Source organism: Schistocerca cancellata, chromosome 12 (genome assembly GCF_023864275.1).
Source record: "Schistocerca cancellata isolate TAMUIC-IGC-003103 chromosome 12, iqSchCanc2.1, whole genome shotgun sequence".
Lineage (NCBI taxonomy): Eukaryota > Metazoa > Arthropoda > Insecta > Orthoptera > Acrididae > Schistocerca > Schistocerca cancellata.
This window is the reverse complement of record NC_064637.1, coordinates 43,516,144-43,632,241: the sequence shown is the minus strand read 5'-3', so window position 1 is coordinate 43,632,241 and position 116,098 is coordinate 43,516,144. Positions and strand designations below refer to the sequence as shown.

The 116,098-nt window shown below is 40.6% G+C and overlaps 1 protein-coding gene across 2 annotated transcripts; it reads right to left on the bottom strand.

Annotated features, from left to right (window-relative positions):
* Positions 1-14,880: 14,880 nt before the first annotated feature.
* Positions 14,881-112,366, bottom strand: LOC126109644 (1,5-anhydro-D-fructose reductase-like). Of its 2 annotated transcripts, none has more exons than XM_049914693.1 (8): positions 112,339-112,366; positions 108,972-109,179; positions 75,598-75,765; positions 68,318-68,518; positions 55,793-56,049; positions 40,619-40,778; positions 22,192-22,289; positions 14,881-15,091 (listed from the first exon to the last, which is right to left on the bottom strand). In XM_049914693.1, the coding sequence occupies exons 2-8, from the start codon at positions 109,044-109,046 to the stop codon at positions 15,049-15,051; spliced, it is 1,002 nt and encodes a 333-aa protein (XP_049770650.1). In that variant the 5' UTR covers positions 109,047-109,179; positions 112,339-112,366; the 3' UTR covers positions 14,881-15,048. The 2 variants fall into 2 exon arrangements, with proteins under 2 accessions (XP_049770650.1, XP_049770649.1); XM_049914692.1 differs by lacking the exon at positions 112,339-112,366 and adding an exon at positions 111,671-111,769.
* Positions 112,367-116,098: the final 3,732 nt, after the last annotated feature.

Genomic DNA, 116,098 nt, shown 5'->3' with positions numbered 1-116,098 from the left:
CATTTCACATAAATTTTCTCAGCATGTTATGGTCTTAGGTGGAGATTTCAATTTACCAGATATAGACTGGGACACTCAGATGTTTAGGACGGGTGGTAGGGACAGAGCATCGAGTGACATTATACTGAGTGCACTATCCGAAAATTACCTCGAGCAATTAAACAGAGAACCGACTCGTGGAGATAACATCTTGGACCTACTGATAACAAACAGACCCGAACTTTTCGACTCTGTAAGTGCAGAACAGGGAATCAGTGATCATAAGGCCGTTGCAGCATCCCTGAATATGGAAGTTAATAGGAATATAAAAAAAGGGAGGAAGGTTTATCTGTTTAGCAAGAGTAATAGAAGGCAGATTTCAGACTACCTAACAGATCAAAACGAAAATTTCTGTTCCGACACTGACAATGTTGAGTGTTTATGGAAAAAGTTCAAGGCAACCGTTAAATGCGTTTTAGACAGGTACGTGCCGAGCAAAACTGTGAGGGACGGGAAAAACCCACCGTGGTACAACAACAAAGTTAGGAAACTACTGCGAAAGCAAAGAGAGCTTCACTCCAAGTTTAAACGCAGCCAAAACCTCTCAGACAAACAGAAGCTAAACGATGTCAAAGTTAGCGTAAGGAGGGCTATGCGTGAAGCGTTCAGTGAATTCGAAAGTAAAATACTAGGTACCGACTTGACAGAAAATCCTAGGAAGTTCTGGTCTTACGTTAAATCAGTAAGTGGCTCGAAACATCATGTCCAGACACTCTGGGACGATGATGGCATTGAAACAGAGGATGACAAGCGTAAAGCTGAAATACTAAACACCTTTTTCCAAAGCTGTTTCACAGAGGAAGACCGCACTGCAGTTCCTTCTCTAAATCCTCGCACCAACGAAAAAATGGCTGACATTGAAATAAGTGTCCAAGGAATAGAAAAGCAACTGGAATCACTCAACAGAGGAAAGTCCACTGGACCTGACGGGATACCAATTCGATTCTACACAGAGTACGCGAAAGAACTTGCCCCCCTTCTAACAGCCGTGTACCGCAAGTCTCTAGAGGAACAGAAGGTTCCAAATGATTGGAAAAGAGCACAGGTAGTCCCAGTCTTCAAGAAGGGTCGTCGAGCAGATGCGCAAAACTATAGACCTATCTCTCTGACGTCGATCTGTTGTAGAATTTTAGAACATGTCTTTTGCTCGAGTATCATGTCGTTTTTGGAAACTAAGAATCTAATATGTAGGAATCAACATGGATTCCGGAAACAGCGATCGTGTGAAACCCAACTCGCATTATTTGTTCATGAAACCCAGAAAATATTAGATACAGGCTCCCAGGTAGATGCCATTTTCCTTGACTTCCGGAAGGCGTTCGATACAGTTCCGCACTGTCGTCTGATAAACAAAGTAAGAGCCTACGGAATATCAGACCAGCTGTGTGGCTGGATTGAAGAGTTTTTAGCAAACAGAACACAGCATGTTGTTCTCAATGGAGAGACATCTACAGACGTTAAAGTAACCTCTGGCGTGCCACAGGGGAGTGTTATGGGACCATTGCTTTTCACAATATATATAAATGACCTAGTAGATAGTGTCGGAAGTTCCATGCGGCTTTTCGCGGATGATGCTGTAGTATACAGAGAAGTTGCAGCATTAGAAAATTGTAGCGAAATGCAGGAAGATCTGCAGCGGATAGGCACTTGGTGCAGGGAGTGGCAACTGACCCTTAACATAGACAAATGTAATGTATTGCGAATACATAGAAAGAAGGATCCTTTATTGTATGATTATATGATAGCGGAACAAACACTGGTAGCAGTTACTTCTGTAAAATATCTGGGAGTATGCGTGCGGAACGATTTGAAGTGGAATGATCATATAAAATTAATTGTTGGTAAGGCGGGTACCAGGTTGAGATTCATTGGGAGAGTCCTTAGAAAATGTAGTCCATCAACAAAGGAGGTGGCTTACAAAACACTCGTTCGACCTATACTTGAGTATTGCTCATCAGTGTGGGATCCGTACCAGATCGGGTTGACGGAGGAGATAGAGAAGATCCAAAGAAGAGCGGCGCGTTTCGTCACAGGGTTATTTGGTAACCGTGATAGCGTTACGGAGATGTTTAACAAACTCAAGTGGCAGACTCTGCAAGAGAGGCGCTCTGCATCGCGGTGTAGCTTGCTCGCCAGGTTTCGAGAGGGTGCGTTTCTGGATGAGGTATCGAATATATTGCTTCCCCCTACTTATACCTCCCGAGGAGATCACGAATGTAAAATTAGAGAGATTAGAGCGCGCACAGAGGCTTTCAGACAGTCGTTCTTCCCGCGAACCATACGCGACTGGAACAGGAAAGGGAGATAATGACAGTGGCACGTAAAGTGCCCTCCGCCACACACCGTTGGGTGGCTTGCGGAGTATAAATGTAGAATGTAGAATAGAATGTAGAAAGTTAACTGAGGTTGTAGACTCGTTTACCTTAAATTCATCGCTGTTAAAAGGAGGTAAGCAGGTGCCGTATGAAGATGGCAGGCCCGTTTTGATGTTTTATGGGCCAGTTGTACAATCTTGGGCTGTAAATCCAGGGATGGCTAACCGCGGAACAGGCTAATCACGGGTTGGAGAGTGCGTTGTACGACACCTTCTTATTCCCCGATTTGTTATTCCCGCAACTGCGTTCCCATTCAGTTAAGTTGGCAACAACTTAATATCACACTGGCTATTTTATGTACCTCATTTCATATACTTCAAATGTCGTCTGCAGAAATAGCGCGTCTAACGTTAGCAAAATTATTCGTTTGATGGTGGTAGATACCGTAGAAGGATTCAAGAGTGCAGTACAAAACTTCAACGAAGACATTAGTGCAAAACATTTAATTGAGTTTGTAGGGTGCTTGCATGTACAACTTGTAACGATCTATCGAAAATTTCGTTAAAGGATAATCAGGTATTTGTTGCTTACCAGTAAGAGATCTTTCAGGATTTCCAAATAAAGTATGAGAAAAAGTATGCAACAGTTTCCATTCAACTTCATAAATATCGACAGAGCAGCTACAGCAGACGTACGATTTGTTTTCTCCCAAAAACGAAACGCATAAATATTACACCTAGGCGAGAGATCGCTGGCGCCTCATACGTGAAATCTAAGTTTCACGTTCTATACGATGAAATTTACGATTTGATAAAGTCAATGGAAGGACATCACAGTTTAAGTAGGGACATAATATAAAAGCAACTGCGAAATGCGGTCAGACCACGAAAATAAATAACTTTAATTTAACTAATATGTCAAAATTAGATATATGATGATTAAAATCTTTATCTTATCTTAAATCTTTGAAATTTTTTTTCTTCATACATTCTTTTCTGTTACACTGCTAAATAATGTCTCTTTTGTTGTTCTAAATCTTTATCAGCTCTTTTCTTCTTTATAACTGCTTTTACAATTGCTGCAGATACACCACTGAGTGAATCAATAGTTGCTAGATATGGGAATGAAGTTAATAATAATGGTAAAAATCCACTTCATTGTTCATTAAATATTCAACAATTTTATCACAATAGGAATACCTAATCTAAAAATCAAATTTCCAGCAAATTTTTTATCTCTTCTTCGTTTTCGTGCATCTGTTAAATGCGGATGAATATTATTTAATTATTTATTATTCAATTAACTTTTACTGATTTTGGTTCTATTTTGCCATGTGGATGTCTAGCATAATGAATAATAAAGTTATTCATTGATATAGATTAAAAATTAATAAACAATATTTTTGTACTCCCCATTCATTTTGATCAACATTTAATCCAAGTACTAATTTTCGTTTTCCATACATTATTCTTCTAACTGCAGTTAAAGCTAATTCTCCACCAACTGGAGCACCTACATCTACATGTACATGGATACTCTGCAAACGACATTTAAGTGCCTGGTAGAAGGTTCATCGAACCACATTCACAATTCTCTGTTATTTCAGTCTTGTATAGCATGCGAAAAGAATGAACACCTTTATCTTTCTGTACAAGCTCTGATTTCCCTTATTTTATCGTGGTAATCGTTTCCTCCTACGTAGGACGGTGTCAGCAACATGCTTTCACGTTTGGAGGAGCCGGTGTTTGGAATTTCGTGAGAAAATTCCGTCGCAACGAAAAACGTCTTTGTTGTAATGATATCCATCTCAAATCCTGTATCTTCAGTAACACTCTCTCCCATATTTCGCGTTAATACAAAACGAGTCCTCTTTGAAATTTTTCGGTGTACTCCATCAATTCTATCTGATAACGATCCCGCACCATGGAGCAGTAGTCTAAGATAGGATGGGCAAGTGTAGTGTAGGCTGTCTCCTTAGTACATCTGTTAATTTTCTAAGTGTCCTGCGAATAAAACGCAGTCTTTGATTAGCCTTCCCCACAACATTTTCTATGTGTTCCTAACCAATTTATGTTGTTTGTAATTGTAATTCCTAGGTATTTAGTTGAATTTATGGCCCCTAGATTTGACTAATGTGTCTTGTAACCGAAGTTTGACGGATTCCTTCTGGCTCTCATGTGGATGACCCCACAGTTTTTGTTATTTAGGTTCAAATGGCAATTTTCGCAACATTCAGATATCTTTCCTAAATTGTTTTTCAATTTGTTTTGATCTTTTGATGATTTTATTAGTCGATAAACGACAGCATCATGTGCAAACAACCTAAGACGGCTGCTCAGATTGTCTCCCAAATCGTTTATATGGATAAGGAACAGCAAAGTATCTATAACACTACCTTGGGGAGCTCCAGAAATCACTTCTCTTTTATTCGCTGACTTTCCATCTATTACTACGAACTGACCTCTATGACAGGAAATCACAAATCAGGTCACATAACTGAGACATTATTCTATAAGCACACATTTCACTACAAGCCACTTGTGTGGTACAGTGTCATAAGCCTTCCGGAAATCCAGAAATACGGAATAAATCTGAAATCCTTTGTCAATAGCACTCAACAATTCATGCGTACAAAGAGCTAATTGTGTTTCACAAGAACGATGTTTTATAATCCCATGTTGATGGTGTGTCAATAGACCGTTTCCTTTGAGGTAATTCATAATGTTCGAATACAATATATGTTCCAAAAACCCTGCTGCATATCGACGTTAATGATATAGGCCTGTAATTAAGTGGATACCTCCTACTGCCTTTCTTGAATATTGGTGTGACCTGTGCAAATTTCCAGTCTTTGGGTACAGATCTTTCATCGAGCGAACGGTTGTATATGATTGTTAAGTATGGAGCTAATGCATCAGCATACTCTGTAAGGAACCTAATTGGTATACAGTCTGTACCAGAAGATCTGCTTTTATTAAGTGATTTAAGTTGCATCACTACTCTGAGGATATTTACTTCTGCGTGAGTCATTTTGGTAACTGTTCGTGATTCGAATTCTGGAATATTTAATTCGTCTTCTTTTGTGAATTCATTTCGAAAGGTTGTGTTTAGTAACTCTGTTTTGGCAGCACTGTCTTCGATAATATCTTTATTGCTAGCGCGCAGAGAAGGCATTGATTGTGTCTTGCCGCTAACATACTTCATATACGACCAGACTCTCTTTAGACTTTCTGCCAGGTTTCGAGAAAAAGTTTCGTTTTGGAAACAGTTATAAGTATTCCATACTAAATTTCAAACTTCTGTAAAAGATCGCCAATCCTGTTGATTTTGGTCTGTTTAAATTTGGCATGTTTGTTTCGTTGTTTCAGCAACAGTGTTCTGACCCATTTTGTGTACCAGGGAGGATCAGCACTGTCGTTTCTTAATTTAGTTGGAATAAATCTTTCAATTTTTGCCGATACTGTTTCTTTGAATTCAAGCCACATCTGGTCTATACTTATATTATTAATTTTGAAGAAATGCAGATTGTCTCTCAGGAAGGCGTCAAGTGAATTTTTATCTGCTTTTTTGAATAGGTATATTTTTCGCTTATTTTTGGGGGTAACAATATTCAGTCTCGGTACGACAATCCTATGTTCACCAGTCCCTGTATCAGCATTGATGCTTGTTATTAATTCATGATTATTTGTTGCTAAGAGATCAAGTGTGTTTCCACTACCATTTACTATTCTCGAGGGCTCATGGACTAACTGGTCGCAATAATTTTCAGACAATGCGTTTAGCACAATTTCGGATGATATTTTATGTGTGCCTCCACAATTAAACATGTATTTTCCCCAACATGTCGAGGGTAAATTAAAGTCACCACCAACGATAATCGTATAAGTCGGGTACATGTTTGAAATCAAAGTCTAGTTTTCTTTTAACATTTCAGCAAATGTATCATGTTAATTGGAGGGTCCAATAATTATATTATTCCGATTGTCAACAATGACCTCTTACCCATACTAACTCACAGGAACAAACTACTTAAATTTCGTGACAAGATAAACAACTTCTAACAACAACAAACACCCCACCACCGACTATGTTTAGCCTATTCTTTTGGAACACCGTTGAGTTCTTTCCAAAAAATTCGGCTGAGCTTTAACGATTTGAGCATCAGTGCTTTCTATTAGCGCTTGGAGCTCTGGTACTTTCTCAATATAGCTACGACAATTTACAACTGTTATACCGAAGGTTCCTGTATTTACATTCTTCCTGTGTTCAGCCGCACCTTTTGTGACTGAAGCCCTCCTTGTGTTTTCCCGAGACCCTCTAACCTAAAGCATATGCTTTTTCTTTTGCAGCTACTTGTAGTTTTTTACCAGTATCATGGTTTTTCTACTTGTTTATCATCTCTATACAAAATATAATATTCTTACATGCTTTATCTAATGGATTTATTCCTTTATCTCCACGTTCTAATCTTTCATTTACTTTAGTCCCAGGGTCATACCAATTATGATCAGGTTAATGCATTTCAGATGGTAAATTATTAATTGCATTTCTTTTGGATTGTTAATCATTAAATTCATTAGTAAACTTTTTTGTTATTCGTAATTTTTCATTGCGATAATTTTTCTTTCCAGCTAATTCTTCTCTGAGGATTGTTGTTCTGCTATCAAAAAAATGGTTCAAATGGCTCTGAGTACTATGGGACTTAAAATCTGAGGTCCTCAGTCCCCTAGAATTCAGAACTAATTAACCCTAACTAACCTAAGGACATCACACACATGCATGCCCGAGGCAGGATTCGAACCTGCGACCGTAGCGGTAGTGCGGTTCCAGACTGAAGTGCTTAGAACCGCTTGGCCACACTGGCCAGCTGTTCATCTATCAATTAATTAACTTACATTATTCATCCACATATATTCAACTGGTTTTTCTGAATATTTTTTTATTAAATCTTCATCAACATTTTGAAACGAATTAGTAAGATTCTTTCTGAAAAACTAGGAAAATAATCTTCAACAATTTTTTTATCAAGTAATTATTCTTATTTTCTTTAACTGATTTTATTTTATTTGGGTTATTCTCAGAATATACAACATTTGAGTCATATAAAATTATAGCATTAATTTATAAATCAAAAGAATAGAATTCCTTACCTAAATCATCCAAAGTAATTTGTTTTTCAGTTCAAAGATTCGTCAATCCATCAGTAACTAAATATTCTTTTTCATCAATTTTTAATTTATCTTAACTGAATTCAACTGAATATTCACAGGTTGCAATCCAGAAAGAGTAGATTTACTATGAATGATAAATTTTAACGTTCTTTCACTTATTTTTTTAATATCTTTTTTTTTATTTTTTCCATCATTAACTTCTTCTTCATTTATTAAATAAATCATGTATTTCTGATTCACTTATTGGATAATGTCTTTTATCACTACCTATTGTTCAATTAATGGAATATCGTTGAATTCTTCTAAATAATGTTGACTGTATGGAACATTTGTTTTTCGACTCATATATTTTGTTCACTTGTTTTTATCACATTATCATCCATCCTTTCCTTCTTTAACTTGTTCAGTTACAACGATAACTGGTTTTTACTTTTTCACAATCTGTTCTTGGTTGTTCCTTACATTTTTTAAACTCTTCTTTTAATTGTTCTTTCACTTTTTTATTTCGTTTAGCTTTTTTAACAATTGCTGGGTCGTATTCTGGAAACATTTATTTAGCATAAAAATACAATAATCATTTTTTATTTGTTGTCCATCTTTTATTTTCAACATTTTTATGTTCAACTTTTATTTAACATTTCAAATTTAAAAAAATTTTAAGCTTTGTTCTGTATTTACCATTATTAATTTTTCTTGTCACATCTATTGTTATAATCCAGATTCATCATTATTCCAACATTTGCTTCACATTTCTTTAAAAACGTCAGTGTTTAAATTACCACCAACAAATTCATGATAAATACGATTTAAATTTGTGTCATCTTGCCTGAAAATAGTTAAAAAGTTTAGATTATCTAACCTATGTTTTGATATTGTTGAATAAGTTTGAGCTAAGTAAACACAATCTATTCCTTTAATCTAGTACAATATTCTCTTACTACATTTTGATTTTCAGGAATGAAATCATCATGAACTAGAACTGAATTTTTTTGCGTTCATCTAATGGAATAATTTCATCATTATTTTCAAGCAGCAATTTTTAATTAATTTTATCTTCAATTTTTTCACATTTATTTATATATTCTTAATATTTTGCCTCATTGAAACTTTTTGAACAAACTTACAAATGATTAATTTATTTTCAGTTTAACCATCCTGGAGCTAGAATATACTTATCATTCATTAATGTTGTTTTTACACAACCACTTGGTACTATCACTGATCATCGAATTGAGTGTGGCAAAAGTTCACCATGTTTGTTTTTTTTAATTTTTTCACGAATTCTTATTTTGGTTTCCAATCTGAAATTTATTTACATAATTTTTATTAATATTAATGAGTAGATTATTTCAGTTGATTGATAATTCATCTGTTCTGAAGAAAAGACTATATGTTCTATTGAAAGAAATTTATAAAAATGTTTCACTGGTTGGTTTATATTTAACTTTTTTAACTCCAAATATTACAACAAAAAATAGTAAATTATATACTAATGAAGAAACGACAGAAATTCCAGTTGGTCAACACAGTTCGAAAAATTAAGAAAACTTTATACAGTGGAAAAAAATATAACATACATACTGAGGAAGATAAAATTTTTAATAGAGTTGTTACTGAAAGTTAAATTATTTATAGATAAGAAGATTGTACTGGACAACTTTTACGAGATAATAATCAAATTACTGAAGCTAATGTATAAAACAATTGCTAATAATGTTCCTAAAATTAGTTCATTTGAATTAAGAGATATTAATTTTGATCTAGCTAATGGAATGTTAGTTAAACACAATGATCATTTTCATAGAGAAACTAATATTATTTCTGCATTTAAACCAAATTCTGAATTTGGAGGACCAATCATTTATGAACCAAATTATCCTATACATGTAACCAATTTTTGACACTATCAAAAATTTAATAACTGCTATTACTGATGAGAATTTAATTGACTTCAATTATGCTCATGTAACAGCAATTTTAGAATGAATTAATAATTTTTTCCTTAAAAATTATGAACAAAATCGAGCGTTATCAGTTTTAGTCATTTCCTGTAAATGAGAAGACAAAAAGTAGTTTAAACCTTCATAACAAGGAAACAGAAATTAATAGTAATATTAGTGATACATGTATTCATTCTAATTTTTCTACACTTTATATGACATTTGATGTTATTCATACAGATGAAACAGATTTTTCTGCATATGATTGTAATTGTATAATTTACAATTACGTGTTAAAAATGTTTGATGTTATTACAGTTAAAAAGAAGGAAACAATACTTTATCTAGAATAGAACATTCATTTATTCCTTTACCAAATCTTATTCCATTAACTTCATTTCTATCCAATGAATTTACTACTGAAGGACATATTATTAACAATGATGAAATTAAAAACTAACAAAATGAATTGCTTAATCAATTAGAATTACTTGGTGGATTTTTAAGGAGTTTAAAGAAATAATTTTGAAGGTGATTTAACAGTAACTTTCACTTGGGGTTCAAGAAAATACCAAGAAGATTCTATTCTTCAATGGGCTATTAATAATGAGAATGGTACACCACCAAAAGAAGGCAAAATTGTTGTAAAAAGTATGGAAATTCGTGTTCCTATTAATAAATATGAACCAGAATATTCACCTGAACTGGAACAAGAAAGTCTTAAAAAACGCAGATATTCCAATTTCTTTCCTTCAACTACAAACAATAAAGGTTGTTGTATTACAGGGAAAAGAAAATTTGAACCATATACTACTAATTATTGTAATTTTGCCGAATCTTATGTGCCTAACTTTATTTTTTTACCAAAATAATCGAAAAAATAGTCAGTTTTATGATTCTTCTTTATTGTATCATGTTAAATTACAAATACTTAAGTTAAAAAATTGAAGAATTGAAGTTTTCCCTCAAGAATGATGGATTCTTGATCCTTCAAATAATTTTTAAAAGCTTTCAATGCTTTTAAAGGTTTTAAAAGAATAATGCAATTAAATAACGATGTAAATGTAAATATTGAATTTTATTCAAAATTATCCTATCTATGTCATAAATATGAAAAGAAGAATGAATGTTTTAACTACTGAAAAAACAGCAATGAAATTATATGTACTTCTTATTGAAAATATACCTAATCATACAATAGCATATATAATTATGTATGCTAAAAAGAATTTAATTTATGATTCACAACATATAATTTTAACTGCAAATTTTTAATTACGCAAATAAATAAAAATTTTTAACAAGTTATAAAAGTGTTATCTTCATTTTTCATTTCCTTTTGAAATGTTTTCAGAATATTAGAGAAGACAAAAGCTGAAAAAATTACGGTTTTAATTTTTGGAAACCAGTTTTTTCTATATACATAAAATCAAAACCAAGTGCACATGAATGGTAAGAGTTGAAATTCTTGTAAATAAACTTAACAGTTAAGTAATGATTGTTTGTAAGTGTTCACTAAATTATAAGAACTTAAAGTAAATAAATCTTACAATATTTAAAAAGCTGGAAGTTTAATAACTAAATATGGTGACAAACCTCTGTTTCTTTTAGTTTGTTATACTAAATATTTTCAGACACGATGATAAATTAGAGAAAATTGTTAGATTAAATTTTGTTTATTGGGGTGAAAAACAAAACAAAGATTGTTTGGTTCTGTTACTGAATTTGAATAAATTTTAAAATTTGTATTTTTTTAAATTTTTAAATTGAATTATATAATTTTGTTTGCGGATATAGACAAATTTTTAAATGGGGGAAACAGCAAAACTAAGATCTTGGCTTCATAACGAGAAATTTTTAAAAAATATTCTCTTTGGTCCAGAAATCCCATACATATACTACTGACCATGGTGTCATCAGCATATCTTACTAGATGTGGCTTTGAGGGTTGTGTCATGCCATTGATGTAACAAAATTAAAAAAAGAAAAGGACCAACAATTGACTCCTGCGGCAACCCCTAAATTACTGTACCCGTAGAAGACTGGAACACTATGAACATATTACCTACAGCGGTACAGCATGTGTCACAGATGACTAGGGTGAACAATGGCTGTGGAGATTGTGTACGGGTGAACAGATGTTCCACTGTTGGGATGCCTCCTCAACGGCTATTTAGCAAACATTGGTGTAAATCAACCTCTACAGCAGGAGCTTGATTCATGCATTCTAACTGCTGTTCATCAGTGACAAAAGCTAGAATTTGCATGCCAATACTGCAGCTGTATGTCCATTGAGTGGTGACAGGTGGCCTTTCCAGATGAATCACGTTTCATGCTGCACCAGACAGCCAGACATTGGCGTGCGTGGCATGTAAACATCTGAAAGCAAACACCTTGCAACCAGAAGGTAGCATTATGGTCTGGGGATTGTTTTCTGGCATTCCGTGGATGACGAAGTCATTCCGGAAGGCACAATGGATCAACACAAATACCGATCTATTCTTGGGGAACATGTCCATCATTACGTGAAGGTTATATTTTCTCGGCATGAAGGCATCTACCAGCAAGATAATGCAACATTTCACACAGCTCTCAGTGTACACGTGTGGTTCAGAGAGTAGCAGGGTGAGCTTATAAACTCTTGGCCGTCAAACTCTCTGAATTTAAAGCTAGTTGAGAATTGGTGGGACCATCTCAATCTGGCTGCTTGTGCCATGGATTCTCATCCGAGAAACCTAACGCAGTTGGCCACTGCGCTTGATTAAGTATGGCTCCACATCCCATTTGGCACCTTCCAGAACCTCACTGTCCCTCTTCTTGCATATCTAGTATTGCAAAAGATGGTTATTCAGGCTTTTGATAGGTGCTCACATTAATGTAACTGGACAGTGTGCATACTTACAGGTCTAGTAAGAGAAGGATGTGACACGTAGTTGTACATGACCTTATAGTAGGGAACATCTCGGCTTCTGCCTGAAGTAATTTGAGAAAACCTGGGAAACCAAAATCAGGATGAAATCAAAAGAGTTTTATAATCAATAACTGTTTATAGAAGTCATTGATTTTCAACTGTTTTGCCATACAACTGTCTCCCTTGTACAAATTTAGATAAAATACACAATAGAAATATTAATATTAATTATGGTGCTGAACATTTCATATAACAACAACAGGTATGTTGATTCAAGTATTGCAATAGTAGTTGAATAATTATTGCTAAACTAACATATCATAAACACAGAGTTCACTATTTTGTCATATGTTGTTTGGATATTTTCTCACTACGTCATAGACGGTGACTACTCCAAGAGGTTGCTACTGGAAAGAGGGACATGTACACGTTTCTGAAACAGATTCTTCAGTAATTCTTCATGGTGAATCCTTAATAGGGAGCAAGTAAATGGGAGGCAGTGCACATCAGCAACTGCTTCATTTCCTCCTCACAATAAGCTGCCTCATTAAGACTGAGGAGGTACAGCTGGTCTGGTAATTTCCCATGAGATAACCTCAACTTTATTAAAATGGAGCTGCTTCTTCTCCTGTAGTTTGTTTTGTGGAACTGACATCACAATGGGATCTTGAACTTCTGTGTAGTGCCTGCTCTTTAATTACCTTGATGAAATCTACTCTTCTTGCCAAAGGATATTGATGCTGGATATGATGATGTAAAATTATGTATGAAGTAATTTTATACTTAAAAATATCCCTGTTGTTAATACTTCCATTACAAGTTTGTCCACTTTTTCATTGTTTCTGGCTTCTCTGTGTGCTTTTACCCAAGTCATCTCTATGACTGTTTTACTTTTCTGTTACACTGAATACTGTGTTCTATTCTGTTGATAGTACAATTGTACAAAAATGAACTCCAGTTTCTTGTTGACATAGAATTTAAGAGAGACATTGAATCATTGACCATCAAAACTACATTTGGGACTATGTGCATAGCATAATTTAGTTTTTCAATTATAGTGAGTGATTCTGGAGAAAAAATTGAGGTGTTTTCTGCTAACTGGTGTTTTGTATCATCTCTTAACCGTGGGTACTGAAAGACGCATCCTAAGTAGTCATTTAAAGTTTGCTTAGATCTAGTATAGTTGAAGAAATAACCTGGTCATTTATTGAGCATCTCCGCATACATTTTTGAGTAAGTATTGACATGATTTTTTTATGGACTAACAATAAGACGCATAGGTAATTTGTACATTATAACGGAACGTAATGCTTCTTGATGACAATAATTTTCATTTTTAAATAATTCCATAACTTGTGATTATGGTATAAGGTTTGGGTGATTTTTCTTCTACAGTTACCTTTGGCCACAATAGAGACGGGGCTTGTACATGTGATTGCTGGATGCTCACAAATGGACAGTCGCTTTAAGGTCAGTTGCTTGTGAATCTACATAAAAAATATATTTTTACTTTTTCCTCTTAAATCAAAGTTTAAAGTATTTTGAAAAATTGGTAGTTAAAAGAATCTGGCTTCAAAAAAACATTTCAAGTGTGAAAGCAGTGGAAACATAGATATGGCCACACACAGGGATCTTCAAGCTGGTTTTTAAGCAACCCCCCCCCCCCCCCCCCCAATGTCCAAAGTACAACCATGTTGAACTTCTTGTGGCACAACAAAATTTGCGTGTCTTAAGTTGCACTACTGAAAATTGGGAGTTCACAGAAGCAACTGCATTGCAAATGCAGTACGCCACTAGCTGTGGAGACCCTTTTTTTGCATATGTGAAGCTGACTTAAAGAAGACATTTGAAGTGTGAAAGCAGCGGAAACATGGGTATGGTCACGCAGTCGGGGATCTTCAAGTTGGTTTCCAAGCAACTCCCCAGCGTCCAAAAAGAGTGGCACCACAGCTATAGCCCATATCACATAGGACAGCACATCCGCGTATAGAGGTGAAGTGGTAAGAAAGCAGGGAGGGATGAGAACTGCACATGTAGCTGCAGAGAATGGGCAAAGTAAGTCCATTTTGCCAAGCTGCACTGCTGAGGACAACAGTTAGACTCATTTGCCTACGGTACATCGTATTATACGTTCAGATCAATGAGTGGAATAGTAAATATTAAAATCAGTTCTCATCAGTCATGATGAGAAAAATATTAATTCACATCTTGATGACACTGCATCCACTGCTCCACAGATTTACTCTGCATGATGTTGGGAGGTGAGAACAGCTGACACAGCTTTGTGAAGATGTGAAGTACAATTTTTCTCAAAATGACAATTGTATAATGACAAGATCACTGAAACTGCTTGCAATAATTATCATTTATTGCTCTAAGCTCTACAACCATGTTATCTGAATAACAACTTACATCACACAGTCAAACATGAAAATATATATAGGTATATGAGTTGAGAATGGATATAGTGGGAAATATTCAGTCTTCTCAAATAAGAACAGCAATTTACTAAAAACATACATTTGTATTTTTTCATTAGAGAAAATATAATCACAAAAATTTTGCTATAAATGTCTGCAGAAAAGGCAGCAATCACATATGCTGCCAAGAATTTCATCAGACGTCCCTGATAAAGCTTCCAATACATGTCTAGTGCTGCAAGTACTGAAGTATCAGTATCTCTCGTGGAATGGATACTCTGGATGTTTTGTTCTTCTGGAATAGGGAAAAAGAAAGATGAAAAAGCAATCAATAATACATACACCAACTAAATGAAGCTATGAGGCATATTATAAAATTAAAGGCCATTTGCTAATAGTAAAATTTAAACTTTTACATCCATAAAAGACACACTTCTTAAAATATTCTGGACTATTATGCTGTTGTTTGATATATTTCTTGTTAGCTTTCAACAAGAAATTCATCTGACCAGAACATAACAGTTGTAATACTTTAATAAGGGTGATATTTGTTAATATATAATAGCATTCAGCTAAAACAATATTGCAGTGCCATGTATTAATTATTTACAGAGCCACAAAGGCATTATTTTGAAACAGTGGAAGAATGGAAAAACAGTTAGAAGCTGAGCTCAGGAAAAGTCAGTTTATGTTCCACATATAGAAAGGAACACACAAACAAATACTGGTCCTGATGTATTCTAGAAGATAAGTAGAAGAAAGGGAAAACCATGGTTATAGCATTTGTAGATTTAGAGGAAGCCTGACATACTGTTAACTGGACTACATTCTTTGAAATTCTGAAGGTAGTAGGGGTAAAATACAGAGAGTGAAATATTGTTAGAACTTGTACAGAAACCAGATGGCAGTTATAGGAGTTGAGGGGCATGAAACAGAAGCAGTGGCTGAGAAGGAAGTGAGACAGAGTTGTAGCCCATCTCCGATGTTATTGATTCTGTACATTGAGCAAGCAGTAAAGGAAACCAAAGAAAAATTGTGGAGTAGGAATTAAAGTTCAGGGAGAAGAAATAAAAAATCTGAGGTTTGTCAAAGACACTGTTATCCTGTCAGGGACAGCAAAGGACTTGGAAGAGCAGCTGAATGGAATGGACAATGTCTTGAAACGAAGATACAAGATGAACATCAACAGAAGTAAAATAGGGGTAATGGAATGTTGTTGAATAAAATCAGGTGAGGGAATCAGATTATGAAAAGAGATGAGTTTTGCTATTTTGACAGCAAAATAACTGATGATGGCAGAAGTAGAGAGGATACAAAATGTAGAGTGGCACGAAGAAGACAAGTGTTTCTGAAGAAGCAAAGTTTGTTACCACTGGAAATTAATTTAGTTGTTACTAAGTCTTTTCTGAAAGCATTTGTCTGAAAGCGTAGCATTGTATGCAAGTGTAAAATGGACGATAAACAGTTCAGACAACAGCATGGATGATAAACAGTTCAGACAATAGCATGGATGATAAACAGTTCAAACAAGAGGAAGCTTTTGAAATGTGGTGCTACAGAAGAATGGTGAAAATTAGAGGGATGAGGTGGTGGTGGTGGTGGTGGTCTTCAGTCCAAAGTTTGGTTTGAAGCAGCACCCCACACTACTTTATATTGTGCAAGCCTCTTCATCTCTGAATAACTACTGCAACATACATCTGCTGACTGTATTCGCCTCTTGGTCTCCCTGTAGGATTTTTAACCCCTCACACTTTCCTCCAATACAAAATAGATGATCCCTTGGCATCTCAGAATGTGCCATATAAACCAACCCCTTCTATTAGTCAAATTGTCCCATAAATTTCTTATCTCTCCAGTTCTATTCAGTATCTCATTAGTTATGCTATCTACTCATCTAATCTTCTACATTCCTCTGTAACACCACGTTTCAAAAACTTCCATTCCATTCTTGTGTAATTTGTGTATTGTCCATGTTTCACTTCCACATATGACTACACTCCATACTAATACCTTCAGAGGAATGGGGGAAAAAGGAATTCATGGTACACTTCACTAAAAGAAGTGATTGGCTGACAGACTACATCCTGAGGAATCAAGGAATCACCAGTTTTGTAATGGAGGGAGTTTTAGGGGGTAAAAATTGTAGAGGGAGACGTAGGGATGAATACGGAATCAGGTTCAAGTACGTGTAAGTGGCAGTAGATATGCAGAGGCATACACGTGGCATACTAGCACGGAGACCTGCATCAGACCAGTCTCTGGTCTGAAGACCACAATAACAACAGTCCTTTGGCTGCAAGTGAAAGCAAAAAAGAATGCCTTTGAAAACTGTTGATTCTACCAGATGTGAAGGGTGCACTGTAATTCAATGTTTATGTGCAAAAGGATCTCGAGACATTCAGATTCGTCAAGAATAGCGACTGGTTTATGGGCTTAATGAGTCACAGGGAACTTGAAAAACCAACAAAAGGTTGGACATAATTTCCAGCCTAAATACCTCGGTGTCACACTAGATTGGTCTCCGACATACAAAAATACTTGCCAAAAACAAAAGACCGAAAACAATGTCGCAAAGAAACTAGCCGGTACAACACGGGGTGCCGACGCATCGACTCTACGTACTACCGTACTTATGCCGGTGTACCCAGTTGCTGAATACTGCGTTCCAGGGTGGCAACATAGTGCCCACACAAGGAAGCTGTACATACACCTGAATGAGTCAGTGAGGATTCTTAAACAATCCTCCCCCAGACTCCTTTAAATCTTGCAATCCACTGTGGCATAATGAAAGGAACAGTAAGAAGTTTGACATTACAGAAGAGTGGTGCAAAATGTGGAATGCTGCAACAATAGCACACCATGGTGTCCGAGATCCAACTGACAGCCTATCAGAATTTCATCTGCAGAGAAGTGAGTTGAAAATGCTGAATAGAATAAGAGCTGGCCATGCCAGGTGCAATGCTATTGTGCACAAGTGGGGACTCCGAGATCCTCCAGCCTGTGATTGTGGGGCCTAAGAACAAACTATTCAACATATGTTAGAGACTGTCTTCACAGGAAGAGTCCTGGACCATATAATAACTTTGTTAATGCTACTCCCTGTGCTGTTAGTTGGCTTCAATCATTAGATATTGAAATATAATTAAATCAAACAATGGAAAATCCAGATGGAATGTAACAATACAAGAGAAGGAAAGTTGCTACTCACCATATAGCGGAGATGCTGAGCTGCGATAGGCACAATAAAAAGATTCACACAATTAAAGCTTTCGGCCATTAAGACCTTTGTCAGCAATAGACACACACACACACACACACACACACACACACACACACACACACACACACACACACACACACACACTCATGCAAGTGCAACTTGCACACACATCTGCAGTCTCAGAGAGCTGGCAGTGTAGTTTCAGCTCTCTGTGACTGCAGACGTGTGTGCAAGTTGCGCTTGCGTGAGTGTGTGTGTGTGCGTGTGTGTATGAGTGTCTACTGCTGACAAAGTCCTTAATGGCCGAAAGTTATGACTGTGTGAATCTTTTTATTGTGCCTGTCATGGCTCAGCATCTCTGCTATATTGAAATATGATTAAATGTATCTGGCTTTTTAAACTTGCAATCATATCAGTTAAGTAGTCAGTAATATTAAGTTAGTAATTTTCACAATTTAAAAATGTGTATAAAATTTGTGCCAAAAAGTAATACTAGACTATATGTAAATACTTAACTAGATATACATGTATAATTAAATTTTATGTACTTGTCACTGTTTGCTGTTGTTGCCATATGATAAATAAATAAAGACTTGGAAAGTGGTAGCTTAACTCTGCATGATAAACAACCTAGTGTCAGGCATAGTATCCAGACTGACAAATCGTGCAACTCGTGGAGGAGTGGGCCAAAAACAAAGATCTGATCAACAGATGGCCATCGGAGCTGTGGCTTACGAATTTTCTCACGACAGATGCTCCATTATTTGCACAATTATCACGAAACTCAGATGTAGTGAGTTGTAGGCAACATGGGTACTGAAAATGGTTACCGAGTGACACACTGTCACAATGCAAATGGAATACGGGGCTGTGGAGTAATTCTGGAACACAGTGATCCTCATACTGTCTGAAGGTATGTGGTTGATCACACACCTGACCTGCTAGCTGCCCTCTGTATTATGTCGATGTGTGGCACCACTGCCGTAACAATAAGTCGATACAGCATTTCATCAATCGGCTCTGCGCGATACCTTGCCGGACAGGAAAATAACTCGACACGGGGATGCTACAAAGGGGTGTGCTCGACAGTTTACCAGCAGGTGAGAGTACTGCGATAGAGTGCAGATTGGAGGGGACCTTTGCGTCAGGTCAGACAGCCTCTACCAGGCAGCTGTCTGCCACACTCGTCTAGTCCTGAGGTTCAACACTGCCGGGCTGCCCACAAAACCTTTGCCAAGTTGACACAAGTTGTAGTAAGTGAAGTCACTGGCACACGAGGGCACTGCCCGGGCACCGGCCAATCACCACAAGTGCTTTGTCATCACACCAACTCCCAGCAGGGTATGCGGCTTTACAGCACGACCATCCTCTCTGCTCCGGATAGGAAGCTGTCGTGGACCATCACCGATCACACTCGACAGAGGAGACCACGCACCTGTATCGGCTCCCGCTCGACGTAACGATAAATAGTGTTACTGCGACCTATTGGTCTCGCTGCAGCTGACCTCACCTCTGACAGTCTCGAGCCCTGCCTGCTGACCAAACCCACAGTACCTGGGCAGGAGAGCAGCTATATCATCCTGACAGACCGAAGCAATGTTCTCCCACCTCCCAATGATGAACTGTGACACCCATCCATTACAGCAAAGAGCAAAGGATGTCCACTACCGACAACATGGAGAGAATTTGTCTCACACTGTTACAGGCAACTAGATTCAGATGCCCTACACCGACATAGTATCAAAAGAGCAGTCAGTGCAGTTTTAACATTTAAATTTGCAAAGAAAAATAATTGCGTACTCTTCTTACTCGAGTTGCAAATTATGGCTGCCACTTTCTGGAATGAGAAAGGCATGCTTTAGGTTGATTTCATGGAATGCTGCTCAATAATTACAGCTGACACATAATGGGCAATGCACACCAAACTGAGACATACCATCCGACATTAATGGTGTGAGGAAATTGTCATGTGCGGTAGTATTCCTTCGTGACAAAGCGTGCCCACACACTGTTGCCTGTACTGATGAAAAGATTCATTGTTTGTGTTGGGAACTTTCTGATCATTCACCCTACAGTTCTGACTCTGCACCTGGTGGTTATTACCTTTTGTTGCATTTTAAAAAATGGATTGGTGGTCAATTATTTGAACATGACAAACTCAAAACTTGTTACTAACTGGATCAACTGACAGGTAGAGAACTTCTAAAGCAGACAGGTTGAAAAATTTAATCCAACATTACATAAAATGATCAGCAACATAAAATGAATAGCAATTATCTAGAACAGCAAAGAAGGTATGCAGGAAATAAAAGCCACTAAAACAAAGTTTTTTCTAAAGAAGAAAGAAATGGAGCCAAACAATGGAAAATCCAGGATGGAATGTAACAATATTCTGAGAAGGAAAGTTGCTACTCACCATATAGCAGAGATGCTGAGTTGCAGGTAGGCACAACAAACAGATTTTCACACTTAAAGCGTTTGGCCAATGGCCTTTGTCAACAATAGACACACATACGTACAAACCCCACTCACGCAAACGCAACTCACACACATGTCTGCAGTCTCAGGCAACTGAAACAACACTGCAAGCAGCAGCACCAGTGCACGATGGGAGTGGCAACAGAGTGGGGGAAAGGAGGATGGGGAGGGGAGGGGGAGGGATAGTATGGTGGGGATGGCAGACAGTGAAGTGCTGCAGGTTGAGCGGCGGGCAGGGAAGAGGTAGTGACGGGGGAAGGAAGTAGTAGAAAAGGAGAGAAATAGGCCGCAACCTCGGTTAGTCGCCGTTCTCACCCATCCAACCCCTTCCCTGCTCCCATTCCAGCACTACACAGCCATCACTCCACCACCGCACCCAGTCATTTATTTTATTATATTATTTTTTTATTTATTTCTCTCTATTTCTCTCATTTTCCCCCGCCCAACCAGCAGAACTTCACTGTCGGCTATCCACACCATTACTATCCCTCCCCCTCCTGTCCCAGCCTCCTTTCCCCCACCCACTCACCACTCCCATCACACACTGGTGCTGCTGCTCACAGTGTGGTTTGGGTTGCCTGAGACTGCAGTCGTTGTGTGAGCTGCATTTGCATGTGTGTGTGTGTGTGTGTGTGTGTGTGTGTGTGTGTGTGTGTGTATTGTTGACAAAGGCCATTGGTCATAAGCTTTAAATGTGAAAATCTTTTTGTTGTGCCTATCTGCAACTCAGCATCTCCACTACATGGCGAGTAGCAACTTTCCATCTCAGAAGAAAGAAATCGAAGATTCCTAGATAATGTTTCACCAGTTCTATGACTAAGCATTACAGAAACATAGAATACAAAATAATTATTGCTACACTCATTAATAAATATGACTGTAATGTGATACATTACGCAACTATAAAGCAGTTTTTAGCCCATTTTCATAATTTTCAATACTGTTTCATTAGAGTACTGTGACTAATTTTACTTTTATACGATCTTCATAACAACTATTCAGAATTGACATGCTCCCACAAGAACAGAGAAAATATTTTCAAGCTACTTTAAAGAAATTACTTACACTCATATTTATACCAATGATGAACAATAATTAAATTTAATTGAGAACAAATTATAATCTCCCTAGTGTTAAATACATTAAAACATTGAACTTATATGTAAGAGCTTTGCAACAACTGTTTGAAAGTAATGTGAACCGGAGGTATCAAGAAACCTTTACTAATTTATTTAATGACAATTACATGCAGTCATAGCCACAAGGACATACATGGCACAATATACCATTAAAGAATTGTCCACAAAGTAAGTTATAATGTGCCCAATATATCTAGAGATATGAATTGCACCTTTGCCAAAATCACAAGTGACACTAATGTATCCAACGTAATAATGCTTCCATTTTAGCACTTGAAAATGGTCTGAGGCCAAACTCGTACATCGCACATAAAATAAAGTGAATAGCAGCAGAAGGCATCATGAAATCATTCAATAAATTCATTGCACCTGCAGACCCTATTGAAATGAAAATTATAGATTTTGTGTCTTTTCTTTTTGTGACTGAATGGTGCTTAGTTTCTGAATACGCCTTGTACTATTATATAAAGGTAGAAAACATACTTGCTAGGTTGCCACAGACTCACAACCAACAAATACACAGTAACGAATAAAGCAATGAGAAGAGAGAATACTTACTCTGGTGCAATAGCATCATTAAACATTCGGCCCTTTGGTCCTTTGTCAAGAGCATCTAGTTCATCCATATCTTCTTGCGTCAGTTCAAAATCGAAAATCTGAAAATTTCCTGAATGGTAATGTTATTGTACCACAGATATATGACAGGTTTTCATTTAATACCTCAGAAACTGTGTACAGGTGCGTGCAGCAGTTTGTTTGGAAGGACGGAGGGTGAAGGGGGGGTGGGGGGGTGGGGGGGGGGAGGAGGAAAGTATGCCGCAATACAAACAATGGAAACTCCAGGTTGGAATACCCATGATACAATGAAAAAACAGATTGCTACAGACTGTAAAGACGACACACTGAGTTGCAGAAAGGCACAACGAAAAGACACTTACACAACAACTTGCAACCAAAGCCTTTGTCAGACACGTGCATTTGTGCAAGCAAGCACACCTCAAGTACACACGGCTGTCATCTCCGGCGGCGTTAGCTGAAAGCTATTGTGCATCTTTTTGTTGTGCCTGTCTGTCATCTTTATGGTTAGTTATCTTTTCCATACATTGCTGATATGCCACAATACAGGTATACTAGTAACGACTGCAGCAAAGGCACAATTTCTGGGAGTGGGCAATAGTGTACTTGATTAGAGCTATCACAATAAGGTGCAAAGGATGGGAAATTAAAGAGATGGAATCTGGGCAAGCTGAAACAACCAGAGATAGTCGAGAGTTTCAGAGGATGTACCATGCAATGACTAAATGAAGCAGAGGTAAGGTATATGGTAAAAGTAAAGCCAGAAGCTAGTTTACATATCCTGCCTACTTATGATGCCTATATGTTATAAATAATGTGCACAATTAGACAGGCACAATTAAATGACATATCAGACTACAGATCAGATTTGGAATTTTCATTCTTTCATCAAACGAAAGAAAATTCTAGAGTTAAACATTTTCCTATCATACAAAAGTACACTCCTGGAAATGGAAAAAAGAACACATTGACACCGGTGTGTCAGACCCACCATACTTGCTCCGGACACTGCGAGAGGGCTGTACAAGCAATGATCACACGCACGGCACAGCGGACACACCAGGAACCGCGGTGTTGGCCGTCGAATGGCGCTAGCTGCGCAGCATTTGTGCGCCGCCGCCGTCAGTGTCAGCCAGTTTGCCGTGGCATACGGAGCTCCATCGCAGTCTTTAACACTGGTAGCATGCCGCGACAGCGTGGACGTGAACCGTATGTGCAGTTGACGGACTTTGAGCGAGGGCGTATAGTGGGCATGCGGGAGGCCGGGTGGACGTACCGCCGAATTGCTCAACACGTGGGGCGTGAGGTCTCCACAGTACATCGATGTTGTCGCCAGTGGTCGGCGGAAGGTGCACATGCCCGTCGACCTGGGACCGGACCGCAGCGACGCACGGATGCACGCCAAGACCATAGGATCCTACGCAGTGCCGTAGGGGACCGCACCGCCACTTCCCAGCAAATTAGGGACACTGTTGCTCCTGGGGTATCGGCGAGGACCATTCGCAACCGTCTCCATGAAGCTGGGCTACGGTCCCGCACACCGTTAGGCCGTCTTCCGCTCACGCCCCAACATCGTGCAGCCCGCCTCCAGTGGTGTCGCGACAGGCGTGAATGGAGGGACGAATGGAGACGTGTCGTCTTCAGCGATGAGAGTCGCTTCTGCCTTGGTGCCAATGATGGTCGTATGCGTGTTTGGCGCCGTGCAGGTGAGCGCCACAATCAGGACTGCATACGACCGAGGCACACAGGGCCAACACCCGGCATCATGGTGGGGGGAGCGATCTCCTACACTGGCCGTACACCACTGGTGATCGTCGAGGGGACACTGAATAGTGCACGGTACATCCAAACCGTCATCGAACCCATCATTCTACCATTCCTAGACTGGCAAGGGAACTTGCTGTTCCAACAGGACAATGCACATCCGCATGTATCCCGTGCCACCCAACGTGCTCTAGAAGGTGTAAGTCAACTACCCTGGCCAGCAAGGTCCCCGGATCTGTCCCCCATTGAGCATGTTTGGGACTGGATGAAGCGTCGTCTCATGCAGTCTGCACGTCCAGCACGAACGCTGGTCCAACTGAGGCGCCAGGTGGAAATGGCATGGCAAGCCGTTCCACAGGACTACATCCAGCATCTCTACGATCGTCTCCATGGGAGAATAGCAGCCTGAATTGCTGTGAAAGGTGGATATACACTGTACTAGTGCCGACATTGTGCATGCTCTGTTGCCTGTGTCTATGTGCCTGTGGTTCTGTCAGTGTGATCATGTGATGTATCTGACCCCAGGAATGTGTCAATAAAATTTCCCCTTCCTGGGACAATGAATTCACGGTGTTCTTATTTCAATTTCCAGGAGTGTATTTTTCAAGTATTAACCTCGGTTATTGGATACAGCACACAAATTATTGGAGTAATAATGTGTTTATGTGCTGTCGTGATTGTACACAGAACGGTACAATAATATGATGGTGAATGAAATGCAATCACATTCAAGAAAACTGTGACTATGGACAAAAGTTTGTTAAATGTAATTAAAATCTGCTTGTGTAAACAAAATACATTAACAAATAAATAGTATCACTTTATGTTTCCTGCGAGCTCTGCTGTCACTTCATACACATGAAATTCTCTTTAGCTGGATCACAATATAAAACTGTTTGAGTTGTAACCCTGCCTACAGAATATTCATCCACTTTCTAGATGTAACTGTTTGTTGTGCCACAGACATGTACACTCTGGTTAGCATTGGAAGGACTGAACTATGCCTGAATAGACATCAATAAGAGAAAATGAAGTTAAACATGATTTTGAAGAGAAGAAAAATGTTGGACATAGTAACAGTGGTGATTCTGGAAAAGTATATGTAATTAAAAGTACCATTTATGAAACTCATAGGTAACCACTATAAATGCAAACTTATTTTTTTATCCCCCCCCCCCCCCCACCAAAGTTATAACTTGTTTGCAGAAATCTGTGGTTGGAATTCTTTCTACTTCAAATACTGTTATTCTGGTATTGTGGTGCAGAAACATAAATCAATTTAATTTAGTTGTATCTACTGAATTAAAGAAACAAAAAGAATTATTGTATTCAAATACAACAGCAAACTGATGAAATTTTGATTTAAATTCCTTTCATAGCCAATTTATACATATAAAACACAACATCAAAGTGTAGATCAGCATCCATAATGCAGTATAATGTCTGCTTGTGCAATTTGATGTCTACGAAGTGACAGTAGTAGGTGTTTGAGTGAACAGACATTTTTACGCCAATTCCAGCTGCTTCTGACATCTGGTGTTCAATGTAGAAGCTGCAAACTTTCTAGACCACCACAGAGATCCACAAAACTGAGCTGACATGATGTAAAGTTACATCTGTTGTGTCTAGACAAGACAGCCTAGACACAATGAGATGAAGCCAAAAGGCACGCGCTTAAACTCACGCAGGCTGGCGTGAGGTCTGAAACAGGATACGTAATGAATGCTATAAAGAAAAGTACGTAGCTTCTGGAATACTTAACTTTAATCCACATTTGTAGAACATCGCTCTTGATGATAAATTAATAGAATCTCAATATAAATTGAATACGGCGCCTTGCTAGGTTGTTGCAAATGTAGCTGAAGGCTATGCTAACTATCGTCTCGGCAAATGAGAGCATAATTCTCAGTGAACCATGGCTAGCAATGTCGGCTGTACAACTGGGGCGAGTGCTAGTACGTCTCACTAGACCTGCCATGTGGTGGCGCTCGGTCTGCAGTTACTGACAGTGGTGACATGCAGGTCCGTCGTATACTAGCGGACCACGGCCGATTTAAAACTACCACCTAGCAAGTGTGGTGTCTGGCGGTGACACCACAACATCCAATGCACTTTCTGGCATTTCCTCATTTTCTGTTACCACCATAATATTATGTGAGCTGCACGCTAACTGTTCAAAATTCGTAACTATTTTTTGTGCTGTCCTTTTACTATTGAACACATATTGTATTAAAGTAGATGTTAAATATATTTAACACATACAACTGTGAATATCAAGAATTTTTTCAGATTTAGCATTATTACGTTACAACTAAGACACACTGTCATGAACATTTGAAGCCAAAGGTATTCACATTTTTGAAATAAAATTATGATAAATCTACAGCACTTTGATGCCTATGTGACAGACTACAAGTTCACAGGTTTGGGATTCTATCCTCGGAGTGTTGTAAATTTATTCTTGTAGTTAATGTGGTTTTTATCTTTGGCAACACCACATATGGGAAAAATCTAGATGCATTACTATTTTAATTCCACATTAAACTGTAGGCCTCCTAGAATGAGTAAAACAGTTGTAAAGATGGAGGAAGATCTCTAATGGGACAAACCGATCTTAAGAGAGATGATGATTACTTTTTGGACCTGTGGTACTACATTTACGACACTGCAGGCATGTATGTCTTAAGACAATAAATTAAACTATAATCATAATGAATCTGAGAATCATTGCCTGCTGCTCTAATTTACTAGATAATTCACCAAAGACAAACACTGAATATATGTTCTGAAACTACATCTGTAAGTTATATAGTGTTTTCACCAATTAGAATGGGGATCACAAAGTTAAGGGGACTGCTGTACGAACACATGCGGAAATCTTGCAAAATTTGTCAGTTTTCTAAATAGTGAAGCTCAAAGATTAAGAATTGTAAGTCCATGTAATGCCTATACCATCTTTTAACAGATCTTTGGAGAACATTTTGATGTAAGAACCATACAGAGATTCCAAATCATAGACAGTAATTAAATTAAATTCTTTATTTCACAAATCCCACTTCTTCTTAATTTTTATACATACAACCTTCCAGAAACAAAGTACAGGAAATTTATTTACACTGATGATGTTGCTTTAATCTCTCAGGATCCAAGCTTTAGGGAAGCTGAAGCAACAATAACCTCATCAGGCCTGAAGAGATTGGACGAATACTTCAAACATAATTCTCTTCGACTGAATCCTCAAAAGACCTGGCATCAAACTTTCGACCTATGGACTAAACAAGCAAACTACATACCTATCATATTTAGAAATCTGACTCTCCAATATTGTAACACTCAAAAATACCTAGACATGACCTTCGACAGGTCTTTCACGTTAAAAATCCAACTCCAGAATGTGGCAATTAAAATCAAAACTCACAACAATATAATCCATAAGTTAATGGGAACTACCTGGGACAGCGCAACAGTTCTCAAATCATCAGCTTTAGTTCTTTCATACTCAGTTGCAGAATACCTGGATAAACAGTGCTCGCTCTAAAATAATCGAGACACAGCTCAATCAAGCAATCACAGGGTGTATTCGTCCCACAAACATGCATTGGCTACTGGTCCTTGGTAATATTCCACCACTGTCCATAAAAAAATCACAACTGATTTTGAATATGTGGACAAGAATAAAAAGCAACCCAGAATTGCCAATTCATTCAGAAATTTCATTATTAAAAACAGCAGCAACTGAGGTCTACAAAACCACTGTTTTACAAATATCCTAAATTGGAACAATCACATAGTTAATGATGTGGGTAGAGCAAACCAATGACTGCAACAGGTCTACTAAAGAGACTGCTTACACCACACTTGTCCGCCCTATTCTGGAGTATTGCTGTGCGGCGTGGGATCTGCATCAGGTGGGACTGCCGGATGACATCAAAAAAGTTCAAGAAGGGCAGCTTATTTTGTATTATCACAAAATATATTATCACGTATCATGCCACAGACACAATACGTGATTTGGAGCTGCAATCATTAAAACAAAGACTTTTTCATTGTGACGGGACCTTCTCATGAAATTTCAATCACCAATTTTCTACTCCAATTGCGAAAACATTCTGTTGCCACCGACCTACACAGAGATAAATTATCATCACAATAAAATAAGAGAAATCAGGACTCGGACAGAGAGATTTAAGCACTCATTTTTCCCACGTGCTTTTCAAGAGTGGAACAGTAAAGAGACAGCTTGAAAGTGGTTCATTGAGCCATCTGCCAGGCTTTTTATTGTGAATACCAGAGTAATCACATAGATGTAGATATAGATGTGGGTCACAGCAATTAGCCTGCAGGATAATAACTTCAACAAGCAAGGATTAGGAACAATCAATGACAGGAGCAGTCTAACATGAAGTGTCACCAACTACTCAATATTCTATGTGAGCAACCAAAAATTTTTATCTATCCTTATGATGCTGGCATGCACTAAATTGGATCAGAACTGGCCAAGGCAGATGTGGAGTGTTGCTGCACCAATAGTATGCAAGTTCTCCCTTCCACGTGACTGTGGCAACGAGCAACAAACATTATTCACGTAACACTTGAATGTTGCCTCAAAGCATCCAAAGGAACAAAGGGAAGACCTTCACGATTTTCCTGTAGAAACTTCTGACTGGATTTCAAACCTGGATTTAGAACTACGAAGCCATTACAAACTTAACATTGTGTGTCTCTGTGCAGCTACTCACGGGTGTCCAGTGTGGGTTGTAATCATTATATAGCAGTGCAGCCTGGTAGATATGCTAATGCGTTATTGCAGAACTGAATAATGTTGGAAAACAAATGAGTTTCAGTTGTGGTCACCAGTTGCAAATCTGGTGCTGTACACTATTTGTATGACAGTGCGACATCCACACTGTCATTTGACAAGCCAAAATGTGAGTGAACGGTATGGTTTCACTGTCAGTGGAACTGTTTTATGTTAATGAGCACAATTACAGTGCTGCACTGATAGAGTATTGCTGACTGAAAAGTCAGAGAAGAGGTCCGATAGCATTAAATGGTTTAAGGACAATGATAATGAAATTTGAAAACACAGATGAGCTGGGAGTGGCACATGGAAGACAAAGGCATTCTACACCACGGGAATTTATTGACGAGGTTGCTGTTGCTGTAACTGACCACGCACTGCATTGCTCAGGTAGTGCTAGAGCTCGTACAATATCACAAGAATTGGCCATCCCGCGGTCAACGGTGCAGAATGTTTTGTGGTCTATTTTACATTCGTACCCATACAAGTTTGACTGGAATACTCTCTTTTAAATTCTGAAGGTGGCAGGGGTAAAATACAGGGCTATTTACAATTTGTACAGAAACCATATGGCAGTTATAAGAGTCGAGGGGCAAGCAGTGGTTGGGAAGAGAGTGAGACAGGGTTGTAGCCTGTCCCCAATGTTATTCAATCTGTATATTGAGCAAGCAGTAAAGGAAGCAAAAGAAAAATTTGGAGTAGGAATTAAAATCCATGGAGAAGAAAGAAAAACATGGAGGTTTGCCGATGACATTGTAATTTTGTCAGAGACAGCGAAGGACTTGGAAGAGCAGTTGAACGGAATGGACAGTGTCTTGAAAGGAGAATATAAGATGAACATCAACAAAAGCAAAACGAGGATAATGGAATGTTGTCGAATTAAATCACGTGATGCTGCGGGAATTAGATTAGGAAACGAGACGCTTAAAGTAGTAAATGAGTTTTGCTATTTGGGGAGCAGAAGAACTGATGATGGTCAAAGTAGAGAGGATATAAAATGTAGACTGGCAATGGCAAGGAAAGTGTTTCTCAAGAAGAAAAATTTGTTGACATTGAGTATAAAGTGTCAGGAAGTCGTTTCTAAAAGTATTTGTATGGAGTGTAGCCACATATGCAAGTGAAACACGGACGATAAATAGTTTACACAGGAAGAGAATAAAAGCTTTCGAAATGTGGTGCTACAGAAGAATGCTAAAGATTAGATGGGCAGATCGCATAACTAATGAGGAGGTATTGAACAGAACTGGAGAGAAGAGAAATTTGTCGCACAACTTGACTAGAAGAAGGGATCGGTTGGTAGGGCATATTCTGAGGCATCAAGGGATCACCAATTTAGTATTGGAGAGCAGAGTTGAGGGTAAAAATCATAGAGGGAGACCAAGAGATGAATACACTAAACAGATTCAGAAGGATGTAGGTTGCAGTAGGTACTGGGAGATGAAGAAGCTTGCACAGGATAGAGTAGCATGGAGAGCTGCATCAAACCAGTCTCTGGACTGAAGACCACAACAACAATAACCTGTACAAGATCCAGACAGTGCAGCAACTGAAACCTCATGATCTGCAGCAATGTTCTGAATTTGCTCTTTGGTTTCTGGCATGAACTGACATTAATAACATGTGGCTGGGCAACTTTCTATGGAGTGCTGAGGCACTACAAGGTGCAATGAATACACAGAAATGCCAGATTTGGGATACTGTTAAACTGAGTGTTGTGCATGAACAGACATTGCACTCACTGTACGAGAGTGTGTGGTCTGGATTGACAAGAAATTTATTCTTCATTTCTTCTTCTTTGAAAAGAATACACCTAGAGGGCCTGTCAGGACGTCTGTACATTATTGAAACTTCCTTGTACAGCATGTGATTCCTGCTTTGGGAGAGTGCAGCTGTGTGGAATGCAACATTTTCATGCAGCGTGGGGTAACACATTATGTCACTTGCACTGTAACACCAACAACCGTCAAAAAGAAATGCAAAGTACATCTACTTAAAAAAGATAAAAAATGCTCTTAATGCCTTTTTAAGAGACGGTTTCCACCCCTCCTGATCTGATCAAATTAGCATAGAAAAGATGTGGAATGACTTCAAAGAGATAGAATTGACAGCAATTAAGAGGTATACAACACATAAATTAATAAGTGACGGTACTGATCCCACATGAAACACAAAATGGATCAAATCGCTGTTGCAGAAGCAATGAAAAGCGTGCCAAATTTAAAAGAATGCAAAATCTCCAAGATTGGCAAAGATTGCAGAAGTTCAAAATATAGTGCGTACTTCAATGCGAGATTCTTTTATAATTGTCCAACGTAACTCTGTCTTGGAATCTGGCAGAAAACCCAAAAAGATTCTGGTCGTGCATAAATCACACCAGCGGCAAGACGCAATCGGTACCTTCACTGCGCGACAACAACTGTGAAATCACTGATGACAGGGTCACTGAAGCAGAATTATTAAACGTGATCTTCCGAAACTCCTTCACCAAAGAAGATGAAGTAAATATTCCTGAATTCCAATCGAGAGCGACTGCCAAGATGAGAAACATAGACGTTGATATCCTTGGTGTAGCAAAGCTGCTTAAATCACTAAAGGCAAGGCCTCCAGTCCAGACTGTATACCAGTCAGGTTCCTTTCAGAATATGCTGATACAATATCTCCACATTTAGCAATTATATACAACTGCTTGCTCACAGAAAGATATGCACCTAAAGACTGGAAAATTGCTCAAATCACACCAATACCCAAAAACGGAAATAGGAGTACTTTGGTGAATTATAGGCCCATATCACTAACCCTCCATGCTGCCCTCCAATACTAAATTGGTGATCCCTTGATGCCTCAGAATATGCCCTACCAACCGATCCCTTCTTCTAGTCAAGTTGAGCCACAAATTTCTCTTCTCCCAAATTCTATTCAATACCTCCTCATTAGTTATGTGACCTACCCATCTAATCTTCAGCATTCTTCTGTAGCACCACATTTCGAAAGCTTCCAACCTCTTCTTGTCTAAACTATTTATCGTCTATGTTTCACTTTCATACATGGCTACACTCCATACAAATACTTTTAGAAACGACTTCCTGACACTTAAATCTATACTCGATGTTAACAAATTTTTCTTCTTCAGAAATGCTTTCCTTCCCATTGCCAATCTACATTTTATATCCTCTCTACTTTGACCATCATCAGTTCTTTTGCTCCCCAAATAGCAAAACTCATTTACTACTATAAGCATCTCATTTCCTAATCTAATTCCCGCAGCATCACCTGATTAATTCGACAGCATTCCATTATCCTCATTTTGCTTTTGTTGATGTTCATCTTATACCCTCCTTTCAAGTCACTGTCCATTCCGCTCAGCTGCTCTTCCAAGTCCTTTGCTGTCTCTGACAGAATTACAATGTCATCGGCGAACCTCAAAGTTTTTATTTCTTCTCCGTGGATTTTGATTCCTACTCCAAATTTTTCTTTTGTTTCCTTTATTGCTTGTTCAATACACAGATTGAATAACATTGGGGATAGGTTACAACCCTGTCCCACTCTCTTCCCAACCACTGCTTGCCCCTCGACTCTTATAACTGCCATCTGGTTTCTGTACAAATTGTAAATAGCCTTTCGCTTCCTGTATTTTACCCCTGGCACCTTCAGAATTTGAAAGAGAGTATTCCAGTCAACATTGTCAAAAGCTTTCTCTAAGTCTACAAATGCTAGATACGTAGGTTTGCCTTTCCTTAATATATTTTCTAAGATAAGTCGTAGGGTCAGTACTGCCTCACGTGTTCCAACATTTCTATGGAATCCAAACTGATCATCCCCGAGGTTGGCTTCTACCAGTTTTTTCATTCATCTGTAAAGAATTTTTCGTGTTAGTATTTTGCAGCTGTGGCTTATTAAACTGATAGTTCGGTAATTTTCACATCTGTCAACACCTGCTTTCTTTGGGATTGGAATTATTATATTCTTCTTCAAGTCTGAGGGTATTTTGCCTGTCTCATACATCTTGCTCACTAGATGGCAGAGTTTTGTTAGGCCTGGCTCCCCCAAGGCTGTCAGCAGTTCTAATGGAATGTTGTCTACTCCTGGGGCCTTGTTTCAACTCAGGTCTTTCAGTGCTCTGTCAAACTCTTCACGCAGTATCATATCTCCTATTTCATCTTCGTCTACATTCTCTTCCATTTCTATAATATTGTCCTCAAGAATATCGCCCTTGTATAGACGCTCTATATACTCCTTCCACCTTTCTGCTTTCCCTTCTTTGCTTAGAACTGGGTTTCCATCTGAGCTCTTGATATACATAGAAGTGACTCTCTTTTCTCCAAAGATCTCCTTAATTTTCCTGTAGGCAGTATCTATCTTACCCCTAGTGATATGCGTCTCTACATCCTTACATTTGTCCTCTAGTCATCCCTGCTTTGCCATTTTGCACTTCCTGTCAATCTCATTTTTGAGAGTTTGTATTCCTTTTTGCCTGCTTCCTTTACTGCATTTTTATATTTTCTCCTTTCATCAATTAAATTCAATATCTCTACTGTTACCCATGGATTTCTATTAGCCCTCATCTTTTTACTTACTTGATCCTCTGCTACCTTCACTATTTCATCTCTCAAAGCTACCCATTCTTCTTCTACTGTATTTCTTTCCCCCATTCTTGTCAATCATTCCCTAATGCTCTCCCTGAAGCTCTCTACAACCTCTGGTTCTTTCAGTTTATCCCGGTCCCATCTCCTCAAATTCCCACCTTGTTGCAGTTTCTTCAGTTTTAATCTACAGTTCATAACCAATACATTGTGGTCAGAATCCACATCTGCCCCTGGAAATGTCTTACAATTTAAAACCTGGTTCCTGAATCTCTGTCTTACCATTATATAATCTATCTGAGACCTTCCAGTATCTCCAGGCTTCTTCCACGTATACAACCTTCTTTCATGATTCTTGAACCAAGTGTTAGCTATGATTAAGTTATTCTCTGTGCAAAATTCTAGCAGGCAGCTTCCTCTTTCGTTCCTTAGGCCCATTCCATATTCACCTACTATGTTTCCTTCTCTTCCTTTTCCTACTATGGAGTTCCAGTCACCCATGACTATTAAATTTTCTTCTCCCTTGTCTATCTGAATAATTTCTTTTATCTCATCATACATTTCTTCAATTTCTTTGTCATCCGCAGAGCTAGTCGGCATATAAACTTGACTGAGACATGAATGTGAGCTCACTGTTATGCTCCTCAAACCACTGTAGCACAGACGTTACCCTGCTGGAAGAAGCCATTGCCATCAGGGAAGACATCGAGGGCAAAGGGATGCTGGTGCATTGCAGTACTATTCACGAAGTCCACGGCTGTTACTGTGTATTCAATTACTATGAGTTGAATATCCCATGTAGTGTAATATAGAGATGGGGGATCCGCTCTTGAACTAATGCATAGAGTTGCATCTTTCAAAGGAGTGAACAATCAGTGATTCAGAAAAAAAGAACGGTAGCTCCAAACGTTTCCCACGGCAGAGAGAGAGAGAGAGAGAGAGAGAGAGAGAGAGAGAGAGACGGAGCATATCAGCAGCGCCTCTGCTGGTCAGAGCACAGTGCACGCCACACAACACAGCCAGCGCCGGCCTCTGCCCTGCTTCTACCTTGGCTGCCTGCATTGTGCAGTGCCCCATTGGATTTTGTGTTTCACATATGCCGTGCCGTCTCTGTGCGTCGTCTGCCGCCTGCAGTGTCTGGCGCAGCGTAACTTCGCATCGCACTCTGTCGGCGATCGTTTCAGTCACACGTCCTGCCCTCTGGGCAGTTGATGTGAGCAACAGGACAGAGAGCCACCTAGCGGATAACATAGGAACTACTTGCAACAACCTGCTCGCAAGGGAACGGACGATTTGTCTCGGAGCGGGTGAGTTCACCGCTCCCCCCCACCCTCGGAACTCGCCCGCTCAATGCTCGCCCCACCGTCTCGACTCTAGCCAGAGCATTGAGAAAAGCGACTCAGGTGTCACTTTGGTCTCTGCGGTCTCAGCTCATGCAGTAATACAGCTCGCGGCTCGACCTGCTCGACTCAGCGCCTCTGCATCGGAGTTCGTCCCTACTGGATATTGTTCTTCGTAGTAATACCGCTATGTATATTACATTATTATGTTATGTATACATCAATTGTTTTTATTTTATTTTTCTTTGTTTAAACTGATTAGATTAGGTTCCTGAAGACTCCTCTTACTATAGGATTTTTATTATGGACACTCGAATTTACGCTTTAATTACAAGCGAACCGATAAACGTATCGCAAAATGTGATACACCAATATTTTCCTTGTTTTATTCTGCGTAAGGCTATATGCAGCACTTTCGTTTTACAGTCAAATTTATATTTTTTTTTCTTATTCTGGTACGGATTTTGCGATTTTAGGCGTCTTCGGAAGGAAACGTTCACTTTAAAAATATATGGCTTGCGATGTATTTGTATGAGGTTAATGAAATTTTAATACATTATAGCCAAATATATTGTTAATGTAAATCTCAAGTTACAACATTTTCCGATCACCCAAAAAACCACGATAGTGCAAAATAAATCAATAATCCAAAACTTTGTCATATCGTGGAAATTTCAATAAACAATACAAAATTCTTACTCATTATCTGTGTTACTTCAAAATAGGATCAAATAAGATCAAAATACAGGTATAGTACTGGAATAAACCAAGTTTAAAGGGCAATGTGCCTTCCAGTTATTTTCTATTGTAAATGAGTGGTGAGTCATGAAAAAGAGCTAATTCATTTCAGGGAGTGAACAGTTCTGATCCAATCTCTGAAAAGAACAGTTTTGCCCATCTCTAGTGTAATATTGTCTCCACTGACCTATAACTGTGGCACGATGCACATTTCGAGCAGTCGTTCACTGGACAATGGTGTATCCAGACAAGAATATCAACCTGGTGTGACAAAGAATGTGATTCATCCAACCGGGCTAAAAGTTTGCACTGATCCACAGTTCAGTCTCTGTGGTCTAGTACCCACAGCAACCGCGACTGATGATGACGATGTGTCACACGTGCCGCAAAAACCCACATTCGACTAAGTATGCGGGATGGCTTGCTCCGAAACACTCGTGCCTCCTATGTTACTGTACTCTGTCATTAGACACCGCTTTCCAGAGCAGCAAACCTCCCACCTCCACATCCTGTGACTCGAGATGTGGAAGTCCGACAGCTTGTTGCCTACTCACAGTTTCACTGTCCTCTATCCACAACAGTAGCACACTAACAGCTTCACCATGTTTGAGGTGCCTGTTCCCTGGGGCCAGACTGTAACAATGTGTCCTTTGTCAACATTTTTTACATCAGCAGACGCCCGCATTTGTCAGTAGAATGATTCCACACTTGTCTGCTCTCCTTGTACACTATCCTTACAGCATCCGATGTCCACAATGCCACCAGGAGGAACTCTATCTCACAGTGGACAGTGCTCATCACATTTTGGATCATCAGTGTACTTTTAAGGAGTACAGTCTGTAAGTTTGCACTCATAGGTATCAAAACACTGACAGTATTTAGGCATACACAAATATCAGTGTATTCGATTATAACAACAAATGTTGTCATTTTGATAGCAAAACCATACTTGTGCATAAAATACAATAATGGTCACTGTTAACACGTTGCTAAACCCTTTGAGCATGCACTTTCAAACTGACAAACAAACTGTCAGTGCTGTTCATGTGGGAAGCAAACTGACAGGGAGACCATGCCTATTTGTCACCACCAGTTTCCTCCAAATTTATGGTGGCCTCGGCTAGAAATAAAACTGACTAAGTGTGAGCTCTACATGGCCATGCATTTAGGAAGAATTGTGGCACAGGTCTGATGAGGCACGAGCCATTTGTGTTAGCATAGTTTCCAGGCTGCAGTCGTAATGTTTGAATACTCCATTAGTAGTGTAGCATTTGACACAGTCATGTCGATTAAATATTTGGGCGTAACATTGCAGAGCGATATGAAGTGGGACAAGCATGTAATGGCAGTTGTGGGGAAGGCAGATAGTCATCTTCGGTTCATTGGTAGAATTTTAGGAAGATGTAGTTCATCTGTAAAGGAGACCACTTATAAAACACTAATAAGACCTATTCTTGAGTACTGCTCGAGCATTTGGGATGCCTGTCAGGTCAGATTGAGGGAGGACATAGAAGCAATTCAGAGGCGGGCTGCTAGATTTGTTACTGGTAGGTTTGATCATCACGCGAGTGTTACGGAAATGCTTCAGGAACTCGGGTGGGAGTCTCTGGAGGAAAGGAGGTGTTCTTTTCATGAATCGCTACTGAGAAAATTTAGAGAACCAGCATTTGAGGCTGACTGCAGTACAATTTTACTGCTGCCAACTTATATTTTGCAGAAAGACCACAAATATAAGATAAGAGAGATTAGGGCTCCTACAGAGGCATACAGGTAATCATTTTTCCCTTGTTCTGTTTGGGAGTGGAACAGGGAGAGAAGATGCTAGTTGTGGTATGAGGTACCCTCCACCAAGCACCGTATGGTGGATTGCGGAGTATGTATGTAGATGTAGATGTAGATGATGTAGAAAGAGTACAGAACACTAATCCATGGGTCGCGGGGTGGTTCTCTATGTGGAAGCTTGCTTTATTTTCAATTTTCGCATTTCTTATACTGCAAATAAACAAAGTAACCCAGTAGTTTACAGTGGAATATGCTATAACCTTAAAAAAAAAAAGAGAGAGAGAGAGAGAGAGAGAGAGAGAGAGAGAGAGAGAAGAAGTTGCCCACAGTCTTTGTATGCCTACAAGGACTACTGGCTCCATTGGACTGAGGATTCAAAGAACACTGGATCCGTGCAAAGCAAAATGGAGGAATCTCATCATTACTTGTCAAAATCTCGGAAACTTATAACAACCTCATACAAAAATTTTCTGACTGATGTGATGAAACCCAATTTATAACTGACTCTCGGGGAAAATAAAAGAAATGATACAGGATGAGATTTTTCAAGATGAAGAAGGATTGCTATCATGCAGCATTAAAATGATTCCTTTCAAATTACCTCCACTAGTGCAAGACTTGTAATGTCTATTTTTATTCTACATCTACATACATATTCCAAAAGCCATCATAAGATGCAAGGTGGAGGGTACCCAGTAGCACTTGTAATGGGACACCCTCCTCTAGCATTGCCTTTTTTTATGTTGGAGTAGCCAATAGCAGGATTAATCTCGAATCTAGTATGGGTTAACATTATCTCACCTGTTTCACTAAATGAATTTCATATGATTTTGTATACAATGTATTATATTTTGGCTAAAATGTATAAAAAGAAATTAATTTGTTACAATCAATATGTACGGCTAAAATTACTCTTATTTTAGAAATATTTGAAACTAAAAAATATCTGGCATACTTAAAATTCATATTATTAACTATGCAATCTAATGCTAATTATAAAATTAATTTCTGGACTCATTTATAAAGTAATGATATAACTTGGTGAAGATTCCTCATTCGTCAAGAAAGTTTGTACACTCTTTTGCTTTGTAAACTCTTTGGAATACTCTGAGGACTGCAGAATGTAGGTAGTAGTGAATACGCCTCTGATGGAAATGCACAAGTTTTTTAGTTTTGTCAATAACAAAGTAATTGTTGGTTTTATGAAAATGGAGATTGTGAAGTCACTGTGATGTAGAAGAATGGGATAAAATACATTACTGGCCATGAAAATTGCTACACCACGATGACATGCTACAGATGCTAAATTTAACTGACAGGAACAAGATGGTGTGATATGCAAATAATTAGCTTTTCAGAGCAATCACACAAGGTTGGTGCCGGTGGTGACACCTACAACGTGCTGACATGAAGAAAGTTTCCAACCAATTTCTCATACATAAACAGCAGATGACTGGCATTGCCTCATGAAACGTTGTTGTGATGCCTCATGTAAGGAGGAGAAATGCAAACCATCACATTTCCGACTCTGATAAAGGTCGGATTGTAGCCTATCGCGACTGCGGTTTATCGTATCATGACGTTGCTGCTTGCATTGGTCGAAATCCGATGACTGTTAGCAGAATATGAAATCGGTGGGTGCAGGAGGGTAATACGGAATGCCGTGCTGGATCCCAATGGCCTCATATCATTAGCAGTCGAGATGACAGGCATCTTATCCACATCGCTGTAACGGATTGTGCAGCCACGTCTTGATCCCTGAGGCAACAGATGGAGACGTTTGCAAGACAACAACCATCTACACGACGCCATTTGCTGCAGCATGGACTATCAGCTTGGAGACCGTGGCTGTGGTTACCCTTGACGCTGCATCACAGACAGGAGCACCTGTGATGGTGTACTCAACGACTGACCTGGGTGGACGAATGACAAAATGTCATTTTTTCAGATGAATCCAGGTTCTGTTTACAGCATCATGATGGTCGCATCCGTGTTTGGCGACATCGCGGTGAACGCACATTGAAAGCATGTATTCATCATCCCCATACTGGCGTATCACACAGCGTGATGGTATGGGGTGCCATTGGTTACACGTCTGGGTCACCTTGAATTGAATTGAATTGAATTTTATTTGATCCTGTATGATTACATTGTGTACAGTAAATGTACGTGTAATATAGGACATGTCAAAGTATTAACATTCTTTATCACTTTTTTTTCTGCACCTTTAGCTTACATTTTTACATCACTGATAATGAGTAACAATATATACAAATTTAATGGCATAAGTATTCTGCAACACTGTAAAACTCTTTTTCAATGAGATAGTCTTTAAGTTTCTTTGGAAAGTCATTATGAAGTACACTATCTTGCAAGTTTTTGGGCAGACTTCTTAGTAGTCTGATACCAGAGTACTGGGGTCCTTTTTCTAGCATTGCCAGTCAGTGGGGTATGCTCCGTACTCCGTACTTCATTCTTCTCTTGTTCGCACTGATGGCACTTTGAACAGTGGACGTTACATTTCAAATGTGTTACGACCAGAGGCTCTACCCTTCATTCGATCCCTGCAGGATAATGCACGACTGCATGTTGCAGGTCCTGTACGGGCCTTTCTGGATACAGAAAATGTTCGACTGCCGCCCTGGCCAGCATGTTCTCCAGATCTCTCACCAATTGAAAACTTCCGGTCAATGGTGGCCGACCAACTCGCTCGTCACAAGACGCCAGTCACTACTCTTGATGAACTGTGGTATCGTGTTGAAGCTGCATGGGCAGCTGTACATGTACATGCCACCCAAGCTCTCTTTGACTCAAAGCCCAGGCATATCGAGGCTGTTATTACGGCCAGAGGTGGTTGTTCTGAGTACTGATTTCTCAGGATCTATGCACCCAAATTGCGAGAAAGTGAAATCACATGTCAGTTCTAGTGTAATATATTTGTCCAATGAATACCCGTTTATCATCTGCATTTCTTCTTGGTGTAGCAATTTTAATGGCCAGTAGTGAAAAAGAAAGTCATAGCAACAGAAAGTACTACATTAACTATCTAGTCATCTGGAACCCACACAATTGACATTTCGGCTTCAAGAGTCTACCCCTAGATGCGAGAACTGCAGCCAACAAGAAGAGAAAATGAAGATAAGTAAAAAGTTTTGTATACCTTATGCCTCTCTAAGCTTTCGACACTTTTGCAGAGACAGAGAAATTTAATGCTGATGTGTGGGAGGGTAATATTACACACTATTAGTCACGTCCTTTCTTGTTCAACTCACAAATAGTGAGAGGAAAAAACAACTGTCTATATGCCTCTATATGAGCCCTAATATCAGGTAAAGAGTAAAAATAAAGTCTGACCAAAAAGCTTCAAAACTGACTAACAACCAAAACATGGTATGATCACTTACATCGAAGTTCTGCTTGATGCGATCAGGGTTGACACTTTTTGGGATGACCACAATGCCTCGCTGTACGGTGTGACGCAGTAACACTTGGGCAGTCGTCTTCTTGTACTTCTCTGCAATACGTGACACTACCGGATCTCTCATGGGGCTCAAGCTTACTAACCTGAAAAGGGAAGCAAAGGAAGGACATCTACCCATTAATCTCATTTAACTCTTGACTCTAAAATATTCTGCTCTCTTACAGTAAAGTTATAACAGTGACACTAAAGCATTGTCAATGGGTGTGTACATGGGAGTTGAATGTTCAATAAGCCGCTGCAGATAATTGTAAAGGCAGAAAGGCTTCAGTAATGAAGTCTTCTTTGGTTATCAGCTGAGTCAAGATGTTACTCTGCCACAGAACAACACCTTGATTTGGCTGATAATCCGAGAAGATTTATCATCAAAATTAGTTGAGAAACCTTGCATTCCCATAAGGGCTTCAGTACTCAATTCTTCCTCGTAACCGTCACTCTCACCTCAAACTAAAGCTGCAATTTTTTTTTCAGTTTTTATTCCATCACATCAAAAATTTACTGGAACATGATTTCATGCAATGCCACTAGGAAGAAGAATGTAAAAAACTTTAACTATAAGTGTAAAATTATTTAATTGTATCTAAAAACAAAGATGATGTAACTTACCAAATGAAAGTGCTGGCATGTTGATAGACACACAAACAAACACAAACATACACACAAAATTCAAGCTTTCACAACCAACGGTTGCTTCATCAGGAAAGAGGGAAGGAGAGGGAAAGACAAAAGGATGTGGGTTTTAAGAGAGAGGGTAAGGAGTCATTCCAATCCCGGGAGCGGAAAGACTTACCTTAGGGGGAAAAAGGACAGGTATACACTCACACACACACATATATCGATCCACACATATACAGACACAAGCAGACATATTTAAAGGCAAAGAGTTTGGGCAGAGATGTCAGTCGAGGCGGAAGTGCAGAGGCAAAAATGATGTTGAATGACAGGTGAGGTATGAGTGGCGGCAACTTGAAATTAGTGGAGATTGAGGCCTGGTGGATAACAGGAAGAGAGGATATATTGAAGGGCAAGTTCACATCTCCGGAGTTCCGATAGGTTGGTGTAAGTGGGAAGTATCCAGATAACCCGGATGGTGTAACATTGTGCCAAGATGTGCTGGCCGTGCACCAAGGCATGTTTAGCCACAGGGTGATCCTCATTACCAACAAAAACTGTCTGCCTGTGTCCATTCATGTGAATGGACAGTTTGTTGCTGGTCATTCCCACATAGAATGCGTCACAGTGTACGCAGGTCAGTTGGTAAATCACGTGGGTGCTTTCACACGTGGCTCTGCCTTTGATCGTGTACACCTTCCGGGTTACAGGACTGGAGTAGGTGGTGGTGGGAGGGTGCGTGGGGCAGGTTTTACACCGGGGGCGGTTACAGGGGTAGGAACCAGAGGGTAGGGAAGGTGGTTTGGGGATTTCATAGGGACGAACTAAGAGGTTACGAAGGTTAGGTGGACGGCGGAAAGACACTCTTGGTGGAGTGGGGAGGAATTAAATAATTTTGTCAATAATTGATTGTTTACATTGTTATATTAACTATAAGTGTGTAGCATTCCGCGCAATATTAGCGCTGGTGCTAGATCTTTGAGATCACCATGTACAGAATGCTGAGTTGGGGATTTTCTCCACTCAGGGTCTAGATGTTTCTGTTGTCCTCATAATTCAGGAATCAGTGAGACTGGAAGGTGAAAAGACTGGGAATTCGTACAAGTGCTGATAACTGCACTGTTGAGTGCCCCAGAAACCAAAATCATCATCATCACTATTGAGGAGCATTTAGTGACAAGGTAATTATAGATCATCGTCCAGGGCTGACTTAGACAGGGAAGTCATTTAGTGAACTCTTAGAGACAGTTGTTGTAAATTGCATTTCCTATGTACTGTGAAGTTTACCTATGATTATTTGCATTCAGCCATTGAGGGCCTTTTTTGTGTTACATTAAATATAGTGTTGCAAACTTCATTATTCGACAAGTCACACAGATAAGTAAACCTTTTTACCTCATTTGTGTGACTTTGGTACTAATTTGTTGCAGTGTTGTAGAATCTTCATTCTCCTATCCTGTTACCTGACCCTGGGGCATAGCTGTGTACTAGTGGCAAGGAGAAATTTTGTTAGCAGTGTTCTGCACCAGAAGCCATTTCACGAACTCAAAAACTCTGCCTACCGTAACAACAGTGGCAACTCGGCCTCCACAGCAGTAGCGACGAGGCCTTTACAAAACTGACGACGAGGCCTTTACAAAACTGACGACGAGGCCTTTATGTGGTGTCACCGCCAGACGCCACACTTGCTAGGTGGTAGCTTTAAATCGGCCGCGGTCCGTTAGTACATGTCGGACCCGCGTGTCGCCACTGTCAGTAATTGCAGACCGAGCGCCACCACACGGCAGGTCTAGAAAGACGTACTAGCACTCGCCCCCAGTTGTACGACGACTTTGCTAGCGACTACACTGACGAAGCCTTACTCTCATTTGCCGAGAGACAGTTAGAATAGCCAACAGCTAAGTCCATGGCTACGACCTAGCAAGGCGCCATTAACCATATCTGGAGAGAGTCTCATTTGTATAGTCACGAGCGATGTACCACAAGGATGAATTAAAGTTAAGTAAACAGACGATACGTACTTTTCTTTATAGCATTAATTACGTATCCTGTTCCAGACTTCATGCCAGTCGGCGTGTGTGTACGCGTGCCTTTCGGTTACCCGTCACTGTGGACTGGCTGTCTTGTCAGTCCACTACACTTTACAAAACTGGCGAAGAGGGTTTACAAAACTGGCGATGAGGGTATACAAAATCAAGCAAATATTTAAGGCTCCACTGCGAAAGGCAACACTTCTGGATCGGGAAAAGTGTACTTTTGTTTTTGGCACTCTTACAGATAGCTTGTAGAGTGGAAGGAAGAAGACACAAGAGGAAACAAGTGTCGGAGTCTCTGCCTCGATTGAACAATGTCCTACAAAGCCGACATGGAAATGTGCCTCAGAACTCAGTAGACTGAGGACAAAAATGTGAGATCACATGAAAAAAAGTACTTAAGGTGAGATTATTCTGAATGGCATTCATAAATAAGTTATCAGATGAGTGCCCTTTAGCATGCCACATTTTATACTTAATTTCCAAATGCAGTGAACTGTGCCAAGGTTATGTTTTGAGATGAATGTGTTATATATTACACCTCACTTACTATAAATACAGGGTGTCCACAATGAGACTCCAACATTTTAATATCCTATATCTTTTTCATTTCAGATGGTGGACCTGTGAATCATGAAGGGGCAGACAGAGCAACTCAACAAGTTTGTGGTGTGCAAATTTGATACGGCAAGTGGCCGTAGTGGAGCTGCAATCAATTGTTTTAGCAAAATGGAGCATATGAAGGAGTGTGCACAAGTGGTCTGGTGGTATGCAGAGACAAAATCGGCGACGCAAGTGCAAAGAAACTTTCGTCGAGTTTACAACAAAGCACACCCATTGTTGAAGACTATAAAGAAGTGGTCTGATCAGTTTTTGGCTGCTGGGAGTGTTGCGAAAGGGCACGGTGGTGGTAAGCCTGGGATCAGCGAACATCATGTGGAACAAGTGCGGCGGTCATTCGAACAAAGTCCACAGAAGTCAGTGCGACAGGCAGCACGAGAACTTCGTATGAAATGTTCAATGGTGCACAAAGTGCTTCATCAGAGATTACGTTTGTACACATATAAAGTGCAGGTTGTGCAAGAAATCAAGCCTGATGATCGATCAAAGCGAGAAGAATTTGCAGGTGTCATGTTAGATCGCATTGCTGCGGACGAGACATTTTTATCACGCATGATGTTTACTGATGAGGGAACCTTTCACGTATCAGGGGCAGTCAATCGTCACAATGTGCGCATCTGGGGTCTGAAAATCCACGTGCACCTAGGGAACACATGCGTGACAGTCCAAAAGTTAACGTGTGGTGTGGTTGATGATAAATCGCATTGTTGGGCCATTTTTCTTTCAGGAGCTGACTGCGGATGGAGTCATCTACCTGGACATGTTGGAACAATTTGCCATGCCACAGATAACAGACCTGCAGCCAAATGTGATGTTTCAACAGGACGGTGTACCATCCCATTGGAGCCTTGACGTCCGAATATTTTTAATGACACATTCCTGCAACGATGGATTGGCCGTGGAGGTCCAATTCCTTGGCCGCCACGTTCGCCCGACATAACCCCCCTCGATTTTTTCTTGTGGGGTTATGTGAGATATCGGGTATACGCTACACCACTAAAGGACATGCAAGACTTGAAACAGCGCATAAGAATTGTCATCAACTCTGTCACAGAACAGATGCTCCACAACACATGGCACAAAATAGATTATAGACTTGATATTCTTCGCGCTACCCGTGGTGCCCATGTTAAGGGGTACTGAACCGTACCTGTGTATGAAAAGTTGATGAGCTGCTGTATGATTTCCCTGTATTTGTTCGTCAATAAATTGTGTTTCCTCTCAGATTTTATGAGTTCAAATGTCGGAGTCTCATTGTGGACACCCTGTATTAACATTTGGGTCAAAGAGAATCCTCACCACATAGTTGAGTTAGAAAGGAACCTGCCTCATGTAATGATACAGGCTGCAAAGACACTGCAACATCTGCTCGGACCGCAGTTTTTCGAAGGGACTGTCAATGGTGCAAATTATTTGCACATGCTACGAATATGATTAATACCTCAGCTAGAGGAAAAGGGGCCTCACAGTACACACAGAGTTGGAGCAAGATGGTGCACCTCCATACTATGCTTTTGCAGTGCCCGAGTTCCTAAATGAACACTTCCAGGATGTGGATAGGTCGTGGTTCATCAGTAACACCAGTTCCCTCGAAATGGCCACCAAGAAGTCCTGTCCTCACCACACCTGACAGCTCGTTAGGGGAGTCATTAAAGTGCATGTGTCTGCTTGTCGTTATGCTATGAACAAAGAATTGCACACACTGTTGATGATGTATTTCACATTATAACACCAGAAATGCTCGAGAATACATCAAGAAGAGCATGGAGGCATATGGAAATGTGCTTAAAATGTGATGGGGGACATACCAATATACTGGACACTTAATATGTAAAACAAATCAAATCGATGAGCATTTGATACTAGGAGGTAGGCGGCGTCTCACACACCGTGTAGATGTAAAAGTCTAGTGAAGATGCTACTGCCCACAGAGAATAGCAGTTGATATGTGTCCTTTATTCATTTTCATTTCTTCTAGGCCAGTGATCAGCTTGGGGACTGCATGGACCAATTTCGTGTATCCAGTAGAGCTATCATCTTTTCAGTCACAATACCTACAACAAAACTACCAGAGATGAAATGTTGTTGGTTGATGAACTGAGTGTTGGCATCAGCTTGTCACAACATTTCAACAAGTTTCGTACACATGATCCTCACTTGATGGTGGGTATGAAATTCATCGAAATGTTGCGATAAGATTTCGCCACCACTCGGTTCATAACCCTAGAAGACATGTTGTTTTCAATTTTATTTCACTAATCTGTTCAAGAATTCATCCCCTCATCACTGTATTGGGTAAGAAATGTAAAATCACTGCCAAGTTGCTTTGTTTTGTGGACATCTGTAAGCATTTTCAGAATACAATGGAACACAATTTGCGAAAATTTAAAATATATGTGACAGTCCCATGTAAAACAGTTTTTGAAATTTGTGGTAACTAATCACAAAGTATTCTTATTGTGAGCCACCTGTTTTCACAAATTTTCTCATTCACTTTCTCAACTAAACCACCACTGAGAACAGGAGACCACCTACTCTGTGCTTCGTCATGAACACACCCTGAGGAGCTGTCTCCAGAGTTATTGGGGGGGTGGGGGGGGGGGGGAGGTAATTATTTTTCAAAGATCAACCTAGCAGAGGCATATTTACAGCTGCCACTTGATGAGGAATCTTCTGGTTGTCAATACCCCATTTGGATTTTATCAGTACCACCATTTGCCTTTTGATGTGGCAAGCGCACCAGCTATCTACATCTACATCCATATTCTGCAAGCCACCTGACGGTGTGTGGCGGAGGGTACCTTGAGTACGTCTATCATTTCTCCCTTCTATTGCAGTCTCGAATTGTTCGTGGAAAGAAAGATTGTCGGTATTTCTCTGTGTGGGCTCTCATCTCTCTGATTTTATCCTCATGGTCTCTTCGCGAGATGTACGTAGGAGGGAGCAATATAATGCTTGACTCCTCGGTGAAGGTATGTTCTCGAAACTTCAACAAAAGCCCGTACCGAGCTACTGAGTGTCTCTCTTGCAGAGTCTTCCACTAGAATTTATCTATCATCTCTGTAACGCTTTCGCGATTACTAAATGTTCCTGTAATGAAGTACGCTGCTCTCTGCTGGATCTTCTCTCTCTCTTCTATCAACCCTATCTGGTATGGATACCACACTCATGAGCCGTATTTAAGCACTGGGTGAACAAGTGAACTGTAACCTACTTCCTTTGTTTTCAGACTGCATTTCTTTAGGATTCTTCCAATGAATCTCAGTTTGGCATCTGCTTTACTGACGATTAATTTTATATGGTCGTTCCATTTTAACTACTCCTAATGCCTACTCCCAGATAATTTAAGGAATTAATTGCTTCCAGTTGCTGACCTGCTTTGTTGCAGCTAAATGATAAAGGATCTTTCTTTCTGTGTATTCACAGCACATTACACTTGTCTACATTGAAATTCAATTGCCATTTCCTGTACCATGCATCAATTCGTTGCAGATCCACCTGCATTTCAGTAGAATTTTCCATTGTTACAACCTCTCGATACACCACAGCATCATCCGCAAAAAGCCTCAGTGAAATTCTGATGTTATCCACAAGGTCATTTATATATGTTGTGAATAGCAATGGTCCTACGACACTCCCGTGTGACACGCCTGAAGTCACTCTTACTTCAGAAGACTTCTGTCCATTGAGAATGACATTCTGCGTTCTGTTATCTAGGAACTCTTCAATCCAATCACACAATTGGTCTGATAGTCCATATGCTCTTACTTTGTTCATTAAATGACTGTGGGGAACTATATCAAATGCCTTCCGGAAGTCAAGAAACACGGCGTCTACCTGGGAACCCGTGTCTATGGCCCTCTAAGTCTCGTGGACGAATTGCGTGAGCTGGTTTTCACAGGATCGTCTTTTTCGAAACCCATGCTGATTCCTACTTAGTAGATTTCTAGCCTCCAGAAAATATTTCATTGCTTTTTAGAGCAACTTATTGCATCAGTTCCAGGCTGCAGCAATTATTTTGATGACATGGTAGTGTCTGGTGACTCCACAGGGGAGCATCTGCAGAATCTTCATGCTCTATTTTCTGTTTAACAGTCTGACAGTGAAAGTGCAGTTTGCACAAGACACAGTTTTTTCAACCATCCATTATTTATTTCGGTTATGAAGTGTCATATACCGGCATTAAACCACTGAGCCAGCATACTGAGGCTATTACCACACTGCCGCATCCCACATCCATCAAAAAATTAGAGGTATTTTTAGGCAAAATTGCATACTATCACAAATTCATAGCGGACACTGCTGCTGTGCACAACCATTCCATGCATTATTACATAAAGATGCTCCTTTCCACTGGGCCCCAGCTTGTGACCAGGCATCCAAGCCATTGAAATCTAAGCTGCAGTCGGCTCCTTGTTTGGCACTTTCAAGCCAGGTCAGTAACTTGTGACAGCAGCTAACGTGTCTCAGTCTGGCCTTGTACCATCCATGTTCATAAGTATGTGGTCAGAACTGAATGCCCTATTGCATATGCCTCTGAATCCTTAAATTCAGCACAAAAGCATTATTCTCAGATAGAGGAGGAGGCTTTGGCAATCGTATATGCTCTAAAAAAAAATTAATGTTTTTCTATACGGATCCAAGTTTCACCTGTGCACAGACCACAAACTGATGGTTGTTTCTTTTTAAGTCTCTGTTTTAGAGGTCCAAACACATAAAAGTCACACAGTGAAAGGTCAGGACTGTACGGTGGATGTTCCAGTGTTTCCCACCAAAACTGCTGCAATGTCGTCTTCACCACATTGGCCGTGTGTGGGGGGGCATTATCATGCAGGAGGATAACGCTGCTGGACAACATGCCTCGGCGTTTCGACTCGATGGCTCGTCTAAGGTTCTGTAAAGTGGCTTGATAACGCTGGGTATTGATGGTGGTTTCCTGTTCCAGTAACTCGACAAGCAGTGGGCCCTTGTGGTCAAAAAAGGACATCGTGATGTTACCGGAACTGGTTGCACGGCCTTTGATTTCTTTGGAGTTGGGGAAGCTGCATGTTTCCATTGCTTGCTCTGATGCTTGCTTTCCTGTTCAAAATGGGGACACCATGTTTTGTCACCTGTGACAATATGCAAGAGAAAGCCATATTCCTCCTCACAATAAGAATGCAGATGACTGAAAGAGAGCGCCATTTGAGTATTGCACTGTTTGGCTGTCAGTTGGTGGGGTACCTTCTGTGCATACATTTCTCAAAAGTTCAAGTATTACTGCATTACAGTGTGGGCGGTGCTCGTGCTATTACCCAGTAACCGACGGATCTCATCCACAGTGATTCTGCAGTTGTCCAAGACTAAAGCCTTCACTTCCACAACCATTTCCAGTGTGATGACGCGAGGAGGCTGTCCAGGATGAGCATCGTCCTCCAGTGACTCGCGACCCTCGAGAAATCGTTAGCGCCTTTCCACAACACTTGAACGACTCAGACTGTACTCACCGTACACAGCCTTCATCCGTCGATACATTTCACGGCCTCCATCTCCCTCTGCCACCAAAAATCGAATCTCACCTCATCGTTCCTGCTTACTTGCCTGCACATTCGGTAGTGGACGATAACTTGTGTGACCACCTTCTCTTTGGCATGAGACCACACTGGCACTATGCAACCCCCAAATGGTGTGCACGCGTCAATCTCTCTGCCAGTAGATGGCGCCACCATACCCGCAGTTACGTGGTGCCACCTTACGTGTGAGGCAAAGGTAGTCACATTGACCAGGTTTCATTTCTTCTTCCTGGCAGATTAAAACTGTGTGGCCGACCGAGACTCGAACTCGGGACCCTTGCCTTTCGCGGGCAAGTGCTCTACCAACTGAGCTACCGAAGCAGGACTCACGCCCGGTACTCACAGCTTTACTTCTGCCAGTATCTCATCTCCTACCTTCCAAACTTTACAGAAGCTCTCCTGCGAACCTTGCAGAACTAGCACTCCTGAAAGAAAGGATATTGCGGAGACATGGCTTAACCACAGCCTGGGGGATGTTTCCAGAATGAAATTTTTACTCTACAGTGGAGCGTGCACTGATATGAAACTTCCTGGCAGATTAAAACTGTGTGCAAAAGGATCGCAGAAGAGCTTCTGTTAAGTGTGGAAGGTAGGAGGCGAGGTACTGGCAGAAGTAAGGCTGTGAGGACGGGGCGTGAGTCGTGCTTGGGTAGCTCAGTTGGTAGAGCACTTGCCCGCGAAAGGCAAAGGTCCCGAGTTCGAGTCTCGGTCCGGCACACAGTTTTAATCTGCCAGGAAGTTTCAACATCGTCTGTTGTCTCCATGGATGATGAACTGAGTGGCAGTTGTATCTTGTCACAACATTTCAATGACTTTTGCAGCCGTCATCTTCAAGCAATGCCGGTAGTCGGCTGATTTACTGCTAGTAATAGGATAACCATCTACAACATTTTGAGATTCCACATCTAAATTAAAACAAAGAAATTCGTCTTTATCGATCTCTGGATCAAGACCGATCGGCAAACGCGATAAGACATCAGCGTTTGCACGTTGTGCTGTAGGTCAAAAATGTATCTCGTAATTGTATCCCAACAGGGAAAGAGCCCACCACTGTAAGTGTGTGACTGGGTCCACGCATGGGTCTGACAGCAGCCTAGTAGCTGCTTCAAGGATGGAATCGACTGGCTAGTGTTGCAATGGGATAAATGTGCCAACAGTTTTGGCGACTATTTTTGAGTATGTATACTGTTTATAACTACATTTCTCAGTTAATAAAATTGTTACCGTTACTTTACGTTCGTGACCGGGTTTCATTTGAATGACCCTTATATTTTGATGGGGATAATATACACTACTGGCCATTAAAATTGCTACACCATAAAGATGTCGTGCTGCACACACGGAACTTAACCGACAGCAAGAAGATGCTGTGATATGCAAAGAGCATTCACACAAGGTTGGCCTCGGTGGTGACACCCACAACGTGCTGACATGAGGATAGTTTCCAACTGATTTCTCATACACAAACAGCAGCTGCCTAGTGAAACGTTGTTGTGATGCATCATCTAAGGAGGAGAAATGCGTACCATCACATTTCCGACTTTGATAAAGGTCGGATTGTAGCCTATCGCGATTGCGATTTATCGTATCGTGACATTGCTGCTCGTGCTGGTCGAGATCCAATGACTGTTAGCAGCATATGGAATCGGTGCATTCAGGAGGGTAATACGGAATGCCGTGCTGGATCCCAACGGCCTCATATCACTAGCAGTTGAGATGACAGGCATCTTATCTGCATGGCTGTAATGGATAGTGCAGCCATGTCTCGATCCCTGAGTCAATAGATGGGGACGTTTGCAAGACAACAACCATCTGCACGAACAGTTCAACGATGTTTGCAGCAGCACGGACTATCAGCTTGGAGACCACGACTACGGTTACCCTTGACGCTGCATCACAGACAGGAGCGCCTGAGATGGTGTACTCAACAATGAACCTGGGTGCATGAATGCCAAAACGTAATTTTTTTCAGATGAATCCAGGTTTTGTTTACAGAATCAATGATGGTTGCATCTGTGTTTGGCGACATCGCGGTGAACACACATTGGGAGCGTGTATTCGTCATTGCCATACTGGCGTATCACCCAGCGTGATGGTATGGGGTGCCATTGGTTAAACGTCTCGGTCACCTCTTGTTCGTATTGACGGCACTTTGAACAGTGGATGTTTTATTTCAGATGTGTTACGACCCGTTGCTCAACCCTTCATTCGATTCCTGCGGAACCCTACATTTCAGCAGGATAATGCACGACTGCATGCTGCAGGTCCTGTATGGGCCTTTCTGGATACAGAAGATGTTCAATTGCTGCCCTGGCCAGCACATTCTCGAGATCTCTCACCAATTGAAAATGTCTGTTCAATGGTGGCCGAGCAACTGGCTCATCACAATACGCCAGTCACTACTCTTGATGAACTGTGGTATCATGCTGAAGCTGCATGGGCGACTGTACCTGTACACACCATCCAAGCTCTGTTTGATGCAATACCCAGGCGTATCAAGGCCGTTATTACGACCAGAGGTGGTTGTTCTAAGTACTGATTTCTCAGGATCTATGCACCCAAATTGCGTGAAAATGTAATCACATGTCAGTTCTAGTATATTTATCCAATGAATACCCGTTTATCATCTGCATTTCTTCTTGGTGCAGCAATTTTAATGGCCAGTAGTGTAGTTGTTTGAAAAAAATAAAAGCTTTGGCAGATAAAAAATCAGTCTCATTATTTTTGTATCCCGCCCGGAAGGCGGCGTGTGGGTCTGCTCCTGTAAACTGAAAGGTAGGCTGAATGAAGGGAGCGAGTAGGAGCAGGAAAAGGTGAAGTGCTTTGATACTGCATAGAGGTTACAACTCTTTTACTGGGGTATGAACATATACAACTGATATGATTACTTAACTTTACACACAGATTAGCACGTAGTTGCGAAACCGTTCATCAATCCAATCTAACATCGGCTAGAAGTTACAAAGGCAAAATCTGCAGTGGCTCGACCACTAGGTAATAGAAACAATGTTGTTTGGTCGTCTACTCGGAATCAAGAAAAAAGAATCTGGAGGGGCGCTCGTAGAGCTGCACAGCGCTGGCTGAGGGCGCTGTCGTCGGTGTCATAGTGCCAACATAGCAGAGCGCACCTACGTTGTGGCATCGTAGCTATCAATACCACAATTATTTTTCTCACACACCTCGTATTCCTCACTTTGAGACTGATGTTTGATACTGACAGACTTCTTTCAGCAAGGAATGCCCTCTTTGATTGTGGTGTCTATGTTTTAGTCCACCTTGCAGTGTTCGTCATCTGTTACTTTGCTTCTAATGTAGCATAATTCCTTCATCTTGTTTATTTTGTGGTTCCCAGTTCTGATGTTATGGTTACTGCTAGTGTCAATCCTGTTACTCCTCATTACTTACGTGTCTCTCCATTTTATTCTCAATCTACAGGGTGTTACAAAAAGGTACAGCCAAACTTTCAGGAAACATTCCACACACACAAATAAAGAAAAGATGTTATGTGGACATGTGTCCGGAAATGCTTAATTTCCATGTTAGAGCTCATTTTAGTTTCGTCAGTATGTACTGTACTTCCTCGATTCACCGCCAGTTGGCCCAATTGAAGGAAGGAAATGTTGACTTCGGTGCTTGTGTTGACATGCGACTCATTGCTCTACATTACTAGCATCAAGCACATCAGTGCGTAGCATCAACAGGTTAGTGTTCATCACGAACGTGGTTTTGCAGTCAGTCCAATGTTTACAAATGCGGAGTTGGCAGATGCCCATTTGATGTATGGATTAGCACGGGGCAATAGCTGCGGCGCGGTACATTTGTATCGAGACAGATTTCCAGAACGAAGGTGTACCAACAGGAAGACATTCGAAGCAATTGATTGGCGTCTTAGGGAGCACGGAACATTCCAGCCTATGACTCGTGACTGGGGAAGGCCTAGAACGACGAGGACACTTGCAATGGACGAGGCAATTCTTCGTACAGTTGACGATAACCCTAATGCGAGCGTCAGAGAAGTTGCTGCTGTACAAGGTAACGTCGACCACATCACTGTATGGAGAGTGCTACGGGAGAACCAGTTGTTTCCGTACCGTGTACAGCGTATGCAGGCACTATCAGCAGCTGATTGGCCTCCACGGGTACACTTCTGCGAATGGTTCATCCGACAATGTGTTAATCCTCATTTCAGTGCAAATGTTCTCTTTACGGATGAGGCTTCATTCCAACGTGATCAAATTGTAAATTTTCACAATCAACATGTGTGGGCTGATGAGAATCTGCACGTAATTGTGCAATCACGTCATCAACACAGATTTTCTGTGAACGTTTGGGCAGGCAGTGTTGGTGATGTCTTGATTGGGCCCTACGCTCAATGGAGCATGTTATCATGATTTCATACTCTACCTATGCTGCTAGAACATGTGCCTTTACAAGTACGACACAACATGTGGTTTCAAGTGTTGGCAGAAGAGCCAACACTGTGTTGCTAAAGGAGGCCGAAATGCACGCGTTTAATTACACGCTGACTGGCGTGAGGTCTGGAACAGTTAAGGGAATTAATAGTAGCAAATAAAGTACGTAGTTGATATAATACTTAACTTTAATCCACAATTGTAGAACATCGCTCTTGATGATACATAATTTGAATCTCAATATCAATTGCTATGACGCCTTGCTAGGTCATAGCAAATGACGTAGCTGAAGGCTATGCTAACTATCGTCTCGGCAAATGAGAGCGTAGTTGTCAGTGATCCATCTCTGGCTAAGTCAGCTGTACAACTGGGGCAAGTGCTAGGAAGTGTCTCTAGACCTGCAGTGTGGCGGCGCTTGGTCTGCAATCACTGATAGTGGCGACACACGGGTCCGACGTATACTAGCGGACCACGGCCGATTTAAAAGCTACCACCTAGCAAGTGTGGTGTCTGGCGGTGACACCACATGGTTCATGCACGATGAAGCTCCTGCACATTTCAGTCGAAGTGTTCGTACGCTTCTCAACAACAGATTCGGTGACTGATGGATTGGTAGAGGCGGACCAATTCCATGGTCTCCACGCTCTCCTGACCTCAACCCTCTTGACTTTCATTTATGGGGGCATTTGAAAGCTCTTGTCTATGCAACACTGGTACCAAATGTAGAGACTCTTCGTGCTTGTATTGTGGACGGCTGTGATACAATACGCCATTCTCCAGGGCTGCATCAGTGCATCAGGGATTCCGTGCGATGGAGGGTGGATGCATGTATCCTTGCTAACGGAGGATATTTTGAACATTTCCTGTAACAAAGTGTTTGAAGTCACGCTGGTACATTCTGTTGCTGCGTATTTCCATTCCATGATTAATGTGATTTGAAGAGAAGTAATAAAATGAGCTCTAACATGGAAAGTAAGCATTTCCGGACACATGTCCACATAACATATTTTCTTTCTTTGTGTGTGAGGAATGTTTCCTGAAAGTTTGGCCGTGCTGTTTTGTAACACCCTGTATAGTGAGCGCTCTTAGGCTGTTTACTCCATTTAACAGATCCTGCAGGTCTCCCCCCTTCCAACGAGGTTAGTGACATCATTGGCAAGTATGGTCACTGGCATATTTTCACCATGAATTTTAATCCCACTCCTGAACATGATACTGGCTGTTGTTGTTGTCGTTGTCTTCAGTCCAGAGACTGGTTTGATGCAGCTCTCCATGCTACTCTATCCTGTGCAAGCTTCTTCATCTCCCAGTACCTACTGCAACCTTCATCCTTCTGAATCTGTTTAGTGTATTCATCTCTTGGTCTCCCTCTACGATTTTTACCCTCCGTGCTGCCCTCCAATATTAAATTGGCGATCCCTTTATGCCTCAGAATATGTCCTACCAACCGATCCCTTCTTCTAGTCAAGTTGTGCCACAAATTTCTCTTCTCCCCAATTCTATTCAATACCTCCTCATTTGTTATGTGATCTACTCATCTAATCTTCAGCATCCTTCTGTAGCACCACATTTTGAAAGCTTCTATTCTCTTTTTGTCTAAACTATTTATTGTCCACATTTCACTTCCATACATGGCATGATTCCATTACATTGTGACAGGATGTTACAACAACAGTTTCAAAACCCGCAACTAGTGATTCTATAATCCGTGCTTCCTCGTGCCACCCTCATCAGTATAAGTTGAGCATACAAATACTTTCATAAAAGACTTCCCGACACTTAAATCTATAATCGATGTTAACAAGTTTCTCTTCTTCAGAAACGCTTTCCTTGCCATATGGCCATACTGGCTATAATGCAAAAAACTTACTTGCTTGCATCACCGCCTCTTGCGTGGAACAGGTTGGGCATCTGAGGAGACCCCAAGGGAGCGAATGCACAGACCGTCACGTCGAGCGCTTTGCAAAAGGCTGCCAACTCCCGCTGCTGGAAGTAGATGTGCAGCTCCACCTGTAGGTTGGCCGGCTTGATGCGGGCGGCCTGCCAGATGCGCTTTATCTGGCTGGAGTTGAAATTTGACAGCCCGATGGAATGGGCTCGACCGGCGTCCACTTGTGCTTCCATCGCCTGTGAAATGACAAAAAACGTACAAAAATTAGTGAGACACGAATGCCGAAGTAACATCTTTCACTTTTACAATACAATAATTAAGTAAAATCAAACAATGGAAAATCCAGGACAGAATGCAACAATATTTTGAAAAGAAAAGTTGCTACTTGCCTTATAGTGATGCTGAGTCACAGATAGGCACATCAAAAATACTCTCACAAATATAGCTTTCGGCCAGTAAGGCCTTCATCAAAATTAAACAAAAACACACACTATCGTAAACGCAACTCACACACACATGACTGCAGTCTCAGGCAACTGAGACCACACTCAGTGTGGCCTACTATGACTCAGCATCTCCATTACATGGTGAGTAGCAACTTTACTTTTCACAATTTTGTACTACAGCAAAAATGAGTCCATTACATTGTGACAGGATGTTACAACAACAGTTTCAAAACCTGCAACTAGTGATTCTATAATCCGTGCTTCCTCCTGCCACCCTCATCAGTATAGGTTGAGCATTTTTAAATCTATGGTGCGCCGAGAGAAATAAAAACAATAATATCTGCCTCTGTATATGTCTGCTTGTGTCTGTATACGTGTGGATGGATATGTGTGTGTGTGCAAGTGTATACCCGTCCTTTTTTCCCCCTAAGGTAAGTCTTTCTGCACCCGGGATTGGAATGACTCCTTACCCTCTCTCTTAAACCCAAATCCTTTCGTCTTTCCCTCTCCTTCCCTCTTTCCTGATGAAGCAACCATTGGTTGCGAAAGCTAGAATTTTGTGTGTATGTTTGTGTTTGTTTGTGTGTCTATCGACGTGCCAGCGCTTTCGTTTGGTAAGTCACATCGTCTTTGTTTATATATATATATATAGAGGGAAACATTCCACTTATCTTAGGGAGCGGGAGCGGAAAGACTTACCTTAGGGGGAAAAAAGGACGGGTATACACTCGCACACACACACAAATATCCATCCACACATATACAGACACAAGCAGACACAGCTTGGTCCCCTGCAACTCCTTTCTATTCCTGAGGCTGAAGAGAACTGTAAAAGGATGTCGCTTTGCCAGAACTAATTGGGGGGGGGGGGGGGGGGGGGCAAAAAAAAAATTGAATTGCTGAAGGAGCTGAACACCATTACACAAAGTGAGTTCTGGAAGTGCTTCCAAGGTCGGGGAAAGAACTGGCACAACTACATTATATAAAAGGGCAATTACTTTAAGGGAAACAAAGTTGATGAAAAATAAATATTTTTAAGAAAAACAAAAATTCCCATTACTTCTTGATCACACCTCATATACATCTACTGTAAGTCACGATATATTAGCAATCTGTATCACCTGCAACTATAAAAATAAGTATAGAGGAGACATTGCAATTACAATATGGAAAAGTTTTTGCAAGCAAGTTTACATCATTTAGTAGCTTGAATAGAGCAGAGCTCTCTTTCAGCACCAGCCTAAACTGGGAAAGATTAAGTCACACAGCAAGAACTAGTGGCACACCACAGCAAGTCCACTCAAGCAATTACCTTCAAGAATGGCAACTGTGAATTATTGGTAAGGTAAAGGTGGCACACACATGCAATCAGCTGCCAGATCATGTATGGAGTGGAGCCCATCATTAACCAAAAACCCAACCTGTAACACTCCAACATATATTATCCATCTAATTGTAACTGAAATACAGGGTGAGCATTAATAAAACCAACAAACTGCAGGAACAAATTACTGACAGGAAATGGTGGAAACAAGGCCCTATGAACATGTGTCCAGAAATGGATGGCATGTTTGCAACGAAAATAATTCGTCCCAGAACACAGTACAGAGCTGCATCACATCACACCACAACAGATGCTCAAAGTGGCCTCCATGAGACTGCAGGTGATAGGGATACTCATAATCATTATTTGGCTTACATCATGTTTGCTGGCCACTTGTCTGGAGGTTGTACTAGAGTTCATCTCAATATTCTATAGAAACCAGTCCTCCAAATCTGATGAATGCACAGTCCACTGCCCCTCTGCATGTTTATCTACCTGAAAGGACCCACGATCATGCAAAAGCCCAAAAAAGGCTTGAAATGTTCTGTGATACGCTGGATGTCTGCGGGGATACTTGTTTCGGTACGGCCGTGCTGCCTCTCGGCCGTTTTCTTCTGCTCGGATGTACACAAACACCATCTCAGCTTACTTCTGACACGAATACCAGACCATTCTGCTGCTTACAGCATACTGGATCAATCACACAGCCAGCAATATGCACAAAATACACAGCACGCAGTCAGAGAAACAGTCATTCATCAGCGCCATCTACTGTGGCAATGACACATTTCCGGACACGTGTTCATAAGACCTTCTTCCTCCATTTCCAGTGAGGAATCTGTCCTGCAGTTTGTCAGTTTTATTAATATTAACCCTGTATATTGATCCAGATTGTAACAACAACAATGTAATGAGAAGAGACTGCTGGTTCCCATAAAGATGACATGTTAAGTTGCAGACATGCACAATGAAAAGACACTTTCACATTCACTTTTGGCCAAAGCTTTTGTCTGAAAAGGAAACACACACACAATTATTCACACAAGCTAGCACACGTCACACACACATGATCACCGTTACTGGGAGCTCAGACCAGAACGCAACTGTTACATACACTATGTGATCAAACGTATCTGGTCACCTGGCTGAAAATGACTTACAAGTTCATAGTGCCCTCTATTGGTAATGCTGTTATTCAGTATGGTGTTGGCCCACCCTTAGCCTTGATGACAGCTTCCACTCTCACAGGCATACATTCAATCAGGTGCTGTAAGGTTTCTCGGGGAATGGCAGCCCCTTCTTCACAGAGTGCTGCACTGAGGAGAGGTATCAATGTCGGTCAGTGAGGCCTGGCACGAAGTCGGCATTCCAAAACATCCCAAAGGTGTTCTATAGGATTCAGCTCAGGACTCTGTGCAGGCCAGTCCATTACATGGATGTTACTGTCATGTAACCATTCCGCCACAGACCGTGCATTATGAAAAGGTGCTCGATCGTGTTGAAATAATGCAGTCGCCATCCCCGCATTGCTCTTCAACAGTGGGAAGCAAGAAGGTGCTTAAAACATTGATGTAGGCCTGTGCTGTGATAGTGCCATGCAAAACAACAAGGGGTGGAAGCCCCCTCCATGAAAACCACAACCACACCATAACACCATCGCCTCCCAATTTTACTGTTGACAGTACCCATGCTGGCAGATGACGTTCACCGGGCATTCGCCATACCCACACCCTGCCATCGGACTGCCACATTGTGTACCATGATTTGTCACTCCACACAACATTTTTACACTGTTCAATCATGCAATGTTTACACTCTTTACACCAAGTGAGGCACTGTTTGGCATTTACCAGCATGATGTGTGGCTTATCAGCAGCCACTCGACAATGAAACACAAGTTTTCTCACCTTCTAACTGTAATAGTACTTGCAGTGGATCCTGATGCAGTTTGGAATTCCTGTGTGATGGTCTGGATAGATGTCTGCCTGTTACACATTACAGACCTCTTCAACTGTCGGCAGGCTCTGTCAGTCAACAGACGAGGTCAGCCTGTACGCTTTTGTGGTGTACGTGTCCCTTCACATTTCCACTTTACTATCACATCGGAAACAGTGGACGCAGGGACGTTTAGGGGTGTAGAAATCTCATGTTCAGTTGTACGACACAAGTGAGACCCAATCACATGACCACGTTTGAAGTCCACGAGTTCTGCAGAGCAGCCCATTCTGCTCTCTCACAATGTCTAATGACTACTGAGGACAGTGATATGGAGTACCCGGCAGTAGGTGGCAGCACAATGCACCTAATATGAAAAATGTTTGATTTTGGGGATGTCAGGATACTTCTGATCACATAGTGTAGAATAGAAGTAGCAGTGTGAAGGGAGGGGGAAGGCAAAGGGATGGCAGGGAACAGGTAGAGAGAGATAGGGGTACTGACTGTCAGAGCGTGCAGGGTGTAGACTGCCAGCTGGCACAGCATTGGGAGGCTATGGGGTAGGGAGGTGAGGAGAGGGAAATTGGGAGCGAAAAGGAAAGGAGTAGTGAAGGGGGAAGCAGCACACAAAGAGGCTGTGAGACGGGAATAGGGAGGAAGTGACAGGACGGAGGGGGTGGAAACTGTAGGACGGATGGTGTGGGGACAGTAGGTTGCCACAGGTTGAGGCCAGGCCAATTTCAGGAGTGGAAGGATAACTCCCATTTGTGTAGTTCGAAAAAACTGGTGGTGGAGGGGAGAATCCAGGTAGCTCAGGTAGTGCTTCCTTGTGTGTGCGTGTGTGTGTGGAGGGGGGCAGGCAGGTGCGTGTGCATATTTGTTCTTTTTCTGACAAAGGCTTTGGCTGAAAACTCATGTGTAAGTGTCTTTTCATAGTGCCTGTCTGCAGCTTAACGTGTCATCTTTAGGGTAAGTAACAATCTATCTTTTCTTTACATTGTTGTTGAAATGTATTGCAACTCATTACACACAGGAAGCCCTAAGTAGTGAACAGACACACTTAAAAGCAGGCTATCGGAATAAGTCTTTCATCAGATGAATGGATACAAGTGCATGAACACACAACCACGCATGCTCATGAGCACATGCACATGCACATGTCCATGCCCATGCCCGTGTCCATGCACCCATGTGCACATGCACAGGTTAAGCAGCAATCTCCACTGGGGTAGGCAGTGGGTGTATGGAAGAGGTGAGGGTTTGTTTGGTTTGGGGGATTAAAGGGACCAGACTGCTACGGTCATCAGTCCCTTGTTTCAAAACTTAAAAACACCCACACGGAATAAAAGCGAACACGGAAAAGATGACAGACGACACAGGACAAGAGAAACTTAGACAAAGACCAGACAAAATGAATTAAAATCACACAGAGTGTGACGGTGGTTGGCCGACCAGAGAGAGAGAGAGAGAGAGAGAGAGAGAGAGAGAGAAAGGAAAAGCCAACCACCAAGAAACATATTAAAAAATCAATCTAAAACCGTAGGCCAAAAGCCAGACTCAACGCTAAATAAAGATAAACACTTAGAGCAAATGATAAAAGCCTCCTGCCCGAATAAAATGCAAAACTAAGCCTGCCATAGCAGGGTCATCTGTTGAAAGGGCAGGGAGCATATCAGGCAGCTCAAACGTCCACCTGAGCACAGTTAAAAGGGGACAGGCCAACAAAATGTGGACCACCGTCAAAGCCGACCCGCAGCGACATAGAGGCGGGTCCGCATGGCACCGTAAATCGCTGTGTGTCAAATGTCCAGAGATGGTTTACTGGTGGCCTCTTTTGCCAGGCAGTATACATGTTCATTGCCGGGTATCCCAACGTGGCCTGGGGTCCACACAAAGACCACAGAGCGGCCGCAATGGGCAAGAGCATGGACAGACTCCTGGACAGCCATCACCAAATGAGAGTGAGGGAAACACTGGTCGATAGCTCGTAAACTGCTCAGGGAGTCACTACAGATAACAAAGGACTCACCTGAGCAGGAGCGGATATACTCTAGGGCACAAAATATGACGACCAGCTCAGCAGTGAAAACGCTGCAGCCAGCCGGCAAGGATCGTTGTTCGTAATGGTCCCCTAGAGTTAGAGCATAACTGACACGACCAGCAACCATCTACCGTATTTACTCGAATCTAAGCCGCACTCGAATCTAAGCCGCACATGACAACTGAGACTCGAAATCAAGAAAAAAAAAATTTCTCGAATCTAAGCTGCACCTGAAATTTGAGACTCGAAACTCAAGGGGAGAGAAAAGTTTTAGGCCGCACCTCCAAATCGAAACAAAGTTGGTCCATTGTAATATGAGACACAATTTAGGTCGAATGAATGATGATACAGCTACAGTAGTTTGGTTCGAGTCGTAAGCTTAAAGCTTTACCAGGTAGCCATTGCTATGCGTCAGGTGCTCCGTCCATATTTATATGGGTACCCCCTTCCTTTTTCACGTGCTTCGTCTGGTTTGAATTGATTGCTTATTTTTCTTTGATCTGATAAGTGCCGTCCTTTTTGTTATAGGTGTTTACGTCACTCTAAGCTGAAAATGCATTATTGCACTGTGTCGTGCATTGTCTGTCACATTCTGATAATGAGTGTTTACGGCCTGTCGCCGCTTGTGGAATGCCTTGCTTTTGTGCGCACTACCACCGCTTACAATTAAAAAAAAGAGAGAGAAATCATCTCATTAGTGAAACAATGGCAAGAGACTGCTATATATTGTTACTTACACTGCTGCTTTCTTTGATAATGATCAACAAGAGCTAAATAATAGACTGCGTATGACAGAAGATGTTCTGAACGAGAGTTTAGCAAAAATTTTTCTCCGTTTGAAAATCTTTGCAGATGCTTCTTTAGTACATTACATTCTGCACAGAAATTAGGGTCATCTTAGCTTTAAAAATCTAGTCAATTGCCGTGCTTCATTTTTGACTATATCACTATTAGCCATAAGAATAATACGGATATAAACATGACACGATATGTATATTCTTCCGCGTTTGGCGTTGTCTCACTCTAGTTTCGTTGTTTATTAGGCAGACAGGATTTAAATGAGATAGCAGCAAACATGAAAGAAAACATGGCAAAATGTTTATATTCGTATTATTCTTATGGTGAAGAGAATACTGCATCTGATTCACAATACAAAAAGTTCCTATTAGCAACTATCTCTTCTCACAAGTAGGAAAAAATCCAGAACGTAGAGTTGGCCATATTGACAAACATCCCAAACAGTCTTGCAAGTCGGATTTTTGTAGTACATGGAAATGCTGCTACACTCGAAGATGAACAATATGGAATTTGTATTTACTTCCTTGGATAATGTATGAAAATGCAGTGGTCGAAACTCGGGACGGAGAAAAAAAAAGCTCGCCTTCCACCTTTCTTTTTTTTTTTTTTTTTTTTTTTTTTTTTTTTTTTTTTTTTTTTTTTTTTTTTTTTTTTTTTTTTTTTTTTTTAATGACGCAGAGGTTTTGGCGCCAGTATTTATCATTGTGCCTGCAAAACATGCCTGTGTAGCGCTACATATATTCGACGGCAGAAGTTGGTTGTGGCAGCACCTACCAACATTTTTCAGAACTTCCGCTTACTTTGCACTCGATTCTAAGCCGCAGGCGGTTTTTTGGATTACAAAAAGTGCGGCTTTGATTCGTGTAAATACGGGAACTGTCAGTGTAAAACACGCCAGAGCCCTAGAGGTGAGGGGGAAGGGAAGCAGGGCAGGGGTGGGGGAAGATGCTGCAGTACTGCCTGAGGGAGTGTGCAGGGACAGTGTGGGGGACAGGATGGTGGGCTGCAAGGTGCAGCATCGGGAGGCTGTGCTTTGGGGGGGGGGAGGACAGAAGCAGAGAAAGGACTACAAAAGTGCACTGAGCAGGGGAGAGGAGGGAGCGAGATGGAGGACAGGGACTGACAGATGTTTCGGTCAGGGTGGTTACGGGAACAAAAGATATATGTACAGTTTGGTTTTAGAAATGGTTTAACAACTGAAAATGCTATATTCTCTTTTCTCTGTGAGGTTTTGGACGGATTAAATAAAAGGTTGCAAACGCTAGGTGTTTTCTTTGATTTAATGAAGGCTTTTGACTGTGTTGACCTCAAGATATTACTACAGAAGTTGGACCATTACGGAGTAAGGGGAGTAGCTTACAATTGGTTCGCCTCGTACTTTAAGAACAGAAAGCAGAAGGTAATTCACTGCAATATTCAGAGTGATAGTGATGTTCAGTCCCAATGGGGTACTGTTAAGTGGGGCATTCCCCAAGGGTCGGTGCTGGGGCCACTGCTGTTTCTTATTTATATAAATGATATGCCTTCTAGTATTACAGGTGATTCAAAAATATTTCTGTTTGCTGATGACACCAGCTTGGTAGTGAAGGACCTTGCGTGTAATATTGAAACATTATCAAATAATGTAGTTCACGAAATAAGTTCGTGGCTTGTGGAAAATAATTTGATGCTAAATCACAGTAAGACTCAGTTTTTACAGTTTCTAACTCACAATTCAACTAGAACTGATATTTTGATCAGACAGAATGGGCAAATTATAAGCGAGACGGAACAGTTCAAGTTCCTAGGCGTTCGGCTAGATAGTAAGCTGTTGTGGAAAGCCCATGTTCAGGATCTTGTTCAGAAACTAAATGCTGCTTTATTTACCAATAGAACATTATCTGAAATAAGTGACAGTTCAACACGAAAAGTAGTCTACTTCACATATTTTCATACACTTATGTCATATGGTATTATTTTTTGGGGTAATTCTTCTGATTCAAAAAGGGTATTTTTGGCTCAAAAACAGGCTGTTCGAGCTATATGTGGTGTAAGTTCGAGAACCTCTTGTCGACCCCTATTCAATAGTCTGGGAATTCTGACATTGCTCTCACAGTATATATTTTCTTTAATGTCGTTTGTTGTTAGCAATATTAGCTTAATCCCAAGAGTTTGCACCGTTCACTCAGTTCATACTAGGCAGAAATCAAATCTGCATGTGGAATGCACTTCCTTGACTCTTGTGCAGAAAGGAGTGCACTATTCTGCTGCATCCATTTTCAATAAGCTACCACAAGAACTCAAAAATCTTAGCAGTAGCCCAAATGCTTTTAAGTCTAAACTGAAGAGTTTCCTCATGGCTCACTTCTTCTACTCTGTCGAGGAGCTCCTGGAAGAGCTGAAAAATTAAGCAAATTCCAGTGTTGCATTGTTGATTTTCTTTATTTAAACTTACAAATTGTCGCCTGAATACGTTTCTTGTATTTCATTTTATCTGTTTCTACTATTGTGTTATAATTTTATGTATTGACTCATTCCATGACCATGGAGACTTCTCCTTAATTTGGTCCCACGGATCAATAAATAAATAAATAAAATAAATCGCAGGGACAGCTTCCACCTGTGCAGTTCAGCAAAGCTGGTGTCAGTGACAAGAACCCAAATGGCACATGCTGTGAAGCAGTTACCACAATTGAGCACATCGTGTCGTGCGGCACACTCGGCAACTGGGTGGTTTGACCACCGCTCGGCACATTTTGGCAGTAATCGTCTGTGTGGACTGACAGCTCAGAATGCAGCACAGTGATTCGAGCAAAGTTGGTAGACCACATTGCAGCTTTCGGGGGTGGCTCTGCCTTTGATGAGGTAGAAGATGCCTGTTAAAGGACTGGAGTTGGTGGTAATAGGAGGGAGTGCAGTAACAGATAGCTTGATTGTGTTAAAAAGTGGGCACTGAGGGAAATTCTGAGCTTGAACTGAGACATTCTGTTAACTCTTTTGCTGCTCCAGACGTGCTCTGTGCATTCCATGCCGAGCGAGACTGTCGTCACTGTACTCCTCGCCAAATGCTGTGACCTGTGCACAGAGACGGCACTCCAGCTGCGATGAAATAATTATTGTTCAATTTTAAGAAAACTGTTACATCAAAAAATTACACTCCTGGAAATTGAAATAAGAACACCGTGAATTCATTGTCCCTGGAAGGGGAAACTTTATTGACACATTCCTGGGGTCAGATACATCACATGATCACACTGACAGAACCACAGGCACATAGACACAGGCAACAGAGCATGCACAATGTCGACACTAGTACAGTGTATATCCACCTTTCGCAGCAATGCAGGCTGCTATTCTCCCATGGAGACGATCGTAGAGATGCTGGATGTAGTCCTGTGGAACGGTTTGCCATGCCATTTCCACCTGGCGCCTCAGCTGGACCAGCGTTCGTGCTGGTCGTGCAGACCACGTGAGACGACACTTCATCCAGTCCCAAACATGCTCAATGGGAGACAGATCCGGAGATCTTGCTGGCCAGGGTAGTTGACTTACACCTTCTAGAGCACGTTGGGTGGCACGGGATACATGCGGACGTGCATTGTCCTGTTGGAACAGCAAGTTCCCTTGCCGGTCTAGGAATGGTAGAACGATGGGTTCGATGACGGTTTGGATGTACCGTGCACTATTCAGTGTCCCCTCGACGATCACCAGTGGTGTACGGCCAGTGTAGGAGATCGCTCCCCACACCATGATGCCGGGTGTTGGCCCTGTGTGCCTCAGTCGTATGCAGTCCTGATTGTGGCGCTCACCTGCACGGCGCCAAACACGCATACGACCATCATTGGCACCGAGGCAGAAGCGACTCTCATCGCTGAAGACGACACGTCTCCATTCGTCCGTCCATTCACGCCTGTCGCGACACCACTGGAGGCGGGCTGCACGATGTTGGGGCGTGAGCGGAAGACGGCCTAATGGTGTGCGGGACCGTAGCCCAGCTTCATGGAGACGGTTGCGAATGGTCCTCGCCGATACCCCAGGAGCAACAGTGTCCCTAATTTGCTGGGAAGTGGCGGTGCGGTCCCCTACGGCACTGCGTAGGATCCTACGGTCTTGGCGTGCATCCGTGCGTCGCTGCGGTCCGGTCCCAGGTCGACGGGCACGTGCACCTTCCGCCGACCACTGGCAACAACATCGATGTACTGTGGAGACCTCACGCCCCACGTGTTGAGCAATTCGGCAGTACGTCCACCCGGCCTCCCGCATGCCCACTATACGCCCTCGCTCAAAGTCCGTCAACTGCACATACGGTTCACGTCCACGCTGTCGCGGCATGCTACCAGTGTTAAAGACTGCGATGGAGCTCCGTATGCCACGGCAAACTGGCTGACACTGACGGCGGCGGTGCACAAATGCTGCGCAGCTAGCGGCATTCGACGGCCAACACCGCGGTTCCTGGTGTGTCCGCTGTGCCGTGCGTGTGATCATTGCTTGTACAGCCCTCTCGCAGTGTCCGGAGCAAGTATGGTGGGTCTGACACACCGGTGTCAATGTGATCTTTTTTCCATTTCCAGGAGTGTATATTTTTGCACATCTTACAGTCTGATATCTTCTCTTGGTCGAGGGCTGAATTTACTTTCTTATTTGTCATAATTACTGCACTGCCTCGAACTAAGTAAAACACTGCACAAAATGTTAAAGAGCTTGTAGAGGTAAAAATGAACTGTTTAAACTTTGCTAACAGTTGATCATACATTGCTGTGTATGAAACGCAGATAAAATATTGAAATTTTGTTTAAAATTGACAGCAACAATTCTCATTTCGTTCTTGAGTTACTGGATTTTATATCCAATGGATGGTCACATGTGACATGCCCAATTGTGTGGTCATAACAGTCATCATATTTCATAAGCAGTTCAAGATTTTGAAAATAATAATAATAATAATGGCGTGTGACAAGGGCCTCCCGTCGGGTAGAACGCTCGCCTGGTACAAGTCTTTCTATTTGATGCTACTTCAGCGACTTGTGTGTCAATGGGGATGAAATAATGATGATTAGGACGACACAACACCCAGTCCCTGAGTGGAGAAAATCTCCAACCCAGCCGGGAATTGAACCCGGGCCCTTAGCATTGATAGTCTGTCGCGCTGACCACTCAGCTACCAGGGGTGGACGAAGATTTTGAAATGAGATTCTTTGCAAATGATAACCTGTAGAGAGGGACATATGTTGAGTGACAAGTACTTGAAACTGTTTTTTCACCGATGTATGGAAATAACTTATGTGTGGCACTGAGAAGTCAATGGAACGAGACTTGTAAACACCTCAACAGCACTTAAGGAAATCCCAGAGGCCAAATTTAAACACAACCTCAGCATTTGGGTGCGGGGGAAAGTGAGGTGTTAACTCATTCACAGTAGTCGAAGGGTTAATCCATCATAGGTTTTCCATCACTTGATTGTAGTTACAGTCACAACAACAAACAACGAAAATGTGTATACAGTCCAAAAGTTGTATAAATTATCACAGCTACAGCCGTGTGACTCAGTTTGACTCAGTGTTTGTCTCAGTGCTGGCTTTGTTAACAGTCAAGCTGCCTGTTACTTAAAACGTTTTCGATTATTGCGGGGGTCAGATACTTTTAGCCTGGTACAAGAAACAGAAAACTGTAACCAGGCTCTGTTACTTTCTTCTGCTATATGAAGCCATGACCAATTTATTGATCGCGGAAATGATATGAGTTCTGGAGTCATTGTTTCTAACGTTGCTACTTCCAGTGATAATGAACGATGATATTATTAGCGTATTTGCTAAAAAAAAAAAAAAAAAAAACTCCTCCTTGATTAAAATTTATTTGTTAAGGTAACTAACTTTCTATATTATATGATGGAGTAATAATCTGTCAGACAATGCATGTCTTCAAGACTCACAATACAATGGAATTCACAGTAATTGTGTAACGGCAACAGCATTGAAACTTACCTTCCACAGGCTGATGATGTCAGTGTTCATGTCCAAGAGAACTTTTCCATCCTTGTCTCTCGGGAAAGTATCACCACCCACATCCTGGAAGCCCACAGGTTGGTGTATCAGGTACAAGTCGACGTAATTCAGCTGCAGAGCTTCCAGAGATTTTTTTAGGTACTTTTCTACAGACTCTGCACGATTTGCAATAGCTGGAAGCTGAAAGACAACAAAGATCATATGGTTAATCCCTCATCATTAACATCTTTGATAAGGAACAAAATGTGTGCAATTATTAGGTTGGTGGATAAGTTCATAGCATTTTTGTTTGCATGTTGCTATTCTGGTCAGTATGGGGTTATTTGTCTATTTCATTTTTAATTTGCAGTTCACCGGTACTATTGGAGTCTACATATCATGATTTTGTCATTTGGAGATAGTCAATGGAGTTGTGGACATTACAAAATGGAGAACTGAGTGTAGAAATCAGAACTTTTCTGACATATTCTTCTGTTTGAGTTCAATAGAGGGGTAATAGCAGCAGAGGCAGCCATAAACATCTTATGCCATGTATGAGGATAATGCCATTGGGAAGAGCATGGCAAGAAAATGTTTTTCTCATCTTAATGATACTTGTTTTGACATTAGTGACTCTCCACATTCAGGAAGACCTTAGTTGTTTGGTGAACATCATTTAAACACATTAACCTACAATGATCCATGTCATTGTATTCGAGAACTGGCACATGTGATGAACTGTGATCACTCCACCATTTTGTGACCTTTGCATGCAAAGGGGAAGGTTCAATTATCAGTTGTATGGGTATTGTGTGCTATAAGCCAAAATCACAAAAACCAGTGAGTGGTCATACGTGCATCAATTGGCTCTTGAACAAACCCGATCAGTCCAACCCTGTATCATTACTGTGATGAGAAATGGTGTGTTTATGCTACCATAAAGAAAAGAAAGGAATCGTTGAGCCCAAACAGAGCAGCAACTCCTTGTACCAAGACTAGCATGCATTCAAAAAAGATAATGATGTGGATCTGATGGAACAACGATGGTGTGGTGTACTACGAACTGCTTCCTTGTGGTGTACCCCTCCGCGGCTGGCAATTATTGTCAACAACTGCGGTGTCTTGCAGACATAATCCAAGAAGAACAACCAGGAAGACTGCAAGAGGTGATGCTACTCCACGAAAATGCCTGCCCTCATTCTGCTAGACTGGGAGTCATTTCGCACCCATCTTAATCACCTGGTCTTGTGCCCTCAGATTTTCACCTTTTCCACTCTCTATTGAGCAACCTTCAAGGAACTTCCGTTCCAGATGAAAATGTGCCCCAAACATGGCTTGATGAGTTCTTCATCTCAAAACCACGTGATTTCTACAATTGTGGAATCAAAAAGTTATCCCAGCATTGGCAGACTGTTGTAAATAGTGAAGGAGGACATATTATTTACTACTAAAGTCTCTGTTATGTGTATCTGTTGTGATTATTAAACTTATGGAAAAACTCTAAGAATTAGTGCACCAACCCAGTACATAGACAGGCTTAAGTACTGGCAGATTGCTTCATAAGAATTCCAAGAAATTACTCATTGCATTTCTTTTTTGTGACATATTCCCTGTCGGCCTTTATCCCAGGGTCTTCAGCTGACAATTGTTTAATGATATTTTTATGTTTTGCCAGCATGAGCAGCTAGTACTCTTAAGGACTCATCTGAATTGCATGTGGCAGAACATATTTCAACCCACAGCCAGAGATTGTACACCCTTGTCATGCAAACATCTGAAAGCCTTTTCCTGGTCATTATTGCTTTGGTCCTCCCCATGTTACTTGCAATGGTCATTCACAGCAGCACATGAATGCAGGTCAATTTCCCCTTTCTGTCATGTGACTGAATTTCAATGGCTTCCCCAACTGTGTGTTTTTAAAGGGTGCTCCGTCTCAACAAATGCATGTTGTACCACAGCCAATATCTCTTCCTGTCCACCCTGCAATAGAATTTATGTTTGATGATGCTGGTGTTGATAGATTGTCCAGTTATTTCAACATAAAACTTTTCCCATGTACAACGCAATCAGTATACTCCTGACATTACAACTGGAACCCTCTTCAAATGAGATTTTCACTCTGCAGCGGAGTGTGCCCTGATATGAAACTTCCTGGCAGATTAAAACTGTGTGTCGGACCGAGACTCGAACTCGGGAGCTCTGCCTTTCATGGGCAAGTGCTCTACCAACTGAGCTACCCAAGCACAACTCACACCCCCTCCTCACAGCTTTACTTTTGCCAGTACCTCGTCTCCTACCTTCCAAACTTTACAGAAGCTCTCCTGCGAACTTTGCAGAACAAGCACTCCTGAAAGAAAGCATATTGCAGAGACATGGCTTAGCCACAGCCTAGGGGATGTTTCCAGAATGAGATTTTCACTGGAGCAGAGCGTTCGCTGATATGAAACTTCCTGGCAGATTAAAACTGTGTGCCGGACCAAGACTCGAACTCGGGACCTCTGCCTTTCATGGGCAAGTGCTCTACCAACTGAGCTACCCAAGCACAACTCACAGCTTTACTTTTGCCAGTACCTCGTCTCCTACCTTCCAAACTTTACAGAAGCTCTCCTGCGAACTTTGCAGAACAAGCACTCCTGAAAGAAAGCATATTGCAGAGACATGGCTTAGCCACAGCCCAGGGGATGTTTCCAGAATGAGATTTTCACTGGAGCAGAGCGTTCGCTGATATGAAACTTCCTGGCAGATTAAAACTGTGTGCCGGACCGAGACTCGAACTCGGGACCTTTGCCTTTCGTGGGCAAGTGGTCTACCAATTGAGCTACCCAAGCACGATTCACGCAGAAGTAAAGCTGTGAGGAGGTGGTGTGAGTCGTGCTTGGGTAGCTCAATTGGTAGAGCACTTGCCCGTGAAAGGCAAAGGTCCGAGTTCGAGTCTCGGTCCAGCACACAGTTTCAATCTGCCTGGAACCCTTTTGTCCTTTGCTCATCTGAGACACTTTCTTTGTCATCTTGGTTAGTTCTATATAGTCTTTACATTGTCTGGGCATATACAGCTGATTTTGTCTGTCACCCTGGGGACGAATGGCAGGAAGGACTTATCCAACATTTCATTTCGCAGGGTGTTAGGTTTCATGACACTTTTTGTGTCAGTGCAGAGGTACTCACTGTTCCTTAGAATTCACTCCAGTTGTCGCATCTTGAATTTGAGGTTCTGTGGTTCACATATTCATCTTGCACATGTAATACTATATGATTCATACCTGATGTCTGCTTGTGTCTGTATATGTGTGGATGGATATGTGTGTGTGTGCGAGTGTATACCCGTCCTTTTTTCCCCCTAAGGTAAGTCTTTCCGCTCCCGGGACTGGAATGACTCCTTACCCTCTCCCTTAAAACCCACATCCTTTCGTCTTTCCCTCTCCTTCCCTCTTTCCTGATGAGGCAACAGTTTGTTGCGAAAGCTTGAATTTTGTGTGTATGTTTGTGTTAGTTTGTGTGTCTGTCGACCTGCCAGCACTTTCATTTGGTAAGTCACATCATCTTTGTTTTTAGGTATATATATACATAATTAACTTTATATAGAATCTTCAGAGAGCAATGCCTCCTCCCACTTATCCAGCTATTTACTCATATCTACTCTTCTAATTCAACTGGCAGAATTTGTTTTCAAATGATCACAATTTGTCATCTGTTCTAAACTGACACTTTGTATGCTCTATTTATAAAAAAATAAACATTTTTTAGTGATTCAGTGCCTCGTTTGGAGTGCTGTTGCCGATTGTATATATACATAAAAAAAAAAAGCTTTTTGTGTGTATAGTCTTTCCTATTCACCTCAATCCCTGGAATTCTTCCCTTTACTCCCTTCTGGTCATCAAATACCCTTAATGGGTTTCAACACAGAAATGAGTTAAATCTAGGACTATAAAACTCTTTCTTATGCTTATCCTATACAAAAAATGCTTGAGATGGCAGAAAGATGTGTAACTGCAGGAAAAACTTAGTCTCTCTTGAAAGCTCTGTTAGAGTACAATAGAATGGAAATCTTAGGTATATGGGTATAGCCATAACAAATTATATATCTGGGGAACTACAGTCACAGCAGAAGAAACACAGATGCACCACTACAAGCTGGAATACAAATTTCAAAGTGTGGAGAGGAATCTACGCACAATAGCTAATTATAAGTGACCACAATGGGTGCTATAAGGGGCAGTCAAATGAAAACTAAAAACCTGTCACAAAGGGACCATGGAACGGTTCCATTCAAGTTCGAAAGAATGATAGCATTCTGACAGCCCGAGAGCACATGGCAAAGTCTACAGTGGAAACATCTCACATCTCCCCCAACAAAGAAATCCACAGCTGTTCACATAAGTCTGCTAAGGTCACATGAACCTTCTTCGTTGACTGGAGGGGTCCTGTGCTTGTCAAGTTCCTCAAGTGCACAATCAGTGCCCAGTGCTGCAAAAACATTTTGCAGAAAATGTGATGTGCCACAAAGTCAAAACACCCAGGAAAGTGGTCAGATTGAATCATCCTGTTGTGCAATAACACGTGCCACCACACTGCCAATTTGACGAATGCTACACTTAAGCGATTTGGTCGGGAAACACTGCAATATCCTCCACAGAGCCCAGATCTATCGCCTCTTTACTGACCTGAAGAAAGACGAGTGGATGTTGGTTTCAGTCAGACAAGTCTTGTCTTCCAGTCGATTACATATCTTAACACATGTGGGGATTACTTTCAAATGGAGCCTTTTCATGCTGCTGTTGTGGCAGGTGTTTGGTTTTCATTTGACTGCCCCTCATAGGTGACCATCTGTGGGATAGGTGACTGCAACTGTGTTTTGCAAGTGTAAAATTCCAGAAAAAACTGAAGCTGTTCCTTATCTATATAAGTGATTTGGGAGACACTCTGAGCATCCGTCTTAGGTTGTTTGCAGATGACACTGTCATTTATCGACTAGTAAAGTCATCAGAAGATCAAAACAAATTGCAAAATGATTTAGAAAAGATATCTGTATGGTGTGAAAATTGACCCCAAATAATGAAAAGTGTGAGGTCATCCACATGAGTGCTAAAAGGAATACTTTAAACTTCGGTTGCACGATAAATCAATCAAATCTAAAGGCCTTAAATTCAACTAAATACCTAGGAATTACAATTACAAACAACTTAAATTGGAAGGAATACACAGAAAATGTTGTGAGGAAGGCTAACCAAAGACTTTGTTTCATTGGCAGGACACTTAGAAAATGTAACAGATCTACTAAAGAGACTGCCTACACTACGATTGTCCGTCCTCTTTTAGAATACTTCTGCGCAATGAGGGATCCTTACCAGATGGGATTGATGAAGTACATCGAGAAAGCTCAAAGAAGGGCAGCACATTTTGTATTATTGTGAAATAGGGGAGAGAGTGTCACTGAAATGGTACAGGATTTGGGATGGACATTATGAAAACAAAGGCGTTTTTCGCTGCGGAGGAATCTTCTCATGAAATTCCAATCATCATCTTTCTCCTTTGAATGCGAAAGTATTTTGTTGATGCTGACTTACATAGGGAGAAATGATCACTATGATGAAATAAGGGAAATTAAAGCTCATACAGAAAGATACAGGTGTTCCTTTTTATCTGCACGCTGTACAAGATTGAAATAATAGAGAATTGTGAAGGTGGTTTGATTAACCCTCTGCCAGGCACTTACATGTAATTTGTGGAGTATTGATGTAGATGTAGGAATATTATAAATCTTTGGACCTTGGCTATACATTTATGAAAAGTATAAAAAGTACATTACAGAAACTTACTTAGTTTAGCAGGTAGTCAGTAACTTATTTGGAACTGATGACTGAAATTTATCCTGAAAAAATAGTTCAATTGCTGAAAATTACTGCCATGAATAAAATAACAGATGCATTATCTTGTTGAAACATTAGACTTTTGTCCCTTAGATCCTCATACAATCAAATCAGTTCTGTCTCTAACATCTCAATCTCCAAGTTAGAGTTCATTCTAGTCACCCAAGCAATGCATGACTTACCTTTAGCACAGATGGCTGCCCAAATCATAACACTTCCACCATCAAAACTTCTGCTCATTTTTACTTGTTGCTCTGTTCTCAGATCATGCCAGTAATACTGAAACCCATCCGGCCCATCTAAATTACACTTCTTCTCATCAATGAAGATCACTTTATCCTATCCTGAAGTCCATGACACATGTCTTTCAGCAAACTCCAATCTACTCTGTTTACTTTTGGGGGTTAGAGTAGGTTTCTGCAGTTGCTTCTTGAATGCAAAATGTTTATCATTTGAGAAAATTTGCCATATACATCTGGGAGATACTGGTAACTGTAAATCAGTAACAAGTTGAGAAGAATAATGGTTTGCGGCCACTTTTTTTTGCAAAAGTAACCCTGAAATAATTTTCTGCTGTGTTCATATTTTCCATTCTGTCCATATCGAGTGCCCAATCTAATGAAATTATCAATCACTGTACTTGAACAGCACAACTGCTTGGTGGTTTGTCGATTACAGAGAACCATTTCCTTGTACACACCAATTTTTGACTTTTGGTCATATAATAACTGTTTTCCGTGTGGCATTGTCACAATCGTGGTTTATGTACACAACACACACTGTCATTATTGGTGTCTTTTTTCTATCTGAGTAAAGGCCTGTACGCATGCACTAACACCACACAGAGCTTACTGCCTCTATATCAAGTTCCACCCTCTACCACGTGGTCCATTGACATCTTGTTATATACTGTACGACTGACATCAAATGTGGTACCATTTGACTGCATTTTTTTGGTATACTGGAACTCATACTATTGTATGTACACTGGGCGCACCTATTTCAACTGACAATGTTAATTTTTGCACAAATATCCATACCTTTATACAGATTTCCACTAGCGTATGTTCTGTGTATCAGAAGACATTACTAGGCATCAACTTTCACATTAAACAACATAATCGTGTTTACCTTCAGTGTGTATCCACTAGCAAGTACAAGTCAAGCATTCTGCTCTTCTCCGCAACGAAATCACAGAAAATGCACACTGCTGGACTGACCAATGAAATGTTATGTCAGCTACTGGTGAATTACTATATGATCACAAATCAGTAATTTCTAACAGTGACAATGAAAATGAAATGGTGGCACGACAATCCTACAGTCAACACCAGCAGACACCAAGGACATTGCAAAAAGTATAAAGAGTTTGAAGATGTTTGTGCACATGAAGCTACTATGTAGAATACTCACCTTAGTTACAATAAAAAGGTCTTCACGTTTCAGTTTCCCCAAGTCAAACCATTTTTTTAGAGCTTGCCCTATTTCTGCTTCATTTCCATACAGATAAGCTGCATCAATGTGTCTGTAGCCAGTTTCCAAGGCAACATCAATAGCACGCCCAACTTCACCTTTAGAAGCCTGTAAAAGCATATTGGATTCAACGTTACTACAACAAAAATGTTCCCATATTTTAATGTTACCCCCCCTCCCTTTCACCACACACATACATTTTATATTGTCCGCACATCAAACTACTTGCCCATAAAATTTGTATCGACAAATATACTGACTCAAAATCTGAGTCATAAAACCATATTATGAGAAAGAAAGTTGCTACTCACGACATAGGGGAGATGCTGAGTCGCAGACAGGTACAACAAAAAGATTTTCACACTTAAAGCTTTCAGGCAATGGCCTTTGTCAACAATAGACACACATACGCACACACACGCAACTCACACACACAACTGCAGTCTCAGGCAACTGAAACCAGTGTGGTTTCTCTCTCTCTCTCTCTCTCTCTCTCTCTCTCTGTGTGTGTGTGTGTGTGTGTGTGTGTGTGTGTGTGGGCGCGCGCGCGCACGCGTATGTGTGGTTTCAGTTGTCTGAGTCTGCAGCCGTGTGTATGAGTTGCATTTGCAAGAGTGTGTGTGTGCGTATGTGTGTCTATTGTTGACAAAGGCCATTGACCAAAAGCTTTAAGTGTAAAAATCTTTTTGTTGTGCCTATCTGCGACTCAGCATCTCCACTATATGATGAGTAGCAACTTTCCTTCTCATAATATTGTTACAGTCCATCCCGGATTTTCCATCGTTTGAGTCATAAAACCTATACTTTTACATGCAGTAATTCCATTTTACATTCATTCAATTCATTCATTCATCATTTTCTGTTGATCCTATGAGGAAGGATGAACCTTCAGGCATGTGGAACAAGTCAAAGCATACACTGCAATGAGACAAAGACATTGCATAAACATCATCATTACAGCTGTATTAAGCTGTCACTCTCCCGCTTAATGCTATTCATAGTTGTGGCATATAAATTTAATCCAGTAAATTAGAAAGATAGTTGTTAGTTTGAAAAAAGCTGCTGCCTCCTTCGTTTTATCACATAGATGCTGTTAATTCACTATTACTACATTATTATTTACTTAAATACAACAGTATTTTTCCAAGAAAATGTTTTCATATCTCTAAATTCTGAGTACAATTTATAGTACACTAGCCTTTTACCTGCAGCTTCTCCCACAAATGTGTTCAACACATATATTGAATACACCTCTGTCGCCCCCTGTCTGTGTCTACCTCTTCTTCCCACTCCCATTGTCTGTCCGCCTCATCCTCCCACCCCCATCTGTATACCTCTTCCTCCCCCTCTCTTTGTCAGTTTCCTCTAACCCCACTCTCTGACTATAGCTTCCACCCCATCCCTCTGACCATAATCTCCTCCCCTCTCTCTTTCCATCTCTATCTTCCTCTCTTCCTTTTCCACCTGTCTCACTACCCCTCTACGCATTCCACCTGCCTCATCCATCTCCCTCGCCTCCTCCTCCTCCTCTATCTGTGCATTCCCTCCTCTCCCCTTGCTCTGTCCGTCCCCTCCTCTACCCACCTCAACCTGTCACTGGCCACACTCATCAGCATGTAGCCCCTGCAATACAGTTCAATAAAGCAGGTCGAAATTACTCCCACAACATGCCTATCATGCTAGCCAGGCTACATATCTGGGGCTTGACAAGACATGTGATATGTGGTTTATTCATCTCATTATGTACAATTTTCAAATCATTTGATTTGATGTACAGGAGACATGTCAAGGCTTACAAAAGAAACTTTTTTCACTTTTTAAGAGAAATACAAAAGTTTACATTATATTTTACATTTCTAAGTTACAGCTACACATGTTCATAAAATAATACATGTAATACAATCCCTGTGTTCAGACTGAGAAGTTGTTCTCAATGAATTCATCGACAGAATAATAACACTTTTCCACCAGAAGAGTAAAGAGCAATCTCTTCAGTGAACCAATCTCCATTTTAAATATATTACTGCCTTTTATTTTATTGAAAATTTTTAACCCCATATACTCTGGCATTTGGACATAAAGTTTTAAATGACATGTTGTAAGTTTGAAGTTATCTCTGTGGCGAGTGCTGTAGTTGTGGTCAAAGCGGAAAGTGTCTAGTGTATGTTGATTTTTATATAGGAACACTACCATCTCATGTATGTAAAGCGAGGGGATAGATAGCATTTTTAAATTTTTTAACAGTGGTCGACAGGATTCCCGTTTTTTTGCAACACACGCGTTTCTAATTACTTTCTTTTGTAATACTAGGAGCCTAGTAACATTTGCTGAATTTCTCCAGAAGATTATGCCATAACGAATAACTGACTCAAAGTAGCAGTGATAAACTATCTTTCTGGTATCCATGTTTGTGGCACCTGAGAAAATACACATTGCAAATGCTAAGTTGTTCAGTTTATTAGCTAAGTAATCTAAGTGTACCTTCCAATTTAAATTCATCATTTTGGTTTTAGTTACATTTAGTTTTAGTCCATTTTGATAGAACCAAGATTCAAGATTTTCTAAAGTATTTTTGGATTTTTCTGGAATATTTTCAGATACCTCATTTTCAATTAGAACTGATGTATCATCAGCAAATAAGACTGAATGAACATCAATAGCAAGTGGTAGGTCATTTACATAAAAAATAAACAGATAGGGACCCAATATCGGACCTTGTGGTACTCCTTAGGGAACTGTTTTCCAATCTGATGAATAATTGGTTCCATTTGAAGTTAAAATTACTCTTTGTTTCCTACCTGACAGGTAAGAGCTAAACCATTTTAAAGCAGTGTCCCTGATTTCATACATCTGTAATTTGTGGAGGAGTAATGCATGGTTCACTGAATCGAAAACTTTAGTCAGATCACAGAATATACCTGTGACCTTTCTACCTTTATCTAACATGGAGCATATTTTTTGGATAAACTCATTTATAGCATTCACAGTGCTTTTACGCTGCTGGAATCCGAACTGGTTTTTAAAAATTATATCATTTACGGCAAGAAAGTAATTTATTTGTTTTGCTGCAATCTTTTCAAAGACTTTAGAGAAGACTGGTAAGAGAGAGAGATAGGGCGGTAAATCCCCATTTGTATTTGCCCCTGACATACAGGTCACCATTCAAAGCAGGTCAATAAAGCAGGCTGAAACAACTTCCACATAACATGCTTGTCATGCAGGGAAGTCTACATGCTGAGGCCTGGAAAACTGTTTTTTGCCCATGAAAAGCAGCCTGCCCTGCAAAGCTGGCTGATTGTTTTCACAGAACATCCCTGTTGCGCAGTGCAGCCTACATGCCAGCACCTGAAAAAAGACATTTTTGCACATATCTCCGCTCCTACTGGAGCTATTGGGTTGTAAACCACACAGTGCTTATACTCATAAGGCCTGTTGCTACTGTGCTAAATTTAGTTGAAATCGATATATCCTTGACATACACACATATACTCTGCTTTATATATACAACAGATTATTACTTATCAAACAGTTTTGTAATGAACACAGGTGCTTGTCATCTAGCTAACATAAATGTTCAATCCCCTAAGATAGATATCCAGATAATTTGCAGAAAGAGTGGTTAATGAGGTACGTTTTTAATTTTCTTTTGGGTTGGAAGCAATTCACAATTTTTTGCTGCATGTTGTTGGAGAGTTTGTTGAATACCTTGTCACTGACATGCGTAACTAATTCTGAATGGTGGAAAGAGTGCAGAGTCCAAAGTCTACATGTGAATTATCTGAGTGTCTCGAACTGTGATTGGATAAATCAGTCCAACTGGAAACTGATTTTTTATTCTCATCAACAAAAACCATTAAGGAGTAAATATATTGGAAAATGAATATAAGATTTCAAAGATCCTTACGAAGGCTTCTGCAAGACATACAGTTATCTAATTTACATAATATTTTTATGGTGCACTTCTGCTGAATGAACACTTTATTTACTTGAGAAGCAGTGCCCACCCCAAAGACAATTCCATAAGACAACAAGGTGTGTTGTGTAACAATTATTGATGGTTGCACTTGTGTCTTTTCCACCTGAAAAATGTCCAATAAATATTTATCAATCTTTATTTCATTGTATCCGTGTTAGCTTTATTTCAAAACATTCACACAATTTTGTTTGTTTTCTGATTCATGTGAAGTTTATGGTGATAAAGTGTCATCACACTTCTCTGTTGACCTGACACTTTGCTATGCTGGTTGCCATGACAATTTATACGATGAAAACCAATTGCCTTATTATGTGTTAGTACAATATTTAAAAATAATTGAACCTGATAGTTTTCTAATTGCACCTATAATTAATGCAATGAAAATGTTTAGTATCAATTAAGATCTGGTTAACCGTGGATGTGGTCTGTTCACTCTGTTAATATTCATGTTGTATATAGACATTGAGTAATTTATCAATGCAACAAACATTCAATAACCATCACTGTTAGAAGATTTATGAAGGATAAGGTACACTATGTGATCAAAAGTATCTGGACACCTGGCTGGAAATAACTTACAAGTTTGTGGTGCCCTCCATCGGTAATGCTGAAATTCAGTATGGTGTTGGCCCACCCTTAACCTTGATGACAGATTCCACTCTCACAGGCATACGTTCAATCAGGTGCTCGAAGGAGTGCTGCACTGAGGAGAAGAATCGATGTCGGTCGGTGAGGCCTGGCACGAAGTCGGCGTTCCAAAACATCCCAAAGGTGTTCTACAGGATTCGGGTCAGGACTCTATGCAGGCCAGTCCATTACACGGATGTTATTGTCGTGCAACCACTCTACCACAGGCTGTGCATTACGAACAGGTGGTTGATCGAATTGAAAGATGCAATCGCCATCCCAAAATTGCTCTTCAACAATGGAATGCAAGAAGGTGCTTAAAACTTCAATGTAGGCCTGCACTGTGATAGCGTCACGGAAAACAACAAGGGGTGCAAGCCCCCTCCATGAAAAATATGACCACATCACAACACCACCGCCTCAGAATTTTACTGTTGGCACTACACACACTGGCAGATGACATTCACTGGGCATTCACGATACCCACACCCTGACATCGGATTGCCACATTCTGTACCATGATCCATCACTCCACACAATATTTTCCCACTGTTCAATCATCAATGTTTATGCTCCTTACACCAAGCGATGTGTTGTTGGACATTTACCGGTGTGATGTGTGGCTTATGAGCAGCCACTCGACCATGAGATCTAAGTTTTCTCGCCTCCTGCCTAACTATCATAGTACTTGCAGTGGATCCTGATGCAGTTTGGAATTCCTGTGTGATGGTCTGGATAGATATCTGCTTTTACACATTATGACACTCTTCAACTGTAGGCGGCCTCTGTCAACCAATAGATGAGGTCAGCCTGTACACTTTTGTGCTGTATGTGTTGCTTCACATTTCCACTTCACTATCACATTGGAAACAGTGGACTTAGGGATGTTTAGGAGTGTGGAAATCTCACTTACAGACGTATGACACAAGTGACACCCAATCACCTGACAACATTCGAAGTCTGTGAGTTCTGCGGGGGCCCTATTCTAGTGCCCCACAATGTCTAATGACTACTGAAGTTGCTGATATGGAGTACCTGGCAGTAGGTGGCAGCACAATGCACCTAATATGAGAAATGTATGAACCATGGACCTTGCCGTTGGTGGGGAGGCTTGAGTGCCTCAACGATACAGATAGCCATACCGTAGGTGCAACCACAACGGAGGGGTATCTGTTGAGAGGCCAGATAAACGTGTGGTTCCTGAAGAGGGGCAGCAGCCTTTTCAGTAGTTGCAGGGGCAACAGTCTGGATGACTGACTTGTAACACTAACCAAAACGGCCTTGCTGTTTTGGTACTGCGAACGGCTGAAAGCAAGGGGAAACTACAGCCGTAATTTTTCACGATGGCATGCAGCTTTACTGTAAGATTAAATGATTATGGCGTCCTCTTGGGTAAAATATTCCGGAGGTAAAATAGTCCCCCATTCAGATCTCTGGGCGGGGACTACTCAAGAGGACATCGTGATCAGGAGAAAGAAAACTGGCGTTCTACGGATCGGAGCGTGGAATGTAAGATCCCTTAATCGAGCAGGTAGGTTAGAAAATTTAAAAAGGGAAATGGATATGTTAAAGTTAGATATAGTGGGAATTAGTGAAGTTCGGTGGCAGGAGGAACAAGACTTTTGGTCAGGTGAATACAGGGTTATAAATACAAAATCAAATAGGGGTAATGGAGGAGTGGGTTTAATAATGAATAAAAAAATTGGAGTGCAGGTAAGCTACTACAAACAGCATAGTGAACGCATTATTGTGGCCAAGATAGACACGAATCCCACGCCTACTACAGTAGTACAAGTTTATATGCCAACTAGCTCTGCAGATGATGAAGAAATTGATGAAATGTATGATGAGATAAAAGACATTATTCAGGTAGTGAAGGGTAATGAAAATTTAATAGCCATGGGTGACTGGAGTTGACAGTAGGAAAAGGAAGAGAAGGAAACGCAGTAGGTGAATAAGGATTAGGGCTAAGAAATGAAAGAGGAAGCCGCCTGGTAGAATTTTGCACAGAGCACAACTTAATCATAGCTAACACTTGGCTCAAGAATCGTGAAAGAAGGTTGTATACATGGAAACCCTGGAGATACTAAAAGCTTTCAGAGAGATTATATAATGGTAAGACAGAGATTTAGGAACCAGATTTTAAATTGTAAGACATTTCCAGGGGCAGATGTGGACTCTGACCACAATCTATTGGTTATGACCTGTAGATTAAAACTGAAGAAACTGCAAAAAGGTGGGAATTTAAGGAGATGGGACCTGGATAAACTGAAAGAACCAGAGGTTGTACAGAGTTTCAGGGAGAGCATAAGGGAACAATTGACAGGAATGGGGGAAAGAAATACAGTAGAAGAAGAATGGGTAGCTTTGAGGGATGAAGTAGTGAAGGCAGCAGAGGATCAAGTAGGTAAAAAGACGAGGGCTAGTAGAAATCCTTGGGTAACAGAAGAGATACTGAATTTAATTGACAAAAGGAGAAAATACAAAAATGCAGCAAGTGAAGCAGGCAAAAAGGAATACAAACGTCTCAAAAATGAGATCGACAGGAAGTGCAAAATGGCTAAGCAGGGATGGCTAGAAGACAAATGTAAGGATGTAGAGGTTTATCTCACTAGGGGTATGATAGATACTGCCTACAGGAAAATTAAAGAGACCTTTGGAGAAAAGAGAACCACTTGCGTGAATATCAAGAGCTCAGATGGAAACCCAGTTCTAAGCAAAGAAGAGAAAGCAGAAAGGTGGAAGGAGTATATAGAAGGTCTATACGGGGGTGATGTTCTTGAGGACAATATTATAGAAATGGAAGAGGAGGTAGATGAAGATGAAATGGGAGATGTGATACTGCGTGAAGAGTTTGACAGAGCACTGAAAGACCTAAGTCAAAACACAGCCCTGGGAGTAGACAACATTCCATTACAACTACTGACAGCCGTGGGAGAGCCAGTTCTAACAAAACAATACCATCTGAGAGGGCAAGATGTATGAGACAGGCGAAATACCCTCAGACTTCAAGAAGAATATAATAATTCCAATCCCAAAGAAAGCAGGTGTTGACAGATGTGAAAATTACTGAACTATCAGTATAATAAGTCACAGCTGCAAAATACTAATGCGAATTCTTTACAGACAAATGGAGAAACTGGTAGAAGCTGACCTCGGGGAAGATGAGTTTGGATTCCATAGAGGCAATACTGACCCTACGACTTATCTTAGAAGAAAGATTAAGGAAAGGCAAACCTACGTTTCTAGCATTTGTAGACTTAGAGAAAGCTTTTGACAAGGTTGACTTGAATACTCTCTTTCAAATTCTGAAGGTGGCAGGGGTAAAATACAGGGAGCGAAAGGCTCTTTACAATTTGTACAGAAACTAGATGGCAGTTATAAGGGTCGAAGGACATGAAAGGGAAGCAGTGGATGGGAAGGGAGTTTCATATGTGCATTCCTTGTGCACTTGACACATTCCACATCATAACGGCTACCGTACCGTGAGTTATTTATTTATTTAATCCATGTGATCTGATGGTACACAGTGTGTTGCAGATGTCGGAAAATATCATTTAACATTGTTAACATATATTAACGTAAGCCTATAGTATCCTAATGTATTATATTGCTCAATATTTTCAATTTAACACAAACAGCAAGATTACTGTTCTAAGTATTCATTTACAGAGTAAAAACAGTGACACAACAAATATGACTTCACGGCTTTGCTAAATTTTGTGTTGTCTTCGATGGACTTAATACTAGTGGGAAGATTGTTGAACAGTTGGAGGACCATGTGGAAAACTCCCTTTTTACACAGTTGAGTGTTTGTACGTATAACATGCAGGTTTGTGTTTTTCCTGGTGTTGCGTTCATGTATTTCATTATTTTTTACGACTTTGGGGTCAGTTGGCACTATGTGTTTTCTGAAGAATTTTAGAGTCTCAAGAATGTACAGGCAAGGCAGTGTAAGGATTTCCAACTTTCTGAAGATTGGTTTGCAGGAGTCTCTGGGTTTGCTCCCAGTAATAATCCTCATTGCTCTCTTCTGGATTCGGAATGTGCTCAGAGCAGTTGGAGCATTTCCCCAGAATATTACACCATATTTTAGGTGGGCTTGTATGTAAGCGTAGTATGCACTGGTTAAAGTTTTCAGGCTATCACATGTTTTCAGTACACTCAATGCATAACAGCCAGTACAAATCCTGGCATTTACCTTTCCTGTATGTGTATTCCATTTCAGGTTATAGGGTTGTAGCCTCTCCCCAATGTTATTCCATCTGTATATTGAGCAAGCAGTAAAGGAAGCAAAAGAAAAATTTGGAGTATGTATTAATACCCATGGAGAAGAAATAAAAACTTTGAGGTTCGCCGATGACATTGTAATTCTCTCAGAGACAGCAAAGGACTTGGAAGAGCAGCTGAACGGAATGGACAGTGTCTTGAAAGGAGGATATAAGATGAAAATCAACAAAAGCAAAACGAGAATAATGGAATGTAGTCGAATTAAATCAGGTGATGCTGTGGGAATTAGATTAGGAAATGGGACGCTTAAAGTAGTAAACGAGTTTTGCCATTTGGGGAGCAAAATAACTGATAATGGTCGAAGTAGAGAGGATATAAAATGTAGACTGGCAATGGCAAGGAAAGCGTTTCTGAAGAAGAGAAATTTGTTAACATCGAGTATAGATTTAAGTGTCAGGAAGTCGTTTCTGAAAGTATTCGTATGGAGTGTAGCCATGTATGGAAGTGAAACATGGACGATAAATAGTTTAGACAAGAAGAGAAAAGAAGCTTTCGAAATGTGGTGCTACAGAAGAATGCTGAAGATTAGATGGGAGGATCACATAACTAATTAGGAGGTATTGAATAGAATTAGGGAGAAGAGGAGTTTGTGGCACAACTTGACTAGAAGAAGGGATCGGTTGGTAGGACATGTTCTGAGGCATCAAGGGATCACCAATTTAGTACTGGAGGGCAGCGTGGAGGGTAAAAATCATAGAGGGAAACCAAGAGATGAATACACTAAGCAGATTCAGAAGGATGTAGGCTGCAGTAGGTACTGGGAGATGAAGAAGCTTGCACAGGACAGAGTAGCAAGGAGAGCTGTATCAAACCAGTCTCAGTACTGAAGACAACAACAACAACAACATGTTTCTGGTGGTGTCTGGATACTTTTGATCACATAGTGTAATTCAGAATGGAATTACTCTGCATGTTAATACTAAATATGAGGTAATTATAATTATAATTCCATTTTCAAAATGTTGTAAAGCACATATCACTGTTCAGAACAATATCAAATTTGAGAGAATATTATAGAGGAAGGGGGAAGACATTAAGGAAACTAAAAAACTTCATGAAAATTTTATCACTACATGGCAGAATGTGCAAAATAAAAGATGTGGGGTACACAACTGCCCTTCAGTTTGCATCTGAGATGCTAGATGTGACTGTCTCAATGTAAAATCACATGCTGTTTCTAAAGTTATTTTACAAGAATGGTGACTGTGTGGCAGTAGCTCTGCAGTGGTTCATGACACTCAAGGGTATGAAAAAAGGTGTTGGTGCTATTTCTGGCAAGCGTCTGGAGAAAATGATTATAGAATACAAAAAAGAAAGGTTCTTTTCAAGTGCAATGTGGCAAAGGAAGGGAAAAAATAATTCTGCATCAGTAGAAGATGTGGCCATACCATTGCAGGAGGGATCGAGCAGTGGTGTGCTAACATGCAGTTCATGAGGAATTGAGCAAATTTTGGAAATGCCTAGGAGTACAGTATGTGAAATTCTATGAAACATACTCCATTGCTATCAGTACAAAACTACCTGTGTTCAGGGCTTGCTTCATCCTGACCTTCCAGTAAGACAAACATTTGGTATACAATTTCTTGCTCACATTGAAATCGACAATGAATGGATATCAAACTTTCTGTGGACAGAAGAAGCCCATAGCCATTACTCGAAGCCCATAGCCATTACTAAGGACATGTCAATACACAGCATTGTAGAATATGGGCACTGGAGAATCTGCTCACAGGTAAACTGGTGCTGCTTCATTCTGCAAAGGTAACTGTGTGGTGAAGGTTGACGGCATCATTTATCATAGGGCAGCATTTTTTCATGGAGATGATTCCTGCAGCTCCTGTTACCTGTACCCTCACTGGTAAATGCTATGAGAATCTTTTGCACACCAACATCATTCCATCCCTTCAACAGTGTGGATGTATGGGTAGGATCATTTTATGCAATATGGGGCTCCTCTGCGCATTGCACAGCCAGTGAAACAGCTGCTAAAGAGGCACTTTGAAAATGCAAGAATTATCAGCCATCATTTGTCTACAGACTGGCCGTCCAGATCACCTCATCCTAATCTGTGTGACTTCTGGCTGTGGGTTTATATGAAAGATGCTGTGTTCAGTGCTCCAACGATAACTGAATTGAAGGCACACATTGCACAACACATTCTGAACATGACTGCTGAGACACTCCCGATCTGTCATGAAACGTGCCGTTTCTCAATTTCAGCTAGTGGAAGAAAATGGTGGATGGCATATTAAACCTGCCTCGTGCAAATCTCACGACAATTAAAACTGAATGTCATTGTTTTTCTTGATGTAGTTTTTGGTCTCAGAACAATTAAAAACCGATGCCGTTGTAAGTTTTTATGCAGTTTTTGGCTTCAGGGCAATTAAAAATCGATTTTCTCCATCCAATGTGCTATGACATTCCCATGGTGGATGGGCTTACATAACTAACAGTGCCACAGTAGCTGAATGCCACACTTGTGAGGTGTACACTGCACATTGATTTAAAGTGCAACCCACACCATAGCCACTGTATTGCCATTCGTCTGTCATCTGCTGCCAAACCGATTTACGTTATGGCACTTACAGCAACATCTACACTCCTGGAAATGGAAAAGAGAACACATTGACACCGGTGTGTCAGACCCACCATACTTGATCCGGACACTGCGAGAGGGCTGTACAAGCAATGATCACACGCACGGCACAGCGGACACACCGGGAACCGCGGTGTTGGCTGTCGAATGGCACTAGCTGCGCAGCATTTGTGCACCACCGCCATCAGTGTCAGCCAGTTTGCCGTGGCATACGGAGCTCCATCGCAGTCTTTAACACTGGTAGCATGCCGCGACAGCGTGGACGTGAACCGTATGTGCAGTTGACGGACTTTGAGCGAGGGCGTATAGTGGGCATGCGGGAAGCCGGGTGGACGTACCGCCGAATTGCTCAACACGTGGGGCGTGAGGTCTCCACAGTACATCGATGTTGTCGCCAGTGGTCGGTGGAAGGTGCACGTGCCCGTCGACCTGGGACCGGACCGCAGCGACGCACGGATGCACGCCAAGACCGTAGGATCCTACGCAGTGCCGTAGGGGACCGCACCGCCACTTCCCAGCAAATTAGGGACACTGTTGCTCCTGGGGTATCGGCGAGGACCATTCGCAACCATCTCCATGAAGATGGGCTATGGTCCCGCACACCGTTAGGCCGTCTTCCGCTCACGCCCCAACATCGTGCAGCCCGCCTCCAGTGGTGTCGCGACAGGCGTGAATGGAGGGATGAATGGAGACGTGTCGTCTTCAGCGATGAGAGTCGCTTCTGCCTTGGTGCCAATAATGGTCGTATGCGTGTTTGGCGCCGTGCAGGTGAGCGCCACAATCAGGACTGCATACGACCGAGGCACACAGGGCCAACACCCGGCATCATGGTGTGGGGAGCGATCTCCTACACTGGCCGTATACCACTGGTGATCGTCGAGGGGACACTGAATAGTGCACGGTACATCCAAACCGTCATCGAACCCATCGTTCTACCATTCCTAGACCGGCAAGGGAACTTGCTGTTCCAACAGGACAATGCACGTCCGCATGTATCCCGTGCCACCCAACGTGCTCTAGAAGGTGTAAGTCAACTACCCTGGCCAGCAAGATCTCCGGATCTGTCCCCCATTGAGCATGTTTGGGACTGGATGAAGCGTCGTCTCACGCGGTCTGCACGTCCAGCACGAACGCTGGTCCAACTGAGGCGCCAGGTGGAAATGGCATGGCAAGCTGTTCCACAGGACTACATCCAGCATCTCTACGAACGTCTCCATGGGAGAATAGCAGCCTGCATTGCTGCGAAAGGTGGATATACACTGTACTAGTGCCGACATTGTGCATGCTCTGTTGCCTGTGTCTATGTGCCTGTGGTTCTGTCAGTGTGATCATGTGATGTACCTGACCCCAGGAATGTGTCAATAAAGTTTCCCCTTCCTGGGACAATGAATTCATGGTGTTCTTAGTTCAATTTCCAGGAGTGTAGAAGGAAAATTTAGAATAATTTTTCTTTGTTTAAATAACGTTTCCCCCTTCTTTGATTATATTCCATTCAAATCTGATGTCATTATTGCGATATTGGTCACTATCCAGCTGGCCACACTTTCAAATATGTGCGCTGCCAGTTACGCCACCGCATTTCCTAAGCCACTATCGCAGCACGAAGACGTTGCCACAAATGATTACATCACTGCCAATGAGATGCCAGCATCCCCTCTCCGGAGTTCCGTAGTAGGTGTACTTAAGATGATCATTCATACACTGACCCCCATTTTGTGTGTTTCCCAGCTGAATAACATTTACAGACTTTCATAGTGACCAGGACTCGACGTATTCTGAACAGACATTGTACTGAAAAGTGACAGATTTATAAATCTCTTTTGTCTTATTTACGCTGCCATTACAGTAACAAAGTTATATATCATTTTTACTGTTTGATATTAAATGTAGAATAAATCATTATCTGAATTCTCTGTTCATGAACAGCATCCGTTCCTTGCTCCTGTATCCACTAAAGAACTACAAAGTGTGCTAGGAAGACATAGCAATTCTGAACTAATGGTTCTTTTTTCACAGCGTTCGAAAGTGGTACTTTACCTGGACATTGAATGCAGGTATTATTTGCAGATATCACTGAAATCCATATACACCATCAGTGAATGATAGTAATATCTGACTTAATAATTAGAAACTTTGGTCTACTAGAAAAAATCTTGAAGTTATGTACTTTTCTCTATGTACAATGGTCAGCAAACCTACATATTTACAAGAAAAGTATTTCGAAGCTTTAAAAGAGCTAGAATTTTTACATAAAGAAAGAGAGAGAGAGAGAGAGAGAGAGAGAGAGAGAGAGAGAGAGAGAGAGTAAAAATAAAACTATAATTATACAATTTCATTTTTGTCTGTCTTTTACAAAATTTTATTGTATTTTTTGTTTACCAGTCTATTTTTTAATGCTACTGTTCCTGTTATATAATTTTAATCAAAGAATATGTCGTGCGATACCATGAAAATTACTGAAACAACCATGACCCTCTGTTGTTTAGGGGAAATAATACCCTCTTTGCAGTACTTTGCTGAGAGAAACAGTACATTTAGTTTGTGAACCTGCAGTCTGTTAGATAGTACTCCATCAGTGTCTCATAACATTTAACTTCTTTGTTGTATATTGTAATATCTTGATGTATTTCAAATCACAGTTTAATTTTGTTGGCAGTTGTAATTATTATTATTATTATTATTATTTTCTCCATAGAACACCAGACGAGGAGTATAATATCTTTAAAACAGCATTGTGGCACTTGACAATGTGCTTTTAAATAGAAACTTAGCTTGTGTGAAATAAAATTTTATGTTGCCTAGTGCAATTATTTACAAGGTTTCACCCAGAAACCACAGTAAAACAACACAATGTTTCAAAAAAATTCATCAAATTTCAAAGGACTTCATGTTCCACGTGAATGAAGATAGAATACATTTGTGACTCACTCTGTTATTGTCAATTAATACAAAGATGGCACCATTCAATCCATTAGGATGAGCCTACGTAGGGGACAAAGGGGGTTGAGATAAGAGGTGCAATGCATTATGTATGTGGCAGGAACAGCGAATCATTTCACACATTACATTTAAGCATGAAGAGTTTCAATTATTTATTATTAGCATGGTGTCTGAAATAACATAAAAGAACATGTCATTTCTTTTGTAAATCAGGTCCTTTAGATAACAGTAACTGTTCACAATGCAGTCTTCAGCACAAGCAGGCCCACCCCCTGTAACCTCTTCAAGATGTTATTCATTCATTCATTCAACATGTTCCATAAATTCCATCAAGTAAGAGAACCTTCAAGGACATAGAAAGGGTCAGGGAAATCATAGACTTAATCTGTATGCAATATTAACAGAAAATCACAACTAAGGTGCATAATGCTATTCTTGCTTATGACAGCTAAATTTAATCATTTAAATTTGAAAGAAAGCTGCTACCTTGTAAACAGCTATACTATACCAATAAACCCAAGATTCCAGAATGAAATTTTCACTCTGCAGCAGAGTGTGCACTGAGTTTGAAACTTCCTGGCAGATTAAAACTGTGTGCCGGACCGAGACTCGAACTCGGGACCTTTGCCTTTCGTAGGCAAGTGCTCTACCAACTGAGCTACCCAAGCACGACTCACGACCCATCCTCACAATTTTACTTCCGCCAGTACCTCGTCTCCTACCTTCGAAACTTCACACAAGTTCTCCTACGAAACTTGCAGGACTAGCAGTACTGGAAGAAAGGATATGGTGGAGACATGGCTTAGCCACAGCCTGAGGGATGTTTCCAGAATGAAATTTTCACTCTACAGCAGAGTGTGCGCTGATTTTGAAACTTCCTGGCAGATTAAAACTAGATCCCGAGTTTGAGTCTTGGTCTGGCACACAGGTTTAATCTGCCAGGAAGTTTAAAATCCATGATGATTTACAAAATCAAACTCCCACTTATAAAACAGCTTCAAATGTATGATTACATTACAAATGAGTTAATGTGTTAAATATAAGGTTATTAATATGGTCATATGATTTTTCAGTTTGTACGTCTGTGCTGCATACATGTGACCATATCGATTTCTGGGGTCAGTGTGCCTTTATGCAAAGAAAAATTGTTCTGTGGTCAGAGATGCCAGGCATGGATAGCAGATTTAAGCACAAGTTGGGTGAGCCTGTGTTGATTGGTGGACTGAATGACAGAGGGCAGAGTAAGCCGTGTAGCAAGAGCCAGCTGCATGCTAGTTGTGCATTGCAAGCACAGGAAGTGCTACGGCATTGTCTGAGTGATGGGTCCATGGCCCATAGGTTGCTGTTTAGTTGGCAGTGGTGGGAAATCCGTCACGTCGAAACTAGTGCCTCACTTTCCTACTAAGTTTGGTGAGCGTCAGCATTCAGTTAGGAATTTGAACTGGGTCATTCGCCTTGGCTGGAACAGTAATTCGTCCGTCTATGATCGACTCCAGTCGCATGCAGATTTGTTGTATAAATTAAATAGGTTTCAAACAATGGAAAATCCAGGATGGAATGTAACAAAACCACAGAAGGAAAGTTGCTACTCACCATATAGCGGAGATGCTGAGTCGGGATAGGCACAATAAAAAGATTCACACACTCATAGCTGCAATCTCAGCTCTCTGAGACTGCAGATATATGTGTGTGTGTGTGTGTGTGTGTGTGTGTGTGTGTGTGTGTGTGTGTGTGTCCTGCTGACAAAGGCCTTAACGGCCAAAACTATGAGCGTGTTAATCTTTTTATTGTGCCTATCGCGACTCAGCATCTCAGCTGTATGGTGAGTAGCAACTTTCCTTCTCTGTTATTGTTAAATAGTTTTCAGTTAGCAAGTCTCAGGAGCAGTTTTCTTAGGGGACACATCACATTGGATGTTATGCCAAGAGCGAATTGGGCTTATCATTGACTATAGTGACAAGAAATTGTACCCAGGCAGTGTTCTGCAAATTTCCACGTACGTGTTGCTAAGCTGATGCCAATCTGTTGTAGACTTTCCAGGGTGCGTAAATCATGGACCATGTGCATAATACCCTACAGAAGTGATGTCAGCTTCAGGGCACTTTGTGATTGTGAATACATGTTCTCAGGTCCCACTGACCAAAATTTGTATGTAAGGGAATTAATTAATTACTGTGGTTACAACAATGTCAAAATGCTATCAAAGTTTAACTGTATTGTTCCAAATTGCCTCATCTTCAAAAGGCTAGGTGAATGTACAGTTGTTTAAAAATGATAGTGATAATGTGTCATTTACAGAGTTTGTCCTTAGCCTGGGGCTGTAGTAAAGTGAGCCGTGTAACCTCAGTTTCTGGATAACCTTTGTATTTATTTTCATTGTATTACGATGACAAATCCTATTTCACTGTGAGACAATTCCTCAACGAATGAATGAGTAAATAAATAATGTGTCTGGTGTCATCTTCAGAGTGAGGTCCCAAGTTACAGTTGGTACGCCATGATGGCAGCACAAGCTAAAGACAGTCACTGCCAGACACAGTCACGAGTGAGTGATGTCGACGGTCCCACATGCTGCTGCTGTCGGAAGACTATTAACGTCAGAGCACAGTCCCATCCACCCCATTCTGTGACTGTCAACGAAGATTGCAGCATCCACATGGTTAAGTTTCAGCAGCGCTCATATTACGAGGGTCACTCCGTAAGTCACGGTAACTATGGTGTATTGTGCGAACATGTGGCATCACCACAATTGTAGCAAATACACTTGAAATCCCACAGCAAATGGTACCAAAATCAACTGACAGATGGTGATCGCATGCGAGGATGCTTTGGCAAGAAGAGTGGAACAGCGAGCAAAGGCCTAAGTGAAAATTGCCTTTCTCGCTGGCAGTAATGCTACTCGTGTCGTGCGGAACTACGAGCAGTTGTGAGTGACAGGGCACTGCCCTGTCTCTGGTTGGAGATTTTCCAATGTGGACACGCACCAATGACAGGCTCTCCACAATGTCACCATCCCACACTTGCCTGTACTGACCCATCCGTGGCCGTTATCAAAAAGTGTTTAACTTCAATCTGCGTGACTTCCACCTCATTCCACAACTGAAGAAACCATTGTGTGGGAGGCACGTTGCAAACAGGGCAGATACCATCAAGGCATTTTGGCAAGAAGTGGCACACACTGAAGGCAATGACAATGGCATTGAATACCTTCCCAATCACTAGCACCACTGTGCACACTGGGGGACTATTTTGAAGGACAGTATTTGATTCTGATTCATTTTTGTTGCATTTGCACTCGTGCACTATAAATTTACACAGAGTTCCGATGCACGTGTTTCATTTCACCCTTTGCAGTGACTTCAGAACTGGAATTCTATGTTCGCATTCATATACACGTTGCTTTACTGGTTTAATGCACATTGTGGAATTCCCATGTCATCACATTATCACAAAACACCACATTTTACGGACTATAGGACACACTTTTTCCTTCTAAAAATTGCCTCCAAAATTCAGGTGCATCTAATTCTCAAAATTAATATAAGAAATGCACAGTGTCTGATTTAAAATTCCTGCCAGTCTTAAAAATGGCCATATATTCAATGCCGCAGGAAACCTCTCTCTATCTGGCAAAATTGGATTCAACCGGCAGCAGCAATGCACCGATGCGACGAACGCAAGTTGCGGGGATTCGCAGGCTTGCTTACAAGTCTCCCTCCTGTCTCGCCACTAGAAACCCTGAACACTGTATAACCTATGATGTGTCATTGCACAGTCCGTGGTGCCAGTGGACTTGAATTGAAAGTTATTTGTGTTATTGGTAAAAGTACAATATTTTTGTTAGTAGCTAGTTTCACAAAGGAAAAAAATAAAAAGTATTCTTATGATGTGGGCTACAAATTGAGAGTAATAGCATATGCAGAAGAACATGGAAACAGGGCAGCTTAGTGGCATTTTGACCCTCCACCAATACAAAAAACCATCCTCAACTGCCGGTCTAGTAAAGAAAAACTGAAAAAAAGAGGAAGAATAAATGTGAAAATAGAGGACTGAATGCAAAATGGCTGAAACTAGAAGACGATGTATCGAAAAGGGTTCAAGGACACTGTCGAAATGGTATTGGAATTAATACAAAAATGATTCAAATACACTTTTGTAAGCTAGCACTACAGTGAAACGTAACAGACTTTAAGGGTGGAAACGGTTGGTGCTACAGATCTATGGAACATCATGGGCTTAGCATGCGAACCAAAACATCTCAGAAAATGCCACAAGAGTATGAAGAGAAAATGTTATCTTTCCATCATGTTATTATTCAATATCAAAAGAAAACCAGTGTGGAAGGTCACCAAATAAAGAATGTGGATGAAACTCCTGAATATTTTGTGTGCCTGGTAACACAACTGTTGCCATGAAAGATGCCAAAACTGAAACTATAAAATCAAACGTGTGGACATGAAAAAATGCACTACACTATTGTCCTTTCATGTTGTGTAGATGCTACTAAACTTAACTCAATGATAATTTTCAACCGCAAAACAATACCAAAACATCTGAAATTCCATAGCCAGATGGCTGAGGCTGGTACAACATTACGGATTAATAAGAAGAGAAGGAAAGGCGCTTTATTGAAGAAGAGTTCTCTTCTTGTGCTAGATCAGTTTTCGTAGTCATTTGAAAAAATCCGTGAAAGAGAAATTCATACAGGGAAATACAGAGCTTGCTGTTATTCCAGGAACACTTACTTCACAACTGCAACCTCTTTGATGTCTCAGTAAATTAACCATCTAAAGTATATATGAGAGAGAAATGGAACAAATGTTTGATGGGTGAAACCCAACACGAATTCACGCCAATGAGAGCTTTAAAACAATTAAACAAGTCTGTCTGTGGATAAAACAGTCATGGTTTAGACTTTAGAGTGAGAGAAGGCACTGTTGTTAAATCTTTCAAGAAGTGTAGCATAAGTGATGCTCTCAATGGCAGTGAAGACCTTCTTATATACAAAGAGGAGGACAAGAAGAGGCAGGAATAGAAAGTTCAGTTGACAATCTTCAGGGGTTTTAAAGATCAGTTCAGTTTTATAAACGAAGAATTTTTTTAGGCTGGCTTTGCAATCTACTAATAAAAATGCTAAAAATGTTATTTTACAAAATTGCTTAAAAATTAAGGTGTATCTTATAGTCTGTAGTGTCTTATAGTCTGTAAAATATGGTGTACAACAGTTGCCATGAATTACCGAACAACTCTTGCATTAGTCAGAACTGTGTACCAAAGTTTGAAGTTAAATTATGTGACTGTCCTACAGTGCTAGTTACATATAAATAGTACTCTCATACTCGGTGACAGCAATAAATATATTGTGATTCAAGTGGACCTGAATTGCATCCAAGTTAAGTATTAAATATTAAAGTGTTTCATGAAAGTTAACTTATCTTTTATGTGTGTTGTAATAAGCTCTTGACTTCTTCCTGAAGTAAATCCAGGCTTGCTACAGTACATAGGTATGCTGATCAGAATGTCTCAAGTGTTGTTCTTCTTTTTTTTTTTTTTCATTCACCAAAGAAAGGGCAACATTGATGGTTGTTTTTCTCATGCAGTGTTCTCCCCTAGTCCACCAGGCAAAACAACAATGATGTATGCATGTGCCCTAGTCTGCTTTGTGGATCTTGTTATTGTTCTGCTGGTCCCAAGGGCCAAAATAATATTTCTGTTACATTTAATATAAAGTGTTTAACCATGGCAGAGTCTCCATGAGAATTGTCTCTTAACAGAGTTGTTAGGTTTCAGTTGTTGCGGATTGATCTGTGTACAACAGACGACAAATTTACTGTTGCATTAAATAGCACCACAGCCAGTTGTTGCATCTGAGTTTCACCAGTTTAACAGCAAAGAAGATGACTGCTGCAAATACCACATTCAATTGGAAGCTCAGTTCACAGTATACACTATTAAAGGTATGGCACGCATTGCGTGTATTTTTGCTATCAACGTCGGAGCTGACACTTACAGACTGAGTATAAAGTTATCTCCAGACTCTTGTCTGGAAGAAGTCGGTTATGAGGAACTAGTTTGAAAAATCGATGAGCATCACGAGATACAGGTTCCCGTCACTGCACTGAGATTTAAATTTTTTCATCTTAAGAAGCATCCTGAACAGTCATTAAAACAGTGGATTGCAGACACACAAAGGGCTAACAACACATTGGAGGTTCAAATGTTCTTGCAGACTGGGTTATATGAGTAGTGATGTTATGTTACGTAATGCAATCATGCAAAATGTACCAGACACACACTTACATGCTGCTATCCTAATATTGGCAAATACAGATCTGAGAACAGTTTTGTCAACTGCGGAGCCTCAAAGTATTGTGGACACAACTGAAGTTGATTCTGAAGCTCCATGAACAAGGGTGGTTTGAAAAGTTCTCTGAATCACCGCAAGAGGTCAGCACTAGTGCAGCGAGTTGATCACGTGATATTCGTTGGACTGCTGCCTGTAAACACATGCCACATCAGTGCTCTCGGAAGAGAGTTGTGGTGGTGACGTGGCTATGTTGTTGTTCCCGCATAGTGATTTGCAAAGGTGGAAAAAAATCGAGATTCGAACATGGTTGAGAACATCAAGTAAAAAAATTTGCATTGCCTTTTGGTTTTCAGTTGCTCTACAGCAAGACACTGAAACTTCATAACAAGAAGAAAAGGAATCTACTGGACATACACTATGTGATCAAAATTATCCGGACACCCACAAAAACACATGTTTTTCATATTAGGTGCATTGTGCTGCCATCTACTCCACATCAGTGATCTCAGTAGTTATTAGACATTGTGAGAGAGCAGAATGGGGTGCTCTGTGGAATTCACAGACTTCGAATGTGGTCATGTGATTGGGTGTCACTTGTGTCATATGCCGTGATTTCCACATTCCTAAACATCCTTAGGTCCACTGTTTCTGGTGTGATAGTGAAGTGGAAACACGGAGGGACATACACAGCACAAAAGTGTACAGAACAACCTCATCTGTTGACTGACAGACCACTGACATTTGAAGAGGGTGGTAATGCGTAATAGGCAGACATCTATCCACACCATCACACAGGAATTCCAAACTCCATCAGGATCAACTGCAAGTACTGTGACAGGTAGGCAAGAGGTGAGAAAACTTCGATTTCATGGTCGAGCAGCTGCTCATAAGCCACACATCATGCTGGTAAATGCCAAACGATGCCTCACTTGGTGTAGGGACCGTAAACATTGGACGATTGAACAGTGGAAAAACATGTGGAGTGATAAATCTTGGCGATCCGATGGCAGGGTGGGGGTATGGCGAATGCCCGGTGAACATCGTCTGCCAGTGTGTGTAGCGCCAACAGTAAAATTCGGAAGCCGTGGTGTTATGGTGTGGTCATGTTTTTCATGGAGAGGGCTTGCATTCCTTGTTGTTTAGAGTGGCACTATCACAGCACATGCCTACATTGATGCTTTAAGCCCCTTCTTGCCTCCCAGTGTTGAAGAGCAATTCAGGAATGGCAATTGCATCTTTCAACATGATCCAGCACCTGTGCATAATGCACGGTCTGTGGTGGAGTGGTTACATGACAATAACATCCCTTTAATGGACTGGCCTGCACAGAGTCCTCACCCGAATCCTATGGAACACCTTTGAGATGTTTTGGAATGCCGATTTTGTGCCAGGCCTCACCGACCGACATCAATACCTCTCCTCAGTGCAGCACTCCATGAAGAATGGGCTGCCATCCTCGCAAGAAACCTTCCAGCACCTGATTGAACATATGCCTGTGAGAGTGGAAGCTTGATCAAGGCTAAGGGTGGACCAACACCATACCGTTGTAGGACGCCATTTTCAGCCAGGTGTCCGGATACTTTTGATCACATAGTGTAATGAAATATATGAAGCCAAAATACAGGCACTTTTATGAAAACCTGCAGTATGATAACTGAGTTTAATGTACGAGATCTGTGTCTCAACTTGATGTCAACGCCATGTTCTATTACTTTTTTGAGACCAAAATGATCAGTTTACAATAAATATTATTTTGTATCTTGTTATAATTTTCTTACTTACATCCCTTTGATTCTAAAGAACGTTACTATAACAGCAGAGTACAGAGTGCTCTGGAATAATGTTGTATATCCATTGCTACACAGCATTTTTCTCTCGTAATACTTGGTTATTTTTTAAAAAAACACTATGCTTAGCACATTTAGAAAGCACAAACAAGTATTTTCAACAGTATGTATGCACAAAAAATACATATCTGCAACTACATCATTATTTTGCATTAAATCTCTGGAACTGACAGTTTTTGTCAATTTCCTAAAAGCTGCGAAATGAGTTGTACAGCATTATTCATGCAAATTCTTAAATTGTTGAACCACTTGCATCTTGCAGGGATGAAATTTAATATCGAGACGTCACACCTGTTACACACTTCTGTCTGGTATGTTGAGAGCTTGTGTATGCTGACAAATCACTCAGCCAAAAGCAGTTCACTTCTGCAAGTTTAACAACTGTGTGGTGCCTATCCAATAGTTTCTTGTCATTCTGAACTACCTGACATACTTTTGTGTCACCTTCTTCCATGGAGCTTTGTCCATTCTGACGCACGTCCAAGAGTTGCTGTTTGTAAGGTGTATGACATTCATTTGGCTAGTAAACCAAACTACCTACCATGCGAGTTTCACTGCAACTGCTTTTAACTTATATCACCTCTCCACCTTTTGTTTAAATTATACCTTTGGCTCTCAGATGTTGAAGGTGAGTTGTTTACAAGTATGCATGATGCAGTAATTCTTTCTAGTTTGTGTCACCATTCACAATGTGTCTCAATAAATGTTCATAAGGATGGCATGCTGGAAAATAGTTCATCTGAAACTTTTATGTGACAACTGTTACAGCTTTTTAAATAAAACAAACATTATTAACATTCTATACCTTTATTCTTCATGTCTACGTATTTGCAACCTTCTGCCGCTACAGGGCTCCAAATTATTGTGCGTAACATGGTGGTGTCTAATGTAGCTACGTCGGTTCACGAGAAGCAGCATGCTGTAATCAAGTTTCTAATTTGAGGATTTCATCCCCACACGGAACACCCTCTCGTCCTGCACGACAAAGCCAGATCACACATGAGTGCTGCAACATCTGCAACAACCCGACGCCTCCGGTTCACTGTCATCAATCATCCTCCATATAATGTCAACTTGAGCCCACTCAATTTTCATCTGTTTCCAAAATTTAATGAACACCTTTGACAGCTTCACTTTGATAGTGATGAAGTGGTGCAAGCAGAGGTGAGGTTGCAGCTTCGTCAAAAAAGTCTAACATTCTCCAGTGACAGTATCAACAAACTAGTCTCTCGTTGGAAGAAATGTGTTCATCACCTGGGAGACAATGTTGAGATGTAAATATGTAGACATGAAGAATAAAGATGTAGAAGGTTAAGAAGTATCTGAGATGGGAACGGGAGGCACAACTCACTCAATTATGATAATTTCGGGTATCTCAGCAGCCTGGTGCAAGTTTTTCAACTGGATACCACATTAGTGATTGCATTTCTGTAACCTATCCCAAAAATCACACTGGGATAAATCCAAACCATATGGTGTTCCTGATGGATCTTCACATCACTGACAGGTGAAGGCTATGTTTAAGACAGACTGAATAGATTCACAGCCCGACCAAGAATTTATCCAATGACCTTTCAGTTTTCAAGCATGCACTTTACTGCTAGACCGTACCTATATAACACAATTTCTGGTGTTTCCTTTGTGTACGAATAACATCACAGTGGTCAGACAAAATTTATCTTTAAAATTTCGGTCCAAATACCCTGCGTAAAATTTTAAGATGTTTTCTGTGTTGATTGTGTCAAAATTTGTGAATGTATTATGATATAGGTATTATGTATTTTCCTACAGTGTGCGCAGTGAAATGTATGTTCTATGTTACAGCATCAGCTGAAATCTGTAGTTGTGATTTATACATTTTTAGCAGCAGTAACCTCATTCAAAGAGCCATTCACCACAAACATCAGTGTATGTCAGCATGAATAAACTTAGATTTTTGAGAATCTTGCAGAAGCTACACATGTTGTACACAATATACAGGGTGATTCAAAAAGAATACCACAACTTTAAAAATGTGTATTTAATGAAAGAAACATAATATAACCTTCTGTTATACATCATTACAAAGAGTATTTAAAAAGGTTTTTTTTTTTCACTCAAAAACAAGTTCAGAGATGTTCAATATGGCCCCCTCCAGACACTCGAGCAATATCAACCCGATACTCCAACTCGTTCCACACTCTCTGTAGCATATCAGGCGTAACAGTTTGGATAGCTGCTGTTATTTCTCGTTTCAAATCATCAATGGTGGCTGGGAGAGGTGGCCGAAACACCATATCCTTAACATACCCCCATAAGAAAAAATCGCAGGGGGTAAGATCAGGGCTTCTTGGAGGCCAGTGATGAAGTGCTCTGTCACGGGCTGCCTGGCGGCCGATCCATCGCCTCGGGTAGTTGACGTTCAGGTAGTTACAGACAGATAAGTGCCAATGTGGTGGCGCTCCATCCTGCTGAAATATGAATTGTTGTGCTTCTTGTTCGAGCTGAGGGAACAGCCAATTCTCTAACATCTCCAGATACTGCAGTCCAGTTACAGTAGCACCTTCGAAGAAAAAGGGACCAAAAACTTTATTGGCTGAAATGGCCTAGTCAACAGCGCCTTAAGTGAACAAATGTACAACTAAATGAAACTTTATAGCTCCCTTAATTCGCCGACAGATAGTGCTTAGCTCTGCCTTTTGTCGTTGCAGAGTTTTAAATTCCTAAAGTTGTGGTATTCTTTTTGAATCACCCTGTATTTCATACCAAATCAGTGTTTGTGATATAGTTACAGTATCACATAGTTGTAACTAACATATCATGCTAAATTCAGTTTTTCCCTCCAACAGGAGCGTGTATTGTCTGTATTTATTACAAATTAATGCTATTTTTGAGTTAGTTAGTGACTATAACCTCAAAAAATTTCAGGAAATGAGTAACTTTCATTCCAGATTTTTCTGTTGCTTTAATTGAAATCACATTTACTACTTCTAGCTTAACAGGTTCAGAAATTAAAAAAGAGAGTCAAAAAACATATTTTAAAATTATTTGTTTACTGTTCTGTGCAATACTGCATCAGCCACAAAGCAGATGCTGTTCTCGAACAATGGACGAGTTAACTGATATTCATAACTGCTGGAAACAGCCCTGATTACTATCAAATAGCAGGAAGATGCTGTGGAGGGGTATGTTTTGGAAGACTCCTGAGGGACGTGTACCAGAGATACCAAAGGGACCTTAAGTACTATCCTCTCATGTGGATTCTGTCTCCACTACAGAAAGTACAGGATCCATCACTACTTGTCTACTCAACTGGGCAGGCACTGGCTGAAGTCAGCTGCACAGAGAGGAAATTCGCAAGCAAACAATTCTTCTAATTATGACAGATAGCCACGAGCTCTTTTTCAGAAATCTTTCTGGAAGGTTTTGCTATTACTGGGAGGTAAGAAATTTTGTACTAATACTTTCAGCAGACAAATTCAGTACATCATTTCTGTGCGAACAGCTGGTTTGGTGGATTGGTACTTGTTTTAATAAAATGACAATTTGCATCCATTAACTGCAGCAGTAAAGGTCCACAATCGAATTGCCACATCAATTCACTATGTCCAATAGGTTATAGTGCTAACAATGTATGTGTAAAGGAAATTGTCTGCAACGACATAACTAGGCTGACCAGAAGACCCAGTTTTGTCAGAACCAGTCCTGTTTTCACATACATGTCATGGTGTTCCAAGAAAATCATTCGGGACACATAACTGTCCCACTTTTCAATCAAGAAACAAAATGCGCACAATAATATTTCTCATTAATTTAGTATCTGTGAAAAACAAGTTTCTTAGAAGCAGAACATTACGGAAATATATATATTCAAAATATACAGGCTTGCTGCATTTGGTTTAATTAGTCTTATGTTTGAAGGAAAAGAAATAGATAAACTGAAAAGAAAATCAGATATTACCTACTCCGGTCTCTAACTTGCCGACCTTCCACTTTGTGACCCTCGGGACAAGTAAAACCAAAACCAAAGGAGGTATAAAGAAGCATCACTTAAACTACTATTCCTAATGAGTCCGTAGCTATATGCAAGTCAATTTGTAAAGAATGTGAGTGCTGAGGTGTGTGTTGGGAGTTCTTATTGAATACTGTTTGGCATGTGTTCACACTTGCCCTAACAAACTACAATCAAACAAAATCTTAAATTTTGGTATGAAATGTATAATTTGTGTCCGATTACTGATTAGTAATATTATGTAGTTTTTAAGATTAATGAATTGTACCTACGTATTTAGTAAGTGACAAAACATTGCAGAAAATACATCCAAGCTGCTACTTTAAAAAATATACATATCAATCTTTTTTTATTTCTGAAGAAATATATATGTGTAAAGTACCTAAATTTTCCTTTCAAATTCACAAAATGAAGAAACATTCTTATTGACTATTTTCCGTCCTTGTTTAACGGTACAAAAGAAACTTAAAGCAATTTTGCTTGAAATTCATTTTTTGCTACTCTTGATATTGGTACAGCTGGTATCTCACTTCTTGTTTCCCCTAAGCTGCAGTAAGGATATATTTCAGTTCACAATATGTCAGTAGCACTATGTGTCTGCCTGTTACACTAACAGACAGTACAGTCCTGTAGTTAGTATAATGTAACAGCAAAGAGTCCCACAAAATTATGTCACTGACTATGACTCGCAATATTTGGTTCTGATTCTTCATGCTATTTAGTTCCATGTTCTCTAGGTATTTTCCATTATAACATGCTATGATATAATTACAGTTACAAACAACTTAAATTGGACCACCACATAGAAAATATTGTGGGAAAGACACAACAAAGACTGTGTCTTACTGCCACAACCCTTAAAAAACTGCCTACACTACAATAATCTGTCCTCTTCTCGAGTGTTGTTAATGCAGTATGGGATACTTACCAGCTAGGTTTGATGGAGGACATCAAAAAAGTTCAGAGAAGGTAGCTCATAGATATGACAAATGAGTTGCGGGTGGTAATAATTAAAACAAAGCCTTTCATCATTTTGGTGAGGGCTTCCCACGATATTTCAGTTACTAAGTTTTTCGTCCGAATATCAAAATAATTTGTTGAATGCACATACACACAGAGAAATGACTTGGTGATTAAATGAGGGAAATCAGAGCTTGCGTGGAAAGATTTAACTGTTCATTTTCCCCACATACAAATGTACCCAGAGAAATGTGGGCACTCTTTGATAGTTAATATCTTTGGAACAAAATGACATATTGTTCCAAATTTTGTGCAGTAGCGTAGTCCATTGTTTTCTCAACAGATCTTAGTGCGAATTTTCCAGCAGATGACAGTGCAGAAATGAATGAAGTAAGACTGTCATCTGAGCAATGCAAGACTGTACTGAAGTGGTACTGGAAGTATGAAAACATGATGGAGGAACAACGGCAATGGTGTCATGTGTACCTAACTCTGCCACCAACATGTACAACAATTTATCATAATTGGGATAAATTTGAAGCCGATGGTACTCTTCAGTATGTGCATAAGGAAAAGTCTGATTGACCATAAACATCAAGTAGGCCATCTTCCAGTGCTGCTGTGTTGCAACATTTTATTAGGTCATCTCAAAAATCTGTGAAGCAAGGTGCATGTGAAAATGGGGTAAGCCGATCAAGCTGCAATGAATTCTGAAGGCTGCAAAGTGGAAAGTGTATGTTCCAAGATCACTGCATGCTATGAATGACGACGACCCGGATTGAAGGATGGAGTAATGCGACTGGTTTGAAGGCATGCTTCATGAGGATGAACAGTTTGTGCAAACGGTTATCTGGTCTGATGAGGTGTAATTCAAACTGAACAGTTTTGTAAGCCGCCACAACTGTATGTACTGGGCTCCTGGAAATCCTCATGTTCACAGGGACAAACTTGTTAATCTACTGGATGCTAAAGTGTGATACGGTGTGGTCTGTCATCACGCGGTTTGATTGGCCCACTCTTCTTTGAAGATATTGTGCCTGGTGAAGTATATAAGGTATTGTACCTGGTGAAGTGTATCTTCAAATGCTCCAAACATCAATTTTACCCGCCATTCAAGAGGTATTTGGAAATGAAAGATTTAACCTACAACAAGATGGCGCTCAGCCTCACCACTGCAGAGATGTCAGAGCCTACTTGGATGAAAATCTATCTGGACAATGGATAGGTTGTAGAGGAGCTGTTGAGTACCCATCACAGCTCCAGACCTTACACCTCTTGATCTCTATGGGGGACATTGCAAAATGAAGTTTATCAACAGAAGCCAACTACACTGAATGAGCTATGAGAAATCATCGAGGCATCTTGTGCAGCTATCACACCAACAGCACTGACACCTATAGTTCTGTCAACAGTTCAGTGACATCAACTATCCAACTCTCCTTTTGCAGCGATGCGTGATGAAATAGCACATTATTAAATAATTTGTAAAATTGGCACAGAGAATGTTGAGGGTTAACTGTTACGAGTTGCTTTACTGCCTTCCACTTAGGATCAGTACCTAGGAGTGCAAAAAGTACTTGCGATGCATCGGATGCTTCATGAGTAGAATTCTGTAGTTGGACATTTGCTCAATTAATCCATTGGTATTAGAAGATCCTTCAGGCATTCTCGATATCTTCGCCCTTTGTATGTTCAATTTCGAAGTTGTTCTCCTGAAGAAATAGACACCAACGTGTCAATCGAGGGTGAAATATTTGGTATAACAAAAGAAAACATAAAGCTTGACGATCAGAAAAAACTTTTATCTTGCGTCCGTATATATAATAATTAAAATGCCTGAAAGCCCAAACAATAGAAAGAGCTTCCAATTCTGTCACAGAATAAGATCGTTCTGCTTCAGTAAGGACTCTGCTTGCAAAACTGATATTTCATATTTCTTTTTGTTCATTTCTTTCCTCGAGTTGAAACAAGACTGAACCGATGGCCTGGCAAGAAGCATCTGAAGCGATACAAAATTCCTTGTTCATATCAGGATGACGTAAGATGGGACTATTTACCAAAGCATTCTTGATTGAATCAAAAGCTTGTTGACAGTCGTCAGTCCAGTTCCAATGGACACTTTTCTTTAGCAATGATAATAAAGGTGTACTATTTAAAATTTGTCCAGACAAAAATTTTTGAAAAAATGAGCACATGCCAAGGAATCCTTTTAGCTGCCTTTGGATAGTAGGTATTGGAATATTTCTTACGGCACTAATCTTTTGAAGGTCAGGTTTTATTCCAGAGGGCGAAATAATGTGACCTAAAAATTTGATTTCTGATCGGGCAAATCGGGACTTTTGAAGATTTGCAGTCACTCCAAATTCTCTGAATTTCTGAAATATACGCTGTATAAGGTGAAGATGCTCTTCCCAAGTTTTTGTGGCAATGACGAGATCATCAGCGTAAATGGTAACTTGATCAACTAAGTCATCTCCTAACACATGATCCAAAGCAGATACGAATACACCTGAACTAATGTTCAATCCGAAGGGCATAACTTGGAATTGGCAAGAACATTCTGCAAAGAGGAATGCAGTATATTTTCTAGATTCTTTATGTAGTTGCACCTGCCAATATGACATTTTTAGATCAATGATGGTCAGATATCTCACATTATAAAATTTCTGTAGGTGTTCGTCTATGGCTTCAGGACGAGTTCTGACTGGTACAATAATTTTGTTTATATTCCTAGCATCAAGAACTAATTGTACAGTATTATCAGTCTTGGGTATAGTTAGCAAGGGGCTACTATACAGCGAATTGGATGGTTCAATCACCTTCCACCATAACATTTTTCTAATTTCAGTTTTTACAGCCGCCCTTCTCGAAAATGGTATCGAATAGGTGGTGCAACAGAAAGTGAGGTGGGGTATAACCTCCATTCTGTATTGAAAGTCTCTAATTATTCCAGATCTCGTCGAGAAAATGGATATTAAGTCAAAAAGGATTTGAAATAATTCTTGTCTCCGTTCATCTGTCAAATTGGTGGATTCTGCCGCTTTAGTTGTAATTTTGTTTCTGTCTGGCAAGTAATCTGGTTCATCTGGTCCTTGTATGTCACAGTCAGAACTGTTCCAGCCGTTGTGTATTGGTATGCTTTTTCTAATAAGTTTATGTATTCTAAAAATGTTTCCAGAGAGATAATTACGTACTTTTTCATGTGTGAGTCTAATAGTTATTAGACCTACTTGTTCATTTACATTTAGAGTGCAAGTTCCTTCGGCGAAATCAATCTTCGCCTTCTTCTGTTTGAGAAACTCAATACCTAACAAGCAGGGTATTGACAAGTTCTTTACTACCAGGAAAATACATTCAAGTATTACTGTTTGTATAATAACAGGGATCAATGCTTGCATCGTGTGTGAACTAATAGCTCCTGTAATGCAACATCCTTGTACAGGTAATGTGGGTATTTTTTGTGTGGCTGTTATCTGTTTGAAAAAACATAGTGAGATTGCATTTATGTTTGCACCAGTGTTCAGTACTGCTGTAGTTACATATCCTGCTAGTGTGATTTGGGTTGTCACCTGAATTGTCACAATGAATACGTAAAATAACCTTCCCTTGTGCAAGAATTGTAATGGTATGTCATTTTGTTCCATTAATATTGACTATCAAAGAGTGTACATTTTTTTGCACCCCCCTATAGTGTTCAAGAAAGGGGGGGGGGTTGAGTAATAGTCTGAAAGTGGTTCTACGAACTCTCTCCCAAACACCTAAGTGTGATCTGCAAAACAGTCATGTAGTTGACAACAAAAGACTGTACACACAATTAAAGAGATTGTAGAGACAATTATTGTCATGTGTGTTTTTACAGCTTTGTAAATTGGCTAATGATTCCTGTTTAAAGAGTGCTCTATAATATAAGAGGCACTGGCAAGGAGAAACAACTTTAATCTACATTTGAAAACACTGCTGTTAACTGTCAGACATTTTGTTCCAGTGTGCAAATTATTAAAGTGTTTTATAACTGAGTATTGCACTCCTTTCTGTACCCAAGTTAGATTCACTACAGGGAAGAACAGGTCATTTTTCCTTCTAGTATCATGTTGGCCAATATGTCTATTACACTAAAATTGCAAAGAAATGTTCATAAAGTTCATGAGTGAATAAATCTACTTTGATGCTGTGTGTCACTTTTTATGCCATACCTTGTAGTAGCTAGATCACTTGTCATTTCTGTATGGAAGTGAAGAAAATAGTGAAGTGTTTGCTAAACTTATAGTACCACGGGTCGACAGAAGCGTCCGATCCCACGCGTCGGCTTTGACCCGAGACGTAAGGGTGGTGTTGTGTGTGACGTCATGATGGCACGGAGTTTGGTTTGAGTGTGGCTGTCTCCCTATCTCGTGAGATTTTTTTTTTAAATTTAAAAACGCTTATTACTTATTTTAATTACCTGTTTCCTCCAATTTCTGTTTTAGTTTATTATATTTATCTTTCTGATCTGTTCGTTCTATCCCGTGAGATTTTTTTTTTTAAAAAAGACAAAAAACACTAATCAGCTACTGAAGCATCTTTATCTTCTATGGGTTGCAGGGGTTACGACCCCTGGGGAGGTGGGTGGGTATTCATGCATGGCTGTCTTCGCTTACACGTTGTAGCTATGCAAGGCGTCTAAATTTGTTTATATTTAGTTTGCCCCCCCACCCAAAACAACCCATTTCCCGCACTTGTCCCGTTAGTGTCATTAGGCTTCTTGTGGAAAGTGTGTGTGTTTGTTTTCGTTTCCGCCATATTTGTGACGTCATGGGTCAAAGCAGACGGGCGGGATCGGACGCTTCCGTATTTCCAGTACCACCACTTTTCTCACTATGTGCTGCCGTTGTTAGTGATTACCATGATGCATGATGGGAAGAGGAAACAACGAACCGTAAGTCAGATGTGGGTAGCAAATCGCATTTATTGTGTATAATTCCGTAAGATTTGTAAATGAAGTCTGCTGGTAATTCAACATAACAGCCACCTCAAAAATCACGATACATTCATAAAAGTAGAAAAGCACTTATAAGAACCAAAATTATAAGAATGGGCTAGCCTCCCTCCTATTTTATACTAACACCTGATTGGCTACGAACAACCACAATGAACAGCCAGCAGCAGCACACAATGGAACAGCTGTGGTACATTTTAAGTGCACTTTAGCCAACTGTTTTCCAAATCACTGTTCTATCATTTAGCTTTTGCCTCACACATGTAACTTTACTCCAAACTGCATTCAGTCAATAGCAATGGAAAGTGGCTTCATATCAATTGTATAACAACATAAGTTACCATAACTAGTCTGAAGAACACCGAACAAGAACAACATTAACTACAGGAAGTATAAGGAACTGCATCTTTTCTTTAATCACTTTCTTTATTTATAAAACGTGAAAAAATTCTAACAATAAGGGTTTCCTCAGTACTGAAGAAAAGAGACATACATTATCTTCTCATTTGTACCATATTATTTATAAGTAATCAAGATATAATGTACTTTTGTAAATGTTCTTATAAACTTATATTACATGTTCATAAACCAAAAGAATCTTGTAATTTTCTGTGGAAAATAAATGAATAAAAACCAAGAAAAGAGAAATTAGAGGTTACACCAGTTTCAGACAAACATTCACAGACTTTTTTTTTTTATTTTTCTAAGCTGAAGACAATATAATAAAAAACTTGCAGCAGTAAGTTAGTAGCCTTTTAAAAAAAAAAAAAAATTAAAAGAAAGGAAAAAATTTAAGCCCCCTCACCTGCCCTGTTCCTAGTCCAACAATAGGCATTTTATGCCCATTAAAGAATGTCACAGCCTCCAGTTTTGGTGTCATCTTTTTTACGCCAAATTTGGTGCTCCAAGAAATGCTGGAAAATCCACCCCACACTGCTGCAACTTGTGAACAGCAACTGAATTTAGCCCACTGCAAGATAACAGCTTACAGCAGGACCCACTCGACTGCTAATCTATATGATAGAAGAAGTTGTCAGCCTTATCATGTTTACTGAGGGAGTAACTTGTGTTACTGCACAGATTTAGAAGTAGAGTAACCCCACAAGTACATACATTTTAGGAACCATCCCCCACACTACCTTCAATCTGAGCCAAATTTTGCACAATGCCCCCCTAAAAATGAAATAAAACTGATAAAATTCGAGTCTGAGGGGGGGGGGGGGGGGGAGGGAGGGAGAGAGAGAGAGAGAGAGAGAGAGAGAGAGAGAGAGAGAGAGAGAGAAAGTTTTGTGTGGGATAGACTGTCAGGTCAAAAAATTTCATGCAAGCTCAATGATAGTTTTGGCAAATTTAGTGCAGCTTAAACTTGAAACTAGTGGTCATCTATGGGAGATATTTGGATAATATACACAGCTTTTTGTGCTCAACATAACAGCTCAAATTTCAAGGCTATGTTGTTCACTATTTTTATGCTGCACCAGACCAAAGTGACAATTTTTCAAACATTGGTGCCTGCAATAATTTGACTAATGTAGAGTGAGAGCCCATTAGCAGCTCTGCAGAGAATTTAGCAGGTTTCAGTTGTAACAAGCTGCAACAGTTATTTGTGTATATTACAGAAGAAATATTTTGAAAAGGAATTAAAATTCTGGGAGAAATTCTAAGACTTGCTAATAACATTGCAATTCTGTCAGAGACAGCAAATGACTTGTAAGAGCAATTGGAAGAATGGACAGTGCATTGTAAAGAGGTTAAAAGATGAACATTTAAAAAAGTAAAACAAAGGTAATGGATTGTAGTCTAATTAAATTGAAGGAAATTAGACACTAAACATAGTAGGGAAGTTCCTCTATTAGGGTAGTAAAATAAACGATCATTGTTAAAGCAGAAAGGATATAAAAAGCAGACTGGCAATAGCCAAGTAAGCATTTCTGAGAAACAGGATTCTGTTAACACAAAGTTAAATGTTAAAAAGTAGTTTTTGTGAGTGTACCCACGCACATGTGAGTGTACCCACGCAAATGTGCATGATAAACAGAGCAGATAAAACAGAAAAGCAGATTTTTAATCGTGTTGCTACAAAAGAATTTTTTTGAATTAGATGGTTCGATCATATAAGCTAACGATGAGGTACTAAACTTAACTGGGGAGAAATGTATACCTTGAATAAAAGGATTCATTTGATTGGTCACATGGTGGGGGTGAGGACGGGTCAAAGAAACTGCAGGACACCAAGAGTTTTCTAAGTAAGCAGATGAAGTTGATGTTTTATTGTTTGCAACGGCAGTTGTATTGAGATGAGGCTTGCAGAGGCCACATTAGCATGGAGAGCTTCACCAAACAAGTCTTCGAACTTAAGACCACCACAACAACAACAATACAATTCCACAGAGAACAAAACTGTGCAAAATTTCACTCAAAATGCAGATAGTCAGTCGGGTACCACTCAGTTTCTCTACATGGAATGACCCAATAAAGTACTCTGTCATCCAATCAAACAAGTCTACAAAACCCTTAACGTAAATCTTTTACATAAAGTTAATTTCAGTCTCACTTCCACAATTTTAAATACCCTAGTCAGATTGCTATTTGAATCTACACTTTTCTAATTCAGAGTAAAACACGGAAACCTCCACTGCAACACAATGTGTGCTACAAACACTGCCACCACTTTTCCCACAAAGCAGCATCAGTTCTGTTTTATTTACAAAAGTTATTCCTCAACTAGGAAAGAAAGAACAAGTGAACAATGAGACTTTCATGTCTCATTAAGAGTGAGGCCAATACTTTATTTAATATATAACCTACAACCAATGTTTATACCTCTTTTACTGTGGTCTCAGGCATTAAATTTATGTCTTCCTTCTGTTTATCATTATCTACATGTTCGGGTAATTTATATAGGTGACCAATGACAATTGTTGTCTAATTGGGGCAGGAAAAACCATTTAAATATCACCTCTAAGTGGACTTCTGGTACTTTGATGTCTAGCTTGCCACAATTTTTTTGATGCATAACTAGGATTTAACCCGTTTTATCTTTTCAGATTTGTACTAACACAAATGTATTATGAAACTTTAATGGTTCTGGCTGTCATTTCAGAACTTTATAGGATTAATTTGAAAATTATTTGCTTGTATGGTAGATTACCCCCAGTCACAAACATTTATACTGGCCAGATAGCAAAAGAAAGTAACAGTGCACTTTACAGAATTCTAAATGGCTCATAAATAGATGATTTGGTACACAATCATGTCAGTGTGCAATAATACGTCCTTTATTCATACTCTACTCTTCCTCAGCAAATTCTTTCTCGGCACCAAAAGTTTTATTACCCAGGACAATTCCTTGTTTTCTGCCCGGAGATATAATACGTAATAAAAATTACTGGTTACTCTCACTGGCCAAGTAAATCAGGTGACTGCTGCAATCTAAGCAGAAAGATAAAAAAAGTGTCTAGCTTTTCTAGTAGACACCCAAGATTTATCTATCTCAGATTATACCTATTACAATTAAAATCGCTACATACGCTAAGACATGGCGTAAATACATAAATATGGTTTTCCCAGATTTCTTTTGTCACTACACAACCTGTACACCACCAATTAAACATTATCAGAATAGAGTTCAGTGTCAAACAGCATGTTTTCTTCAAAAATAAAATAAGTTACATAACTGTTCGCCCATGTGGGGATGTCGCATTAGGAATTCATTCAAGCTGCCTAAAAATTCCTCTTATGTGGCATGATGCTTACAGTACTACAACCGAGACTATACATCACGCTAAATATTTGCAGTGTTAACAAAAATTAAGCCATTTCAGAAAAGAAGTCGGTGTTGTTGTATCAAAACAAAGTCCGAAGGAAATGCAACCAACATTTTCAAAGCGATAACCAACGCTATTCACCCATATCTGATATTTTACTTTCAAATTGTTGTGCCATTCACTATACTTATGGAGCGGCTGTCAGCTACCAACGTAACGAATGTGAATCTAAGCGTGGTAGCGAAATTTTGCTGGCCTCTTTCAATTACTGAGGTGACATTAACGTGAGGATTACTAACTATTATCGCGTCTTCGCAATCTGCAGCCACCTCTGCACTTAATATGAAAGAGCTTGGCAACTGAGTTATTACAATGCAAAAATCAGCATTTTTATAGGTTACTTACACTATATAAACAATCGCGTGCTCCTCAAGTACACAGAACTGTAAACAACTTATCTGCAACTGTGAAAGATGTAACGTAAGCGATCTATAGGCTGTCAGTAATATTGTGCAATATTTTATATAATGCAATATTGTTGACCGTCTGTAGATAAAACTGACGGCGCTAATATAATTAGATATGCTGAGCCATGGCTGCCTGGTTATCTCTCAGCATCCCCTCTCCGACAAAAAAACGCACACACAATTAGTACTAATATTCGCCACCAGTGGGCTGGAGCTTGCAAGCTTCGACCGTATCGAAGCCTGCAAGCGTCTCTTATTATCGTGGGCCAAACGGTTATTTTGGAGTAACTGTTATCACGGTTAAAGTTATTTTTATAACCGTTATAAATATGAAATATTTTTCAGCAACGAATACTCCAGACGGGGTTACTGTCACAGTCTTGTGGTTATGGTTAACTAACAAAGTAGATGGAATCCATCAGTTCACTTGTCAGTGTAACTGCGAATAGATCAAAGTGGCAGGAATGGCGTACGAATCGCGCCCTAACCTTGGCTGATTAACTGTCCGGTGCATTTCAGTTGATGTATGGACGGTTACTGGTGTTTCATATTATATGTATGTAGTTATCGGTCGCCATTAGAAATATTAACCTCGCAGCTGCGATAGAAAGTACGCTGAACTTCGCCACAGCACTGTTTAAGTGAAACTGTAAAAACGTGCTTTTTTAAGTATGCACTAAGACGAAAACTGTATACTGTAGGCATTCGAAGCTTAATTTATTGTGGTATCACTTAATACACACATTGGGCGACTTGCGCGTCGGAGATGGTGATGAAATGACGATGAGGACAACACAACACCCAGTCCGTGAGCGGAGAAAATCTCCTGCCCCAGACGGGAATCAAACCCAGGCCCATTGGCGTGGCATTCCGCTTCGCTGACCACGCAGCTAATGGGGTGCGGACGGAACCTGTACAGAAAATTGGGATAGAGATCAACATAAACATCATTTCCGCCCTTCTTATTGCTCGTGAAAACCAAACATTGCATATTGTACCACCATACAGCGAGACCTTTAGAGATGCTGGTCCAGATTGCTTTACACACCGGTACTTCTAATTCCCTGTAGCAAGTCCTCTTGCATTGATGCATGCCTGTATTCGTAATGGCATACTATCCACAAGTTTATCAAGGCACTGCTGATTCGCATTGTCCCACTCCTCAACAGCGATTCGGCGTAGATCCCTCAGAGTGGCTGGCGGGTCACGTCGTCCATAAACAGCCCTTTTCAATCTATCCCAGCCATGTCGATAGGGTTCATGTCTGGAGAATATGCTGGCCATTCTATTCGGGCACTGTCGTTATCCTGAAGGAAGTCATTCACAAGATGTGCACTAAGGGGGCGTGAATTGTCGTCCATGAAGATGAATGCCTTGTAAATATGCTGCCGATATGGTTGCACTATCGGCTGGAGGATGGCATTCACGTATCGTACAGTCATTACGGCCGCTTCCTTGACCACCAGTGGCATACTTCGTCACCACATAATGCCACCCCAAAACAGCAGGGAACTTCCACCTTGCTGCACTCACTGGACTGTGTGTCTAAGGCGTTCAGCCTGACTGGGTTGCCTCCAAACACGTCTCTTATGATTGTCTGGTTGAAGGCATATGCGACACTCATCAGTGAAGAGAATATGGTACCAATCCTGAGCAGTCCATTTGGCATGTTGTTGGGCCCATCTGTACTGTGCTGCATGGTGTCGTGGTTGCAAAGATGGACCTCGCAATGGACGTCAGGAGTGAAGCTGCGCATCATGCAGCCTATTGGGCACAGTTTGAGTCATAACACGATGTACTATGGCTGCACGTAAAGCATTATTCAACATGGTGATGTTGCTGTCAGGGTTCCTGTCATCTGTATGTACTCAATTTCTGAATAACATCGCTTTGGTTCACTCCAAGATGCCTGGACACTTCCCTTGTTGAGAGCACTTCCTGGCACAAAGTAACAATGCTGACGTGATCAAACCGCAGTTTTGGCCGTCTAGGTATGGCTGAACTACAGACAATGCGAGCCGTGTACCTCCTTCCTGGTGGAACGACTGGAACTGGTCGGCTGTCGGACCCCCTCTGTCTAATAGGCGCTGCTCACGCATGCTTGTTTAGATCTTTGAGCGGGTTTAGTGGCATCTCTGAACAGTCAAAGGGACTGAGTCTGTGATAATATCCACGGTCAACGTCTGTTTTCAGGAGCTCTGGGAACTGGGGTGATGCAATACTGTTTTTGATGTGCGTAGAATACGTGTACAGCCTTATAATATAGCACAAAAATATACGTAACATGATAGATCCGTTTAGTCTTGTACAAGATAGTCCATTTGAGCACGCTAATCCAAGTTTTATGTGAGATTTGGAAGATGCTCGGCTTCTTCAGCTACAGTGAGGATCCAAATTTTTTGGTTGGATAATGACTAAATTACATTTCTCCAAGCCTTCAGTTTGTTGTGGCTGTTACTTTTGGCATTATTTTACACAGAATTCCAGTGGATGATTGGTTGTGTTGACCTCGTAACAGATTTAAATGCCTCAGACGTCATTACGATACGTTTTTACTACGTTTATCGAATTCTTCTTTCGGTACCCAGATTGTGAGAGTCTGACTTAACACTATTCATGTTGGGAATATGATTTACATTAAGCTTTCGGAAATTTCTCAATAACTAAATTTCCTGTCCTGAGGAATACTGTGCTAAACACTGTGTAGAAAATCTTTCAATTCAACAGCCAAAAACTAATTAAATAAAAAAAGCCCATTTGTAATGGATGTGTACAAATTGAGAAAACTCATTTTTCTCTTAGTAAAGCCATGAAGCTATGTTTCAGCAAATTGCACAAGCTATTTTGTACTCAGGTTGATAAGATACAACACTTTAATGAAATTGATCTGATACACCACCGGCACTTTTTCATCATAATGATGCAGCTAAGGATTAGGGATATGGTATACTTTGAGAAGATACTAAATTATTTTCCATTTTTAGATCATTTACAATACTCAGATATTTCAGTAAGTGTAAAACCCTTTAAAAATAGTAACATGTTGCGTACTCTTTACAATATTTTATAGCTTTCGATGTAATATAACTGCTGTTAGTACTAACAGCCCACTGGCAACAACACAGAGAAAAACAAGAACACGAAACGGAAGTCAATACCCTCTAACGCAACCAAAGGGTAGCATTCATTTCAGACTAGTATGATGATGCATGCCTACATCACTATGAGCTGGCTCTCCTCACCTAGCGTGAGATGAATGCTAACTGCAACGGGTAGAGGACAGTGAAAGCATACAAACAAGTAACGATGCAGATTCAAGATGCACACAACAGTCGATATATACAGAATGCACACAACAGTCGATAGGACAACTCGGGAAACTCATGACGACGCGTGCCTACGTCAAGGTGCGTTTACACTGCCATTTGTATCGGCACATGTATGAGATACATGTATATGCAACTTTGCGACATGTATCGCGACTTGTATGAGTTGACAAGTATCAACCTCATACATGTATGAGCGTGCGATAAAGGTGCGTTTACACTGCGATTTGTATCAGCACATGTATGAGATACATGTATATGCGACTTTGCGACATGTATCGCGACTTGTATGAGCTGACAAGTATCAACTTCATACATGTATGAGCGTGCGTTTACACTGATTTGTATCACTGAGCGATGGCTTCCGACGAC

Bases quoted from the DNA above. Each gene is read 5' to 3' on its own strand.
- LOC126109644 (XM_049914693.1), bottom strand. From the start codon at position 109,046: ATGACACCAAAACTGGAGGCTGTGACATTCTTTAATGGGCATAAAATG. The intron at 40,779-55,792 runs GTAAGTTTTTTG...TTCCCTTTTCAG, and splicing joins AGAGGCGGTGATGCAAGCAA to GTTAGTAAGCTTGAGCCCCA. The intron at 22,290-40,618 runs GTAAGTGATCAT...GGAAATTTTCAG, and splicing joins GCATCAAGCAGAACTTCGAT to ATTTTCGATTTTGAACTGAC.